Genomic DNA, 113,210 nt, shown 5'->3' on the forward strand with positions numbered 1-113,210 from the left:
AGTGGCTGAAAGGCTGGTGGTGTTAGAGAGAAGACACCCAGCTGGCACAGGCAGGATTCTTTCATGCTGGAGGCAGGGGGTTGCACTGTGACTCACAGCCCTGGGTACTCTGAGACCCATCACAGTGTTCAATGCATACTGCCAGCTACCCAGATTGATGGGCTTGAGATCATCCCAGATGTCCTGTCCTTTTCTGCCTCAGAGGTGTCAATCTCAGAACCGGACACTCCCTTCCACCCACCAACACTGCCCTAGCTGTCCTGTCTCAGCAAGAATTATGAGGGAAGAGAAAAGAACAACATGACCTCGCTGGGCCAGGACAAAGTCAGGGATCTCCCCTGATCAACAAGCACAACTTGCTCACCCCCCTTCTTGTTTGGTTTGGAGGAGTGAGGAGCAGAGCTGGAAAGTTTCCCCTGACAGTCAGGCTTTAAAGTACTGAGGAAGCTGGGGGATGGATAGGGGTGAAGCACAGCTTCCCTTCTTCTGCTGAAAGCAGAGGGAGAACTCCTCTTCCTCATCCCTGGGTGGCATAGCAACCCTCTCCTGTCCCAGTTTACTTTAACCACACCTGATAGCTTCATGCCAGAGGACTAGGTTTAGTAAGTCAGGTGGAGAATACCTGCACTGCCACCTTCTCCCCCTAAAAGACACCCATGCTTCCACCCTTGAAGCCATGAATATACAACTCCCATTGGCCACCTCTACACTTCCCACAATAAATCAAATCAATTCCACCCCCCAGTAAGTCATTTCCATTTCCAATCAGTTCTACCCATTCAAGCCAATCCATGTTGTCTCCCCAGAAGAGATTCCAGCCTCCATCAGTTCTGGCCCCAAATCCAATCCATCATCCCCACCCCTACTACATCACACTCTTTTTGTAGGACAGAGTTGCTTTGTGGCTGCTGCTACCCTCTTCTGCATTCCATGGGCCCTCTATCTCCAAAACCCTCATTCTGAGCCAGGTCCCCCTCCTTATCATTCCCCCAACCTGTCTCAATGGTGGTTGCTACAGCTACTCAGTTCCTTCACTCTTCCTTCTCCTGCTGAGAAACAGCTGGTGATGCTTGAGCTGCCCAGCTCAGTCCCTCCCTCTATGCCTGTTAAAGGAGCAGCAGGGTGTGCCTACTTCCCTTTCCCCACAGCCTATGTCTGCCTTCTTGTGGGCCACTTCTCAACTGACTCACTTCACCACTGGCCTCACAGTCTGCTTGACTTGGGCCTGGGAGCTTGCCTTGCGCCCAGCAGTGCTGTTGTTGCTCTGTGAAGAAAGGGCTCCAGGCCTGGAAGGCCAGCACTAACTCCATTTCCTGAATTGTTAAAACATAGAAACATAAAATAAAAAATCAAAGCAGCAGCAGCTGCTGCCAACTAGCATTCAAATGTGGAGAGCTAATTGACTCACAGATGGCTAGAGCAGCAGCAAATGTTTGTGCTTGTGTATCAGCTGTGTCTGCCTCCCCCACTGGGCAGGAATCTGCCACCTCCTGTTCACACTGTCAGAAAGCCTCCATACTGAACTGCACAATGCTGACAGGATCTGGGCCCTATTTTGGTGCTGTTTGCATTCCTGCCAGGAGGTATTTGAACCAGGTTCATTGTGCTAGTGCTTATCCAGTGACAATATCTATTCCCATGCAGTTGATGGCATTCTGCACCCATGGTCTTGAATGCACATATTAGTATGCAGTATCTGTGAATGACCCAGAGGTGACAGGATAGCATAGTATTCACATGTTGAAACACCACAGGATAGGACAAGAGGATGTAAGTGAAACTAAAATAACAAAAGGTTTCAGAGTAGCAGCCGTGTTAGTCTGTATCCGCAAAAAGAAGAACAGGAGGACTTGTGGCACCTTAGAGACTAACAAATTTATTAGAGCATAAGCTTTCTAGGTGGGAACAAAGAAGAGGCAACACTCCCAGTCTCTAGGGAAAAGAGAAACACGGCAATGTTCCAACCACTTCAGTGGTGACCCTGACCTGCTCCAAATGGAGCTCTGCATAGGGCCTGTCTTGAAATATGGTAGATGAGATGTAAGGCTACAAAAAGTAGGGAGATGAAACATAAGAACGGCCATACTGGGTCAGAACAAACATCCATCTAGCCCAGTGTTCGGTCTTCTGACAGTGGCCAATGCCAGGTACCCCAGAGGGAATGAACAGAACAGGTAATTGGCAAGTGCTCCATCCCTTGTCACCCATTCCCAGCTTCTGGCAAATAGAGGCTAGGGACACCATCCATGTCCATCCTGGCTAATAGTCATTGATGGACCTGTCTTTCATAAATTTATCTAGTTCTTTTTTGAACCCTGTTATAGTCTTGGCCTTCACAACATCCTCTGGCAAGGAGTTCCACAGGTTGACTGTGCACTGTGTGAAGAAATACTTCCTTCGTTTTAAACCTGCTGCCTATTAGTTTCATTTAGTGACCCCTAGTTCTTGTGTTATGAGGAGTAAATACCACTTCCTTATTTACTTTCTCCACACCAGTCATGATTTTATACACCTTTATCATATCCCCCCTTAGTCATCTCTTTTCCAAGCTGAAAAGTCCCAGTCTTATTAATCTCTCCTCATATGGAAGCTGTTTTATACCCTTCATCATTTTTGTTACACTTCTGTGCCTTTTCCAATTCCAATATATCTTTTTGAGATGGGACTACCACATCTGCACACAGTATTCAAGATGTGGGTGTACCATGGATTTATATAGAGGCAATATGATATTTTCTGTCTTATTATCTATCCCTTTCCTAATGATTCCCAACATTCTGTTTGCTTTTTTTTCCCTGATGCTGCACATTGAGTGGATGTTTTCAGAGAACTATCTGCAATGATTCCAAGATCCCTTTCTTGAGTGGTAACAGCTAATTTAAACCCCCTCATTTTACATGTATCGTTGGGATTATGTTTTCCAATGTGCATTACTTTGCATTTATCAACATTGAATTTCATCTGCCATTTTGTTGCCCAGAAACCCAGTTTGGTGAGATCCCTTTGTAACTTTTCGTAATTTGCTTTGGACTTAACTATCTTGAGTAGTTTTGTATCTACTCATTACACAAATTTTGCCACCTCAAAAGGTGGAGATGCAGGGGGAATGGAGGTTTGGGGGAAAGAGGAACAGTGCGTGCATGCTGATGTAGGAGAATGAGAGCTAGCTACACAATTCTGTCAAGGATGGGGACGAGCTCAGACAGTAACAAAACTAAAGGATCTATTTCCCCCACCCCAACACATGTTTGAAATACCATTGATGTGAGTGGTAGGAATGCAGTTTTATCAAGGATATTTATGCAGAGCTTTGCGGTCACTGAATTCACTTGAAACTATTTTGTGTTACTATTACTAAATAGATAGCATGTCTGAGGGCAATATTTTAGTTACTTAGCTTACATTTTATATCAAAGGATATATATTGTTCCATGATCTCTGTTCCCAGCCAAATGATAGGGGAATATATTAGCAAATGCTTATTCAATGGTAATCACCTGAGATCCACATAATAATTCTTCAGTTTCTTGCAGCTTGCTGTTAAGTGATGTGCTCCTGGGTCTGTTCCCTTTTAAGGGTACATCTACACTGCAATGAAAAACACATGACACCGAGTCGCAGAGCCCAGGTCAATTGACTCAGGCTGGTAGGGCTTGGATTGTGGGACTAAAAATTGCAGTGAAGATGGTCAGATTTGGGCTGGAGCTCAGGGTCTGAGAGCTCCTCTTCTCCTCCCCCACCCCCATTGTGGTGTTTCAGATTCAGAGGCCAGGCTTCAGCCAGAGCCCCAATGTCCACACTGCAAATTTTTAGCCCTGCAGCCCAAGCCTTGCAAGCCCACGTCAGCTGACCTGGGCCAGCCACAGCAACAGGTCTTTTATTGCAGTGTAGATGTACCTTTGAGGGAAATGCTAGGGTGGAAGAATGCCCAGGAGAGGAAAGATGGTTCAGTGGTTAGGGCAGTAGGCTAAGACTGGGGAGACCTGGTTTCAACTCTCTGCGCTCAGGGCCAGCTCTAGCGTTTTTGCCGCCCCAAGCACAAAAAAAAAAAAAAAAAAGTCGTGATTGCAATTGCGATCGCCGGCAAGTCCTTCGCTCCAAGAGGGAGTGACGGCCCTGCTACCGAATTGCCGCCGAACGTGCCACCCCCTCTTCATTGGCCGCCCCAGGCACCTGCTTGCTAGGCTAGGGCATCCTGTGGTAGAATCTTTGTGGAATTCATGTAGCATCTCAGTTCCCCAGTTGTAAAACTGAGATAACAGCACTGCTGGGGTGTTGAGGGTACATCCATCAAGAACTGTGATGTGCTCTGATAACGTACTGGGGGCCATAGACAGTACAGACAGCAGCGTAATGCAAAGAAGAAGAAAAAAGGCAGAGCCATGTGCAGAGATGACAATAAAATGGCCAGGGTGACTGACATGAGAGTAAGCCAATGAGGTTGCTTCAATCGCAGCAGCTCTCTGTTGAAGCACTGGATAAAGCCTATTCCATTCAAGAGCATTTGGAACCAAAAGGGCCCGATCCTCAGCTGGTATCAATCAATCTAGCTGAACTGACTTCACTGGAGCTATCTCACTTACACAAGCGAGGCACAAGCCCAACACATTTGCTCTTAACCAGGGCTGAATGTCAGTCCACCTTTAAATCAACTGATCAGCAACACCCTTGGAAAGCAAGGTGATTTCAGTTCAGTCCTAGGCCCTCTGCCCACCAATTATTTTCCACCAGGTGCCTTCTCTGAGGTAGGCTCTTCTACAGCCTAAACTGCAGGTACTGGTGCTGCAAGCCCAATAGGTACCGAAAGTGCTATACATGCTATAGGGTCGAAGTTTCCCCTCACCCTGGTTTCACACAAGTGTGACTCCATTGCCTGTAACATGGGCGCCAGGTTTGTATAATTTTTGGTGGTGCCTAGAATGGGTCCAAGTCCCGCCCCCCGACACACACACCTCCCTTGTAAGCCGATACATATTTTTAAAAATAAAGTAAAAGACTCAGGGCTGGGGCAGAGGGTTGGGGTGCAGGGAGGTGAGCACTCTGGCTGGGGGTCAGGATCTGGGGTGGGGCTGGGGATGAGGAGTTTGGGGTGCAGGCAGGCTGCCTCAGGGCTGGGGCTGGAGGAGGACTCCCCCAAGCCCTCTCCCCGCTGGCATCAGCGAACTCTGGGGGAGGGGCCCCTCTATCCCCGCCAATCAGGCCTGGCAACGAGGGGTGGGGGGTAAAGGGAACAATTGCCTAGGGGCCCGGACGATTTAAAAGGTCCTGGGGCCCCAGCTGCTGCCACAGTAGCTCTGCCTGCTCTAGGGAAAAGCGTCTCTTGATTCAGATGCTTTTGATATGCCCCATGCAGGTTCTGGGGTGGCTGAGGCAGCGGAGTAACAAACACCACTGCCTCAGCTGCCCAGGAACCTGCATGAGGCATATCAAAACTGTCTTTGAATGAAGAGATGCTGCAGCTTTTCCCCAGAGAAGGTTCGGTCGGCGCAGCTGCGGCTGCCCTGGGGCTCCTCTGGACAGGTGTGGGACAGGGCTGCGGCTGGCACAGGGCTCCTCTGGTGGGGGGAGGAGCCTCGGGGCTTCTCTGGGCAGGGGGCCTTGTGGCCCCGGACAAGGGTAGGGACAAGGGCCCCATTGATTGATCTGCCCTGAGGTCCAGAATTGCTGTCGGTGGGCCTGCCGCTGGCAGCACACTCATCCTGCACCACACTGCATGTGCTCCTAGGGCCCCTCTCTGCCGGCCCCCCCACGGTGCTGTGCGCACTGCCCAGCGCCGGGGAGGGGAATAGTGGGAGGATGTGCCCCATCACCTAGTGGCCTGACTGGTGAAGGGTCAGGGCCTAGGGGGAGGGCTGCCATCATGTCACGTGTGCTTCCTCCCTCTGCAGACCACAGCAGCAGCAGCCAGCTCAACCCACTCCGGTCTCTTTTAGCCGGAGCAGTGGAGCAGCGCTGGTGGGCACAGCATGAAAGGAGCCAGCCAGCAGCTGGCAAGGGAGCACAGCGCAGGAAGCAGCAGCCAGCCACTGCCCAGAGACACTCTGGGGAGGTGCACGGGGGCAGCAGGCGGAGCCGGAGGAGAAGCCTGGCCCCAAACATTGGTGGAGCACGGGCACCACGGACCCATGTAATTCACCGCTTATGGCCTGTAATGAAGCTACACCAGATGTACACAGGTGCAAACAATTGAAGAATCAGGCCATAGCACTGATCTCAGCTGCAGAAGTGTTGTCACTTTGCCATTTTTTTATACATCGAGTGTTACCTGGCTGCTTCCCAGCCTTCCAGGGTAGTTAAAAAACTAGACACGTTTTTTGCTGCCTTGCCTGCGAAAGAAGAAAGGTGGGGTCTCTACACATTGAAATATATCACCCAATAGTGCTTGACAATGAAGGGCTCGTTGTCAGATCTATCCAACTCCAAACAAAACTGGCTGACCAGTCCACCATTTTTACCTCTCCCCACACCTAAGGCTTCACCGCCGGGTCTCCTCCATAAGACTAGAAGGCAGGTTATAAAGCCTTGCTGTGATGAATAAAAGAGAGTACGTGGCAGCAGTCACAGATTGTGTCTCATGATGAAAGAGCAACCATCTTTATATCCTCTGTATTGTTGCATCTCACTAATCAAAGGGAAACAAGACTTGCTTTACTCAAGTGGATTCTCTTTGATGAGAATGGAACTGTCCTCAAAATGCACTCAAAGTGAGGACTCACAGGCACTTGGCTGAATTGTGTTGGGACACTCTTGGGAGCCAAAAATTGAAGTATAGGGACCTTCTATTGCCATGAGAGTTTCAATTGCTTTGTGGAGGACTTCCACACAGACAGCAACCATATATCTTCAGTGAAGACATGGCAAGTTGTGGTGCGAGTCTACAGCACACCAGTTTGCTGCATGTTAACTGGCCCTGGGGACCCTGTTACCACACACACTAGAACTTCCACAGTGCACTTTGAAACAGTAGTATGTCAAAGCATATTATGGAACATTTAGTGGATGGTAGCAGGGCCTCAAGGCTGCTTCATGTACGACAAGCTGGTGTGCTCTAGATTCAGAGCCCAGATTGCTCTAGAGTAAGCCTCCATGTAGACAAGCCCTTATCTTGGATTAAAGGAAAATAACAAACCCAAGACAGAACTAAGCTGAAGTCTCTATGAAAGAGCACAGTGAGAGTCTAACACATTAGTTAACTTACCCTTTTCTGGCATGATTGTACAATTTTGTGTAGACACTGCGCAAAGGGTGGATCAAGAGTTTGTGCAGCAGTTACTCTAGAATTTACAACAGGGTCATCTGACTCAAAAACAAAAAGGTGCAGGACATGGGGAAAAAATCATAATAGCTTCATACATGATAAGGGATTTGGCTAAGAAAAGGGAGTGTCACTTTTCTCATTTTGGGTCAAAGACTAGAATATGCCATGCAGCAGATCCATCAGAAAGCTGTTAGGCACAAAACGGTGTGGCACAAATAGGCGGGTTCTTTTCACACATCTGTTCTTCTACTTTGTGCTCATAAAGGAAAGTTCTGTTCACTCATTCAATATCTGAGTTATTAAACATGGCACATGGACATCCAGGACCCCTCATCACCCTGGTTGGAAATCATCTCCTCCCAGGAGCATGTCTGTAAGGTTAATGTTTGAGAAGTCCGATGGCTTCATAGTTTCAGGAGCTCAAAACTCCATCTTAGTGGGTGTGGAGGATGAAAAGCTGTTGCTATTCCAGCCCATACCTGTGTAAAATTTGGGAGGGGGGCAGTATTCACATTTATTTGTACTGTGTTAGTGCCTAGACTCAGGAAACCAGGATTTAATTTCCTATTCTGCCACATACTTCTTGTGGGACCTTGGGCAAGCCATTTACTCTGTGCCTCAGTTCCCCATCTGTGAATGGGGATTATAGCACTGCCCTACCTCAAAGATATTCCAGTAATGAAGGCCATGAAACTAAGTACCAAAGATATGCCGAACTCTTCCCCCCACCCCCCGCCCCCCCACTGAGGTGAGAAATTCATTATGGTGGGCACTATATGCAGGCATAGTAAGAAGCAGTCCCTGCTACCAAGAGCAGGTAACGTTGGTCTAAAACCGACAATCCAGAGAAAAAGGAGGGAGGAAGGATGGTCCAGTGGTTAACGATTTAGCCTGGGACTTGCGAGACCTGGGTTTTACACCCTCTTCTGCCACAGAACTTCTGTGTGATCCTGGGCAAATAACTTAGCCTCTTTGTATCTCAACTTCCTCTCTGTGAAATGGAAACAATGGAATTTCCCTACCACCTCACATGGGTGCTATGAGGATAGATGTATTAAGGGACTCTGGCTTTGTGTGGGGACGGATGATTTTCACTCTACTGTTTAGGTTGCTGCCAGTAGTGAGTGATGTATACTTCTCCACTCTTTGGTGTCTTACTGGCATAGATGTTCTCTGCCTGCGATACTGAGGTGCCCAGTGTTCTAGCAATAGCTAAGCAGTTGTACCCCAAAATTCAGACTGATCTATAAACCTATTTTGTGAACAAATTTTATATCCCATTCAACATACAGAATGTATGAATATGGTGCATTTGGCTACAGGGTAGGAGACTAAAAGCTAGTTAACATTTCTGCCAGGGGGTATATTTAGATCATTCGTCCAAATTATGCAGGGTTCTAAATAAGCAGCTGAAACACCAGGTTGAGGCCACCACTACTGTGGCAAGGCATTTAGAATTGGATATACACAGGCCATAGCTCCATAGCCTGTATGTCTGCTCTTGTGCCACCCTGGGGGCACATACCAGCTGTACTGCCAATAGAGGGGGACTCCCTGAATGGCAGGCAGGACTGTGGATCCTATGCTGCAACTGCATGGGCCCCAGTGTAGGGGACGTGCCTGGAAGAAACAAGAAGGGTCTGGGGCATGGCTATGCCCATGTAATCCCTCACTGGTGGAGTATCCGCTTGGGAAACTGGGAGTAAATTATAGCAGACTTGAGGCTGCTCTAACTTTTGCTAGGGGATGGCCCACTCCCTGATGGGCCTCTGAATCTGGGGTGACATGGGACTCAAAGGATGCCAGTTAGACAAGCAATAGCTATAACTAGACACATCTAATGATGGATTCAGTATTTCCATGATTTTAAACAAAGCACAGTCTCGGTGTTGCCAGTTCTTCAAGGCTCATGCTATTTGTTTTTTCTTAAAGCCTGGACTGCTGGAATCCGGAGGTTGCATGAGAACCAGTTTTCATTCAGACAAAGATTTTTCTATCTCTTGTGGTTGTGAAGAGAAACTTGAGAATGTGAGGTGAGCGCAGACTGAAGGCTCAGAAATCAGAAGGGAGTAAAAGAAAACCCAACTGATATTTAAAATAAAAACACACGATGTTTAAATTCATCTCATGATTTGGGGGCCCTGATTTGTGAGTTTTGAATGTTTGGGATGGAAAATACTGAAGTCTGGACGCATTTTGTTTGATATAAGGAAGTTGTACAGAAGCATATAAGGTCTTTCAGAATGGTGCAACTATTTGATCAAGAAACAGTAACTGATCGCCCTCTACTGGAAAACTTGAATTACTGCTCTTTAATAGTATCAGAGGGGTAGCCGTGTTAGTCTGGATCTGTAAAAAGCAACAGAGAGTCCTGTGGCACCTTTAAGACTAACAGATGTATTGGAACATAAGCTCTCGTGGGTGAATGCCCTCTTCGTCGGATGCATGCTCTTTAATAGTACATCTTAATGCATAAGCCACCATAATATCCTTCTAAGATCACTTTAGTAGGTTTTCCTCTCTTATACTTATGCTGTCAATACAAACATTGCTGAGTTTACACCAGGCATTGTGCAATTACTCATCTATTAAATCAATTGATAGATATGGTGTAACATTCTCTTTACATGAAAAAAAGCTGAGAAGATTAATCTCATTGCTTAAAGCAGCCCATGTCCTAGAATGCCTTATTAGGTTGAAACATCAACACTGCAGTGAATTCCATGCATTAGCTGCCGTTGGTTAAGGCCTCGGTTAGGCAATCCTTCCCTATTCAGAAAAGCAGTTCAGTGTATTCATCATCATCGGAAATCCTTGAAGTCAAGGATGGTTTTCTTTCATGGATTGTCCATTTCAAAGTATTTGTGGGGCTGCTGATGGATGATAAGGCCTATTCTGGAGCCACAGACTCTACCACATTGCAGAGGTGTGTTTCTGAGCAGAGCAGGTGAACCTGGGGTAGTGGTTAAGGCCATAGCATGCTCTTTCTGTCGCTTTCGTTTTTCCTTTACATGTAGTTGCATCTGATTCTCAAAGTGCTGAGTTCTCTGCCTCAGCCTCCATTGTCGTCGGTCCTGGGTTATACAGTCCCATGAGTTGATTTCAATGTTGCATTTCCTCATATTAGCCTTGAGGACATCCCAGTAGCGTTTTCTGCTCTCCTCTGGCGCATTTACCTTGGCTGAGTTGAGAGTAGAAGACTTGTCTGGAATCATCTGGACAGCATGGCCTGCACAGCAAAGTTGATGATGAATAATCATTGCCTCAATGCTCGTAACATTGGCTTGTGAGAGGATGCTGATGTTAGTTCATCCATCATCCCACTTGATTCAAAGAATCTTACGCATACTACATTGATGATACTTCTCCTGCGCCTTAAACTTTCTCCTATATGTTGTCCACATTTCAGCCCCATACAGTAGGGTGGGGATCACAACAGTTTTATAGACCATGAGTTTGGTTTTGATTCTGATGTTGCAATCTTCAAACACCCTCTTTCTCAGAAGACCAAAAGCTCTGCTTGCACATTTGAGCTGGTTCTGGATTTTTTCCATCAATATCAGCTGTTTGTGAGAGGTGGCGTCCAACATATGGGAAATGAGAAACATTTTCTAGTGGGTTATCATGGATCTGTATTGCTGGCGCTGAGAATTGTGCACCAGGACCTTTGCCTTCTGGATGTTAAGTGTCAGTCCTGTTTTCTGGTATGCTTCAGCAAAGATGTTGATGATTGCCTGAAGATAGCTGTTTCTGAGCGAGCACACACAACAGCGTCATCAGCATACTGGAGCTCAGCGACTGAAGTTGGCGATGCTTTGATTCTGGATTAGAAGCAGCCAAGGTTGAACAGCTTGACAGTTATGCAGTAGATTAGCTGAACTCCTATCAGGATCTTAGGGCTTGTCTACACTACCAGCCGGATCAACGGACAGTGATCGATCCGGCAGGGGTCGATTTATCGTGTCTAGTATAGACACGATAAATCGACCGCCAATTGCTCTAGTGTCAACTCTGGTACTCTACCTCAATGAGAAGCGCAAGGGGAGTCGACGGGAGAGCGTCTCCCATCAACACGCCACAGTGAAGACACCGCGGTAAATAGATCTAAGTACGTCGACTTCAACTACGTTATTCACATAGCTGAAGTTGCATAACTTAGATCGACCCCCCCCATAGTGTAGACTGTCCCTTAGTGATCAAATAGAACATCACAGCAAGGGAGATAGAGAAGAGCGTGCAGCAATGACAGAGCCCTTCTTGACACCTGTCTTAACCTTAAAAGGGGCGTAGTAGATCCATTACAGAGGATTACCATTTGCATGTCATCATGAAGAAGACAAAGAATGGTAACAAATTTCAGTGGACATTCATACTTCAGAAGGATTCTCCACAACACTTCCCTGTTAATGGAGTCAAAGTCTTTTGTCAGATCAATGAATGCCACATATAGTGGTCTGTGTTGTTGTCTACATTTTTCCTGCAGATGGCAAGCAGTGAAGATCATGTCAATAGTGCCTCTAGATGGTCTAAACCCACACTAAGATTCAGGAAGAATGTCTTCAGCAAAAGGGAAGATGACAGTTCAGGAGAAGTCTTGTGAGGACCTGCAGTTGCTAACAGAGAGATTCCTCTATGATTTCCACAATCAGATTTATCTCCTTTCTTGAAAATCGTCACAATCATAGCATCTCTAAATTCATCTGAGATTTTCTCATTGTTCCAGATTTTCAGAACAAGAGTGTGTAACTGTGAGGTAAGTTCATCTCCAGATGCTTTGTTCTTGATCTGTTTAATAATTCTGCACACTTCTCCCAGGGTTGGAGGTATTCGAGTTCATCTCTGATCAGATGTTGTGGAGTGAAGGTGAAATACATTTCACTGTATAAGCATCCTGGTAAAGCACTCCTGCTGGACACTCACGAAGCTGCTGTGTTTGGAGCCCATCACAGTGCTTTAAGCATTCTGAGTCTGGGTAGACTCCAGCACGGTCTCTTTATTTGGCCTCTTTGGCACACTCCCTGTTACCCCTTCACAGAAATCCAGCTGCCCTAGGCCCCCAGGATCAGTATAAACATATTCTTTCCCAGAGCTCGAACCTTGTGGGCACTCTAGTTTACTGCTTAACTCTTCAGGCACACATAGTTGAAGCCCATAACACAGAGACTGTGCAAAAATAGGATTTTAAGACAATTACTCTTCATTTTAGACAACACAACAAACAGATTCAGACAAAATAATAAATGCCTGCATGCATTTTCTTGCATCAATTTCCTCACCACTCTGACGTTAACCCAGAGAATGCTCCATGGTCCTCTGGATTGTCCAATATCCCCCACCTGCAGCTCATGGCTTCTCCTCCAAATCACAAAGCCTCTCCTCCCGCCAGTTTCCTTTGGCTTTAGCTGGTCCTGCAGTTAAAAAAAGGACCATTTGCTACAAAAGCATGCCTCTTTGTTCCTCTCTCCTGCTTCCTTTGTCACTCATTCTGCAACTCCCTCCTAGCACTAACACCTAGTTTCTTTGTTCCCCCTTTCTGGGGAAATTCAACCACTCCAAACCCCATCTCTGCAGACAAACTTGGTCAGCCTGGCTTCCCCAGGTGCTTCCACTTGAATGGAAGTCATCAATATTTAATGATGCTCCATTGTCCCTGGTCTAGAAGATACAAGACACAGCCCTGGCAGCAAATGATGGATTCCATATCCACTGAGGCATTCAGTGATATAGTTATTTCATGTCATATCAACCAGAATTCATAATTTGTACGTAGACACATTCCCCAAATCATCAGAGTGCTTACATCAACTGCTGTGCTGAAGCAAACCCTCAGGTAGGATTACTCACATTTAGGCCTTCTCTACAAGTAAGAGTTTGGCCACTTTATTTATACCAGTATAATTAAAGTGCCAAAATACCCATCGTGTAGATGCAGTTATAATGGGTAACGGTGCTTATATGGAGTTTATTCCAGTTTGATGAAGCAAAATAAGTTATATCAATCTAAAGTGCCTGATACCAGTATGACTGCATCCACAATAAGGCTTATACCAGTATATCTATATTGGTAAAAGACTCACACCCCTAACCAACATAGTAATACCTGTATAACTTTTTGGGGCTTGTCTTCACTACCCGCCCGGATCTGTGGGTAGAAATCAATCTCTCCAGGATCGATTTATCGCATCTCGTCGGGATGCGATAATCGATCCCCGAATCGACACGTGTACTCCACCAGCCCAGGTAGGCGTAAGTGCCATTGATGGGGGAGCCGCAGCAGTCCATTTGCTGCCGTCCTCACAGCGGGGTAAGTCGGATCAGATACGTCGAATTCAGCTACGCTATTCCCGTAGCTGAACTTGCGTATCTGAAATAGATCCCACCCCCCCCGTAGTGTAGACGTAGCCTAAGATCAGGCCTCAGTCCATCATTGCTCCTGTAAGGTATGAAAAGCTATGAAAAATTCCTGTTCCTTACACTATTGTGCTTCACAACACACCTCCCAGAGTATGTCATGCTCATGGCAAGTTTAAATTCAGATTCTTTCCCCTGAGGTAATTGTATTGATCAAGTAATAAGACAGAGTACTAGCAAATTATCAGTAAGTTTCAGGGATAGAATTATAGAAATATAGGGCTGGAAGAAAGCTCGAGAAGTCATCAAGTCCAGTCCCCTAAGATGTGGAAGGACAAAGTAAACCTAGACCATCCCTGACATGTGTTTGTCCAACCTGTTCTTAAAAACCTCCAATGGGGATTCCACACCATCCCTTGGAAGCCTCTCCAGTGCTTAACTACCCTTTTAATTAGAAAGTTTTTCCTGATATCTAACCTAAATCCCCCTTGCTGCAGAATAAGCCCATTACGTCTTATCCTACCATCAGTGGACATGGAGAACAGTTGATCATAGTCCTCTTTATAACAACCCTCAACGTATTTGAAGGCTGTTATGTCCCACCTCAGTCTCCTTTTCTCAAGACTAAACCCGCCCAGTTACTTTAACTTTTCCTCATAAATCAGGTTTTCTAAACTTTTATCGTTTTGTTGTTGTTGGTCTCCTCTGGACTCTCTCTAATTTGTCCACATCTTTCCTAAAGTGTGGCACCTAGAACTAGACACAGTACTCCAGCTGAGGCCACACCAATGCTGAGTAGAATTGGACAATTACCTCCTGTTTCTTACATACAACACTCCCAATACACCCAGGAAAGATGTTAGCCTTTTTCATAGCCGCATCACATTCTTGACTCATATTCAATCTGTGATCCACTATAACCCCCAGATCCTTTGGGTGGAGAAAACAAAAAGACTGTTCATCTGTATTCATCAGACTTACTGGCCATTTTGGTAACTACCTAAATATGTTTTAACAGCTATTCTTAGGACTTCACACTTAATAGAAGGAAGCATCAATAAAAATTCTGGCAGAGGACAGCGAGAAAAAGGGTTATGATGAAAACAGCATTTGAAAACCTTCTCTCTTTATGTCAGTATGGATCTTCACATTAAATGGTACAAGAGGCTTTAGGGAATGATGTAAAGGCAGTAATGGTTAATGTAGGGGGACGTGCTCCTCTGTAATTGCCTCCTGTCAGTTCTGCAGCGTGCTGAGGGATAGTCCAAAGAGACAGGGCCCAGTTTATATTTCCATGTCCACAGAGCTCCTCAAACTTTGGGGACATTTTTTTGAAAGAAGTGTCAAAGAGCATTGCATGAACACAGAATGTCCTCAGAGGCGCATCACCTCTGGTATTGAGAAAAGGATCTCCCTGGTACTAAATTACAGATCTGAGAAAAGAACAGTAACAAAATAAAGCAACGCTCTGGGACGACGTTAGCCACAGATAGCCAAATTCAGCCCTAGAGTAAAAGGGTGCAGCTCGATTTATTATTGATGGCATTGCCAAGGTGCCTAAGTGGCATGGACCAGGACCCCATTGTGCAAGGTACTGTACAGGCATAGAACAAAAAGACAGGTCCTGCGCCAAAGACCATACAATCTAAGTAATAAAGTCAATGTAGTTGCACCCCTCTTTACACCAGATGCATTTGGCCCATTGACTTCTTGATCCTCAGGAGGCTGTAATATTAGCACTCAGAGATAGCAGTAGCGAATAGCAAATGAGAAAAGGTTCAGCATCACTTGCAAAGTATTAAACAACAGTGAAAAGCCCAGCAGAAATTGAGCTAATAGCACCTGCTGGAGGCCTTGAGCTAAAAAACGATTTGAGGTCATGAGATGACCTGATTATTTTAGTTCTCAAAATTATGCCATTGGCTCTGGGTAGATAGGGACGTGCCATGTTAGTGCTGAAGCATTTTGTATTGTTCAGTAGTTCCAGGAAATCCTGAGCCCATGTATAGAAGAGTTAAACATTACCAAAAAGGTACAAGACACTAGGAGCTACATTTCCTAATAAAGCAGGAAGTATGTATAAAAGCAACAGGGCTTTTGAATTCTCTTTAAATTGTGTTTATTACTCATGGACTGCCGTCCTCAGGCATGGCCCTGTACTATTTTTATTTATGGTGTATTCTGGTAGCACCTAGGAGCCCTAATAATGGACCAGGACCCCACTGTGCTCGGTGCTGTACAAACAGAACACAAAGATGGTCACTGCCCCAAAGAGCTTGAAAAAAATGGGGGGAGGGGTCTATCATAACCTGGAAGCAGCAGCAGCAGGTAAGACCATGCTTAAAGAGTGCTTCTCAGTGACCCGGCTTATTTATTTATTGCTAAATCTGCAACCGCTTGTAGACTCTTCTCTTTGCGCACTGGAGCTGATGATCTAAGTATAAACAACAGGCTGGTACAATTAGTCACCACATTTCTCCTTACAACTTTGCCATGTCTAATATTTTATTGATCTGTCCCCTTTCCACTCAGATTACCTGGTGCTCAGCTTTTCCTGACCTTTTACCAGCTGGGGTCCAGTCCATTACCTAAAGTACTGGACATGCCAGAACACAGATGTAGCAATCCCCTTGTTCTTCCATCCCATCATTTTATAAACACACACTCTTGACACACCATTTCTCTGTGGGTCACTGTTTCCCCTCCAAATGTTCGGTCTCCTCTTTGGCACAGCATGTTCAGAACATACCACGTTTCTGCTGCTCAAGGGCCTTAAAGCACTGGAGTCAGTATGATGCAGTGGATAGAGCACTAGCCTGGAAAGAAACCCGGCTTCTATTCCCAGCACTGCAACTAGCCTGCTGGTTGGACAAGTCACTTCCCCTCATTTTTCCTCATCTGTAAAATGGGGACAATGATATTTATCTCATTTGTGAAGTGCTTTGAGATCTACAGGTGAAAAGCGCTATATGAGAGCTAGGTGTTATTGTTATAATAATGGATCTAGGTACAGAATAAGCTTCACACACACTTTCTTCACCATGTCTGCTGTAGTTTGTCAAGATCAGAGTTAAAATAAAGCATCTCTTCATCACCTTGTCCAATTTTTTTTCACTCTTAATTAAAGTAATTCTTCACAACTTGCTTCTTACCATCAGCATGCACCGTGCTCGCTAACCTCTGGGCTATTGTACACTTCCACATAATACAAACATAATCAACCTTTGGAAAATGGAGTGTAAATTTTTATTTCTTTTCTGCAACAATCTGCTTGCTTGTTCATGACTGCAGGAAGAGACCAATATCAGAAGTCTTTTACGGGCGGGTATATCCAACACACTGACACTCATTGGGATACAGTAGTTTGGCTAATTTTTATTTGCTACACAGTGTGCATCTGTGAGTGTACATACACTTATTGTTGAAATATTCCTGATGAAATCTTCATAGACTGTATGCTTGTCAGGGCAGTCGGGGTGGGTAAATTTTTTCAAAACAGCCCATAAGACTTAGGAGTCTAAGTCTCATTGACATTTAGTGGGGCTCCTAAGTGACTTAAATACTTTTGAAAATCTGGCCCTAAGTGACTAAAGATGTGGATAAGTGTCTGATGAGATTTTCAAAATCCCCCTAAGGCACCCCCCCAGATGCCTACATAGCTTTGAAAATCTTGCCAATACTACTAGGCCCCTTAAGACACTATCATTGTTCGTGACATATTAATAAGCTCAGGAGCAGCTAGAGGTTTTTTGGAAGGCTTCTATACTCACCATTCTCCACCAGATGCAGAAGTATCATATAAAATGATGGGAATCCTTTAAAAAAAAATAGGCTTCGTGATTTGCTCACAACAAAGGCAAAGGCTAAGACAGTGGTTCCCAAACTTCCTGTCGCGCCCCCCTTGCCACTAATGGAATCTGTTCACACCACCCCCTCCCTTACAGCACAGCCAAGATTCTTCAGCAGAGGTGTTTGGGCTGAAGGCGGAGCTGGGGGCAGAACTAGGGATGGGGGGAGAGATGGGGCTAGTAGTGGAGCTGGCCTGAGGGTGGAGATGGAATGAGGGTAAAGCAGGGGGTGAAGTGGAGCTAGAGCTGTGTCTGCGGCCGAACTGGGCTGGGGGCGGAGCAGGGGGTGAAGTGGAACTGGGGCAGATTGTTGCTATTGAAATATGTTGTGAGTTTGGGAGTCACCACTCCTAGCTCTCCAGTGACAACAACAATAGGAGGTGACCAACACCCAGAAGGCGTTAAACAACCATTAATCAGCAGGGGAGTTGTAAACAAGGTGTTTACAATTCTGTAAGAGAGTTGTTGAAGCACAACACAATGGGGCTTATTCAACTGTATGACTCAGTTGTACAAGACCACACCAGGGGGATTGCTCAACTGTGGGACTCAGTAAGGCCCACCAGGACATGTCTGGGCTAGTGTTTTCCAGCCACATGGACTGAGGATATAAAATAAGGGACAGTGGCATCATGCAATTACCTCTTTCCTCATTCACCTATGCTCAAGACAACAAGAACCCTCGGAAGACAAAGACTTCTGGGCTTGTTTTATTTGAAGATTGCTTATTTGGGGTTTTTTTTGTAATAGGTGACCAACACAAAGTTATAGTTTAAAGATGGTTGTAGGAGTGGTTTTGGGGGAACGGCGGTGCCGATGGAGCACCCGTTGGCACTGGGGCTGTCAATGCCAAACTTGGCGTTGGTATGGGCACCGGAGACACCGATGGTGCCACTGGTGGAGCTGGTGCCGAACCAGCTGCCTGAGCCGACGAAGGTGGTGGAGCCATTGTCTGTGCTGCTGTCAGTGCCAAGGTTGTCGTCGGTGCCAAAAATGCTGCCAGGGCCGGAGCAGCAGTCGGTGCTGAGATTGTTGTTGGTGCCAAGGTCAAAAGAGTCGCCGGTGCCGAGGCTGGTGCTGGCAATGGTGCTGCAGCTGATGGCATTGGTGTGCGGGTAGGCCCCAAGGCGAACTGCGCGGTTGACGGCGGGACGAATGTGGATGAGGCCACCGAAGACTCTGCAGAGCGGTGCCCTTGGATGCCTCCTTGGTGCTGGGGAAAGGCCCCGGGGGTCCAGATGGTCATTGTGGTGGATTCTGCCACTGAGGTGGCCACGCCTGGAGCTCTTGCCTGTCTCACCTTGACCTCGATCATCGGCTCCTACTCCTCCGAGAGCAGTAGGAGTCAGACTCTGACTCCGAGGTCTCCAAGACAGAAAACCAGGGAGGAGCCGAGCTTGAGGGCATTGAGCGACTAAGCTCTCTATCCAAGTGGGCTGGTGCCGTAGGATGTGGAGGGGGGGAATACCTGGACATCATTGCTGGCTTCCCTCTTGATTGCACCTGGGGGCAGGGTGGGACTGCCAGTGCCAGAGGTTCCTCCCTCATGGGGGGGTGAAAACGGTGCCGTAAAGCGCAGCAGTTCCGAGCAGCTTCGAAAGCTTCTGGCATCGAAGGAAGCGGCAGCTGCTGGCCCGTAGGGACCAGTGAACATGGGGGGCCTGGACTCAACTGCCTCGCCTGGGCAGGAGTCGACGTGGTCCTAACAGGGGATCTCGAGCTGTGGCCTGGCAGGGATCTCACTTCTCTAGATTTAGACGGAGATGACCAACTGTCCGGCTTCTTTTTCTTCTGAGGCACTGGTGAGTGACTGCTGCCTGCTCTCCACTGGGCCTCAGGAGGTGCCATGCCAGTACTGAGTGTCCCGGGACGAGTCCTTTCTTGGCCCTGAGCTTGATGACGACGCCGGGGTGCTCCGCATTGACAAGGAAGTGCTAGGATCCGAGTCCCCTAAGCCCAGGTCTGAATGGGGGCATAGAGTTGCCTCCATGAGGATCACTTTAAGCCGCTGCTCCCTTTTTTTTTTTTTTTTTTTTTTTAAAGAGTTCCAGGGCAGAACTCACAGCAGATCTTACAGCGAGCCTTTTGATGACCATCCCTGAGGCACCGTAAACACGAGGAGTGTGGATCGCTCTTTGGCATGTGCTTCGCACAGATCACACCGTTTTTAAACCCCAGAAACCAGGGCATACCACAGCTTCAGGAGTCAGAAGGGGGGTAGAAACCCCCAACAACTCAAATTACTAACTACCTAGATTAATTATGTACAAACAACTGGAGTTGAATGCGCTTGCTAAAGCAAGGGCTACAGCAAGTTCCAGCCTACCGTCACTGGCGATAAGAAGGAACAGAGGGAGTGGCGGGTCGGTAGAGCTCTATATGGAGCACCATGAAGGCGTGACTCCTGGGGGTGCCCGGACTGACCTGACAGATGCTGCTATGGGAAAAATCTTCTGGCTACTGTGCACGTGCGCAGGCACACATCTGATTGGAATCAACATGAACAAGCACTCGAAGAACTAGAACTATTAAAAAATGGAATGAGTATAAATACCCCCACTACCCTCTCTCTGAAATAGGTTGGGCTTCTTTTGAAAGAAAGTGCCACTTTTTTTTTTTTTTCCTTGTGAGACTTGGCAACACTCCCAACGTACCGGCCATAGGCTGAACTGCTTAAAACTGCCATATCAGTCCTCGGCTGTGTGCCAACGTTGCACACACACTTAAATTACCAAACATTTAAACTATAAACCATCACCTTATTTCTTCTAATATGCTTAATTGTTATGGTCTACTGCTGCTACCCCATTTCTTACCACTTTAGTTAATTTTATTCTGTTACCCCTCCCCCCCCATTTCCAGTTAATGGTGGCAAAGCAATGTTCTCGGTGCTGTGCTTAAAACAGAGCAGCTCAAAACCCTTTATCAATGGAAGGCTGAGTTATTTTATGATTATTACTATTTAATTATATAGCGCCAATCCTCAAAGCAGACCCAAGCCTGGGCAAAGGCACCTCCACTATGGATCAGCACCTTGGGAGAAACCGCAAGGATGCCAGAGGGGTAGGTCACCATCAGGTAGGTGGAGTGCTCCAGGAATGGCTCAAGAAGGCCCCCAGCGAATGGGATGCCACACTAATCACGAGAGGCAGGGATAAGTGCCACACCATGGACTGCTCACTGAGATGTGTAAAAAGAAAAAGGAAGCAAGGCCCTGCAAGCTTTCCAAACAAAGACGCCAAGATCATCTGCAGCCCATTGAGGGCTGCTTCATGAGAACCAGGATGGGCATCTGCAGCCCCCTGAATGCTCCTCTGCGAGAATCTGAGTGGTCATTTGCAGTCCACCATGGGCTGCTCTGCTAGATCCTGGCTAGACACTACTTTCTCTGAGCCTCAGATTTTGCACCTTGGGCAGCTGGACATTACTGACAGACAGTCATTTTGATGCAACGTGTTTAAAGAGTGATTTTTCTCAATATGTTGGAGTCTGATAGGTGCATCAAATGCATTGAAATCACCCAATCAACAAGTCTATGATATGGTCTGAAATGGGGGTCACTTCCAAGTCATATAAATGTAAATACGCGTTTAAACTCACTTCTCTTTATTTCATTGCACAAAACCTTTCATTAAAAGGCACTGTCAACTCCATGTCACTTTTAGAATAACGTCTACCTAGATTTCCTGATTGGGAGCCATCTTCTTCTCTGTATAGCTTGAACTTGTTACTTGGCTCGACTTGCAATGGAGGTTGTCTGTAGGACCCCACCTCATTTGTTGCACTAGTTGGAAGGTGTGTAGTGAATGAGATAGGAGATTGCAGGAAGAGAAAAGATTGTCTCCTGGATAAGAAAATTGAATGCCAGCTTGCAGAATTGGATTCTTCCAAAGAGTTCCTGTGTGAAGCTGGGCGAGTCACTTGAACCAAGGTTTTCAGAGGTGGCCACTAACTGCATGAGACAGCTGGGGCCAGATTTGCAGAAGTGGTGAGCACTCAGGACTGCAAGTGAGCTGTGCTTTGAACATATGAAGTGCTATAAAAATGCAAAGTACTCGGCACAGATACAGACAGACGACATCTTCCTCTCCAAATGCAAACAGATGGACATCATACCAAATGGACTGAAGGTAAAAAATCCATTGCAATCAACATACTACACTGACTATGGTGAGAGACTGTGTCACACACTTTCAAAGAAACCGAGGAACCACCTGATCAGCATCCTGTACAGCAGACAGGAGAAGATCAAGAATGAGCTTTCAGAACTGGAGACTCTCATACAAAACCAACCTTCCACACAAATAGGGTGACCAGACGTCCCGATTTTATCAGGACTGTCCCGATATTTCCTTGTTTGTCCCGCGTCCCGACCGACATGCGGTCGGGACACTGGACAAACAAGGAAATGCCCCGGAGCCTAGAGCCCGGAAGTGCTTGCACCCCCCTCCCCCGCCCCGACTCCGCCCTCTCCTCCCCCGATTGGCTCCCTCCCCAAATCCCCGCCCCTTCCCCGGGCTCACCATTCCTCCTCCCTCCACAAGCGCTGGAGGGAGGCCCGGGAGACTCAGGGGAAGCGCGGGGCCGGGGTGAGTAACAGTCCGGCCTGGCCCCGAGCAGGCAGGACTCAGTTGGGTGGTTGGGAGAGGAGGGGGGCAGCCCGCGGGGCCAGGCGGCGGCTGTTGTTGTCCCCCCGGGCAGCGGGACTCGGGAGCAGCCGCTGCTGCAGCTCCCACTGCCGCGGGGGAGGAAGCGGCCATGGCGCTCCGCGGCTGCGGCGCCTCCGAACCCCCCGAGCCGGGGCCTGCTGCAGGGACCCAGCAGCGCGCACGCTGGCCCCAGCCCCTGGCCAGTCACGTCTGGGCTGCTGCCCAGCTGGTGCTATCCCGCGGCGGCCCCGGGGCGGAGGCATCGGCAGCCCAGCCCCGTTCGTTCCCCTGCGGGACGGGGGGGCTGGGGCCTGCTGCCCCCACTCCGGGGCCGCCGCGGGATAGCACCAGCTGGGCAGCAGCCCAGACGCGACTGGCCAGGGGCTGGGCTGGGCGCAGCGTGCGCGCTACTGGGTCCCCGCAGCAGGCCCTGGCTCGGGGGGTTCGGGGGCGCCAGAGCTGCAGCCGCGGAGCGCCATGGCCGCTTCCTCCCCCGCGGCAGTGGGAGCTGCAGCAGCGGCTGCTCCCGAGTCCCGCTGCCTGGGGGTGAGAACAGCCCCACCGCCTGGCCCCGCGGGCCGCCCCCCACTCTCCCTACCACCCAACTGAGTCCAGCCTGCTCGGGGCCAGGCCGGACTGTTACTCACCCCGGCCCCGCGCTTCCCCTGCGTCTCCCGGGCCTCCCTCCAGCGCTTGCGGAGGAAGGGTTTTTTTTTTTTTTGGCCCCGCCCCCCGCCACGTCACCCTCCCCCCCGCGTCCCGATATTTGTCTTGGGTGATCTGGTCACCCTACACACAAACTTCCACGTGGCTGGACTTTACAAAAATGAGACAAGCCATTTACAATGCACACTTCACTTCTCTACAGAGGAAAAAGGACAGTAAGCTATCTAAACTCCTACCTGCCACAGGGGGCTACAACAGTGGTACCCTCAACTCATCTAACAACATTGTCAATCTTTCCAACCATACACTCAGCCCAGCAGAAGAGTCTGTCCTATCTCGGGGACTCTCTTTCTGTCCCACCATCCCCACGAACACGATACAGTTCTGCGGTGATCTGGAAGCCTACTTTCGTCGTCTCCGCCTCAAGGAATATTTTCAACGCGCCACTGAACAGTGCACTGACCCACAGGAACCCTCCTACCAACACTACAAGAAGAAGAACTACTCTGCGTGGACTCCTCCTGACGGTTGAAATGACAGACTGGACCTCTACATAGAGTGCTTCCGCAGACGTGCACAGGCTGAAATTGTGGACAAACAACATCACTTGTCCCATAACCTCAGCCGTACAGAACGCAATGCCATCCACAGCCTCAGAAACAACTCTGACATTATCATCAAAGGGGCTGACAAAGGAGGTGCTGTAGTCATAATGAACAGGTAGGATTATGAACAGGAGGCTGCCAGGCAACTCTCCAAGACCACATTCTACAGGCCACTATCCTCTGATCCCACTGAGGAATACCAAAAGAAACTACACCATCTGCTCAAGAAATTCCCAGCTACAGCACGGGAACAAATCTACACGGACACACCCCCAGAACCCCGACCAGGGGTATTCTATCTGCTACCCAAGATCCATAAACCCGGAAACCCTGGACGCCCCATCATCTCAGGCATTGGCGCTCTTACAGCAGGATTATCTGGCTATTTGGACTCTCTCCTCAGACCCTACGCTACCAACACTCCCAGCTATCTTTGAGACACCACCGACTTCCTGAGGAAACTACAATGCATTGGTGTTCTTCCTGAAAACACCATCCTGGCCACCATGGATGTAGAAGCACTTTACACCAGTATTCCACATGAGGATGGCCTACAAGCTGTCAGGAACAGTATCCCTGATGAGGCCACAGCATGCCTGGTGGCTGAGCTTTGTGACTTTGTCCTCACCCACAACCAGTTCAGATTTGGGGACAATTTATACCTTCAAGTCAGTGGCACTGCTATGGGTACCCGCATGGCCCCACAGTATGCCAACATTTTTATGGCTGACTTAGAACAATGCTTCCTCCGCTCTCATCCCCTAGTGCCCCTCCTCTACTTGCGCTACATTGATGACATCTTCATCATATGGACCCACGGAAAGGAGGCCCTTGAAGAATTCCACCTGGACTTCATGCCTCCAGCTTCCATCCAAGACACATCACACGATCCATTGTCTACAGCCAAGCCCTAAGATACAACCGAATTTGCTCCAACCCCTCAGACAGAGACAAACACCCACAAGATCTTTATCAAGCGTTCGTAAAACTACAATACCCACCTGGGGAAGTGAGGAAACAGATTGACAGAGTAAGACAGGTACCCAGAAATCACCTACTACAGGACAGGCTCAACAAGGACAATAACAGAACACCACTGGCCATCACATACAGCCCCCAGCTAAAACCTCTCCAGCGCATTAGCCACGATCTACAACCTATCCTGGAAAACGATCCCTCACTCTCACAGACCTTGGGAGGCAGGCCAGTCCTCGCTTACAGACAACCCCCCAACCTGAAGCAAATACTCACCAGCAACTACACACCACACCACAGAAACACCAACCCCGGAACCAATCCCTGTAGCAAACCTCGTTGCCTACTCTGTCACCATTTCTACTCTGTCGACACCATCAGAGGACCCAACCACATCAGCCACACCATCAAGGGCTCATTCACCTGCACATCCACTAATGTTATATACGCCATCATGTGCCAGCAATGCCCCTCTGCCATGTACATTGGCCAAACCAGACAGTGAGGTTTTTACCCACGAAAGCTTATGCCCAAATAAATCTGTTAGTCTTTAAGGTGCCACCAGGCTCCTTGTTGTTTCTGCGCCTCAGTTCCTTAGCTCGACAGAGAGGATAATACCACCACCTATTCTCACAGTGGTGTGGAGAAGATTAATTAATTAATGTTTGTGAAGCACTTAGATGTTATGGTGAGAGCACTATTAACACAGCCATCAGAAAATTAATAATTTTGTATTCATTCAGTGCAGGGTTTGAATGGTGTGCAATAACAAAGACCTGGGGCCAGACATTGAATGTGGAAGATAAAAGTAGTACTGAGTAACTTCCCATTCACCAAATGAGGCAGGGGTTCTATGGGAAAAACAGTATATGGTAAGGTAAGGCTGGTTTATAATGCATATGTAGAAGAGGGCTGAATTAAGAGGCACAGGCAACCTTAATTCTGGCATTTTCTAATTTTTGAGTGCTTGACTTTGCAACCGTAATACTCATTTAACATAGATATGCAGCATTAGATTTAAAAAACAAACCAACTTAAATCAGATGAAAGGCTAATTGCTTTTACATTTTCTTATAGTTACTTCTGCTTTTTTAAAAGAGAGGTCATTTTCTATATTAAATTTATACATTAGGATTAGAAAACTGACTTGAGGCAGAGTAAGATGTTTATTAAGTATTGATTCCAATCCACAGCTTTTTTCCATTAAGTATATTTAACAGAACAGCCTATTTGTATGAGGCTTTTACCATTTTAATATACTAAAATATACATCAAGATTGGTGCAGATAAGTTATGATCTAAAAATAGTTCTCAAATATATATGGAGGGCGCAAGTACTTTAAGCAAAATAAAGGAAGATTAAATATTTTAATTCTTTTCAAGAGTGGTTTTTAACTTCATAAGATTCGACTCTCTTTGCACTAACAAATTATATACAAACAATGCCACAAAACTACTTTACCAGCAAATATGTAAAAAATATACACATACATATACACACAGATCCTTTTCTGTCTAAGCTACATTAGGGTGTTTTTTTAAAGGAAACCCAGTGTAAATACATGATTAATATTTAAGTACTAACTGCAATTAATTATTTTTTTTAATTTGTAAACAAGATTCATAGCAAGTTAAAGTAGTTGAGAGAAGCATACATTGTGAAGGTTGGAAATGGATGAGACTGGATGAAAAGATGGGTGTAAAATGATTTAATATATACACATGTTGAAAAAGCTTGTATTGCTGTGAGAACTGGGATAGTTTGGAATATACACTTAATCTAAATTAATTGCTGGATTTCACTGTTATTTTACAACAAACAAACCAAAAACAAAAATACCCCAAAAACATTTGAATGTACTTAAAATTTGGGTATCACATTTTCAGGGGTCGGGATCAACTCCAGTAACAAAGGAATTTAGCTTGTTGATGTCATCCTGCCATTTAATAGCATTTTGCTTTATCAAGAAAACCCATCTCACTAGTGACATTAAACACTGATAAACTGTACAATAGCAAATAAGAGATGCAAAAAACAAACAAACAAAAAAAACCACTGTAACTGATCTTTTTAGTGATGAAAAAAATTAAACATGGACAGCCACCAAGTATGTAGTCATTGGCGACATGACTACATGTCCCTAATCTATGTGCAAGTAAGTAGAGGGTATACTGTATTACTAAAATTGTGTTCTGCTCTGCAGTTTAACAACTGCCAACTAATACCTGAAAGGAAATGGAAGCTGCTTCTGAATGGAGCGAGTTATAGGCTCCTCTTAGTCACATGTTTATAAATAAATTTTTAAGAATGATGGAAGTGATCTCTACACCAGGTACTTCCAGGGCACTTGCCACTACAGTGTTAAGAGCCAAGATGCTTAAGAAAATCAAGATGACAGTTTTGAGCCTGTCTCCCTGTATAGCATCAGACAAAGCAGTATTAAAAAGTAGCATCGGTCAGTATTTACACCTTTGTGAATACGTATAGGGAAGAAAGCAAAATAGAATTGTCTGTTATTTACACATCTGCACATTATACAGTGTGTTCAGATCTGTTTAAGCTCATTAGGAGTCATGAAAAGTGTTAATAACTGTAACAGAGTTTGTTACAATGAAGAGCTCAAGTACAATAACCTTATCGCAAACCTCATCATGCTAATGCAGATATACAGCACTGGATTTGGAAGTTTGTGTGCCAATTACATATACACAGATGTATCAGCCACTATAATCAAAGTTTTAGTTAAACCTTATCCTGTGTATTTTGTAAAGTGCCCCCCCCCCCCACACACACATTTATAGTAACGAATAGAATATGTGGTGAATCCCTTTTTCTATACCCTATACAATTTTCTGATTAAGAACATAGGGTATCCACATCTGCAACACATTTTAAGACAGTGTCCTAGTTTAAAGGTTGAATTTATTTATTTATTTTTTATTTAAATGTAAACCTTTCTGTGCTGCTTTTGCAACCTAAACAAAATTCTTCTAGCCTATGAGAACCAAGAAGCTAACCATAAACGGATCAGTTTTACTGAGCAGGTTGAATGAGTTGCAAGCAGTAAACAGACAGCACAAATAGTGAAAAGTGAAGTTTGAAAATTTGAACTATTAAGAGACTTAATGAAAAAGAGAGCTTATAAAAATATAATATACCTTGACAGTGTGGATCTGTGTAGAAATAATATATTCTAAGGGCATCTCCCTGTACACTTTGATTGTGGGGAATCTGCAAATGAAGTAAAACTAAATAGCCCTTTCTTTAAATTCAACTGTCAAAAATAGTTTATGTATATGATAAATAGACAGAGCTACACTGTCTATTACAGTATATGCCAATTAACTTGGACATACCTTTACCAGCATGGCTGATATACTGGTATACTAGCCTAATAGTTGCAAATGGTAATGACTGCAGCTACAATATACTACTTATAACATAATTCCACTTATGAGGATTCATTCAAGCGATTCAAGTGATTATGATGCATTTACCCAGGTGTGAAATGCTCACCTGTGATCTTTTAATATAGAAATTACCAAATAATTGACAAGGAAAAAAATAAACCCAAACCCAAAAACAAACCCTAAAGAAAGATGAAGTGCAGTAAGTATTCTATTTCAGTACAATAGTTCACATCATTAAATCTTCACAGTTTTTGGGAGGTGGGGAGTGGAAGTTAAATGGCATCTCCTCTCAGCTGTGACAAGATGCTTAATTGATACAACCAGCCAGTGACGGGGTACCCCAATTAAGTGGATTCTAGTATATCTAACAAACCCAGCAGTAAAATGTGCCATTTTTAAAACCAATGACATTTTGCTTAAAAAAAAAAAAAAAAAAAAAAAGGCAGAAGCTGAATGAATTGCTACTCATGACATTCAGTTAATATTGTATTATAGGAGTTTTGAAATATACCATGTTGTGAGAATGGCAAAAAACAATAGTTTGTAATAATGTAACCTTTAAATAAAGGGAAGATTATTAAAATATATTCTGCATATTATTTTAAACTAAATTATGAAATTGTATTTTTTGTACTCTGCTTAGGGTACCTCATCTAAACAGAAACCTCTTTCCTACACCAGTTCTATAACTGCTTTATATTTAAAGTATAATTATTTCATGATAGGCATCAGTACATCAGAAGACAAAGAAACTAGTATTTTTCATTTAATAGGTAGTTTAAACAAAGGTAAGACACATTGCATTTTGTTTTTCTTCCCTTAAAATTTTCATCAAATGTTGTCCCTTTCAATAATTTGCATAAGTTTCTAAATCATAAAGGATAATGCACATTACTGTTTATTCACACTATAAAAAAAAAGCACAATATACAGGCCATATCCTTTAAAGTGCAACACAACAGAACATGTCTGCAACATTCAGGTTCTTCAAAAGCCCACAGAAGTAGGAATTTGATATTTAGGAGGACAATTATTGTTCACAAGCACATGAACACTGAGTGTAATTTCTGAACAGTTACCAAGAGACTGTCCTTGTTGTAAGTGCCACACTAAAAACAATGCTCATGACCCATAAAATTATAACATTCTGTCTGACTTCTTATCATATGGCTTCCATGTCTGATGTCCAAAACGAAATTCTTACTCTTTAGTTACTGAAGAGCATCTATGGAGCTCTTTATTGAAGATAGTTCTTCGAGCATGCTCAATAAAACTTTTAATATACACACAAAGGGACTGCTGATTCTAATGGCAAATCAAATGAACCAAGAAAAATATGGTAATTGAAATACAGCAAGCATGTTTCTGACTTGGCAGCAAATGCTCCACTGTGTTTGACACTAGCTACCAAATGTTTTGGTAGCATGCAGCATGTCCACAAGCAAGTACCAATTTGCTTTTCATTTCTGAACTTTTTGGTTGCATGTTTTGATATTAAATTGTTTGAAAACCTCGTTCCTGAGATGAGCACAATAAAATGAAATGAGTTCCATCTAAAGCTGCCACTGGGACATAATGTGATGTATTTCCAGCATCGTTATTCTCTTGCTGAGTCATATTTAAAATATCAATCCTCGCCAAGGCGCCATTTCTGTGACTCTTCTTGACGCACATCTGGCCGGATTTGGTTTCTCATTCCACCTAAAACATTTGAGGTTGCCTCTGTTGCGACAATCAGAGGTTTCACCACAGCTGGTGGAATTTGGCGGAGGACTCCTCCTACTGCTCCCGTTACCCCTCTGTTCTCATGCTCTCGAGCAGCAGTTTCATATATGGTCTGGGCAGTGTCTGTAATTCCCTGGGGAAATTAAAAAAAAATAATAAAAAAAAAATCAGTTACCTAAGAAGAAAATCCATCCTCTTCACGTTAGGGCTTGTCTACGTGGTGGGGTAATGCACTCTATGGGAGTGTGATTTCTAAAGCACACTAATATGCTGCGCATAAATTGGTCTGTGTAGCCCTGCTGTTGTGCACTAATGGTTCCCTAGTGCACTTTAATGTAGAACTGTTTCAAACAGCACTATGTAAAAGTGCGCCAGCAGAGTCTACATGGACCAATTAATGTGCAACACATTAGTGTGCTTTAGAACTCAAATCCGCATGGAGTGCATTACCCATTGTGTAGACAAGCCCTTGCTCAGCAGAAAACTATTTGTGTGTATTACATCAACATTTTACCGTAACTAGACAAGTTTAATGTGGTCATTTTGATATTTTTCTTATTAAAATCTGATAAACATAGGAAGACTGATTTAATAGAATTGCTTGGGGGAAACTTCTTGGGCAGTGAAGGTAGCAGGTTTGGGCTATTCCAAAATGATGGAACTCACTGAAACTTCCTCACCTCTATTAGACTCACCTGTCCTCCAACTATTGTTGTCACACAAATGTCACCCCAAATAATGACCAGAATAAAAAAAAAAAAAATGGACAATTTTTACTAACACACAATAGGTGAAACAAACAACTGAAACACAATATAACTAACTACATCACAGCTAATAATTCAACCTTTTAACATGCTGCTATGGTAAAGAAAGACAAATTTCATTTGTTTCATGCACAGGCTGCTGCTTAAATCATAAAAGCCTGAAATTTAATTTTAGATGCCACAAAATAAGAAAAACCCCTACAACCTTCTAAGGTTGTTGATTTTCACTAGGACAAATCAGCATAACACTATCAAGGGAGATTAGGTTGGATATTAGGAAAAGGTTTCTAACTAAAAGGATAGTTAAGCATGGGAACAAGTTATGTACTGAGGCTGTGGAATCCTCATCATTGGAGATTTCTAAGAACAGGTTAGACAAACACCTGTCAGGGATGGTTTAGGTATACTTAATCCTGCCTCAGCTCAGGGGAAAAGAGCAGATGACCTGTTGAGGTCCCTTTCAGCCCCACATTTCTATGATTCCATGAATGCAAATCTATAGAACACAGATTTTCTATTGACTCAGGTTATAATTCATCTTGTTTGCAAGGTGCCTTGGCCTAATTCTGTTTCTCAGATTTTCCCTATGTGTGAGGCTTTTATAGGGTTTGGTCTAATGAATTAGATTGTATGTTTCAAATGATCTGACATTTCTCGCCAGCTGAAATTTCAAAATAAGAACTTTTTAATACCATCTTACATATTTCATATTTTGCTTTAACAAGGTTTAATTGCAGTTTGGTCAAAAATAACAGCATTTTTGCATACCTCTTTTACCACACTGTATGCTTTGGCCACACCTTCCCGTAAGTCTACTGGCTGATGAGCTAAGCGATGCCGAGAGAAACGTTTGACCTTTTTTGTCTCAATACAACTAGGACCTGGGGAGACCATGTCATAAGCAGTTTCTGCAGCTGCCTAGGGATCAGTTCAAATGAAAAATAAATTAGTATATTCTTAATATAGCATTTGATCACATACCTAACCAAAACAATTTACAAAAATTACAATGATAATCCAGCATGTACGTTCTTGGTTTTTTTTTTTTTAAATATATAAATATGCATTTTACATGCATTCCTCCCTCCTTCAGTTGTTACCACAATACTGGCAAAATAGGTGTTAAAAAAGGGCAGACAAACATGGCGTCAGAAGGTTTATATTACACTCCACATTACATATTAGTAAAACAGTCTCATCACTTTTACACACAGAACCACAACACAAGTCATCAGAAATAACATAATTTATGTTCTGCCTCCTTCCCTCTATCTCAATGTACAGAGATACCATAACATTAAAACCCCTTTTTTATTTTGTTTCACAGTGGAATAATTTTAAATCAAGGTGATTTTAATCACTGACTTAAATGATCATTTAAATAACTTAAAAAGAAAATTGATTTAAATCAGGTTGGGGCAGGGCCAGCTTCAGCATTTCTGCTGCCCCAAGCAAAAAAAAAGCCGCGATCGCAATCAGTGGCAGCAATTGGGAAAAAAAAAAAAAGCCGCGATCGGCAGCGGCGGCAGGTCCTTCGCTCCTAGAGGGAGTGAGGGACCTGGCGCCCCTGAATTGCCGCAGGTGCCGCCCCTCTCCCTTGGCCACCCCAAGCACCTGCTTGTTAAGGTGGTGCCTGGAGCCGACCCTGGGTTGGGGCTTTGTAAAAATATCTTGAAAATTTATGCCACTGCAATTTTAAATTATCTTATAATAAACTAAATTATAAATGCTGCTTTTTAATTGTCGCTACTAGTAAGGTTTATATTTTATTTGAATTTTACAAAATGGCAGTAGTTGAAAATTGAAAATTAAGGCTCTGTTCCTAAAACACACAAGCAGGTATGTACCTTTACTCATATGAATAATGCCATTGACTTCAATGGGAAATCTCATATGCATAAAGTTAAAAATGTGCGCAGTAAGTATTTGCAGCTTCAGGGGCTAAAATTGTAATTTTAATAAACTCTTTTCTCTTAGTGCATAAACAGTTTTCATTTCAAAACAAAATTACTTCAGTGTTAACAGCAGAAAGTTATTCTGAGTTTGAAAACATTAATAAAGTTAACGTGAACTTTTTATATACACAAGCCAAAATTTTCAGAAGTAGGAGCCTAAAGCTAGGCTTCTAAACCCATATTTAGGTGCCTATGCTGGGATATTCAAAAGCACCTGAGTGACTCAAGAGCACAAGTCCCACTGATATCAAAACTACAAATCCTAGTGGAAGAGTACAGCTTTGTCCAAGCATTTTGGCTTTTCTGACTCTTGGGGCTGGTCTACACTGGAGGGGGGGGGATCAATCTAAGATATGCAACTTCAGCTACGAGAATAGAGTAGCTGAAGTCGATGTATCTTAGATCGACTTACCTCCTGTCCTCACGGCGCGGGATAGATGGCCGCGGCTCCCCCGTCGACTCCGCTTCCTCCTCTCGCTCTGGTGGAGTTCCGGAGTCGATGGGGAGCGTGTTCGGGGATCGATTTATCGCGTCTAGACGAGACGCGATAAATCGATCCCTGATAGATCGATTGCTACACGCCGATCCGGCGGGTAGTGAAGACGTACCCTTGGATGTTCAATAGATTAGAAGGGGGTGTTGGCTGCAAATACAGCACAAGCTGTTTGCTTACAATTTTGTGCTGATCTCACAGTAGGGATGAGCCCCTGGGCTTGTCTCTCTCAGCATGGATGAGCATTTTAAGAATAAAACTTCTTAGTGGAAAAAAATTCCTATGTGACATCTAAAATATGTAATTCTTCTAACAAGGACAAAATATCCACTTTCACAATTAAAGACTATAAAATGGGAGGAGGATGGTAAAAAAAGGCAACATATACATTACAAATCATAACAGAAATTGAAAAATTATTTTTAACTTTTTAAAGAATTATTTTTATCTACCCTGATTTATTTGCTGTCAGTATTTCCATATTGCAAGTGTTTCAAGTGAAATCAAATAAGCCCTCTGGGTAGAGACCATCTGTTTTCCATTTTTGTACAGCACCCATCACTGTGAGGCCTTGATCCTCAGTGGGGCCCTTGGGGACTACCATAATAATTATTACTAAAAAACTTGTTCTCTTGTCTAACCTCAGATATAATGTAAAATGTACCTGTATGGTTTGAACCATTCTGTTTGTTAGCTCTAAAGCTGCCATTGCAGTGGAAGTACCAAAGGAAGCTGCTCCTCTTTGAAAGCCTCTTACAATACGACCATCCTTTCGGTACTGTTCTATTGGTAACCACACTAAGTCCTTCAGACCTTGAACTGAAATTACAGCCAGAATGCAAAACACATAACTTGTTACATAAACCTTTATACCTTGGAAGCTGCTAAATGCTATATTCAGATTATTTTACCAGTGTGATATGTATTTGAACAGTAACAGAACTGAACTCACCTAATTGCACTAATGAATGCATAGGTCCTACTCCTCCCAGGATTCCTGGTAGCTGGTTTTTCTTTATGTCATTAAGCCATTCAGTGATGGCATAAGAGAATAGCTTATCCACACCTAACAAACTGTAACAGACAGAGTTATTAGTACTATGAAAAGCAATGATAACTAAAGCTTTTGATACTGTCTCGCATGACCTTCTCATAAACAAACGAGGGAAATGCAACCTAGATGGAGCTACTATAAGGTGGGTGCAAAACTGGTTGGAAAACTGTTCCCAGAGAGTAGTTATCAGTGGTTCACAGGACAACGAGTGGGGTCCCGCAGGGATCAGTTCCGGGTCTGGTTCTGTTCAATATCTTCATCAATGATTTAGATAATGGCATAGAGAGTACACTTATAAAGTTTACGGACGATACCAAGCTGGGAGGGCTTGCAAGTGGAGGATAGGATTAAAATTCAAAATGATCTGGACAAACTGGAGAAATGGTCTGAAGTAAACAGGATGAAATTCAATAAGGACAAATACAAAGTACTCCATTTAGGAAGGAACAATCAGATGCACACACACAAAAGGGGAAATGACTGCCTATGTAGGAGTACTGCGGAAAAGGATCTGGGGAGCATAGTGGACCACAAGCTAAATATTAATCAACAGTGTAATGCTGTTTCAAAAAAAGCGAACAGCATTCTGGGATGTATTAGCAGGAGTGTTGTAAGCAGACATGAGAAGTAATTCTTCCGCTCTACTCTGTGCTGATTAGGCCTCAACTGGAATATTTTGTCTAGTTCTGGGCACCACATTTCACGAAAGATGTGGACAAATTGGAGAGAGTCCAGAGAAGAGCAACAAAAATGATTAAAGGTCTAGAAAACATGACCTATGAGGGAAGATTGAAAAAATTGGGTTTGCTTAGTCTGGAAAAGAGAAGACTGAGAGGGGACATGATAAGTTTTCAAGTACGTAAAAGGTTGTTAGAAGGAGGTGGGAGAAAAATTATTTTTCTTAAGCTCTGAGGATAGGACAAGAAGCAATGTGCTTAAATTGCAGCAAGGGAGGTTTAGGTTGGACAGTAGGAAAAACTTCCTCACTATCGGGGTGGCTAAGCGCTGGAATAAATTGCCTAGGGAGGTTGGGGAATCTCCATCATTGGAGATTTTTAAGAGCAGGTTAGACAAACACCTGTCAGAAATGGTCTAGATAATACTTAGTCCTACCATAAGTGCAGGGGACTGGACTAGATGACCTCTCAAGGTCCCTTCCAGTCCTATGATTCTATGGCTTGAGGGATGTTTTTTTCTAGTGAATGAGAATAAGAAAAGACATTTAAACACTAAAATAAGGGGAAAAGTGAAGACTCAAATGCCATACTCACTTACCCTGCCAGTTTACCCCTGGCAAACTGAGGTATTTATCTTTGTGCTCTCCCCAGTAAAAAAAAAATATACATCTACAATTGCATTCTGGGATATGTTAGTGGAAGAAAACTTGTGGGGAAAATTGATGAAGAAGAAGCACAGCTTCATGTTATTCCCATAGGCTTTGAATCAGGAAAGAACTTAAGTATGTGTTTAATTTTAAGATTTTATGGTCAAGTTCAGTACATGGTTAAGAGTTGTTTTGAACAGAGCCATATTAGACATATTGTTCCTGAATTGGAGCCGTATTAGACAATTCTCAGTCCTAGTTTTCAACTCATTCACACCACAAATGTCTATAAACAAACAGTTTAAGTGCATTAAAAATGAAGTTTCTCCTTATAAAAATCATTGCAGTGTGCTCTGAATTTTAAATATGCTTAATATGAGAATTTGCTTTTTGCTTGGTATACCCAAGTACTTACAACGTCCACATCCAATTTCCAGAAAAAAAAAATCATATTAAAATGTTGTAAACTCACCCATGTCGATAGCAAAGTCTCTTCAACTTTAACTCTGAGCAGTTTAATTGTGCAAGACCAATCAAAATCCCAGCTAACGTACCCTGAAAATTAAATACTTGGTCAATCTGCGATACGCAATCTGAAGTTGGGAAATAAATATTTAAGAACCTTGGATCAAACACAAATTTTATTAAATATATTTTAAATTGCATACATGGAAATAAAACCTACCCCCATAGCCCCTATTTATTTTATTACAGCATTTTGAACTATGCCAGATGAAAACTGACACAAGGTGCTTTGGATAAAGAAGCCGCAATACCAACTTAGCAAACTGGTGTAAGGGAAATCTTTTGATGGCACAGGCCTCTCCAGCAGTACGGAGGTGTATCAAGGAGTGCACCCAACGGCATAGCTGGAGCTCTAATGCACTTCAAGCATCCTCAGCTGGTGGCATAGTCCCTTGAGGGCCATTCCTGCTGGGTGAAAGTGTGCTGAATAACACTTCCTGTGCTGAATAATGGTGAACCAGACCCAAGGATCTACCCTATTGTTCTCACGTAATAGTTCCATGTTATTTAGTTTCACTGAAAGTTTAAATAAGTAATACTTGAGAATTTTCAAGACTACACTGTAGATGGGTAGGTAGCACAAAGGATAGTTCTGCTCATAGAAAGAAAACACACAAAACATCAGTTTTATCAGATAGTCTCTATGTTGTCAACAAACCTGATCCATTGAGACATGTTTGCCATGGTAATCAAGACGTATTGGAACTTCTGATATAAATCGAAATTCTCTGAAATATACAAAGGAAACAATCAATTTATTAAAGTGAGAGAAACTGAAACAGGAAATAAATGAAGCCACTCAAAAGGAAAACCAAAGTATGAACCACAAATAGGTGCATGTCACATTATAAAATGATTCTCTTCAGCTTTTTTGTAAGGCATATATTACTGTAGTCCACCTTAGACTGTTGTTCTACTCCAAAATGTGAGCATAAAAAGCAATGTGGCGTTTCATGTTCACTGTTTCAATGACTTCCACATCAAATTGTAAAAGTTTATATCATCTTTTTCTAACTATCAGCCCAGCAAATTCATCTTGAGATCAGAAAGTCAAGCTGTATTCCTTCTGAATACTGTATCAGCACAATCTTTTCCATGGGCCAATTCTGCCCTTAGTTACACTGGTGCAACTGTATTGTTTTCAGTGCCTTTGCACACATGAAAAAGAGAGCAGAATTTGGCCCAGCAATCGGAATGTAGTTAACCATTCTGTTGATGATGCACGGGCTGGAACAGAATCTAGCTCACTCTCCCACAGCTTGGTTCTGCAGTGCTAACAAAAGTTAAAAGTTAATTGTTATAACGTAAGTAGATATAACTCAATACATAAGGCAGAACTGTTGAATAAGAAGGTGCAATTTCTTCAGTCACTTTTTAGGTCAAAACTACTTTAAAGCTCATCTCATGATATTTTACTATTGTAACCCTCTTCTCTCCCGTAACACCCAGACCCTCCCTTAATTCACGGTCATCCTTGATTGTGTTAATTTTAATTTAGACTCAGCTCTTCAGTGCAGGGACCAGTCATTTTATTTCTTGGTAACACACCTTGCTCATCTATGGTGATGTATCAGAGCTTTTATTGAATTTCATTTTCTTCATATACACGTGACAGTTTGAAAAAGCTAACAGGAAATTCAAGAAATGGTTATTTTTCAATGATACATCATAGTATTATATTTAAGCTCTGGAAGAAAAAGATAATGCCCACTGAGGCTGCACAGAAATTATTGTAATGCCATATTTTATAAAAAGCAACAAAAATGATAGAATACATGCAGACCTCTGGAAATCTTGCAACCAAAATTTACCTGAAAAAGACTGGTTGATCGCTGAACGATGTCTCTTCAGGTGAAAAACGATGGTCCTCTCCATTAACCATATCCACAGAATCAACACTATCATTTTGGCTTGTTTGCTTGTGTACTGAGAAAGAAATGACTGGGCTTGGGTCCTTGAAACTGCTGACATGCTTGGGCAAACTACAGGTTACATCAGCACCAGGAGACTTTTTAACTGAGATAATAAAAATTTACATACAGTAAACAAATAATTCATAGTCTTTCACAGTAATTTCAAGCAGCCTGTTAAATAAGTGTTTTGATTTGTTTTTGTCTCTAATGAAACAAATCCATGCTGTTATAGTTAAATGCACTGTGGTGTATAAAAAACGGTTACTCACCTTCTCGTAACTGTTGTTCTTTGAGATGTGTTGTTCCCGTCCATTCCAATCAGGTGTGCGTGCTGTGTGCACTTAGCAGGTCCCGTCAGGTCGGCTGTGGAGCCCCCTGAAGTGGCTCCTTCATGGCGCTCGATGTATGACCCTGCTGATCTGACCCCTCTTCAGTTCCTTCTTACCGGCTACTCTGACAGTGGGGAAGGAGGGTGGGTATTGGAATGGACGTGAACAACACATCTCGAAGAACAACAGTTATGAGAAGATGATTAACTGTTTTTTCTTCTTCAAGTGCTTGTTCACGTCCATTCCAATCAGGTGACTCCCAAGCGCTACCCTGGAGGTGGGGTTGGAGTTAAGGAATCGCTGACTGGAGCACCACCCTGCCGAATGCTGCATCATCTCTGGCTTGTTGGATGATAGCATAGCAAGAGGTAAACGTATGCACCGATGACCAATCTGCTGCCCTGCAGATCTCTTGTATCAGGATCTGGGCCAGGAATGCAGCTGACGAGGCTTGTGCCCTTGCTCTTGTGTGGCACCGGGGAAGTCAAGCGGTGTCATGGGTATGGAGCCAGGGAGCGCCAGTGCCAAGGGTCTCTTGTGGTAGAGTCCTTCCTCGGCACTGTGTTGCCTATGGATGCCAGAGCACTCCGTATGGATACGCCCGGTGCCGGCGGTCCGCAGCCAGCTGTGGGCGGAGAGCAGATTCCATTAATAGATGCTTTAGTCGGAAATCACACTCCTATTTGGTTCTTGGCTGAAAAGCCCTGCAGATTTTGCACCTTTCCATTTGGTTCGCTTCCCCCAGCCACTTTAGACAAGAGTCATAGGGGTCACTGATGGGCATAGGCTTATTACAAGCACTGCAGGGAGCCTGAGAGGGGTTAGGGATTGGGGAGAGACCCCCATTCCTAACCTACTATTTAGCTATACTAAATTACTATAATACTAACTATAACTGTAATGACTAATAGAAGAACGCTAAGGGAGCACTTGCTGAGCAAGTAAGCACTGTTCCAACGGTAGGAAGGAACTGAAGGGGGGTCGGGTCGAGTTGGCCGGGTCATATATTGAGTGCCATGAAGGCGCCACTCCAGGGGGATCCACAGCCCTCCGACGACTGTGCGTGCGCACACACCTGGTTGGAATCGACGTGAACAAGCACTTCAAGAACAACAACACTGGATTTTCACAAGAATAGTAATATGTGTAAAATGCTCCCAATATGTAAAGTTATAAATAGTTCTATAGGTAGCTAAAGCTAACAAATAAATCATTAGAAAAAGGTCAGGAGTAAAAATTTATGGTAAAAAGCTCTTGATGAGAAACTGAGTAAAATTCTCAGAATTTCAAGTAAACCTTTGTAATTTCTAAGCATTTGTAGGCTTGCAATAGCATTCATGGAATTTTAACGGAAACCCTACTGAGAATTACACAGCCTGTATATTTCTGCAAGTTGCACCACGGAAAGTAGGTGATTTAAGATTGTTTACATACATAGAAGAGAATACAATATAGTCAAAGGGGGAATAATTCTTAATTACAAAAAATCTTATTCTCTCATTTTTGGCCAGATTTACAATGACAGTTGGATGGAAATACTACTTTAACTTAATACTAACATTTTACTACTTGTACATAAATGTAGGATACGATTCCTTCTGCAAGAACTGCATTTAACTTTAAATTAGTAACTACACATACCCTTTAAGAGAGAGGGAGAAAAAAGCATTTGTTTTGTTTATCCATAGCTCCAACACTTTACACATATGCTCACAACTTTTCCGAAGCCTTCACTAATATGCTTCAATTTTTGGGTGCCCAACTCGAGAGACATCTTGTGATTGGTTTTCAGAGGTGCTGAGGACTTATGTGGGTATCCAAAAACTGATGAAGAAACAGAACTGTGGTTCTTCGAGATGTGATGCAGATGTGTATTCCACTTAGATGTGTGCATTCCCAGCACACCGGAGCCAGAGACTTTTCCCTAGAAGTACCCATAGAGGGGCGATGCTCGCGCCTCCCCTGGCTATATGAGGCAGCGCCGCCCCAACCCCCCTCAGTTCCTTCCAATCGAAAGCCCACAGAAGGAGACTCCGATGCAAAGGGGATGGAGGGTGGGTCATGGAATACAAGCCTGAATCACATCTCAAAGAAACATAGTTACAGTAAGTAATTACTTCTTCTTCAAGTAGTTCCAGATGTGCTTTCCACTTAGGTGACTCACAAGCAGTACCCCAATCTGAAGGTGGGGCTCTGAGTCTAAGAAATAGGGACTGTAGGACCACCCTTTGGAGGCCTGCATCCACTCTGGAAGATACAGTAATAGCATAATGGTCCTTAAATGTACATATGGATGACCACCTGGCTGCCATGCAAATGTCCAGTATGGAAACGTCACTGAGGAACGCTATTGCTGTCACTTGCGCTCTCATGGATTAAGCCCATAGCCGTGGAGGAGGCATAGCCGAAGCGCTCTCATACTCAGTCTTGATATAGGATGTTATCCATCTAGAGAGGGTCTGTGCAGAGACCACTCACTCCTTCATGCAGTCCGCATATGATACGAACAGGTGAGGTGAAACATAAAATGGCTTAGGACAGTCTAGATAAAAGGCTAGACATCACCTGACATCCAGAGCATGGAGGCACTGTTCTTCTGGGGAAGAGCACAGCTTAGGGAAAAGCACAGGTAAATACACTGCCTGATTCAGAAGAAACTGAGAGACCACCTTGGATAAAACCTTTGGGTGTGGTCGCAGCGTTAACTTGTCCTTAGAGAACTGAGTGTAAGGCGGTTTAGGGCCTGCAACTCTCTCACCCTTCTTGCCAAAGTGATGGCTATTAGGAAAGTGTTTTTTTAAGACAGGAGGGGCAGCAGACAGGACACAAGAGGCTCAAATGGAGGGGCCATCAGAGCCACCAAAACCATGTTTAGGTCCCACAAGGGAGCCGAATCTCAGACCGGAGGATGCAAGCAAATAAACCCTTTCAGAAATCTCCTCACCATGGTACTGGGGGGAAAAAAATGAATTCCCCTGAATAGGGGGATGAAACACAGATATAGTTGCCAAATGGACTCTCAGCAAACTGAGTGCAAGGTCCAATTTCTGAAGACGTAGCAGATACTCTAAGATGTCCTGGATGGAATCCCTTGTCATTTGGGTCCCATGGGCCAAGGATCACAGTGAGAATCTCTTCCACTTTGATAAGTAGGCCATTCTAATGGAGGATTTTGTATTGTTGAGTAAGACTTGTTGGATAGCTGCCGAACATTGCTGGAGCACCCACAGAAAAAAATTAGTGGGTGCTTAGCACGCACGGGCAGCCAGCTCCCCCGCTCCCAGCTCCCCCGCTCCCATCTCCAGCGCCTCCCACCTGCTGGCGGCCTGCTGATCAACCCCTTCTGCCTCCCGCCCACCGCAATCAGCTCTTCTGTGGTGTGCAGAAGGCACTGTGCGGGGAGGAGCGGGGACAGGGTGTGCTCAGTGGTGGGGGGCAGAACTGGGCAAGAAGAGGCAGGGCAGGGGTGGATCTGGGGTGGGAAGAGGCAGGGAGGGAGTGGGGGCTTGGGAGAAGGGGCGGGGTCTGGGATGGAGCAGGGGGTTGAGCATCCCTAGGACCAAAAGGAAGCCAGCGCCTGTGCCTACCCTGCCGGGCTCTGTCATTTCCAGCTGTTATGGCCAAGGAGGCCACTGATATGGGTAGGGCATTGATGGCCAATAGGACCTGGACCCTACTTCCCAGGTTAGGGGCACATGCCAATCCTGGGACCCATATTGGTCCACTGGCGGCCCTCGGAGCTTGTCAGGTGATGTGGAGTGGGAAGATGACAATCCCAACTCAGAATCAGAAGAGCCCTGTGATCTTGGGAACATGGGAGGAGTGATACCCGAGAGAGTCAATAGATGGCCTGATTCATCCATTGCCCAGAACAAGGCAGGAATCGGTGCCCCCAGTGAAGGCAGTCCCGTCGGTACCGAGCATGCCAGTGCCATAGGCAGCATCAGTCCTGGCGCAAACAGCGGTACTGAAGCACCCGAGTGCATTGACGTCGAGGATGGTGAAGGCAGGGGAGCTGAAGAGGGTCCCTGTACTGATTCCAGTACTGGTTTCATCCCCACCATGGGGATGGGAGCAACTGGATGTGGTGCTGACAGACACAAGGGTTCAGCAGCTGGCTCCATCAGAGGGGCTATAGATGGCACACCCCTGGCCAATGGTAAGGGCAGGACTGAAAGGCAGAGGAGATCTGTTGCTGCCTGGTACGCTGATGACGTGGACACTGCTGGGACCGGCATCTCCGTCATCAGTACTGGACTCAATGGAGGCCAGAACCAGAGTTTCCGCCCTTCCCACTCAGTACCAGAGAAGGGTCCAGAGGTACCCGTACAATACTGAACACTGGATTCAGTCCCAATCTGGTTCACGCTTTTTCTGGGGGAGGCAGAGGCGTCATCCTGCAACCTGGAGCAGTCCCGATTGGTTTTATGAGACCTCTTCCTCAGCACCGATGGAGAACAGCTCAAATAGCCAGGGGAAGGGCCATAGCCATGCGGCACAAGCACCACCCTCTATGGGGGCAAACGTCTCTAACTCCAGCACGCTGAGCGCGCATACACCTCATTGGAATACACCTAAGTGGAATACAACTCTGCATCTACTCGAAGAACACCACAAAATTAGAGAACTCTTCTGAAAGCTTTAGGCTTAATAAATTATGTCTAATATAGTTCTTTAGCAAATAGAATAAATTACGTGTATTAGTATACACGCGCGCGCGCACACACACACACACACACACACACACACAAACGAGAGCGAGAAAGAGGAAGAGAGGGGTAGAGTGTGTGTTTCCAGCTTACTACACCAATGATAGTACCTTCTGGATCTGGAGTCATTAAAACTTCCACTTCTGTAGAAAGGCTAGTGAAAAAATCCTTCAGGAAAAACAAGGCATCCTAAAATAAAGAAATAACGCAATCACGTCAAAGGAAAGGAAACAAATCACGTCAATCTAGAGTTCTCTGAAAAAACCATCCGCAATTCTGGATGTTATGTTTCTGTGGGTACTTGCACATCAATCAAAGGAACAAGAGAATACATTTTAGCATCCAGAGCTCAAGTCTTTTTTTCAGTTGCAACCTAAACCAAACAATGCATTGGCCCATATTGTGCAATGGAGAGCCATGGGCAGAAATGTGGGAATCCCCCTTGCATTGCACAGCACGTGGGGCAGTTGCTTTTGCAGTACTGTCCCAATCCCTTTCCTGGAACTCTTCAGAGGGTGGGGGACATGCATGGTCCCTGCACCAACCCTCACAGAATACGGTCTAGAACTATATTATTTTTCCTTTGGCCTCTTCTACGTAGCTAGAGGGGAACCTGTTAGAATGGATCCATTGGAACTGAACTACTAAAAAGCTGAGGAGGTCATTATTGGGGACCCCAGAGCCAATGTGGAGGCCCTTGCTTCCAGGGAACACATAGCAGAATGTGGTTCATTCTCCAGGGACTGAAAAAGTGGACACCATGTACTGGGCAAAGCTAAAATCATGGTATAGGAATGTTTCAAATGGAAATTTTCTTGGCTACTAGATGGCAGCACTTCCATGCGATATTTCTGTTCTTGGTGGATATAGTATGAAACTATTACAGACTATAGCAGGGCAGATTTTAAGAGGCACAAATGGCAGTAAGTTAGGTTTTTATCATCCACTGAAAGCCAATGGAAGGTAGACACGTAAATATCATTTGTACTTTTGAAACTCTCCCCCTCCATAGTCTGCAGAAGTCAGTCAAGGAGAGAATTTCAAAGCCATATTGCTCATTTCTATCAAAACCATGTCATTACACTTCTAAACTTTTAGAACTTCTGGGTTTGGGAGGCCTCACATACAGTGGATACTAAACAAATAAAAAACATCCTGAAAGAACTAATTTCTACCATCTCTTTTCAGTGCTCTCTGCCATTAATGTTCCAAATAGGTGTGAAGGATAACAAATGGCAAAGAGCTTGTGGTACAGCAGTCTTACCATGTCATGTGCTTCTAATTAAAATATTATTGACTTCTCTTCTTCACATTAGAATTCAACATTATTGGACTTACTTTCAAGCCAATGATAATTTACTGGGATGACAAAGCTATACAAGTGTTGCCAAAACATAAAAATGTACTCAAGTCTTTAAAAATTCACTGAATTTTTCAGAAGTCTCACTGAATGAAGTGCAATCTTTGAGAGCATAGCCATTTCTGCAGATATTACTAGTCTTTAAATTAAAAAGTCTAGCCACTATGTTGGCTGGAGCACTAGATAAGCTCAATTGTTAAAAAAAGATTTTTCATATAAAACGGACATAGACAAATGTACAAGGACACATGTACAGCTGGAGGGAATCCAAAGCTACATAACAGAAGGCAATCAAACCCACAAAAGAATTGCATAAAATGTGTATTCGGAGGTTATGAGTGTAAAAGCTATAGTACTCATATTAAATTTCTCCACACAGGCATTTAGAAATTGTACATTGCCACAATCCAAGGGGCACAATGATGCTTCATCTAATGGACAGTGTCTCTAGTATCACCAACCTGGTCGATATTGAGGCGAAGTGGCATTAGTGATACACGTAAACAACATTCCTGTGGGGATCTGCCAGACTCTGGACGGACATGTAATGCTTTAACTGTTAGCTGCAGAACAAGAATGAGACAGAGAAAAACTCAATATATAAAACTCGAAATATAAAAACTCAAACCAAAAACACTGACCAATGAAAAGTGTTCACCTTTCATTCATACTTTGAAATGATTACAACTTCTGTCCTTGTAACATATCTCAATTTGCCAATTATATAGCTAACACAGGATGAGTAACTTATCATGGATTGATGTATGTCTGAAAGATCACTGGAAAAGGAAAGCTACAAATGAAACAGGTCTCCAAAGCCTCTGGACATGAATATACTAGGTGTACATGCCTCCATACGCAGCTGAAATTCAAAGTGTACACACACAAAGTGATGCATACTCAAAACTGAAAATACAGTGCAGCTTAAGTAAGCCTGTGTGTGCTAGATCTATTTTAAAATTGCTATAACCTTGAAAAATAGGATAGAATATTATTTGAGATGACCTTTTATACTAAACTCTACCCACAAGAAATTAAGAAAATAGCCTACATTGACATAAAGCTTATGCTATTACAACATTCCATTATCTCATAAAAAGAAGAACAGGAGGTACTTGTGGCACCTTAGAGACTAACAAATTTATTAGAGCATTTTAAACAATATAATAAACAATAATAAATAATTATTTATTAAAACAAATTTATTATTTGTTAGTCTCTAAGGTGCCACAAGTACTCCTGTTCTTCTTTTTGCGGATACAGACTAACACGGCTGCTACTCTGAAACCTGTCATTATCTCATACTTGCTCTTCTGCAATACCATTCTCACAATTAAAACATTTGGTTACTATAATACCCTATGAATAAGTTTCATAATCTTACCATATTAGAATGTGCTTTTCTGGGCATCTCCTTACTACAGTAGAGATAGAGAAATTTATTCATCTGTGATGTAGCCAAGCGATCTCTGATCTCAAGGTCTTGAACAATAAAAACCTGCCGGGACACTGGCTGCTCCAACAGACTGGATTCACATTCCGGCCCTCCTGGAGGGTATACCTCATGCTGGAATTTCACCTTGGAACAGAAAGGCAAAAGGGGATATTAAGGTCCAATGCATACAAGCCTTTACAATATAACAGTACTGATAAATCTAGGACTTTAAAAATCATGGGTCAGGCTTTAAAATTATGAGATTTTAAAATAAATAAATAAATGGTGGGAGTTTGGGGGTCTGATGTCTGCACTCAGCAGAAAAGACTCCTAACCCTGCTTTGTTTGCACATTCATGTTTTAGGATGAAGATTCAATCTGAAGCAAATGGAAAATACAAACACAAAAAGAGAGGGAGAGAAAAGAGGTGTTTTCCACCTATTCATCCTGCCAGTCTATTATTTTCCTCTCAGTCCTAGGGTGACATTTCCCTCACTGACCAACTGTTCCCCATGCGGTCTTCAGTGACGTTCTGCTTCTGCCCCGTCCCAGGAAACTCATGCTCCTGATCCAGTCAACCTCATCCAGCAACTTTCTCCTCTTACTTCCTTGTCTCTACATACACCCAATCCCTCCATGACTCCAGCCATTATCCTCCCGCAACACTTCACTAATCCTGTTTCCCCCTTGCCCGCTGGCAGCCTCCCCTCCACACAGTGCTTCTCTCCAGCAACCCCCACTTATTCCTCTCCTCCACTCCTATGCTTCGTTAACCCTCAAGTCATCCCCCTCCTTTCCCCCTTCCACACTCAGCAACCTCCCCTCTCCACTATTTAGTGTACAATAGGACTGCAAGCACAGCAAATGGAACAGTGACCTCTGGTGACCAGCAAGGAGCTGAGCAGGCAGCCCAAATTCCTGAGGTTGCCTGAAGATAGAGCAAAAAGAAGAACAGGAGTACTTGTGGCTCTAAGGTGCCACAAGTACTCCTGTTCTTCTTTTTGCGGATACAGACTAACACGGCTGCTACTCTGAAACCTGAAGATAGAGCATGATTGTGAGAATACTTAAAAGTGCCCCCAATCCATGACATTCGTAATAATATTGAGAGTGTTGGCAATGCAGATATCAGCAAATCATCAACTTCTAAGTCAGATCATCTGACATTTGAGCACTGTTCAGAATCCTTATATTTTTCACACTATGACCCCATTATTTTCAGATAAATCAATTGCTATGCTGATGCAAAGATATTCATGTCCTTACACTGCACTAAAGAGAGAAGAAAGCCTTAATATTCTGTTAGGATTAATATGTAAAGCATCCGCAACAATCTAGAGGGAGCCATTACACTTTGACAGGTTTCAGAGTAGCAGCCATGTTAGTCTGAATCCGGAAAAAGAAGAACAGGAGTACTTGTGGCACCTTAGAGACTAACAAATGCTCTAATAAATTTGTTAGTCTCTAAGGTGCCACAAGTACTCCTGTTCTTCTTTTTACACTTTGACAGAATCACTGAAATATTCAAGTGGAATCTTTAACTTTTCTTTTTCCCTCTTTTTACCATGGCAATAGGTCCCTAGAAAAGGATAAAATAGAAAACCATCTCACATTTTGCTGCACATTACCAGTTAATGGGCTGAATTACTTTAAGCAATACAAAATGTACAAGGAATTTGAAGGATAGAAGTAATTTGGCTTTACATAAAATGAAAATGAAAAATGGTTCCGGCTACTTTAAAAAATATCCATCCATTTACTTTAAACTTACTTAACCAGTAGCAGTTTGTTAATGATATTTTTAATAGCCTCACATTCACCTTTCTAAGTTCCATACTAAAGCTGAGTTAAAAATAATTAAATTAAACGTAACTTAGCATAATTTGGTTATAGCAGTAATAGGCTGTTGTGGCAAATGGTGTTAATGATGCTGTGAGGTGATCAAATATTACTGAATATCAAGTTACGGAGTAACCCCAGGCATTTCAGAGCTAATTCCGAGGGAAATGTCTACAACAATGTCTTCATAATAGCAATTTCAATTTGAAGTAAACAGAAAGGAAAGTTATATCATGATAAGGATAGCAAAAGTGGTGGGAAAAAAGGATTCTGTCAAAATAAAAATACTTTAAGGACTAAAAGCAAATATTTTAATAACTGTTCAGCTTCCCTCGTTTCAAATATGGTTGCTAAACAGAGTTGCACTATGCCAACCATGCAGCCCTGCAAACTCATTTGGTAAAGAAATTCTAAGTCCATCACTCAGCATAACTGTGTTAATAGACTTCTGCATCTAAGTAAGATTAATGCTCATTTTTACTGGTAAGCCTTCTAGCTTCATGGAGTCAATAGCTCATCATTAGGGTTTATAAAGTCTTTAGAATATATATTGTATATGCCTTTGTGTCTGCAGATTTTTCTGTTACTATCTCACCTTGCTTAACTGTATTTCCATTAAGAAGTCTGGGTTCCTTCCTCTTCCCCCACATGTCGTACTACGTCCATGTCTTGTTGGTGTGTGAGAAGGAGAAATATGAGGACTACTAGAAGTGGGAGAAAAGGAGTATTTTTTCTGAGTTTAAATTGAAAGTCAGCCCATATCTCTAATCACACAAGCATGCATATTTTACTGGGTTTTACTAAATATTTTTGTGGTGAAAAAAAAAGAAAATTAACTCTGAAAAATTGCTGCATTAATGTAAACTAAAAATATTTCTCATTTTCACTGTAATAGTTATGCAGAGCTTTAGGCACTGCAAAATATTATCAAACATATACACTGTTTCCACTGAATTATCATTAAAAAAAATAACTCCTATTGTTATCCAAAATAATATTCATTCTCCTCCAACCTGCTTAATATCCGCAAAACAGACTCCGTTCTCCAAAACCACCTTCAACACACTCATCCCCAATTAAACCCACTCCCCGCAGGGAAAGCTTGGGAGAATACATTTGACTTTCAATGTACCCTGTAGGTCAACAAATTTGAACTCATTCAGATCAAGGGGTGGGAGAAATACATTCCAGAATTAAATTGAACAGGATATTCATTATAAAAGGAAAGTACATTAAGTTCATCTAACTCTTCGTTTTGAAATCAAATGCAGAATGTGTGGATCTGAAAAAGAAATACTTAGTTACCTAAAGCACTTACATAAAACTTTTAGCTGGAGAAGTAGTAGGTGCAGTCCCAAAATCCTTTCCTCCATAAAGGTGCCAAATAAGAGAGATTTCCTTCACAACATAGCGAACCAAAGGGATAGGAAAATGTAGCGGGGCTTTGCTCATATCGGTCTTTTTTACAGGCAGGCTGAAATGATTGTCTTTTATCAGGATTGCATCATCAACCATTATTTTCACTACTGGCTCCTCCTCTTTCTCCTAAAAAAGTTACACAGGAAAGTGAGTGCAATTCTTAATTTCTTCATTCAGTTGTTTAATTTCTTCAAGATAAATCAGATCAGCGTCCTCTTTGCTTCTATACTATGAAAAATATGGAATACAGCCCCAATAACTGTTCTTGTTTTGGTAATAACAGGTTATATAGGGAAGCTGTAGAATCCATGTATTTGGGGGATTTTAAAAACAGATTAAACAAAACACCAATCACAGACAGTCTAGGTATACTTAATCCTGCCTCAGCACAGAGGGGTGAGGGGTGGACTAGATGATCTCCTGAAATCCCTTCTAGTCCTACATTTCTATAATTCTAAGATTGCATGGTCTCAAGACTCAGAACAGCTCTCTCTTGAAAGTTGTCCCCAATGAGATTACTTTATCTCTCATAGGAGATATCAGGTTAACTGGAAATTGAAAGGAAATAAAATATGACTTCATCCAAACTGAAAAATTAAGTTTTAAAACAAAGAAGTGCTACTCTTATGCTAGTACTGCTGGAGATGGGACTTCTGAGGGTTAGCCAAGTGAATGTGGGGCTCAATATCAGAAGTCTAGAGTTGACTCTGGTCTGTCTAGATAAAGGCAATCTATCAGTGATAGTTTAGTGGTGATACAATGAGGGAAGAGAAGACCTATTTTTAAGTGTCAATGCTCTGTCTCAATTTTTTGTGCAGTGGTGAGACAGACACTGGGAGTTAAGAACTGATGTTTTTGCTGCTGCTGTTGCTGTTTACCCACAGAAACTTTTGTGCAAAGTTTGGTAATAGTGTCTATAACAGCAATGGGAAAAGGCTGGCACTCTTTTTAAATTAAAACTTGGATTTTCTGATGAATGGATACAAGACAAATGCTTGCAAGGATAAAATATCTTGGTAAATACTGTACTTTTCTTATAAGCCTTTTCAACTACACTACATGTTATAAATAAAGATTTGTTGAAATGCCAACACAGGAAAAATGCAAATTTGCTACTAGGTGACAATCATAATAGAAGAGGAGTAAATACTATTTATATATATATTCTAGTATATTTGTTGTCATTCCTGGGAGGAACAATGCATGACGTGAATTCTCAGGTTTATTCCAAAAAATTGCTACATATCTTTTATATGAATGGTGGGACTTCCTCCAAAATGGCAACATTTCAATGACAACAAAATATAAGGAATATTCTCCTCTCTGTACCCCTTACTGACCACCCATCAATGTCAGCAGAAAGTTGGTAGAAAGTTACAAAATCTAAAGGGACAGGTCTCAAATGTACTTCCCTCAATCTATTTTACATCTAGATTTCTTAATATTATGAACTTCTTACAGAAACAACAGCTTTGGGTGCAAAAAGAATGCAGAAGTCATCATTTTCAGTAGGTAGGTCTCCCATCGCCTCTTTAATCAGGTGGTGAGTAAATGAAGTGTATGTGGGACTTGGCTCTTGTGAGATGTTCCCACTTTCATCTGGAAACAGGAAGAGATCTGAGCAAGCTGGTTCCTGGGTTTGAGATTTTTCATCCAAGATTCCTGATATAAAAAAAAGGCATTTCAATGGAAATATCTTTATAAGATTCACACAAGATTAAATGACTGAAATTGTGATATTTAGAATAGTTCAAAAAAATACAATACAATATTCTTAACCAATTTCAAATTGGTATTTAGTTCTTACCATGGCAAAAAAAAAAAAAAAAAAAAAAATCACAGTCCTCTTACATAATCAATTACCTTGTTCTTTCTCCTAATGATTTCTCCCTAGATGACTCTCTTGAATCTAAGTTCTTCCTTTGATACTGTAGACTACTACGCCATCCTCCTGGACTGCCTCGACTGCTATGAATGAGCTCCTGGTTTGATGTAGTATGTCTTATCCCTTTATGTCTGCCCAGACCCCTAATGCACTAAGTCCCAAAGAGTTAAATTTGTTGCCTACTGTTCTAACTATCTGCTCTTACTCCATTACATATGCCTGAATTTAACAGTAAGTTGCCACTTCTGCAATATTGGCATTAAGACTGAAATCTGATATAAAATTTTGAAGTGTTAAACGTGATTCTAGGCTTCTTCTACCGTTAGATTGTGGCCTAATGGGGGAAGCAGCTTGATGGGTCTCAATTTCCTCCATAGCATCACTCATCAAATCCCGTAAAATCTGTTGTTCTGCTTCAGCAAGGACTAGTCCTTGGGAAGATGGTCGGCTAGAGGCATCTGCCTACAAACAGAAGAACTATATAAAGTTACAATTATAAAGAAACTGAAGCACTGTGTTTAACAAGTATTTATGAATATGATTTTTGCTTTCCTGGTTTGGTATTCCAGTGTAAAACCACAGTGTGGAAGATAACTGCATTTTAAAATAAACATTAAACTGGGACTATACTCTAGATTACCCAGGCAAAAAGTTTTTAGCAAAAGTTTTGAAGGTCAGTAACATCACTGTTGAGTGTGAATACACACTGTATTAGAGAAATGCCTAGGTGTCGCAGGGTTTGAAATAGCCATAGGTAGACAGGCATATATATGTCCTAAAATCTTGTCTTCAAAATGAGAATTAAGTGTATCAGGATGGTATTTAAAGGATTTTGTATTGTTGAGCTTAAATGTTATGAGTGCCAAGAGGAAAGGAAAAATTATTGCCAAAAGCAATTACTGTGAGAACTGCTTCAGAGACATTAAGCTCACATGATAAGTTAAGTATTTATGGGAAAAACTCTATAAAAAGTATATATTAATTATTATTACTATGATTATTATTGTGGAAAGCACAGCTAATGTGTCTGATTAGGAAATGTGATGGTGGTAGTGTTATGTGAGTAAGTATTACTTTGCCATTTCATACCTTGGTTTTCCGCTTGACGACTCCAGGTTTAATCTCTGACTTGCTAGGTAGATGCAAATCGCCATAACTCGCAATATACTGTATAAGATTCATTAGCGCAGCACAAGAGTCTGAGCATGTTCGGATATGGATTACATCACTGGAACTGTGTAGCTCAAAGCGTGGCTTAATCTAGGAAGCAATAACGAATAATGACAGAAATCTATCCAAGATCAATTTAACGTTCCATATGAATAATATACACAGATTTATTGTTAACTAGATTACTTAGGGTACGTCTATACCCAGCCGCTAGTTCGGCGGCTGGCAATCGAACTTCTGGGTTCGACTTATCGCGTCTTGTCTGGACGCGATAAGTCGAACCCGGAAGTGCTCGCCGTCGACTGCGGTACTCCAGCTAGACGAGAGGAGTACCGCAGAGTCGACGGGGGAGCCTGCCTGCCGCGTGTGGACCGAGGTAAGATCGAACTAAGGTACTTCGAACTTCAGCTACGTTATTCACGTAGCTGAAGTTGCGTACCTTAGTTCGATTTGGGGGGTTAGTGTAGACCAAGCCTTAGTTATCTGATCATTCAATATAAAAGCTTTAGAAACAGAGCAATAATTTATAAATTACTTTGGAACCTGAAATCTCACAATCTGATGATGAGAGAAGGGATGTTTTTAAACTGTTAAGTAGGATTTGATCCTAAATGCAATTTAAGCTTTTCAAAATGCTTTAAAATCAAAATGCAAAATATGTATTTTTATCATTTAGGTTTAACATTATTATTTTATTCTTTTATTTTAAGTACTTACTCTCTCCCCATCAGAACCAGGTTTTACTGCTGTTATGGTCAGTTCCAAGAGTCCCATATCCATAACACGAATATAATCTGAAAGTTATAATGAATATTTTAAACAGTGCCCAACATCAAATGTCATCTTAAATTCTGTTTTATTTTATTTTTTAAATCACCAATTATTAATCTCTGTTAAGAAGCATAATGAACTAAATTTTGTTGATTTTAGTCTTGTCAACACACTTTATACTTCTATGTTACCTTACATCAGAGGAGCTCTCTGGGCTCAATCCTCAGCTGTTTCTAGTTTAAACATGGTGCAGCTGAGAGAGGAGGAGAATGGTGGCTTTAAGCCACCTTTCCATTTCCCCAGTTCTTGGCCAGATGGGGCCAAAACAAGGATTACTCTGCCAGCTAAGAATCAAGTAGAATACTGCACACCCTGCCCGATCCTGGCCCCCGCCCGTGCGTTATGGAGTAGGGTGCCAACAGGTGGCACAAAACAGTGAACGGATAGATCCTTCTTGAAGCTGAATCGGCCTATCAGTTCTAGTTGATGTTTATTACAAAAATTAAAAAAAAAAAAAAAAAAAAGGGGTGAAAATCAGCCGAAAATTTTAACTTCAGTTTTCTGGGTAAATATCAGCATTAATATTGGGGGATGGGAGGACAGAAGAAAAGCAACAAATAGAGAAAAGTAAGAATATTTCTGACCTGGATCCCTGCTCCAGAAGGAGAGATGGTGGCTCAGTAACTTGGGTAGCTCAGGTTACTGAGCTGCCACATCTCCTTCCAGAATGGGCCCAAAGTGGAAGAGGTGAAGGAGAGAAGGACACCATCTGCTCACACCTCTTCTGCTTCTGGGCCTGCTCTGAAAGGAGAGACGGTATCACAGTTAACAGGGACGCCCATGTTACCAAGTCACCATCTCTCCCTCTGGAGCAGGAAGCCAGGTCTGGAGGGACAAGAGGGCGTCTCCTTTGTTCTGCCCAGGTTACTCAGCTGCCATCTCTCTTTCTGGAGTGGGAAGCTGGGTCTGGGGAATTCTGGCACTTCTTTTTTTAGGGCTCTAACACTGATGTATACATACGCATGTTCATGCACACGTGTATCTTCCACTACATTGCCTTACTTTAACAGAGAGTTTCACATTTATGCTTAGATGTACATAGTGTTGTAGCTATGTTGGTCTTAGGATATTTGAGAGACAAGGTGGAGGGGTAATATTTTTTATTGAACCAACTTCTGTTGGTGAGAGAGACAAGCTTTCAAGTTACACAGAGCTCTTCTTTCAGCCGGGGAAAGTACTAAGAGTGTCACAGCTAAATGCAAGATTGAACAGATAATTTAGCAGAAGTAGTTAGCATATATTGTAAGAGACCATTCAAGGTGCAGTGGCCAGTTAACACCCGTGTAGTCATTAGACAAAAAAGGGGTTACTGGGTTATAGTTTGCTGTAATAAGCCATAAATCCAGAGTCTTGATTAAGACCATGACTTTTAGTGTCTAGCAAAGTTATGAATTTAAGCTGCCAGGCTTGACTTTTGAATATGTTGTGCAGGATGAGGACTGATCGATCAGATAGAAAGTGATCACTTTGAGAAAAAAATTTCACCCACAGGTGATAGGGTATTTCTGTCTTTTATCATTTTCCTGTGTAAGTTCATTTGAGATTGTAGTGATTGTCTAGTTTCACCCATATAATTGTTACTGGGGCATTTAGTGCACTGGATGAGGTATACCACGCATAGAAGTCATGGATCTTGAATGGTATGTTGTGGGGGGATGCTGATCATTGTAGCAATGGAGATATGTCTGTAGGTTTTGCATGTGTACTTGTAGGGTCTGGTGCCTCTGAGTTGGTGTCCCCTTGTCTGTGGAGAGCTTACTTCTGATAATGAGCTTGGAGAGACTGGGGGGCTGTTTGAAGGCCAGAAGAGGGGGTTCCGGAAAGATTTCTTTCAGGATGGGGTCCCCTTTGAGTATGGATTTTACTTGTTTGATGATACCCCATATGGGTTCCAGTGTGGAGTGGTAGGTGACAACTAGGAGTGTGTGGATGGAGGGGGTTTTATTTCTGTATTGAACCAGGTTCCATGGAATGGGCCACCCAAATGCTCCAAGAGAACCTGCTAGAGCCATATAGAAAAGAACTTTTCTATCCTTGTTCTGTGACATGACCCTGCACATACAGTTTAACACTAAACTGGTCACATTTTTCTGCTATACTACATTACACACTCAAGTCTAACTTGTTGCTCACTATAAACCCAGCTCTCTTCTCCAGTAGCCTATTGGACTGTTTTTAATATTTCTGTAGATTTCTTTAAATTCTGAAGGCTATATTTATAAGGTTAGCATATGGTTACCATTGCTTCTAAAACACCCTTACCTCTCTGCAGATTCACTGTAACAGCGTTGCACTTGTCAGACAAATGCAAAGCAGCCTCATCCAAGATTATTCTACAGGAGAAAAATGGGAAACAAAAATGCCTGGTTAAAAACTGTGCATTTCACACTCAAAGTAAATTATATGACATTATGTAAAAAGCCAGAACATATTTAAATCCTAAAGTTTTTACTCTCCACTGTAACAGTTTTTAATAATTATCCTTTCATCTGGCTGTAAGGGCATGGAGAGGATTATTGGTGAATAAAATAATTTAAATTTTTTACTATCAGTTTAACCTTTTGTGGGGTTGTAAATTATCCAGGGCTACATGTAGTCTCCCTAGATCAGAGGTCCCCAAACTGCGGGGCTGGCCCTGTCCCCAGCCTCAGCGGAGCTCTGCTCCTGGCCCTGCGCCAGCCCCCAGCCTTGGCCACTGGCTGTGGCTCCGTTCCCGGCCTGGCGCTGAGGCCAGGGGCAGAGCCGCACCTGGCCACAGGCCCGGCTGCTGGCCCCCACCACAGCCCCACTCCCGCCCCCAGGCTCACCCCCCGCTGCGGCCCCAGCCTCAGCCCCTCTGCCTCTGTCCACGTCAGTCCCGCAACCCAACTCCCTCCCCCACCCCACCCCCGAGCAGGGGTCCTGCTTCCGTCCAGGCACAGACAGGGTAAGGCGGGGGGGGAGGGGGAAGGAGGGACGGGAACAACCCTCAAAAGTTTGGGGACCGCTGCCCTAGATCCTTCTGGGAATAATGAGTAGATTCCTTGGAAGGCAGTACAGCTAGGCTAATCTTTCCTTTATCATATTATGGCAGAGGTTTAAACAACATTTATTTCCAGAATACAGCACTATTACAAGACCATTTAAAAAAGGATACCACAATAGGAACAGGCTTTAAATCCAATAAAAATACTAAAGAACCAATACTTGTTCTAGAGATCTGAAGATGCCATCGTGCTCAGCAGCCCACACACAAACACCTGATTTTACAATATTTTTCCAAGCGTATTTACAGGTATCAAAACAACAATTAGCAGTGGGACAAACAATCCACTCAAGAACAATGGATTTAAGCAAACCCAGGGATTATATCCAGGTAAAGTATACTACATAGTCTGGAATAGATGTAATTCTCCACTCAAGGAGAATATTTTCTCCATAAAAGACAGAAAAAATGGTTACTAACCTTTCTGTAACTGTTGTTCTTTGAGATGTGTTGCTCATGTCTGTTCCATGTTGGGTGGAGTGCACACGCTGAGTGCACAGTTGATGGAAATTTTTTCCTCAGTGGTATCTGTTGGGCAGGCTCTAGTACCCTCTGGTGCTGCACATGCATGTGCCAGTATAAAGGGCCTGGCCAGCTCTGCACCTTCTCAGTTCCTTCTTACTGGCTAACTCCGAAAGAGGGGGAGGAGGGTGGGTTGTGGAACAGATATGAGCAACACATCTCGAAGAAAAACACTCACAGAAAGATTAGTAACCGCTTTTTCTTCAAGTGCTTGCTCGTGTCCATTCCACGTTAGGTGACTCCCAAGCAGTACCGTAAGAGGTCGGCTCAGAGCTTGTGGATATGAAGATTGCAACACTGCTCTACCAAACCCAGAATCATCTCTAGCCTGCTGGGTGATGGCGTAGTGGGAAGAAAAAATATGCACCAACGACCAGGTCGCCGCTCTGCAAATACCTGGATTGGTACCTGGGCCAGAAACGCCGCTGACGAAGTTTGAGCTCTTGTCGAGTGGACAGTGCAGATGGCAGGAGATGGCGCACCCACCTGCTCATAGCACAAGCGAATGCAGGAAGTGATCCAGGATGAAATTCTTTGGGCCAAAACTGGCAGACCTTTCATTCTGTCTGCTATTGCCACAAAGAACCGCATGGATGTACGGAACGGTTTGGTCTTTTCTATATAGAAGGCCAGGGCATGCCTAACGTCCAATGTTTGGAGACACTGCTTCTCCCTATTCTTGTACGGTTTCGGAAAGAATACTGGCAGAAAGATAGCCTGATTACTGTGAAACTGCAATACCTTCAGAAGGAAAGCATGGTAAAGTTGAACCTTGTCCTTAAAAAACACTATATACAGGGGTTCTGACTAAGGGCCCTGATCTCTGAGACCCTCCTGACCACGGTAATCGCTACCAGGAAGGCGACCTTCCAGGAGAGGTACGACAAGGAGAATGATGCCAATAGCTCAAAGGGAGGGCCTGTGAATCTTGACAGGACCAGGTTTAGGTCCCATGGGGGAAATGGGTTCACGAATCTGCAGGTATAGTCTCTCTAAGCCCCTGAGGAAGAGAATGGACATTTGGTGAGGAAAAAAACAACCTACCATCCACCGGAGGTTGGAAGACTAAGATGGCCGCTAGATGTACCTTAACTGATGAGATGAGTAGGCCCTGATGTTTCAGATGAAGCAGATACTCCAGCACAAACTGGAGAGGTGACCTAGAAGGTGAGATGCCTCACTGGGACGACCACACGGAGAAATACTTCCACTTGGCGAGGTAAGTCACTCTAGTAGATGGTTTTCTACTACCTAGTAGATTTGCTCCAAACAGGCCAGCTCTGCTGGGTTTAACCATAGAGCTTCCAAGTGGAGGGCCTTGAGGTTCAGGTAGAGCAATCAGACATTATCATGCAAGATCAGGTCTGAAGGGGAGGAAGCGGCATTGGGGTCACTACTGACAGGTCCAATAACATTTTGAACCAGTGCTGGCATGGCCGTGCTAGGGCCACAAGAATAACCTTTTCTGTCGTGCTTGACTTTGAGTAAGACTGTGCATGAGAGGAATAGGGGGAAAACGTATACAACAGGTGCTTTGTCCAGGGGAGCAGGTATCTGTGAGCAAGCCCGGGCTGCGCCTGCATAGAGATCAAAACTACTGACATTTCCTGTTTTGCCTGGTTACAAACAGGTCTCTGAGGGGAGTCACCTGCTGCCGTAAAATGGTCCTGACTATATGGGGACGAAGGGACCACTCATGGTGAGAGGAGAAAGATCTGCTGAGGTGATCTGCCAGATTTTTCTGAGCTCCTGGAAGGTGAGATTGAGTGCTTTACGCAGAATTCCCATAAGCAAATGGCCTCTTGACACAGGGGGAAGAACATGCCCCTCCCTGCTTGTTGATGTAAAACATGGCTGCCATGTTGTCCGTAAGGACTTGCATAACCTTGCCTGCAATCTGGGATAAAAATATGCTAGGTGGACTCCACTGAGCTCTCTGACATTTATATATATATGGCGAGTTCCTCCTGGGACCACAGACCTTGATTCCTGAGGTGCTCAAGGTGAACCCCCCAACCTAGCTTGGATGTATCCAAGATTAGGGATTCTGAGGCATAGGGTTTGACAAAGGGAATCCCAAGCCTACCAACCAGAGGTCCCCTCCACTGATCGAGGAAAGCGAGGACCTGGGCGGGAACTGTAAGCACCAAGTCCAAAGGGCACTAGAGCCAGCCCAATGGATACCATTGAAGGAAAAATCTCCAGCAACTGTGCATGTGGTGTGCCATACCACCTAACATGGAATGGACATGAGCAAGCACTCGAAGAAGAAATAAAGGCTACAATGGTTATGTGAGCTTCCATATTTTATGAACACTCTGATTTATACCTGAGAGTAGAAGAGGACTTATCCAGTGCAACGTTACTGGAAATGCTGAAAGTTTCAACAGTAAGTAGAGATCTGGTTGGCAAAAACAAAGGCCTAACAACAAAAAAGGAGAAAAATTTTTAATACATCCTACATATTTAGAAATGCAACAAAGCAATCTTAAAGGTTGATCAAGAGAACTATTTTTAGTTATAAAATTTTCTTCAAAACAAGCCTGGACAAATATGCATTCTGATATGTAAACTGGAGTATTCCTAAAGAGTATCTAACTAAACAGTTATAGTACCATAAGGAGACAAACACACATTCATTTTATTTACCTGTAATCAAGAGCACAACTCCAGAGGTGTATATGAAAAGTTGTAATGGAAGCTGGAGGATTATATCCCAAAACAGGCTCATCAGAAATATTCAAAAAATATAAAATCTACAATCACAAAAATACAATTATGATCTTTCAATATATGCTATTTTAGTAAACAACATGGATTTTTAAAAGAGATATTCCTTAATACATACTATAACAAAATGTTTGAGAGAGAGAAAGTGAAGGGGAGAAACTCAAAATATTAAGGGGGCATTTACTCAGTAGTTGAAAGGAAAGGAGAGTGTTCTATGTAAAAAGGGCAGAACATGTGAGAAGGAAACCCCCAAACTGTTGAGAATTAGACAGTAGAAATGGAAATCTTTTAATCCAACCCAACAACTACAGAAGTTCATGTTAGTTCCTACATAAGGATGTAAGAAATTAAGAACGGCCACACTGGATCAGACTAATGGTCCATCTAGTCTAGTAACCCGTCTTCCAACAGTGGCCAATGCCAGATGCTTCAAAGGTATTCAGCAGAACAAGGCAATAATCAAGTGATCCATCCCCTGTCATTCAGTCCCAGCATCTGGCAGACAGAGGCTTAGGGATACCCAGAGGATGGGGTTGCGTCCCTGACCATCTTAGCTAATAGCCATTCCTCCATGATTTTATGTAATTCTTTTTTGAATCCAGTTATAGTTTTGGCTGTCAACAGCCCCTGGCAATGACTTCCACAAGTTGACTGTGCATACTGTGTAGAAGTACTTCTTTTTGTTTGTTTTAAACCTGCTACCTATTAATTTCATTGGGTGACCACTGGTTCTTGTGTTATGTGAAGGGGTAAATAACACTTCCTTATTCACTTTCTCCACATCATTCATGATTTTATAGATCTCTACCATATCCCCATTTAGTAATCTACGTTATTCCCTAAAGTCTATTCCCCGCCCTCCCCCCCCCCCCCGGTAATTTGGTCTGAACCACCACTCCCAAGTTTTTACTATGGGAAATTTTCTCTCTTATCTAATCTTGTCCATCTTTAGTTGAAAGGTCAACATTTCCTGTAATACTATTTGAGTTTACTCCTCTACATTTATTCCTTTCAAGTATTTGTTCTCTCCCTTAATTTAAGCTACAAAAGTTACGTTTCTTCAAACCTCCCTCATTCCATCATTTTCTTTGCAGCTCTTGCCCCCTAGTTTATTGCTATCCTTTTTATAAAAAGGTTCTACCCAAAGGTGTTCCAGATAAGGCTCCCACCTCAGTTCTGTATACTCAGGAATTTTCTCTCTAGTCATGTGTGCTATATCCTGAATCTCTATATTCACACATCTCAATATAGCCTTTTATTCTACAGCAGTCTGGAATTACAGGCTTATATTTAATCAGTCATTCACTCTTCTTCCAAAGTTTTTTATTCCAACTACTACTATTCAAGCTAGTTGTGGGAAAGAGATAGGAGAGAAGTGATTTAAGAAATTAAATGAGCAGATGGAAATGAAGACAGTTATAGGGTTGCAGATCGGAAGTGGAGAGAGTCCCTTAATAGCCTTTTTTTTCAGTTGAGAATTATTTATATTATAGGATTCAGAGATGGACATGAAAGTGGTGAACATAATCAAGCATTGGTGTGTTGAGATCTTTCGGCTAATAGCAGTTTGAGGTTAACATTCTGGATTTCCTGAAGTTGAAAGGGTAGGATTCAGAATGATCATAGTAGGGGGAATTCATAGATTCATAGAGTCTAGGACTGGAAGGGACCTTGAGAGGTCATTGAGTCCAGTCCCCTGCCCTCATGGCAGGACCAAATAATTGTTGCAAATGAGATGGGAAATAATGACACAGATAAGGATTTCACAACAAGATCAAACTCTAGCAATGCTCTGGAGGCAAGAGGGGAAAGAATGTCAAAAGGACAGCAATAACGCTTCTGAGAACACAGTAAGATAGTGATATTGAGTCAAACACAAAGCCAAAGGACAAAAATTTTTCATGAAGGATCAGTTCAATCTTTAAAACAATCAGTAGTAAAACTGAAATTAAGCATGAAATCAAGAAAATTACATTAACCTGACCTGTTCATGCCAACTTAGACCTGAAGGCAATACTCTGTGCTGGAGAGTGGCTCCTCTCAGCCCAACAGCAACTAGAAATTCCTGCATAGAAAAGTTATGCAAATTAGTGTACATTAAATCAGTGTATATGTTTTGAGATTTGGAACTCTGAACTGTGGGTTTTATCTTGTTCCTACTTAAGTCAACAGCAGGACTCCCACCATCTTCAAGGGGGATGTGATTGGGTCCTAAGTCTGAATTCAGAAAGATACTATTTCAAGAAGATAAACACTATGCATCAATAGTTATGTCATTGAAATCATGGTTAACACAGTCTAACTCTTTTTGTAAAATAATATTTTATGAATATCAAACCACTATCTTTCAGGGGTGCTGTTCTAAACAGTAATGTGAAGACTAAAATAGGCCAAGAAGCTACAGTGTAATGAAAAACAAAACACACAATATTATTTAAAAGGAATAGATTTTTCTAATATAACCGCCTATCTGTAAGTACACACAGCATCTTTTGCCCTGAAGTATCCCAAGGCACTTTACAGATTATATTCACGGGGATCACTCAAAAACAATTGACATGCAACCACATCTAGGGTGGAATCTGCAGCCATTCTAAGAGGAGAAGCCACAAAGTGACTGACTTTTTTTTTTTTTTTTAAATAATGTTCTGCAGTCCTTCCTCTTCTGCTTTGATTGTAGAGTCTTTCTGTCTTTTGCTTCAAAAAAGAACTCCCTTGTGCACTGCTTCATCAAAGAGCTTGTTCTCAAAATACTTAGAGACAATTAAGTGTTCAGTTTGGCTTTCTATTCTACAATCCACAAACATCATCTAGCTATAGTACTGCATCCTATGGTCTATGCCACAAATCTTTAAAAGTCCAAAGATGCATATGACACAAAAGTTACAGACAGTGAGACCTTATGAAGGATTAATTTTACATCTCTTAGCTGGGTCTGAAAAAATAAAATAACCTATCCAGGCCCAGATACAATATGGCTGCTATTACCATTAGAGAGGGATATGCTGCCTCATTTTAAACCATACAGCAATTTCTACCCCACACTCCATGGGCTCCTTGGACAACAGGTCTACTTTTGAAGAAATCATCATTTCAATAACTAAACAGGCAACAGCCAAATCACAGGCTGATTTTAACTTAGGCATCAGGTAGAACATTTTTGATTATCTCTACAATTCTCTTATTTGCTCCCACCCTGACTTAACCACATTTCCTATAACTGGATGGAAAGAATTCAGACTTTTTTCTTAGAGGCTGATGGAAAGTACTCGCTGTTGTCTCACTTTCCATTTCATCGGCCACTTACTTCAGAAGTCTCTGAATTGCCCTAGGGCAACAGAGCATGAGCTCACACTGGTACAGAGGAAAGAGCTTTTCCTGGTTTCTTCCTCTCCAGGGCTGGAGGCTCAGACTCCTCTACAGATAAGATGATCTGAGGGTACTAGATTTTCCCTTTTTTATGAGTGACACAACTTTTCCTCCTTCAGAGAGAGATTAGTCTTATACAAGCTTTTTGCTAATTGCCATTTATTCTTAGATTTTGCTGATTCACTGTGGCCTGAGAACTGAAGTCAAGTCTGATCTGAATTTTCCCTTTTCCTCCTTTCTTGTGCTTAATGTTGAACTGGGGGGGGGGGGGGGGGGCATAGTGCTCATCGAGCCTGACAACAAGGGGTCACTCCCTACTCTGTGTTAAGATAACCGATTCTTTTTAAATAAGGGAAAGATCCAAATACTTCAACTTCAGTAAAGTATTTGACATGGTATTACAGGGGAAATTATCCGTCAAATTACAGAAGATGGAGATTAGTACAAGAATTCTAAGGTGGGGTGAGGAACCGGCAATGGGTTGTGCTGAAAGGTGAATTCTTCAACTAGAGGGAGTTTACTAATGGAGTTCCTCAATGAACACTTGGGACCAATCTTATTCAATATTTTTATTAATGGTGATACATAAAATAATAGTATGCTAGTGAAATTTTTTAATACAAAAGTTGGGAGGCATCATCATTACAGAGAAGGATTAGAATATTATACAGGAAAATCTGGACGACCTTGAAGACTGAAAGGAACAGATATGAGTTGAAATTCAATAGTACAACGTTCAAGGCCATGTACCTAGAGCCTAATAATAAGAATTTCAGCTATAAATTGGGGGTTTAACAGTTGGAAGTGGTAGAGGAAGAGAGTTGGTTGATCACAGGATGACTTAATGTGGTGTGGCTATGAAAAAAACAAATACTATCCTAAGACTTATCAGGAGAGGCATTTCCAGTAGAAATAAAGTATTAATGCCATTTTATAAGGCACTGGTAAGATCTCATTTGGAATACGGTGTACAATTTTGGCTACCCATGTTCAAGAAAGATTAATTCAATTTACAACAGGTGCAGAGAAGAGCTACTATGATGATCAGAGGAATGGAACACCTATCTTACGAGAGGGGACAAAAGGGGCTTGGCTTGTTTAGCCTAGCAAAATGAAGGCTGAAAAGGGATATGATTGTTTTCTATAAATACATTGGAGAAGGGGTGGGGCAGTAAACACCAGGGAGTGTGAAGAGCTATTTAAACTAAAGGACAATCTTGGCACAAGAAGAAATGGGTATAAACTGGTTATGAACAAATTCAGGCTGGAAATTAGAAGAGGGTTTCTAACAATCAGAATGAGGTTCTGGAACAGCCTCCAAATAGGAGTTGTGGGGGCAAACAGTTAATGTAGTTTTCAGAGACAGCTGTACAAATTTATGAATGGGACTATATGACAAGGTTGCTTGTGATGGGCGGGCGGGGGAGCTTTATGTCTTATGTTCCTAAAATCTCATGCCTCAGGGTTTCAGGTGGTTGCCTGAAGTGGGTCTGGATGGGATTCTCTTTTTCCACCAACATATTCTGTGTTTGTGCTCTGAGGGGGCACTAAGCATTCTTGTTCTCTGTCTCAGAAGCCTAGCTGGCTGGCTCTTGCTCAGAGTCTAACTGACTGCCATATGTGGGGTTGGGAAGGAATTTTCACTCCATGTCAGATTGGCAGTGACCTTGGAGGGTTTTCTCTTTCCACTGCAGTGTAGAGTGTGGGTCACTTAATGGGATCATCTGGGTAATCAACTCACTGCTATCATAGAGTCCTTGGACATTGGTGCATCTTGGTCCTACTTATTGTCTTCCTGTGGCACATAATAGTTTAGTCTCCTGAGAGCTGTAATACTTTGGTCTAATTTTGGTTTTTAGTTTTAGCGTGCGGGTACTGGGTGGTGTTGGTGGCTTGTGATATACGGAAGGTCAGTGCGACTGGCTGTACCTCATGTTTACTATTTTTACAAGACTATAATAAATTTTGTACAGAGTATGCCTTGTGAGGTATAATTTGAAAACTCATAATATACTGAACATTACTGTCCTGGTAAAATATGTGTATTAACATTGTATGTAAAGTTAGAAGATTCTACTGAATAACATAACTGTAACATGTTCCAAGTTTAAGAGAAGAAAGCCAAAACCAGTTTTTCAAAGACAAAAGATACCTGGCTAGGGCTCCAGTGTATCAGCATAACCAGATGAACTATATTATAGATCATCACCTAGTTAAATGGCCATTCTTCAGCAGGAGGAAGAGTGTAAGCAAGAATTTTGCATATTGATAATAGAACTGGGGGTTCCAGTGTAAACAGAGTGGCTGTTGCCTGAACCTGAGCTGGAGATAATCCTCAAAGAGGGGAGAATAGTATAAGAATGGAGGACACACACAACACAAATTACCTCTCGCCCTTCATCTATACTCACGACAGCTACAACATTTGAAAGACAAAGGAAGCATCATTGAACTGGGGGAGGGGAAGGTCCTGGCTGAAGCAATCCAGCCAGACTGCTGTAAGCCTTTGGTGAAAAAGAACCTTTTTGCTTTTAAGTTCACTTAGCGTGTTAAGTTAGGTATTAGTCTGCGTCTTATCTTTTTATTTTCTTTGTAACCAATTCTGACTACTATGCCTTATTACTTGTAATCGCTTAAAATCTTCCTGCAGTTAATAAACTTGCTTTATTGTTTTATCTAAACCAGTGTGTGTTTGGATTGAAGAGTTAACAGAGACTGTGCATATCATTTTCCATTGATGAAATGACAGATTTTATAGAAACTTGCATTGTCCAGTGGATGCTGGGCAGTACAAGACATACATTTCTGGAGAAAGGTTTGGGACTGGGAATTTGCTGCTGTCACCCTGTATGTAATTCATGAGTGGCTGGCCAGATCATTTATGTAATATAGCTGTGAGTGATTTTGCATGCTAGAAGCTGTGTGTGAACTGGCTAGGAGTGGTGGTTCTCACAGCAAAGAGTGAGAAAGGCACTCCAGGCTGGAATATTGAGAAGTCACAGCTGTCCAGCAGTCCAGATTGTACCCTGTGGAATGTCACAATCAGATTAGTTGAGCTTGTGGTCCCTTTTGGCCTTAAACTCTATCTTATGGCTTGCCTTTTCCAAGCAGTGCCCAGTTGCAGCTGGAAGAGGGAGACCCCCATCCCTGTCAGAAGCCACTGTAGCACTTCCAGAAATATGGCTTGGTTGTGGTGGATATCACTAAGGAAAGGCACCTACCCCAGCTGATAAAGATCAATGGTGGCTAGTGGAGATGCCCTGTAGTTAGAGGCAGTGGCTAAAGGGCATTAGGAAGGTGCACAATGATCTGTTGCATCATTCTGGGGTCCATGAAGAATGGGAACTACAGGTCTATTGGTGTCCCTCTGTTGGAGGTTGCCACGGTCCTGGCAAAGCTTGAAGTCATTGAGCTGTTGAGCCCTTGTGATGGTCTGAAGTTGGCTGCCACTGGAGACTCCCTCTTTTTTCCATCCCACCTGTGTGCCACTATAAGGCCTGGTCTACACTGGAGGGTGGGGGGGGGGGGGGGGGAAATCGATCTACGCAACTTCAGCTACGAGAACTGCGTAGCTGAAGTCGACGTATCTTAGATCGACTTGGAATCACTTACTTCGCATCCTCGCGGCACGGGATCGACTCTGCTTCCGCTTCCGCCTCTCACCGTGGTGGAGTTCAGGAGTCGACGGCAGAGCGATTGGGGATCGATTTATCGCGTCTACACTAGACGCGATAAATCGATCCCCGATAGATCGATCACTACCCACCGATCCGATGGGTAGTGTAGACGTAACCTAAGAACTGTTGGATTCCGGGTGGGGGGGGGGGGGGAGCAAAGCAGAGCCAGAGCTCTCATCTTCTACCCATACCAATGAATGCAGGAGCCAAAGCCAAATGAACTCCTACCAATGCAGACAGTGAGACTGGAAGTAGGCAGGCAAAGGGTAAAAGATGCAATATTTCCCTACCAGGCAAAGCTGTCAATGAACTGAACACTAAGCTTATAGCTGAGGTGGGAGAATCGCCTCCACAAATGCATAGCAGAGGTAAAACAGAGCAAAGAATGGGCAAGAGGTTAACTGGCCAAAAAATACAGATTCTTTAGATAAAAGCAATAGTGATCAGCACAAGGAAGCACATGAAGAGTTACGCTGTTATGTTGGTAAATAACAGACATAACCACAAGTAATATTGAAGTAGTTTTAAAGTCTAGTAAAGCATTCAGATTTCAATAGTTATGAAACTAGTAGTTTAAAAATGGACATGGTTCAAAGTTTGTAGTTATTTGTGTTTATCTATGACCTTTAGAAGAAAGTTTGAATTCTTGTAAATGCTTTCATGTAAATTAGGTGTCTGAAATAATCTAGACAATGCACAAAAGCTTAAAGTTGGAAACACAAACCTTTGTGTTGCTCTCCAATTTATTTGACTGGATTTTCACTGCAACAGACAGCATACTTAAACAGTCCACTCCCACACCATCTGAAGAAGTCCTACTGAGACCATCTTCTTCGGAAAAATAAATGGTAGGTTCTAACCAATGTGGACGCGTTGTGGTAGGCAGTCGTATTTCAGATGGAGGGACAACTCCATCCACCACACCTGTATGGAGATTGTAGCTATGGTTATCCGGTGCAGCAGAGATGTTTGTGATTTAGGTAAAACCATTGGAAATCTGTCTACCCTTACCTGGCGATAAGATCATTTTAAATCTCCAGCTAATTACCAGCAATTAAGTTTGCCATACTATTAGCAAAAACAGAAACGAGAGCTCAGACATGAGTGATAGGAAAGCTTCTGCTGTTGTACATCCTCTGTCCCTAGAATTTAGTGATTGGGAGGCTGGTGAAGATCATGAGAGATGGTGCCAGATGTATGTCATCCCCCCAACTTAATAGAAGCCCTCACACTGAAATTCCCTAACCCCATTGCCGCTCATTTGAAGTTATATGAGCAGGAAACCTTAAAACTGACAGGTCCCACTCTCTCCTCCTTGGCTACAATGGAGCTGTCATCCATGAAGACTATTTGGTCCCTTTAAAATATTTTACTGGCTGACTGCAATTTAGCCAGTCAGGAAAGGACCTAAAACCTACATTAGGATTTCAAGGAGTGCACACAGAATTGTACCATTTTGGAATTACATGGAAATTAACAAATGAGAATGACACTTTTTGAAAAAGAGAGAGTTTCTCCAGATTTGAGAGTTTTGCAGGCCAGCAGTTGCAGAGGTCATTTTAAGCTAGACAGATCCTGAAGCAAACCTATTAATTACTGTTATTTATTATTTGTATTACTATAGTGCCTAGGGACCCTAGTCATGGACCAGAACCCCATTATGCTAAATGCTGTACATAGAATAAAATGTCTGTCCCTGCCCCAAAGAGCCTATATTTAATGGTTAATTAATCTTTACTCAAATTTACATCCATTGACATTTTAAGTTCCTACCTTGATGATATAAACTGAGACTGCTAGAATGAAGACAGATGTAATGTTTGTCTTCAAAACCTTCATATTTAGTCACACAGAATAACGAACCACTGTTGAACTCAAACCAGAATTCACCACGCTTGCCTTCCAGAATATTCCCACCATCCTGCTGATGAAAGAATCAAGAAACATATCGCTGCTTGTGGAATTATTGTTGCTTAGGACAGTGTAATATAACGTGCCACTTGCTACCATACAGCTCTCCTCTCCTTGTATTAAAATTTTCCTAACATTAAATATGAAGTAATCAAAAATGTTTAAACATAGAATCACAGTCAGATGAACCCTTAACCATATCATTAAAAAAGTGATGCTCTAATATCTGAAAGACACTCCTATGACTACTTGTGGAGTCATATTTGCTGTTTGTACAACAAAACTGCTAATAAAGCAATAATACAACAGATAGCACCAAGAGCGCCTGTCAGCATAACAAGATACATTATGTCTGTAAGTAAACCTAAGACTCAGCACAATATTTTCCATTCCTGATACCTCACCTTTACATCTGTGAATATTGACACTAATCCATGATTAACGTTTAGAAGAACAGAGAGAGAGCTCTGTGTATTCTTGTTTTGCAATTCAAGCTTTTTCTTCCGGCGTGAACGATAGTTTGGATCAACTGTGGAATAATATTGTAGAGTTTCCTCCTCAGATCCACTCTCATCATCTACAAGAAAACAACAACAAAATAACTTGATGGGACAAATGCAAAAAAGTTATCAAAGAAAATTACAAGTTTTTCACCTTTAACATTCAATTTCACAGCAGTATTTTGTCTAACATTTCTATCCATATCAAAACATTCATTTACACATTTCTTTGTGGGATATATAATCACTTTATTTTATATCTTCAAGTCTTCCCTTTATAAACTTAATAGTCTCAGGCAACTGTATCCATCTTGTACCACTGTTGTTCAAGAGGATTTATAAAATATATTACCATAATGTATTGTAGATTTGAATGGACTAAAGCTGTCTTTACTGAAAGTATTGATCATTTGGCTGGCCACTGAGAGTCCAACACCATATGAAATATTCTCAAATGTTTCTACAGGAGATGGAGCTGTGGGTTCCCACAATAATAAATCATTGCTGATCCTAGAAAGAAAAAAAGAAAAAAACATTGTTGCATTATTAAAAATCTGACTATATTCCCACTTGAATTAAAGCTAATTAATGTGCAACAGTCCTGTAACAGATTTCATACAAAATAGTCTGCAAAAGGATGAGATGAGCTCAAGAGCACAAATCGCAGTAACATATATTAGTGACAAAGAGATGCTAATAATCTGATCTTTAGATTTTTTTACAAAAATCTGATTATTATTAATTACATGTCAGGCATTTGACTGTGCAGCACAAATCCTTTACATACGTTAATTCAATGGATATGCCAAAGATAGTTACTCTGGTTGCCTCATGGATGTTAAAGAAATTCACAGGATGCACATTCTAGATTTCTTTGCTTAAGACAGTCTTTTGGGCAATCTGAGTTAAAATTTTGCTTGAAGTGGAAGTGACTTCCCAAGACTTGTCCTATAAGAGGACTGAAGGGGCATGGAGTGCTTAATTAATGGCTGAGGAGAGAGCAAAGTCAGGCTTCTGAGGGATAGCGGAGGCTAAAAAAAGGACAGGATTTCATATTTTTCAAGGGTAAGGTTAGAGTAATTTAGTGTAAGTACCTGCATATTGATTAGAAATTTAATAAAATTTCGGTTTGTTATTTCACTATGTACTTAAGTGTCAATTTCTATATCAACTTCTCTATTCTTTCAAGACTGGTTCAATTTTCCTTGACGATTTTTGTATGTTTTTATATTGTACATTACTGATGCTAAGATTGTAAATAGTGATATTTTTTTCTCTGCCTTATTGAATCTGCTTTAATTAAAACTAGGGCTGTCAAGCCATTAAAAAAATTAATTGTGATTAATCGCACTGTTCAATAATAATAGTATACCATTTATTTAAATATTTTTGGATGTTTTCTACATTTTCAAATATATTGATTTCAATTACAACACGGAATAACAAAGTGTACATTGCTCACTTTATATTTATTTTTTATTACAATTATTTGCACTGGGAAAAAAATAAATAGTATTTTTCAATTCACCTAATACAATTGTACTGCAATCTCTTTATTATGAAAATTGAACTTACAAATGTAGAATTATATTAAAAAAAAAACCCTGCATTCAAAAATAAACCCATGTAAAACTTTAGAGCCTGCAAGTCCACTCAGTCCTACTTCTTGTTCAGCCAATTGCTCAGACAAACAAGTTTGTTTACATTTGCAGGAGATAATGCTGCCTGCTTCTTGTTTACTATGTCACCTGAAAGTGAGAACAAGCATTCTCCTGGCACTGTTGTAGCCGGCATCGCAAGATATTTACGTGCCAGATGCACTGAAGAATCATATGTCCCTTCATGCTTTAATCACCATTCCAGGGGACATGTGTCCATGCTGATGACGGGTTCTGCTCGATAACAATCCAAAGCAGTGCAGACCAACGCACGTTCATTTTCATTATCTGAGTCAGATGCCACCAACAGAAGGTTGATTTTCTTTTTTTGTTCTGTAGTTTCCACATAGGAGTGTTGCTCTTTTAAGACTTCTGAAAGCATGCGCCACAACTTGTTCCTCTCGGATTTTGGAAGGCACTTCACATTCTTAAACGTTGGATTGAGTGCAATGGCTATCTTTAGAAATCTCACATTGGTATCTTTGCGTTTTGTCAAAAAGTGTTCTTAAAATGAACAACATGTGCTGGGTCATCATCCAAGACTGCTATAACATGAAATATATGGCAGAATGCAGGTAAAACAGAGCAGGGGACACACAATTCTCCCCCCAAGGACTTCAGTCACAAATTTAATTAACACTTTTTTTTAAATGAGCATCATCAGTATGAAAGCATGTCCTCTGGAATGGTGGCCGAAGCATGAAGGGTCATACGAATGTTTAGCATATCTGACACGTAAATACCTTGCAATGCCAGCTACAAAAGTGCCATGCAAACCCCTATTCTCACTTTCTGGTGACGTTGTAAATAAGAAGCGGGCAGCATTATCTCCTGTAAAGGTAAACACACTTGTTTGTCTTAGCAATTAGCTGAATAAGAAGTAGGATTGAGTGGACTTGTAGGCTCTGAAGGTTTGTATTTTACTGTAGTTATGTAACAACAACAAAAATCTACATTTGTAAGTTGCACTTTCATGATAAAGAGATTGCACTACAGTACTTGTATAAAGCGAATTGAAAAATATTATTTCTTTTGTTTATCATTTTTACAGTGCAAATATGTGTAATAAAAAATAATATACACTTTGATTTCAATTACAACACAGAATACAATGTATATAAAAATATAGAAAAACATCCAAAATATTTAATACAGTTCAATGGGTATTCTATTGTTTAACAGTTTGATTAAAACTGCGATTAATCGTGATTTTTTTTATTTAATCGTATAAGTTAACTGCGATTAATCAACAGCCCTATTTAAAACTATATTATACACACACACACATATATACACACATGGAAGGGAAAATCTAATTTAACAATTTTTGAAGCGGAATTTGAAAAGGAATTCAAGTAGATTGTGGCAACTGTAAGATCTTAAAACAAATGTTCATTTGGTGGAAGCAAAAACTTATTTATTTTATTCTCAATAGAAAAGATCTGCCAAACTGTTTTGAGTGGCTGGCTGTTCAAATAGGTTCCTGAGAGGAGACTTCATTGCACTTCTGATAATAACTTAGAATAGCATTTATATAGCACTTCACATTGTTATAGAACTGTACAAATATTACAGGACAAATTAATTACTGCTGTAGCTACTGACTTAGTTGTTCTTATGACCAATGAATACACTGACCAGAAATACAGATCATACTAACCAAGTAAACTAAGGCTTATACTTGCCTATTGTAAAGTTTCTCATAAAAGCTCTTGTTTGGCAGTGTTAAGTGAACTTTTGGTAACATGAGTTCCAATACATAATGAGAATTGCTGATTGCTTTATCCTGAAACTCGGTCATCTCAACTGCATCACCAGGCATCACCATCTGAAAATAAACAAAACATACAATCTCAAATTGTTGAGGGTTATCTGGAACAGAAGCTGCATATAAACCAGAAAGGCAATATTCATTTGTATCTACAATGATTCTGTAAACAGTAAGACTTTGTTTTACCTCTTCGTTTTCAAACATTACCCTACGAGAGGAAAAAGGAGAAGGCTCTGGTCTTCTAAGATCACAGACATCCTTAAGAGAATGAGATCCTCCTTCCTCTTCCTCTTGAAAGTTTCCATCACCCTCTTCTTCTTCAGCTGCAATCCTTTCCAGAATGGAGTGTACAGCCAGTGGGTTTATTTTCAGTACAATCCTGATATTGAAAAAAGCAAGCAAAATAAATTATTAGTGATATATGCTGAGAAATTTTACAGTAGATATCCACTGGAGATGTATATGTGCCTTTTTTATGAGTTAGCCTGTGAAAATGCATTAATACATATAATATGTATAAACTAATACATTAGATGTCCAAATTAATTGTTACATTGCCTACATGTACTATTGTACCTAGAAAGTCATCACATTGTAAACTTTCATCCAAAAAAGTGTGAGAATTCATTACATTGTCTGGCATAAATCAATGAAAAACAGGACATTCAGAGTTTGGATTGAAATTGCTTCTTTAATTTATGTAGCTACATAGCTTGGGCCTTTATATTATAGATTGTATGAACATCTAACCAGGGGTCTCCCAAACATTAAACATCCTTTTATGTGACATGAACTACAATATCCAGGCTCAAGAAGAGGTTCAGTATTAGCTCAAATTTTCTGTTTTTGCACCAGCATCTTAACAGTTAAAATTAATTTTGTGTTAGATTTTCACTTTAAGGGTATAATAAATCCAGAGGTAGGAGAAAAAGTAAAATTAACATAAACAGTGTACAGATGGAAGAATTGTTTAAACTTTTACTCAAATCAAAAATTAAAAGCAATCATACTGCCAAACATCACACACCTGGCAGTGCCATCATGCATTCCCACAGCTCATCGGGATCCTCACATGTTCAGCTGAGCCAGGGAAAGACAGCAATTATTTGTTCTCCAGTTACACAGTTGTGCCTTCTTGCCACATGGGGCTGCTGTGGTACTTGCTGACAAGCAAGCCGCTCTGCCTCCCACTCCCACTGCCCTCTGTACTGAATCCCAGCTAGAAAGAGACAGTCGCACTGTACCAGCAGCAAAAGGCGAGAGGCTCAATACTGACTCCAGGTTCCCTCACCATCTAGCTTGCTAAATCAGGGTGTCTCTTCCCTCCCTCATCACTCACACCTCATGCACCTCAGCAGCCCCAGGCACCACAGTACCTACCCATCTCATACGAGTTCTGGTGAAAATGCTCCATGCATCCAAGTAGTGAGCCATCCATCCGCTAGCACCTCCAGTCACCCCATTCCAGGTAACTCCACCAGCCATCAGCCCCACATAACATCTTTGGACTCTCTCACCACCCAGCTTCCTTTTCCCAGACAGCCCCCAATTGTCTTCCCTTATAATTCTCCATTCACCTAGCTTTTCCCCACCAGAAGTGTAGGATTTTAATTGGCTCATTCCATCCAGAAGTCATATTATCCACTAATAAAGATCTGTGTTATTTCTGCATGATAAGATTTCTTCATCTCTAGGTTCTATTCAATTACAGGGCTCAATAATGACAAATTCTTACTTTGTGCCTGATGTTTAATGTAGTGGTCTCACGGACTGTTTGTTTATATTAGTTATTAGAGAAAGTGTTGATTTTAAAATGAATTATGATGAAAACTTAAAGATATTTTACCGTGGCCAATCAAAGTTGTCAGATGATATCATATCTCCATCTATGCCACTGGACACTTGAAAGAACTTTATTGAAGATTCTGTTTTATCTTCTTCAAATAAGCCTTAAATAAGAGAAAAGTTTGTAGAAAGATCAAAAATACAGGGGCCGAGTCTGCCTGCAGGTATAGCTGAGCAGAACCCTGCTCCATGATTTTAACAATTTTGAAGCTAGTGCTTTTACAATCTTGAGCTCTAGCAACACCAGTAAAACAAGTCACATTTTAAGTATCTCTTTTTATCCTAACAACAACTACAAACTGTATTACCCAGAAAGACTTTACTTTAACTTTAGTAAGCTTTTGCCTGTATTTAATGGTACATTTCAGCTAGAATCAGAAACCTTAATTATATAATGCAACTAAAAACATTAAACACCAAGCTTAATTAGTTGGGATTATGATTCAGTTTTGTATCATGTTAAGACATATACTTCAACTTGGGTTGAGGTTCTATCATAGAAATACCGGAAACTGAAGTAACATCTAAAATGCTCCTAAGTGCAAAATGAAAATTGTATTCTCAAGAGGGCAAAAGTTCTATTTAAAGTTACAAGACCTCTTTGTCAACCAAATGACTGTTTGACAATTGAAAAGTATAGCATTAATATAACATTCGTACTTCTTACCAGCTAGCTCTTTGAAGGTAAGCTCTAATTTAACTTGTTCTGGAGTTGAACCTCCTATAAACTCAGTCTTGAATTCCATATCTGTAAATTCAAGATGAAGGATTTCCTTCTGAAGTGATTTTTTAAACCATGGTCCTCTTTCCTGATCTGATCGTAGGTCAGGTATAGGGAAGCGAACAGAAAGATCTAATGATGGTGAAGTGACTTGCACAGAAATTCTATAGTTTGCTGGTGTACGTGAATCATCCAGAAAAACTTCAGTAAACGCTTTGTGCTAGAAAATACAAGGTGAAAAACAAACTAGAGAAGCAGCATTAAAAAAACCAAACAAACTTTACTGACTTGATACAATGGTTATAATAGGTAAAGCTGCATTTTTTTATACAATTTCATACAGTACTGTACATGAACTATAAGAGAATCTGGACCACCCATACTTTTTTTTTTTTTTGCTAAGCTATTAGAACAGGTACTGTCAAGCTTCTATATTTAAATCAGGATTGAAAAAAATAAGACATTCAGGACAGAGCTATATAGGTATAAAATTTGAACCAGCAGTGCAGGGCTGCTTCTAGATTCCCATTATTGGAAGATCAAATGGGTATTTTGGGGCCCCTGCCTTAAAAAAACAACAACAACCTTCCAAGAGGCTAGGGGGTAGTTAGATCCCTGGAAAATCTTGGATTTTAAGAGTTTCAAAAAGTAAAATTTGGCTAATGTGTCGTTATTTATAATTTATATAAAAGGATGACGACTCTTCAATCTGCCACTGCCCCACTACTTTACATTGGATGGCTTTGTACATATTCTGGCCAGACAATTTTGAGCCCCTTCAAAATATTCCCTTTGCCTCCTGGTAGCTCCAGGCCTGCCAGCACGCACACAAATTAATTTCACTCACCAGACTAATGTGTTTGTTGTAAGATGTGTACATGTGAGATGCCATCATCTCCACTGTGGTTAGTTTCTGTGGCTGAAGTAAAGAATTTAGTCTGTCCACAATACTGATATCCAGTTCACAAAATACTGGACTTAGCTTGATTTGTAATTCTGCTTTCTGTGGAACAGAGCTCAGTCTTCCTTGACTACCCTACAAAAATAAGTATATCAATATTCTCAACGAAATACTGAAAAATAAGTTACAAAAACAAAGGATGCTTGCAATATACATCTTTCTATGCAACTATCAAGATTAATAAAGTTACCTTTAAAGATTAGAGAAAAAATATTATGCTACAGCATAATGCAACAATGCAGTCAGGTTGGGTTTTTTTTCAACCTTACCTGAGGTCCTCTGTTATCTGAGTGCTTATAATGGAGCTGAAGGCATGAAAGAGGATGTGCATCATTTCCTTTTTCAGAATGAAATGTTAGCAGCTTGAAAATAAAAAATAAAATAATTAATAGATGTAAAACAAACAAAAGAACTAGAGAGCAGGAAAAAGTATAGGCTACCTGGCCCAAGCTGCCAGCCAATCCAGTATTCAGCTGCTTGTTTGATAGCCACAGATCCAATAAAGAACCACAACTTCTGATTCAGACTGGGGAGACTGCCCAGAAAGCCCTGAGCCTCACATACCACATTTGAGGAGACAGATAGGAAGTGATCAACAAGCACAGGCACAGCTGGGAGCAGATGGACTATAGTACCTGAATGACAGCAACTAGGGCCACCATCATGAATCCAATATCATATACTCATCTCAATCTGAGTATGAGCAGGTGGGCCAAGAGCAATCACCAAAGAAAACCTGCCCACTGCCCAATTGGATGGGGTGGTAAGCAGCACTTTCTTTAAAATGTTTCAACCTCATTTTCAAAGCAGAGTTCCTTTTGCTTCACACACACAAAACATTAGAGAACTCTACAGGCTTGATCCTTTGGTGGCAGGGAAGAGGACACTGTTGATCATTATCTGAGTTTTCAATTAAAATTTAAGACATGTCTTAACGTTACCCAATCACTAAAAAAATACAATAAATTAGTAATCTTAACTTTTCAAATTCTAAGAGTAGTGTAGGATTTCCCTTCTGAAAACCTCTCCAGTTAACATTTCAGTTGCCCTGGTGCTTGGCTAACAAAGGTATTTTTAATTACCTCTGTATAGTGAGGTTGAATGGAGCAGGAGTCGGTAGAGAAAAGACATTCCAGTAGTTCCATATGCCCAATGGACAAATCTGTGCTGAAGCATCGAGAAGCAGACCTTTGTCTTTGTTCATAAGAGACTTTGATGCCAGTACCTATAAATCTGTTATGAGAAATAAAGATATAAATATGTATAAAATGGATTGCTGTAATCACTTTGAAAATTCAGAAACATCTGGTGTGTGTGTGTGTGTGTGTGTGTGTGTGTGTGTGTGTGTGTGTGTGTGTATATATATATACACACACACACATAAATACACACACACACACGTGTGTGTGTGCGCGCGCACATATATATTAGGGCTGTCAAGAGATTTAAAAAATTAATTACGATTAATCGCTCTGTTAAACAATAATAGAATACCATTTATTTAAATATTTTTGGATGTTTTCTACATTTTCAAATATACTGATTTCAATTACAACACATGATGCAAAGTGTACAGTGCTCACTTTATATTTATTTTTATTATAAATATTTGCACTGTAAAAAACGAAAGAAATCATATTTTTCAATTCACCTAATACAACTACTGTAGTGCAATCTCTTTAATGTGAAAGTTGAATTTACAAATGTAGAATTATGTACAAAAAAACCTGCATTCAAAAATAAAGCAATGTAAAACTTTACAAGTCCACTCAGTCCTACTTCTTGTTCAGCCAATCGCTCAGACAAACAAGTTTGTTTACATTTGCAGGAGATAATGCTGCCTGCTTCTAGTTTACTATTTATTTGAACTACCATACAGAAAAAAAAAAATCACAATAACTGCTCAGCATTTCCTAAACACATGAAAGTTAAGCTGCACATACTTGGTAGCCAATACACTGCATTCCAGTTATAATCCTGGATTTTCATTTACATTACGTTACTTTTATTGTGGTGTTCTGTAAAGTAAAATGTCGCTTTAAATTACTCAGACTTTCACACAGTTTTGCTAATCATTGTCCTGCTTTTTTTTTTTTAAATGGTTAAGTAAAATAGATCCTGAGCTGTAATCTAACCACACTGTGCCTCTCTGGCACAGGAAAAAAAAGCGAGAAAGCCCATAGACTCTCCTAGCTGAGGATTCCGTTACTGTCATTTACAATAAGGCACCTTTACACCACTCTGGCAAGGTAAAGGAGCCTTAATTGACTAAGAATGGGAACATTAGCAGCCTGCCTTCTTAGGCTACATCTACACTACAGGGGGGAGTCGATTTAAGATACGCAAATTCAGCTACGTGAATAGCATAGCTGAATTCGACGTATCGCAGCCGACTTACCCCGCTGTTAGGACGGCGGCAAAATCGACCTCTGCGGCTTCCTGTCGACGGCGCTTACTCCCACCTCCGCTGGTGGAGTAAGAACGTCGATTCGGCGTCCCAAATCGATCCCCGAGAGGTCGATTTCTACCCGCCGATTCAGGCGGGTAGTGTAGACCTAGCCTTAGTTGTTACATCTCTGCCTCAGGGACAGAGCCTGCTTCATACAGCCCTATGCCTCCAAGCCTGGGATGCAGCAACAGTAAGCAAGAGGGACCAAGTGAGTCTCTCTCACTCTTTCACACACAGGCACGTGCCCAGCCCCAGCCAACTTAACCTAGGGTTGCCAACTTTCTAATTACAGGAAACTGAACGCCCCTGCCCTGCCCCTTCTCCGAGGCCCTGCCCCCCCCATTGCTCACTTTTCCCCACCCTCACTCACTTTCACTGGGCTGGGGCCAGGGGTTGGGGTGCGGGATCTGGGCTGGGGGAGTGGGCTCTGATGTGGGGCCAGGGATGAAAGGTTTTGGAGGGGGCTCCAGGTTGGGCCAAGGGCTTGGGGTGCGGGGTCCCGGTGGTTCTTACCGTGGCTCCGAGGAAGCGGTCACCAGAGCCCTGCAGCCTCTAGGCGTATGGACGACCAGGTATCTCTGTGCGTGCTTGCTGCCTTCATGCCGGAAGGCACCGCCCCCCACAGCTCCCACTGGTTGCGGTTCCTGGTCAATGGGAGCTGTGGAGCTCGCATTCGGGGCGGGGGCAGTGCGCAGAGCCTCCCAGTCCCTGGCTGCCCAGTGCCTAGGGGCTGTAGGGACCTGGTGGCTGCTTCCAGTAGCAGTGCAATGCCAGGGCAGATAGGTAGCCTACCTCAGCCCCTGCCACACCGCCAACCGGAGCCACCAGCCTCCCTTTCGACCGGCCGTTCAGGTCAAAAACCGGATGCCTGGCAAGCCCACCTTAACCTCTCTCCACAGACACATGCACACACACCCAGCCTCCCTCCTCCCCCCCGCAGCGATCTGCTCTCTGCTGCCGGTTGCTCCCAGCAGATGCGTGCGGGCTGCAGGGGAAGGAGCGTGTGTTCCCCACAGACGCTCCCCCATTTTTCTGCAGGGGAGCCAAGAAATCTGCATAAAGTATGAATTCTGCGCCCCTGCAGGGGCACAGAATTCCCCCAGGAGTAGCTTAATCAACAGCCCTAATATGTACATGTATGCTAGAAAGAAATAAATTAGTACAGTGATACTCAGACTGAGGCTCAGGAGCTGCAAGTGGCTCTTTAATGTGTCTACTGAGGCTCTTTGCAGCACATGATATTAAAGCTCTGTGTGATTTAATTATTAGCCAATCTAAGTTATTAACTAATCAGGATGCTTTTACTATGTTATTAACCAACTGTAGAATACTTGGTCAGGACAGTCATTTTGCTGTGATAATAATATATATAATAGTAAATGAAACCATGAATTCACACTACTGTGGCTCTTTTGGGTAACATTAATTGCTAATTTGGCTCTTGAACCACTGATGTGTGAGTATCACTCCATTAGTACTTACAATAGAATCTGACATTAGGAACCTAGGATAATGGAATCCACCTATTCTTCCTTCAACAGTGACCAATGCCTAATGCTTCAGAGGAACACATAAAACCTCTACAATGCACATACTGTAATTTAGCAATATTATGCCATGGAAAAATTGGTTCCTGACTCCTGGATGATTTTGTTCACTTTTTTATTGTGCCCCAACTGACATCCCATTTTGCACTACAAAAGAAAAACAAACTCACTCAAAACCACAGACCGCTTGTGTAATAAAAGACTGCTCTATAAACTATACCTATTTCTTAAAGACGCTGTATAAAACAGAGAAATGTCCTGATTTATGCTCCAGACACTGTGTGTTTGATTGCAGAACCTGCATCTGTCTTGATCAATCTCAGCATGAAGAGATTTAGGATGAGTTGTGCACACACGGTTCTCTTTTTTTCCTGAGATTTTTTCATTTTGGAACTCAAACCGTCCAAAACTATTTTAACATTTAATGAAAAAACAAACTTCTAGTACTTCAAATAAAGTATGATTTGATTCCAAATATTTATGGACATAAACCTAAGTTGTCAAAGCTTATTTAAAAGAATATTTGGTTCTTTGTTTGTTGTATTAGTTAATAGGCAAAGTTGTACCTAAGGTGGTCATGAGAACAAGCCTCTGCAAATACTTCTCGGAAGGACAGAAAATCTTCTGTTGAAAACTTAACTGGATCAATCTTTTCTATTTGGGTAAAGAAATCCAGTGCCATTGGTGTCAGCGGGTTAAGGTTCAGTGACGTTTCAGGTGGTGGTAGAGGGTCAATGTGAAGTACAGATACTGAGAAAGTGCCCAGTGCCAGTCTAAAAATAAGTTCAGGCCTGGATTCATCCACTGAAACAGATCTGGATGGAAGGGCTGAAATACAAAATTAAATTTAATTTCTTACTAAAAGTTAGTCTTCAATAGCAACTTGCACAGCTATTACATTTACCAACATAGCCTTAAGAAAAGCATAAAATGTCAAACTATGAAAACTAAGCAAATCACAATAAGGCGAATTGTATACACTGTAATATATTGAGTCTTTGTTTAATTATAGAAGATTTACACTTTGTGTAGAACTACTTTTGTTGACATTACCTTCCCTTACCTCATTTCTAAATTTGGCCAAATCCCCCACATAAATGAAGCACATCCATGTAAACCTCTCACTCACTTTTGAGAAGGCAGCTAAGCAGGAATCTGTGCAATAGACATGTCATGAAATGCACCACTCAGCATAACCTTTATAAACTGTACTGTCTAAAGGAAAAGACTACACACTAATTGAAGAAGCAATTAGGGAAAGGTCACATTTTGGTCTTCTGGATTTTGATGCCCTTTTGCCAAGTTTCAGAACAACAATGAAAAATGTCTAACAACAGTATAAAATGACTAGGAAGTAAACACACATTTTTACTTACAAGTCCTTCTTAAAGGAGTTTGGTGAACAATACTGGGTGTAAATGATGAACTTCTTGGTGGTGGTGGTGGTTCTTGTTTATTAGGGTCATGAAAATCACCCCAAGTTGGCTGAAGCTAAAACACAAATGTAGCTGAACTCTCATCTGCATAACACAACAGTTCTCAAGGATTAATCTAATGCAAGCAGTAACGTATGACCAAAAAACAGTATGCAAGACCCTTGTACATATATGCTATCAAAAGTAGTTTTCCAGCTTGTCATTTTCATGGTATATTAATCAATAGTTTGTCTATTGTTTATCTGGGTGTCAAGCTACATTCTTTAGCTCTGATGATGATCTTCCCCTTGTATTTCTGAAAGGGAGATAACATTGCCCTCACAACTAACACATGTTCCTCTGTTACCCAAAGGAAACTAGAACTGCTCTGCTCCGTATGACCTCCATTCAGCAAAGTAATTAAAAGCATGTGCATAAGAACTGAGTAGGGATGAACATAAACCACAGTAATACTTTGCTGAATTACAGGCTATTACCTTAACTTAGGCAATACCACAACTTTGGGTGCTTTTATTCTGTTCCTGGCCTTGTATATTAAAACACAGAAATGTAGCACAAGGGTGTGTCACAAATACTCCACATAAACTTATAGCAGCTTGGAAACCTACATAGCCTATTTCCTGGTCTTTTAGCCAAACAAATTCATAACTTATGGAAATCCCAGGTTTCAAAGCTGCAGCTTGCTGTGGGAATTACTACTGAAAATCTACCTAACTCCTTAATAAAGGAAAGCCAGAAAGTGATTTTATGCATTAAGGAACCATACAATTTGCTAGTTGATAATGCCACTGGAACAGAAATCTTAATATGTGTGTACTTTCTATTATCTGAGAATTTTTCAATAGGCATTATCAATCAGGAATCAGTATGAAAAAAAAAACTTTTACTCTATGAAGATATTAACTGTAATCAATACTATACCACTGTAGCACTCAATGGAGAACCTGCTGGTGTAGTAGTGTATGTACTAGTTAAAGACAGGTCTAGATCCATAGTTGGTGGGTCTCCAAGAGGTGGAAGAGAGGAGAGACTGTGAGACATGTCCATGTCAGCCATTGAGAAGAAAACTTCTTCTTCTAAGGAAAAATTATGTACAATCAATAGGGTTTTTTTCTAATGACAAACATTAACTTTAGTTATAATACACCAAATTAATCATAGCTGCAGAAACAAAATAGTCTGGATATGACATTAACTAGCTAAAAGTTTATTGACAGCATTTCCTAGTTCACTTATACTGAAGCCCAATAATAACCAAGGAGAAAAAAAGATTTTTCCAAAAAAGAGTGCATGACCAAGGCAACACAAAACACCAAATTCCAGCAATGTTATGAGTATACACATAATATAAAATGTTTCCATTTATTTTCATTTTCAGGTTAAGACTGCTACAGGTTGCAGTGATTAATTCACACTTCCCATGCTGAATCAGATATGAATTGGCACCTAAAAAAACCAGTAACAAATTATCCATGGGCTCAAAATTAAAAGTAAAGCAGTTCACATTTAATATAAACAATCATAAAATAAATTATATAAGAACAGATAAAATAATAGACTACTGTAAACCTTTGTTAATGGAGCTGTACTAATCTAATTATTGACATCTTTCAGATTCCAGGTTTCTTCTCCATGAAATTCCTGTCTTAAATCCAAATACATTCCTCCAGTACATGCATGTTTAAACTAGGTTTTATAATAGAAAACCAAAAGAAAGTTTTATAGTATTCTATATTTTACTTAGTTCCTTCAAACATTAGTTCTGAAAGGGATCTTACAGACCTAGTGTCTGTTTCGTTGTGTATTAGCGTCCAAACTATTAAATGCCCCAAATGAACTATGACTTCAGTCTGGGCTAGTAACATGAATAGGCCTTATATCCTGATTTAAGGGTATAATTAGTGATAGACAATAAGTCTATAAAGGTCACTGTTATTTTGCCCTTCTGAGAGATCAAGAGTGCTTTAGCACTGTACATTAAAAATTATTTTGCATGACATTGATGCTAGGCTGTCTGACATACTGGCATCATGTTTCATACTCACCACGGCTAGAAGGTGTTCTGGTGGTCTCTGTCTCATAAAAGCTCTGCTCAGATGATGCTCCTGCTGACAAAGATTCTTTTCTTAAGTAACGCTTCAGCTCCATCTGAATCCGATACTCATCCTCCTGTTGCATTGGTCGGTTCTTTCTATCTTTATTTGACAATTCTATCCTGCTGGGGCTCTCTGTATTCAAACAGAAGAAATGGAAACACAATTTGTATTTCCTTTCCATTCCACCATGGAAAACTTCAACAACTAGTCAGAAAACTGACTGACATTTTATGAACTTAACTTCCATTTTCACTTCTCCAAATACAAACCAGCATGGAAAACTAACTCCTTTTCCTTCTGTATTATTACGCCCAAACCTAAGAAGAAGATTTTGAGGTTATGTAGTAAGAATAGTTACAGATTCTGTTTTTAAAAGTTCTAGTCTATGTTGGCTTTAGAGAATTATGGAACATCATCTATAATTTACATTATAACACGAATTGGCCCCATTTAATCAATGGAATAGGAAAATATTTCCAACATTCTTCCAAGGATCTTAAAATCATTACCTAAATTGACATAGTAATCGAATTTGCAGCGTTGGGAATATATCTAGTTATACACTTGATCCAGTTAAATAAGTTTTATTATCTTATACACTAGGATTCCAAAAAGGATTGTACATTTAGATGAACAATGGGAGCATCCATAGTTATATTAGGTCTGGTCTACACTACAGACCTATATCAACATGAAAAATCCACAGCGCTAAACCCCCTCCTCCTGCGTAGACAGCGTTATGTTGGCGGAAGAGCTTCTGCGGCACAGTTGCATCAGTGCAGCTGGACTTGATGGACACCACTCTGGTCCAAATTATACCAAACAAAACTGTTTCACGGTTATGTTGTCCTTTTCTCCCTCCACCACTCCTCTTCCCTGGACATTTGATTGTATTCTCCACCTGTTAGCGCAGCAGAAACTAAGATTTCAAGCTCTTTTTAAAGAGGCTATTACATATGTGTACACCATATAGAACAATGAAGCCTGGAGACCTGATTGCGGCCTGTAGGTCTTATCTTTATGCAAATAGATAATAAATATTAATAATCTGGTATAGTAATCACTATGTACATAATCCAGGGACTTGCTTATTGTGCAAGCTTTCTTTACTGCTTTCTATCTCATCAAATACACATTTAATATTAATATAATGTTTACTTGCCTGGTCCAGCAATGGCTGCTAACATGTCCAATAGAAGATGTACCTGCCTTGGTGACAGGAATAGGTGTATAGAGTCTATCTCCCCATCTACATCCAACTTAAAAAAAAAAAAAAATTATAAATTCTTAGAACAAAGACATGTCCCTTAAGCTTCCCCAATCAACTATAAGTCACTAGATAGTATACAGCATCACTCTATAGCAGTAGCTCTCAACCTTTCCAGACTACTATACCCCTTTCAGAAGTCTGATTTGTCTGGCATACCATCAAGTTTCACCTCACTTAAAAACTATTTGCTTACAAAATCAGAGTACACTATTACTGAAAAACGGCTTACTTTCTTATTTTTACCATATAATTATAAAATAAATCAATTGGAATATAAATATTGTACTTACATTTCAGTGTATAATATATAGAGCAGTACTGACTTCACTAGTGCTTTTTATGTAGCCTGTTATAAAACTAGGCAAATATCTAGATGAGTTGATGTACACCCAGAAGACCTCGGTGTACCCCCAGGGGTACACGTACTCCTGGTTGAGAACCACTGCTTTGTAGGGCAAGTGAACTAAAGTCCTTATTCTCCTTCTTTCACTCTCTCCTCTGCCACCACCTCCTTGTTGCTTTTAAGTGAACTGCAGATTATATCTGGAAGCTTTGAAGGATACAGTCTTCCTGCAACATCTGGGATTGAACCTTCATATTCTTCCAATTGGGAACAGCCTGAAATTTAACTGTACAGTTGCTTCCAACTTTGGGTTTCATAGCAGTTCTACGAAAAACATTGCTACTGTGCCAATGACTATTTATTTTGTTATGCTATACACAAAACAAACAAAACCACACAAAAAACATGCACCCTTGGAGGAAAATCCAGGATCTTTATTAAGCAGTTAGCAATTTTGTTTCTTTAATACTCTTGCATGTAATTAATGGCACCAACATAAGGCTTATTTTATGTACTACATACAGAATAGTGAAACTTACACCTTATGTGGTACATTTCCTTAAAAATTCAAATAATATTTACATAAATACTAACCTATCTATATTATACAAAATTACTGATTTTCTTAAATAATGTTGGGTTATACCTAAGATTTATTATAAATTGTAACAGTAACAAAACAAGGAAATTAAACTATTTCTCTCCAGACCACTAGATAGCACCATAAACTGAGCTTGTTCCCAATGTTTGCTGTAGGATTACTCCCTTAGGGTTCATACAGATTTAGGGTCCAATTCTAAAACCCCTTACACTCTCACTTGTTGCTCCACTGTCAAGTGTTATATGTTGGAGAAAAGATTTGCTGGAGCAAGTAGTCTTCATGAAAGATGTCCTGTGATAGGGAGTACCACAACTAACATTTACAAAAGAGATAACATTACTGTAGACACATGACAAGTTTCTTTCTATAGTTGCTACAGTTCATACACATATTTGATATTTTTGTTAAAAATAAAAAATAAATATTGTCAATTACAGTTCATTAATAATTTCTTATCTCTTTCAGCTTTCTAAATACTTATTAGTGACATACACCAATGCTCATGCGAAGTCCTCACATAACTAAAGGACATAAAGCAACTAACCAATTACAATTATTTGTACAATGGTGTGAAAGTCAGGGACCAGACACACCATGTGAGAACAGGAGGTTTAACTCCCACCTCCTAAATAAGCAGTTAAATCACCTGATTGTATGCAAAGCTATTGTACTGTACAAATATAATGGGAACAGTCTTTATGAAAGATTGTAATGTTCTGAACTTTATGGTCATTGGCCTTGTCTACACTGGAGGGGGGTGGGGGGGAAATCTATCTTAGTTACGCAACTTCAGCTATGTGAATAACGTAGCTGAAGTCAACATACTTAGACTGAGTCAACTGCTGCTGTTCCCCCATCGACTCCACCTGTCTCTCTCGTGGCAGTGGAGTACAGGAGTCAACGGGAGGGGGCTTGGGGATCGATCGTTGCCCGCCAATGCGGTGGGTAGTGTAGACATATCCATTATGAGATATGTATGCAGACCATGGTTATGTATGTATGTGTATATAGGAAATTGTAACTATAGGGCAACAGGGCAGTGAAGGAGAGTGGGAGGGCACCTCCCAAGAGTCATTTACACAATACAAGAGTAGACCATTAGAGTTAATGGAAAGACATTGAAACATCCTTGCTTCAACACAAGAGGGAATTTTCCCCACTCTCAGGGCTTGTCTACACTTGAAACACTACAGTAGCGCAGCTGCAACAATGATTCTCCCATAGAATCATAGAATATCAGGGTTGGAAGAGACCTCAGGAGGTCATCTAGTCCAACCCCCTGCTCAAAGCAGGACCAATCCCCAACTAAATCATCACAGCCAGGGCTTTGTCAAGCCTGACCTTAAAAACCTCTAAGGAAGGAGATTCCACCACCTCCCTAGGTAACCCATTCCAGTGCTTCACCACCCTCCCAGTGAAATAGTTTTTCCTAATATCCATCAGCATAGGCAATCCACCTCCCTGAGAGGCTGTAGCTAGGTTGACAGAAGAATTCTTCCGTTGATTTAGCACTTTCTACAGAGGAACTTAGGACGGTTTAAGTACGCTGTTCAGTGATATACATTCAGTGATATACATTTTTCACACCCTTGAGTGATATAAGGGATAGCTCAGTGGTTTGAGCATTGGCCTCTTAAACCCAGGGTTGTGAGTTCAATCCTTGAGGGGGCCACTTAGAGATCTGGGGCAAAATCAGTACTTGGTCCTGCTAGTGAAGGCAGGGGACTGGACTTGATGACCTTTCAGGGTCCCTTCCAGTTCTACGAAATAGGTATATCTCCATATATTATTTATTATTATATTAATTAAGACAACCTAATTTTCTAGTACAGCTCAGTCAACATGCCAGGAGAGAAAAATAAAAAGAGAGAAAAGCCTTTTTAAAAGGATGCTTAAAACTGAAGTTTTCATCCCCAGAAACTGAGTGACAGTCACTTAGCGGGTGCTGTCTATGAAATACTGGATCTCTTTTATGGCATGGAGTACACCAGAACAGTGTTCAAAGGCAACAGCTATTTTACATTAGAACAGGGATTTTATCTAAATGTAGAAGTGTAAAGCCTGAAGTTTGAGTCTTTATGTTTGTTTACTATGTAACTTGTATATGTTTTCTCTTTCTTACTTTATCATCTTTGAATCTGTGATTTCTACTAAATAACATTTTGTTTATTTTACCCCAAGCAGGTCTCTGCAGCACAAACTGTGGTGTGTATTTATACCTGCTACTGTATTTTCCACTCCATGCATCTGATGAAGTGGGTTCTAGCCCACAAAAGCTTAGGCCCAAATAAATTTGTTAGTCTCTAAAGGGTATGTCTTCACTACCGGCCAGATCGGCAGGCAGTGATTGATTCAGCGGGGATCGATTTATCGCGTCTACTCTAGACGCAATAAATCGATCCCTGAGCACTCTCCTGTCGACTCCTGTACTCCAGCTCAGCGAGAGGCACAGGCAGAGACGACGGGGGAGCGGCAGCAGTCGATTCACCGTAGTGAAGACACCACAGTAAGTAGCTGAAGTTGCGTAACTTAGATCGATCCCCCGCCCAGTGTAGGCCAGGCCTAAAGTGCCACAAGGATTCCTCGTTGTTTTTGTGGGGAGTGTGTGCACCAAAGATGTCTGCGGGGGGGAGGAGGGGGAGAGAGGGGCTGGATTTCACACCTTCGGAGCTGAAGAACCAGAGAGGAAAAGTCTGAGGGTCTGGTAGTTACGAACTCATAGTGGATGAATTTAGGGAGACCTGGGATTCAAAGGGCTGTTGGGGTCACCCTGCAAGGAGTAACTAGGCTGGTGAAAGCCAGAACTTTATGCTTGTGGGCAGGCTGCTAGGATTAGGGCTCTGAACCAAAGCAGCACAGCATAAATCAGCTAAGGTAACAAGGCAGGCAGTGACCAAACCCCTTACTGGTCTAGGGGACCCCCAAAATGTTACAACTGGCTCCTACTGCCTTTTCCTTTCCTTGGGAAAACTGGAAAGAAGATTCAAATTATTAAATTGTGCTAGCACTTGAAATTAAATTAAATTCTGTTCATTCCTGAGAGGGTTAAAATCTGGATAGATTTAATGTAAACACCTTATTTATATAAAGAAGCCAGACCACACATCAGGAGGAAATCTTGGACTAGACTGTATGTTTTGAAGAAGAAAACCAATTGCACATTCTATATACTTTTTCTCTATTTCTATGAATATATATAGTCTATTTAATGAATTAACCAAAATCAAAACTGAGCTCACTTTTTAATTTTGCACACTATGTAACATGTATAGTGTTCACTGACTGGTGTTAAAATGTATTTTGTATACAGTTAATGCAAAAAGATGAAGTCAGTATTCAAAATCAGTAACAGAATGTGATTAGACTTAAAAAATCACAATACCATTTACGACACCAACTGATTTGTTCAGTGTTTCTCCCACTACAATGCCCAACACTGCACAAAGCATGCCAGAAATGTTGCACTGTGTTCTATTTACGGCATTGGACAGATCATCAAATAGAAGTGCAACACAGAGTCCTATACGGAGATCTTGAACTAAAGAGGTTTTTTTCCTGCCATCTTTAAATAAACGTAATGATTGACAGTAGGAAATCTTTTGATCTTTAAAAGGGTTGCAGAAAAGCACTTAGCTATTAGTAAATCTAGAACTGATAACCACAGAGCTTTTAATATCTTATAATAATTTGTTTCTCTATTTCACACACTGCATTTTTATGGTATCTTCCTTTTCAGCAAATGTTGCCACAAGGACTTTATGTCAAGAATTTTTCTTGAATGAAAAAATACAAAAAAAGTTCTAAAAAAATCAACCAGCAACTGCAGGATATGTAACAAAGTTCCCCACTGTAGTGGAAACCATATTGAGTAATTTCTGATCTCTGTATTTTATATGTATTCTTTTTTCAATTAATTGTATTTTCAATTTAAATTTTAAAATAATTTCTATCATTTACCATTTGTGTGCAGGTATCAGAGCACATTATAAACCACAAATGTGAGTACACTTCATTGAAGATGATTTCAGAATGAATTTTATTATTGAAGTTAATAGGAATATTCATGTGAATAAAGTTTATACTTGCCTAAGTGCTTGTAGGATCAGGGCCTTATATTTTCAATACTTCTGTTTTGTCTACAGAAGTTTTGGAAAATTCAAATAAAATACCTTACCAGTAGTGACATTTTACTTTAAAAAACAGCATTATAATTTAATTCACTGTAAATTTTAATCTAAAATTTCAATAGCATAAATTTTCAAATTAGTTTTACAAAGCAAGCCTCAACCAGATTTAAATCAATAATTTTTTTTTTAATTTCAAAATGAGGAGGCTACAATACACAGAGCAAAAAAATAATGGGTAGCAACAGGACTTTTCATGAAAACAAAGCAATTCTCTCAGGAATTACTGCAATACATAGAATTCAAACTGTCTCTAAGATACACTGCACCTTGTTTAAGAAACAGACATCACTGTATTGTCTGTACTTTTGAAAGTAATTTAAATGAGATCACAAAATGATTTATCATAGCTTCTTTTACATTTTGCTTTGGTAGACGTTGTGAGTAGGGCATGAAAATGGTCAACATGCCTGTCTACCAAAGAAAATAAGACCCCCCAAAAGCATATTGGGACAAATTCTGCACTCAGTTATGAGTGTGCACTCCCCTGATAAGTGTGCACTTGAGAACAGAGCAAATCTGCCCATGGTGTTTAGACATGCATTTCCATGCATTCCACAATGTATTCTCAGCACTCTAGGACCTTGTTGGTTAAAGAAAAGATGTTCTAACAAGGGTTATTGCCTTACCTTTAAATGCAGATAATTTAAAATAAAATTAGCAAAATTAAACATAGCCCAAACCAATTCTTTTTCCTTAAAGCTCTCAAAACTTTTGCAGTAGGCAAAAACCAAAACCAAATAGCTACTTGACTGTGTCCAGGTAGTTAAAGAATATAAAACTACAGCTAACCTTAGCTCCAGGAAGTACTTCATGTTGCTTTAATGTAAGGCTCAACTTCATTTTACCAATCAGCCTACTAATCTGCACAGGGTCAGAAGGAGCAACTTCTGGCAAGTTTCTGGTTAACTGTGGATGTGGCTCATACACAATTTTTGGGTTCCAGCTAGGGGAAAGCTTTGGTTCCGCTGCCTTTAAAATGCAAGGGGGAAAAGAGGCAATTAGCATGCATCCTAGTATGTGTCAGAAAGTATACATCTACAAGTCCGATAAATCTACAAGTAAACGATAAACAGTTTCACATAAAAGCAAAATTTGACATCTGTATTAACAAACATATTTACTAGCAAATTTTAAATAAACAGGTATCAAACGGCACTCAGAATCTTGAGGCGTCAGGAAGTGATGGAATTTTTCTTTGAATAGCAAATTATGGAGAGAAGTGTCTCTCCACAGATTAAGGTTGCAGTGAGATTCCAGTACTGTATGCCCTATTTTTAGTCTTCTATAATTTTGCTCTTCAGACCTCACCATCTCCACTCTTACATAATATAAGTGTTTGACAAAAAATTCACAAGGGTTGCTGGGCTCAGAAGTTTGAGAACCACTAATGTAAATGAGTTAAGAGTGCAATGGGCTACCTAAACATTGTTTCAAGAAGAGGTTTGATTCCTTTGTACTTCAATATTAGGCTTATATGTACATTACAATACAATATATTTTATCCTTCATCAACTCTACATATTTATATGATTTATTTATTTATTTTTACCAACTGTGTAGCTGAACACACTGGAGAGGACTTTGCTGACGCTGGAAACTCATCCCAGAAGAGAGAGACACCTGAGAGCTGAAGTAACTTGTGAGCAAAAGCTGTGGGCTGATGTACATTAATTCCAGAGCATTCATCGGCAGTTTCATCACAGTACATAGTTCTGGGAGACAAAAGCAGGGAAATAAGCATGGTAGGGATGGCAAGCACACGTTTACCTTCTATTGTGCCATTTAGCCTATAGTTCATGTTTATATATGCTTTCTCTACATAGATTATTTACAAGGACATTGACTGATGTGAAAGGACAAACCACCACTTTCTATGAATGGGTGGAAATCTTGAGGTTATTGCAGGACACTAGTAATAACAGTTGCGCTATACGTTTGAAGTCAATGTGTCCTAATATGAGATCCTACTATTTACTGTTTAATCGTATCTCAAAGTGAAGAAGTTTGCCCTATATTACTGTTTTTATTTGTTTACATTAAGACATCTGTAACTGCGTTCTAGTCTCATGACTAAAGTATGGTTTTGGAATGGATAAATCTACAACATATGTATTTATATATATATAATCTTAAAGAACTACTTGGATGGAACACTTTCCTTTACGTCAATCATTTCTGTTTAATAAATTAACAGTACTTAAGTTATGCCTAGGACATCCCCCAAATTCACCCTTCTAAATTTTCTGAAATGAAATGTTATCTATTAAAATACCGCTAAATTGTGTAAATAGAAGAACAGTAGACATTTTAAGAAATATAATTTATAATTTATATAATTTACAATGGGAACACACATAATTTTATCTTAACTAAAATAACTCAAACAGCACCACTCTGTTATAACACTTGAATTAGATGTTCTCTCTTCAAAACAGTTTGTGTAAGGGTAGCTTTTAATGTACAGGGGATTTTTAAGGGGGAAGGGGGGGGGGGAGTGCAGGGGTTCAGATACACATGTCTACTGACCAGTTCTCTCTTGAACTGAACTCAGCAACTGGAACAACGATTTTTTTGTTATTTGTTTAAGAACGAACTATAATTCATCCACATTTTTGTGTATGTAAAAACATTATTTTGTAGTGATTTTAATATTCTGCAAGATACTTTAGTTTTCATCATGGCACCAACTAAAATGAGTTTATTAGTCAAATAAGCTAAATAAATACCTTAAGAACATCTACAATTCACATGTTTCAATTATTTATACAATTGGCTTTACACTGTATGTGGGTTCTTCTAGCAGGTCACGCAAAAGCTAGATTTCTACTGATCTGGTACATTAGTACTTTTGCAGGATTAAGGCTTTTTTCCTAAATATAGAATTGTGAGGTCAGGTTTTCAAAAGTGCTCAGTATCCACAACTGGGGCCAGATTTTTCTAAAGGATTAAGCTCCAATTCAGTCACCTAAATGGAGTGGCCCAATTTAACAATGAGAGCTGTTGGGTGTTGACCATTTAAGAAAATCTAGTCACTCATTTAGGGCATGTCTACACAGAAAACAAAACAAACAAACAAAAACCCTGCAGCAGCAAGTCTCGGAGCCCAGGTCAACTGATTCAGATTCATGGTGCTCACGCTGCAGTGTTAAAAATTGCAGTATAGACAATCGGGCTTGGGCTGAAGCCTGGGTTCTGAGACACTCCCCCTTCGCTGGGTTTCAGAACACAAGCTCCAACCCAAGCCTGAAATCTACAGTGCTCTTTTTACCCCTGAAGCATAAGCTTTGGACTACAGAACTATACTATGTGAGGAGATGTGTGCCTGTGTGTAAATCTGTGGATATAAAGGTAAGAGCCATCCAGTTTTGTTTTTTTTAAATGTTGATTTTAAGCAACACTTACTTCTCAATTCGGATTTCAAGTGCAGACCCACTTTTAGAATTTTCCAGCACATGTTCAATTCTCAAAACAGTATCTAAAAAGGTAACTTTCACTCTTCTTAGAACTGAAGCGAGGAAACCAGAAGACAATACAGTTACACCATGACCATTTAAAATCAGTCAGACACACTGATGACTTAATATATGAATAAAAAGATCAATTCTTCTTTGTTGATTGAAAGCTAATATTTATTTCATTGTTAGAAGTTATTTATAATCCTAATACAATATCACAATTCCAAATGAGAATCTAGTTTTCTATCAGTAAGTCTTAGCTTCTTCCAGTTGGACATTCAAAAAATGTAAAGCAATCTGAAGAAGATGCATCCAATGCCTTCTTATGTTAAGTCTGATTCTTCAAATAAAAACATGAACTGTACAGAAGACTGTTCTACCAGATTTTTCCTCCTAGGGCTACTAACACCAATGCTGATCCAATTGTCACATGATGTGCTAAATCAGCATTGCCAGAACCAAGACATTCTGCCAGTCAGTTCTGTCAATGAAAGGAATTATCCAAATGTATACTGGTATGATTGAGAGAATTTGGCTCTAATGAACAGCTGAATCAGCACACTACAGGAACAGATTTTTGGGGTGGTTTTTTTTTGTTTTTTACTACTGTGGTTTTACTTCCTGGCTCTCTCCTCCTGTTTTAACTGTTAGAAGGTAAAAAGTTGAGAGAGAAGAGAAGCAGTTGCAAGTGAGCTCTCATTTTGTAATATCATGGCATGGTGTAGACTAACATAATGTAACTTAAGATGTTAATTCACAAGTGCATAGCAGAGTCATACCTGTTTCAATAGTTTCTGCAAACTTCTCAAGCCCTTCGAAAGGTTGAGACCCTTCTCCTTGTTCATCTGTCAGTTTTTGGCTAAGACATTCTTTTGCAAGTTGCATACTACTGGTCATAAAACTTGACCAATACATAGGCTCTGAACCAGATGCTGTAGAATAAGACAAAATTCTTAAATACATTTGGCCATAAATGTAAAACCAACAAACCCAAAGCAAACAAATGATATGTTTGGTATATCTAGACAAAGGTCTGGTCTATACACAAGCAGCACCAGTTTAATTACATGTCTGATTTTAAACAGGTAGTTAAACTGGTGCAAACCCCTGCATGGACACACTCAAATCAATTTAAAAATGGGTTCTTTCTTTTTAGCTTCTGTTGGTAAGTTTATAGGTGCAAGATAAATCAATATAACCAGTTTTAAACCAGTGTAAGTGGGGCCACTGAAGGGTTGGCACTGGTTGAACTAAATCAGTTTTTAAAACAGTTTTTTAATTACACTGGTGTGATTTCTGTAGGCAAGACTAGGCATAGACAAGGCCTAAGAAAAAATGTTGTTCTTTAAATGGAGTTAGCTTCCTTAAGGTAGCTGTAATTGAAGATGACTTCCGGGTATTAGGGAAGAGCACCAATTTTTAGTTACATTGTGGTAGCAACCAAAAATGTACTAGATTCTGTCCACATCTATAGGAAGACCATCTCTACCTTGAGGCAGCTAACCAGATTTGAAAAATATCAGAGGGGTAGCTGTGTTAGTCTGGATCTGTAAAAGCAGCAAAGAGTCCTGTAGCACCTTATAGACTAACAGACGACATCCGACAAAGTGGGTATTCACCCACGAAAGGTCATGCTCCAATACATCTGTTAGTCTATAAAGATGCCACAGGACTCTTTGCTGCTTTTACAGATTTGAAAAATCACTCAACCACTCAGTCCTCAGCTAGCCTAGGATTTAAGGTGTGATTTTAGCACATTAGCTAGTACACGCTAATAGCATGTTTAAAAAGTCTAGCTAGACCAGGCACAGTGCCCTCAACGTGTGCTAAACTGCTTCAAGTTAAACACTAAGGGGGAACCTAGAATTTGACTCGACCAGTTTGCCCTGTGTTAAAAGCAATGTGTCTCATCTACACTAGACTTTTAAAATGTGCTAACATCACATCTTTAAATGCTAGTCTAGACAAGGTCTTAGACGCTGTTTGACACCTTTACAAACACGTTAGTTGATATAGGTCAATCCTAGGCCTACTAGCTGCCAGATAACACAATTGATGGTCATCTCTAACAGCTAACTTGATAATAGTGGGACGTTTGCTCATATTAAAAGTGTAGTTTAGACAAGGCACATCAATTAATTTGAGGTAAAAGCTCCACTCTAGACAAGCCCAACTGAGGCTAACACGACAGTAAAGATACTAAACTGCATCCATGTTAGGACCTCAGTGGTGTTTCAGATGGGATTAGCTACCTCAAGGTAGATAGATCTCTTTTTAAAAAATCCCTACACCAGGTATTAATCTTGTGGCTGTAGCTGCTTGGTGACGATATTTCTTTCCTACATGCTCCATTTTTAAACAATTAGTGACCGCAAAGGACAGCCATACATCCATGCAAAAAAGTAAAATAAAGCTCATTGACAACAGGGGAGAGGAAAAGCATGACCAGTGAAAAATTCCTTCCTGAACCCCACAAAAACAGTGATCAGCCATTTATAAGTAAAGAGCTAGTACAAAGAATAATGTATTACTTTTCACATACTTATTCATAATATTAGACGCCAGCACCAAACTGAAGGCCATTCCTCCTATTTATTACTGCCTATTATTACCATTCTTTTTAAGATAATATCTTCTTAGATGGACATTAGCAAGTAAAATTAGCCTAAGATTTAAGTTCTATTACAATAAATTAGAATGAAACATAGAACAACAAAAATATATGTGATTTTAAAAAAAACCTATTCAAATAGGACTTTCAAAGATAAAAAAATTTTCTTATGCCTTTTGTCACTTCTTTATGATGTCTAAAGGCAGCATAAAAGCATTTATCTTATCTTTTCTTTATCAAAATTCAGATCCTGAGCAGTGTAAAAGACACTGTGGCCTGTTCTATACTATAAAAATTAAAACAGTTTAAACCCTTAGGATGTTTGTATAAAAATATGTATCCACAAACAAAAATGCCCCAAATAGTTCACACGTGGTTAATAATGCATTAGAACAGACTACTTTTCAGCATATTTAATAACAAGTTAAAGCCTAACCAGTCTAGTTTGAACTAGGTTAGTGCCAGTGTGAACACAGACAAGCTGGACGGTTCTACCAGTCCCTCAAACACTGTTCTGAAGAAGACTTCTGCGTACTAGGGCAATGGTTCTCAATCAGGGGCATGTGTACTCTGGGGGTACACATAGGTCATCCAGGGGGTACATCAACTCATCTAGATAGTTGCTTAGTTTTACAATAGGCTACATAAAAAGCACTAGCGAAGTCAGTACAAACTAAAATTTCATACAGATAATTACTTGTTTTTATGGTTCTACATACTATACACGGAAATGTAAATACAATATTTATATTCCAATTGATTTATTTTATAATTACACCTCTACCCCGATATAACACTGTCCTCGGGAGCCAAAAAAATCTTACTGCGTTGTAGGTGAAACCGCATTATATCGAACTTGCTTTGATCTGCTGAGATGTGCAGCCCCCCCCGGAGCGCTGCTTTACCACGTTATATCTGAATTCATGTTATATCGGGTCGCGTTATATCGGGGTAGAGGTGTATATGTTAAAAATGAGAAAGTAAGCAATTTATCAGAAATAGTGTACTGTGACACTTTTGCATTTTTTTTGTAAGCAAGTATTTTTTAAGTGAACTGAAACTTGGGGGTACACAAGACAAATCAGACTTCTGAAATGGGTACAGTAGTCTGGAAAGTTAAGAGCCACTGTACTAGGGCACAGCACCAAAGGGCTTGTCTACATGAACACCTGGTTCACAGCAAGCTGGGATGTAAATCTATCCCATACTAGGCTACCACGAATTAAGTGTCCTCGCAGACCCTGTTGTCAAGCTCTAAAAGCTCCCTAGTGCACACTGATCCACTCCAATTTCAAAGCAGGACAGATCAAACCCACTAGTGCACAGCAGCAGGGTCCACATGGACAGTGAGCATGTAGCAAATGAGAGTGGAGTAGATTTACACCCAGCTAGTTGCAAACTAAGTGTTTGTGGTAGCCACCAAAATGTGCTTTGTATGCTGGCAGGCCAGATGCCAGGCATTAGCTAAGAACTGACAACCCTGGGGAAACCAGAACAAGTCACCTGTACGTTAGTTTTGCTCAAAACAGGTATTAGTCTTATTAGAATGTATTTTGTGTGTTTAGACTATGAAATACTTGTAAGTTGCTACATGCATTAATCTTACTTGCAATGTCTGTATTCCATGCTATAAGAAAATACATAAGTTTTGCTTTATAACTTTGAAAATGCTTGCTCTGAACTTGTGAATTCAGGCATGGGAATAGTCCAGCTGCCTCCTGGGTCCACCCTGAAAGACACTTAGAATTGGTAGATCACTACAACTCTGTCACTCTAAGGGTTTAGATGCTAACTCATTTGTGTGTATATGTTTGCTCACTTTAACCTGTAAATAATTCATTTCTGTTTCCTAGTTAATAAATCTTGAGAGTTTATTACAGGATTGGCTACAGGCTGTGTCTTTGGTGTAAAATCTACAGTACCAATTGATCCGGGTACGTGACTGGTCTCGTGGGACTGGAATCAACCTGAATGTGGTGTGGTTTTTGGTGTAAGTGACCATTTATCCATTTATTAAGTCCAGTTTGCTTGGGGTGCAAGATAGACTGGAGAGTCTAAGGGGCCTGTCTGTGACTCCATGGTAAGACGGTTATAGATATCCAGGAGTTCACATTTGTTACTGACTTGGTGAAATTTAATTATAGATCACGGTTTGGGGTGTCTGCCCTGTTTTTAACAGTCTGCCCTGAGGTAAGCACTCATGGTTGTGAGCCACTCTAGATAGCATGACAGTGCTTTTCCACAAAGAGTCTGAAAGAACCCTGTAGCAGGATGGCTCACCCCTTTAAGGGTTGGAGGCCAGGGGGCAGCCAACCCTAGTTACTAAGGAGGGACATCTGAGCAGGGATCAGCTGATTTCCCTAAAGAGCAGCAAGAAGCTGTAGAGAGGAGATTCTCAGGGAGACCAAAGGTGGAGTACAGAAGCTGCTGGGAGCAAACAGATTCCAGTAGAGAAAGTTGGGGAGTGAGTCTGCAGGCAAGGAAGGCCTGGGAGTGACCTGATAAAGGGTAAACAAATGGATTTGCAAACTTTATTTTGAATGTTTGCTAACTTAAACCAGAACCCAAGAAGTGGTGAAAATGGGTACAAGGGTTTGTGAGTTACTGAAGACCCATGAAGGGGGAAACTGAGGGAGTGGGGACCCACTTGCAGGGCCACCCAGAGGCCACAAGAGGACATATGTGAAGCAGCCACCCAATTACAAACCCACAGGAAACAGTATCACTATCTCTCCTCATAATAAGTCTATGCCATTGCAGCATCCTCCAGCCATGAGCAGTAATCAGTTCCCATCCAGTCAAGTTCAGCTATCTACTCAAACTGGCCAGTAGGAGCTACTGTATAATAGATAACTAATAAAGCACTCTCTTCCATCCACAATTTAACGGGCCACCTATACAATACAACTTGCCCAGATAGCACAAATGAAACAGAATACAAACTTGTGGTCCTCACATGGCAGCATACCACATTATGGATAGACCAGTCCCAATTAAGGTCTTTAGAGAATTTTCCTATGACTCAAAAATAAGCAGAAGCAAAAATATGGGAGCATGGCTGTTTGATTATAAAATGTTAGAGACTAAACGGACACATATGAGGAAACATTTCTTTAGTAATTTTAGAAATTACATCTATGTAAATGTGCAAGCAAAGACACAGAACTTCAAAATATTATAGACTTAAATGAAGTAAACTGCTGACCTATTGAAGAATACTTGATAATTATTGTATTCTCTTTTTCGAAGATAGATATGTTAAACAAATAGTGCCCAGGCACAAATTTTTATCCTGTACACGTAATGTTATCAAAAAAATTAAATAAAAAACACAGAACCGGTTGAAGCAAAACTGCCAGTATAATCTCAAACATTTGAACATTAGAATTCTCCTAATTTATCAGTGTAAAACACTGAGCCAAATAAGATAATGCAATAAACCTACCAAGACGAGGCCTTGGCCTGAAGACCATCTCTAATCCTTTCACTTCTAGTGCACAGTTATCCTGTAGCAATGACCCCCATGGAACAGACAGAGAAATTGATTGGATAAACCCTTCAGTGACTTCCAGAGGTGCATCTGCTGATTCCAGAATCTCATTAAGACACTAAAAGTAGAGAATCCAAAATTACGCTCATATTAACAGAAGCAAAACATTTAAGATATGTTAAAAGGAATTAAATTAATATATTTAAAAAGTTATCCTCTACTTTGGTTCTGTCAATGATGCATGCTAATTAAGCACTAAACTTTTAATCTAATACAGTTCCAGCTGTGTTTTTTCTTATGATCTATACTACTGAACTGTTCACATAAATTTCCATATGTTGCTAACAGAAATATTATAGTATCGGATCTTAAAGTGTTATCACAAAAATAAAAATTAATTACAGTTATAGGAGAGGCCAGAATAGTAAATTAGTAAATTAGTACTTGGTCCTGCTAGTGAAGGCAGGGGACTGGACTCGATGACCTTTCAGGGTCCCTTCAGTTCTATGAGATAAGTATAGCTCCATATATTATTATATTATTATTAAATGGATAAAAACAGTTTGTTCATTGTGAAAAGAATCTTTGATTAGGACACAAGCCAAACAACTAAATATGATGTAATGCTCATTGTATACTTGTCTGACTGTGACAACTGAGCCAAAAAGATTTATTTCTATTGTACTGCATGTAAAGAGTCTCACTGACTTTAACAAGAGTTGAATCAGACCCTGAAACAGTTCTGGAAAGAAACAATTTGATTTATCATATGTATATGACTGATTACAGTTCAATGCAGTTAAACCTTTTTCGCTAATAAAAAATAATGCAGTAACTGTAGACATCAATCAACAAAGCGAAATGTTTCAAGTAGCAGAAGTATCAGCAGAAAAATATTAGTGTAGATTAGTTAAAACTTGTTGCTAACACAAAAATGAGCTATACATTCAAACTGTGGTATTTCACATGTATTTGAGCTATATGTATGGACATTTCTATATATGAACATTAATAAAATCTAGCATATCAAAACAAATTTTGAATAAGTCTGGCCTCAGATCTCTTTTTACAAACTACATACAGGGAAACAGAAAGGAAAATTTATTGTTATCTTTCCAACTATTTTAAGCAAACTATAAGAAAAAATACAAGTGTATGTTTATTACAGTTAAATGGCATTAATAAAAGATAAAGATCTGTTTAGCAAGTGAATGACTAAAAAGTATTTAAAATAAAATTGTAAAACTCCACACATCTACACCAACTGCTGGCTTGATCCTACATCACTGAGGAATTTCCACTGAAGTCAATGAAAATTCAGGACATGGAAAGGCTTTGCGGGGTTAACATCAGAAGCAGCAGAGAAATCAATCATTAAGCCTATTTATCTATTCAATCACAAATATTGTGGGCTAAATTCTGACCTGCATTAGACAGTGCAACCCTCTTGAGGTCAAAGGGGTTGAACAAGTATAGCGGAGGCCAGAACTTGTCCCTCTGTATACTGTAAACACCAAGACAATGGTGTATATATTATGTATGTTAAAATATTTTTAAGAAGTTAAATGAAACTAGTAGATGAAAAACAAACAGTTCAAAACAGAACAAAAATGAGAAAATAATTAAGGTTAAAACTACAGCCTCCTTGAGGACATGTAGACAGCAGGTTTAAAGTGACTTGGAAAAAAAAAAAAAAGCAGCTGTAGCACTTTCGCAACACCTGTTTTTGCAATCTTTCTGTCATGCATGAGTGAGCCATATCTAAAGAGCATTAGCTACTCACTAATTTATAGGCCAGAAAACACTGCCCAGAAAAAAAAAAAGTTTCTCCGAACTGGAAAATGAATATTATATGCAAATTTTACAAACTTTCTTTAGTACAAGCACTTTACGTAAATTGCAAGGGTTCATAATGTTTATCTTTCAAGTCTAGTGAAACTAGCAAAGATTGTTTTAATATCCACTAGAGGGCACTGAAATCTTATCAAAACATTAAGTCTGCCCACCTATTACACAAAAACAGCTGCCCCACAGGACCAAATGAAGAAATTAATATTTTGCATTTACAAAGTGTCTTTTATCTAGGGCATCTCAGAAGTCCTTTACATAAAACACTTACAACACTACTACTATAATATCTATTTTACAGAATAAGACCCCAAGTCTGCATGCTTAACTTTACTACTGGCAAAGTTTAGTGGTAGTTTACTAGTAGTAAAGTTAAGCACACATGTTTACAGGATTGAGGGCTTAAACAAACAAACCAAGGCCTACAACCCAGATTTCACATAAAAGAATTCTGGAATCATGGCATCACATTGCAGCCCATGAGACTGACCCATGGCCTTCCTCGCTGGTGAAGGGCAGTTAAGAGTTCTGGGGCCACATATTTACAGACCTCAACAACTCCCTTGAAGAGAGAAGCTTACGACCTTTGCAACATCAAAAAAAGGCATATTCAGATCTGTAATTTGACACAATATACCACCCAATGTCTAATTTCCCATTCCTGAGCAAAGTGATTGAATAGCTTGCAAAATATCAACTCCAAGAACACCTGACCTCTACTACTATTTTGGAACCTGCTCAGCTGGACTTTATACCAGAATATGGTACAGAAACAATTTATGTTTTCTTGGTAGTTGGACAGTCTGTTCATAGCCATGGACAGCAAACAGTCATATTCATGCTACTAGACCTCCCTAGCATCTCATACAGTCAGCCAGTGAGAACAGTCTAGATCCATCCTCTTTGGAACCCCCTTTCAGGTAGTTGAAAGCAGCTATCAAATCACCCCTCATTCTTCTCTTCTGCAGACTAAACAATCCCAGTTCCCCCCAGCCTCTCCTCATAAGACATGTGCTCCAGCCTCCTAATCATTTTTGTTGCCCTCCACTGGACTCTTTCCAATTTTTCCACATCCTTCTTGTAGTGTGGGGCCCAAAACTAGACACACTACTCCAGATAAGGCCTCACCAATGTCAAATAGAGGGGAATGATCACGTCCCTCGATCTGCTGGCAACGCCCCTACTTATACAGCCCAAAATGCCGTTAGCCTTCTTGGCAACAAGGGCACACTGTTAACTCATATCCAGTTTCCCATGCACTGTAACCCCTAGGTCCTTCTCTGCAGAACTGCTGCCTAGCCATTCGGTCCCTAGTCTGTAGCAGTAAATGGGATTCTTCCGTCCTAAGTGCAGGACTCTGTACTTGTCCTTGTTGAACCTCATCAGATTTTTTTTGGCCCAATCCTCTAATTTGTCTAGGTCCCTCTATATCCTATCCCTACCCTCTAGTGTATCTACCACTCCTCCCAGTTTAGTGTCATCTGCAAACTTGCCGAGGGTGCAGTCCATGCCATCCTCCAGATCATTAATGAATTAATTGAACAAACCGGCCCCAGAACCGACCCTTGGGGCACTCCGCTTGATACCGGCTGCCAACTAGACATGGAGCCATTGATCACTCATGGAATGCCATTGAGCCCGACGATCTAGCCAGCTTTCTATCCACCTTGTTCAGTGAAGGTGGATAGAAAACAGTGAACTTGTTCAGTGAAGAATAAACTGATACCCTATCAGTCAAGCCACATATAGTCAAAATGATGCTCAGCCTTAAAATTCTCCCGGATAATGGAGACCCAAATGTCAACAGTTCCTAGAAATACCTTCTTCTTCTGACTGCTGGCCGAGAGACTGCCAAATATTAATAGATACAGACCCAGCCATAAAGATTCATGTTGTTGTGACTGCCAGGCTAGATTACTGCAAAACTATATCTGGGAATGAATATGCAAGGCCTGAGAAAAATCAGTTTGGTTCAGAATGTGGCAGTCCAGGGCTAAGCAACATCAGCAGAGCAAGATCCTCCCACTCCCACTGCTTCTGTCATTGACTCACAACCAAATGCTGGGTCCATCTCTAGGCCAGGGAGCTATTTTTTAAAGCTCTCAGTGGTCTGGGTTTGAGCTACCAGTTCTCTCTCCACTACCAGGTCCTTCCATGACAACAGAGCTTCCTCTATTCAAGAACAGTGGAGCTGTCCATAAAGCCACAAAAGAGTTGGAGATGGAGCATTTTTAGCAATCTCCTTTCCGAAGAACTGATTGGCCAGCTATCTTGCCATCTTGAGGCCATGCTCAAGAGCCATCTCTTTGCCTTTGCTTTCAAACAACATTTTTAAAAGCACCCAAACCCCACTCAGTGTTACTGCACATGGGGAGGGCAGGAAAACCAACTGCACCAAACTGTCTATTTATTTTATTGCAAGATGTTCAGACACTATGGCGACAAGTACAATAGTTCCCTATTTAAAATATTAGACTTGACTTTTATTTTTAAGGCAAAATTGTGATTTAAAAATAAAACAGCTGGCACACGAAGAAGGGGAGGGGCTTGGGGCTGATCCCTCAGGAGCAGCAGGGACAGCACCTCTCTTACCCATTTATCCAGAGGGACCTGCGCCAAAGAGCCGGTGCCCTGGTACAGATCCAAGCTGAGCTGCTCCAGACTGAGTTTCTCCTGCAGGAAGTGGCCCAAGTACCTCTGCAGCAGGTACCTGCAGGCCCTTTTCTTGATGGACTCTGAGAAAGGCCAAGGCATGGTGGCGGGGGGGTTGTCACTGGGCTGGAAAGAGGGGGCTAATCGGCTGGGGCGATGGGGGGCGGGGAGCTGCCGGGCTCGAGTCAACTCTGCTAGGGAAAGGGCTCCCTACGGTCCCCGGTCCCCCACTCGCACCCCGTGGGGCCGGACCCCGCACCCTCAGGGGGAGAAAGCAGTGACGGGTAGCTCCATCCTCACTGAGCCGTCGCCGCCATCTTCTCAGCGCCCTGGGATGCGGGGGGGGCGGCTAGTGACTTCGGGGCTCTACCGCGGGGCGCGCGCGCACTGCCACCTGGCTTCGATCCGCTCAGCGGACCCGCCGCCTCCTACGAGCCTCTACTCTCCCCCTTTCACCAGAACCGAGCGACAGTGACGCCAGCTGACGTTCAAGCGGAAGTGAAGTCACAGAGAGGGGCGGAAGTGAAGGGGCGGGCATGAGGTGGAAGTCGGAGTGGGTGGCAAAGCTCCTCCTCAGCGGCCGTAGAAGACGGACGAGAGGCGCGTTTGTGGCGGACAGGTGACTGGGCTGGTCCTGGCCTGCGGCACGGGGGAGTAGCTGAAGAGGCGGCGGCTCTAGGGCCCGTCCCGCCGCTGTGTTAGGGTTTTTTCCCCCGTATTAAGCCCAGGGTGGAGCTAACGAGGCTTCGCTGCCCGATTCTCCTGCGCGCTGTGCGGCTGTCACCGCGGTGACTGCTCTGCAGGCCCTTCTTCAGGGAGCGGCGGGGCTGCCTGCTGCGAGCTGCTCTTCCGGCCCCTTCTCGTCTGTGCCTCTAGCCCCAGGGAGTTACCAGGAGCGGGGTCGTTCTCGAGCGTGAGGTGCCGTGCTGCACTGGGCGTGCGCGGGTAGTCTCAAGCCCTCTCGGCTGTGGGGTGTGTTACGGTGCTCTGGGAGCTCCCTGCCCCGAGGACAGAATGGGGCTTGGAAAGGGGGGTTACGTTGCTTTTCATCTTGCATGACTTTCATTTTAGGACTAACGTAGAAAACGTGCCCGTGTGTTCAGCCTTTTTGTGTGTCAACACATGCTACTGGCCTTTGTATTAACAAACCGGTACAGAGAGAGGCTGAACGAATTGACTTTCATTACAGGCAAACAGCCCGTTTTACTAAATAGCTCCTTTAAATATTAGTGACATTCACTTTCACTCCAAGAGTTTGAGCTTTCCTTTGACTCAGTAGTTTCCCCTTTCGTCTCTCTTCCCCTTCTTGCACCTGCTGATGCAGACATCAATTCTTCACTCGTTGGGGACCAGCAGGTGAGTTGTTTAGGACTGACTCATAACAGGTTATTGTAAAGCAATGTCCATTGCTTGTGCGTTAAGAACATTGTATGCTGTGCTTATAAAATATAGATGTGTGCATTATCACTTGCTTTAATACCATAGCTGTTTATTCACAGAACTGTGAGTTTGTTTTGCTGAAACATTGTGGTTAATACCCTGTCTTTTGAGACGCCTCCAATAAAACAAAAATTTTGGTTGGTCTTCTAGTAGCCCTACAGGGCCCATATCTTCCTTTGTTTTTGAATGACATTGAATGCATCTTAAAATAGTTCTTTCTGTTGGGGAAAAAAATCTGCTGTTTTATACCATTGATCTTGCATAATAAGCATTTGTGGCCATATAAAATTGAATATGGTGTTTCCATACACAGAATGGAGACTGATTACAATCCCATGGAGTTGTCCAGTAACACAGGGTTTGAAGAAGATTCTGAATATAAGGACATTGAAGGAACAGATGTGAAGGATATGAGACTAGAGGCGGAAGCTGTTGTGAATGATGTTCTGTTTGCTGTCAGCAACATGTTTGTCTCAAAAAACCTTCCATGTGCAGAGGATGTGGCATATATCAATGTGGAGACAAGGGAAAGAAACAGATATTGCCTGGAGCTCACAGAAGCAGGACTTAGGGTAACTTACTTATCCTTTATAAAGCTTCTTTGTTTACAGTAAATAATAATTGGAAGATATCTAGTAAAAATTTTCAGTTGTCATCAAAGCAGCATAGGCTCTTTTCTTTATTGAATATTTCATACTTCAAAATTCAGCTAGTATGCCATTTCAATTAAACCCAAAAGGGGAGGATTTAACACACTTGTCTTGCCAAAGTGCATCTTACATGCATGGAAAAATGTTAAATTAGAACTGATGCAATGACCACTATTTGAAGTAAAGCTCTGTATGTTGTAACAGTGTTTATGCCCTGCATAACTGGGGTATAGTATACAATTTTTATTTTTCTGTGCATGGCTTTATCTATGTTTCACTAACACAGGCTGATAACAGTAACTGGTGCTAAAGTGAGGCATTAGATAAAGATAGGAAATTTTGGTACTTTTAAAAAAATAATTTTCTGACAAAATGGCACAACCCTGGAAACTAAGAGCTGAGGCTTGTGGTATCCTTGACATGTGCTCTTAGCCAAAGTAGAGGGTACATTTTTGGCATCCTGTTTAATGAAGTGAGGTAATGGCCATCCTCATCTGTTTTCTCCAATGCCTTTAGTCTACCGTAATAACACAACAGAGTTAACCTAGATTATGAAAGCAGGTATTTATCAGAGACATCTACAAAATGATAAAGATGGAAGTAGATAATTGAAATGTTTGGTGTTACAGGTGACCTTTTTTTTTTTTTTTTTTTTTTTTTTTTTTTTTTACTGTAGTTCTTCAATCTTCTAGTCCACAGTTGTCTGAGAAAAGTGCACCACAATTGAAGAAGGCTTTAAAAAAAGTAGATGATGTAGTCTGATGTGGGCACAATACTATATTTTATAGAACAGACTACTGTAATCTTTACCTTGTCTGTGACTTAATAAGAAACTAACTATTGATTTCTATGCATGCATCTCCCTTTCACACTATTTAAATTGCTTGTGCAAATACTTGTGTGGTGAAATGAGAACTTCCAGCCAAATTCAGAAGTAAGCCTCTATATTTAATGTCTTTGGTGCTCTCAGTTTTATGAGAAAAGAATATTGGAAACTCCTTTAGAGGATGAATTGTTACTAACATCTTGAGTAGGGAGGACGAAGTAGGCTTTATTGAACCAACTTCTTTATTGAACTTGAGTAGGGTTTATTGAACCAACTTCTCTTGGTAAAAGAGACAAGCTTTCGAGCTTACACAGAGCTCTTCTCTTCTTCAGGGCTTGTCAACACTTGAAGTGCTACAGTGGCACTGCTGTACCGCTATAGGATTTCAAGTGTAGACACTACCTACATTGATGGGAGGGGTTCGCCATCAACGTAAGTGATCCACCTCTCTGAGAGGATGTAATTAGGTTGACAGAAGGATCCTTCTGTCAACCTAGTACTTCTACATCAGGGGTTAGGTCACCTTAACTACATTGCTTGGGGGTATGGATTTTTCACACCCCTGAGCAACATAGATGTGTCAACCTAACTTTTTAGTGTAGACCAGACCTGAGTGTCAGTTAAATACACTTCACCTTGAATAGTCTCCTACGTTTTTAACTATTTATGCTAGACGGTCTGTTCCATCTTGTCTTTAGCTGCAACACTGAGTACCTTTTGAGACCTGAAGAGGAGCTTTGTGTAAGCTCAAAAGTTTGTCTCTTTCACCAACAAAAGATATTACTTCACCCAACTTGTCTCTGGTATCCCGGGACCAACATGATTACAACAACACTACGAAGTATAGGTTTGTCGTGTCTGGCAATCCTTCTGTGTAGCGTACTAATATGTGACTAATTTTGTGATTTTTGTGGTTCCCATGATGAAATGATTAACCACAAAAAAAAATAACTATTGGTCTCTTCGCAACAGGTGGTGGGTTATGCTTTTGACCAGGCTGATGATGGTTTACAAACTGCGTATCATGAGACTGTCTACTCTTTATTGGACTCTCTTAGCCCAGCATATCGTGAAGCTTTTGGAAATGCACTGCTACAGAGACTGGAAGCTTTGAAAAGGGATGGGCAATCATGATTCAGTCTGCAGTAACAAGCACATGTTGGGGAATGATTAATGATGGTGGGAATTCTTAGTATGAGTTATTGAGATTCTGCTTTCAGATATAGCCAGAAACATATATCAAGCTTCATTTCTTGTCTAAACATGTAGGTTCCTTACAATAGTAGTGACTTGTAAAATATCAGTGTTGCTATGGCTCTGCTTTGTCCATAAGGCCACTTTAAGCTATCTTGGTGGACTATAGAAGTAGTACCTTTTTTTGTTTAACTCTGCTGTAGCTCATCAGTTGAAAGTGACTTGCTTTCTACAGCATTTGAAGAAATTTGATCTCTTTGCAAAGCAATATGATCCAATATTTTATTCTATGAAATATCTTAATTGGTACTGTTCAAAGCTTGAATGACATGTATGGAAGTAGTAATGCTTTCTTAATGTGTCTATCTGTAAACTTTAACTCCTTAAAACCAAATTTTAGCTACTTGTTCTAGCTAAATTAATGGGAGCTACTTTAGTTCACTTAGAGGATATCTATTTCAGCTCAAATTTTTGTATGCAAACCTGAAAACTCTCTGCTTCATTCACAAAATATGCACCTCACAATATCATATCATTTGAACATTACTTACTCTGGGCTTGTCTGTACTTAAAATACTGCAGCCGTGCTGATGTAGCTGTGCCAGTGTAGCACTTCAGAATCTCCTGTTGGAAATCCACCACCCCAAGAGGTGACAGCTAAGCTAACTGAAGAATTCTTCCATTGATCTAGTGCTGTCTACACAGGGACTTAGGTCAGTTTAAATGCACTACTCAGGGGTGTAGATTTTTGGTAGCCCTGACTGACATAGTTAAGTTGACCTGATTTCTAGTTTAGAGCAGACCTTACTGTCCTTGTTGAGTTAAAAGCAATGTTCAGTATTATTCAGTGTACCCTTGTCTTCAGTAAAGAAAAGATAACCGTTAGCATATGAATGTATTATCTAAATTTGCAAATGAGCTAAGCACAGAAGTAAAGTAGGAAGAACAGGTGACATTTTTTCTTAAATATAGACCATACTAATGTTATAACTTTGGGAGGGGAGGAAGACATATTAGCCTGTTTATTATTCTAAATGTTTGTTTACATGATGTACAGAATATACTCAAGTATTTTTGCTTCAGTCTTTACTTTTTACAGTGCAGTGCTTAGGTATTCCTGTAAGGCTTCCCTTTTCCTCAATTGTACAGTATCCTGTCCTAAAGAACAGTAAGTATATAATGTCAATGCAGTATATTGGTTTGAAACCTAAGGCTGTAGGAAATATTCAGAGATTGATATTGAATTGGGAGACAGTTATGTATTTTCTATTTTATAAAAAAATACAAAGCTCTTTATAAACTTATTGTGCTACTGTAAGTTTTCAAATGTTTGGAAGAGACTTGTATGTCTGAATGGAAGAGACTTTTTGAAAAGTATTCAGTTGGTTTAAAGCACCAGTACTATTGAACTAACATTATATGATTAAACACTTTTTTGCATTCTTATAGTATTCAATATTTATGCATCCTTGTTTATGTAATTCTGCCTTTGTTTCTAGCATGAAACATGGGAGAATAAAGTAAATGTGAATCCAAAGAGAGGGCTTGATCATCAGCTGTTGTAAATAAACATGCTCCACTGACTTCAACAGAGCTAGACTAATTGACCCCAGCTGAAGATCAGTCGCATTAATTTGAGGGACCAGTTAACAAGTTGAGTGTTTATTATAGTTTTGTGGCAATGATGCTGTAATTATGACTGAGAAGGCACCTACAGTCAAAGCTTCTGTTTTCAAGTGTAATGTTTTTGTTTTATTATCTTCTTAGGTTGAAACATCTCATGTTAATCTTCTGTCCTACAGTTTAATATATATTTTGGTTAAAAGTATTTTCATGCTCTAAGAAAATTGTTCAACTTTTTTTCCCCCCAGATTTGTGGCATGTGCTTTAATCCTCTATGAGGAAAACGTACTTTGCCAAGTTTATGTCTAAATATCTACCCATGTAACAATGCACCTGACTAGACACTTGAATAAATGCACAAACTTATATATGATCAGCTTTTTATTCTCCTCCTCCAAAATACATTGAAAATGTATACCTCTATCTTTCTAAACCTGCAAGTCTCAGACACACAAGTCAGGTAAACACATGGTAGCTTAAACAATATCTTTGGCTGCAGTGTACAAATATATAAGAGCATTTAAAATTGGCATGTTGAATAGTAATGCAGATCAATGTAAAAAAGGGATGGAGATTAAGTACTTAAGAAACATTAGTGAACAACTTAAAGGGTAGTTATTACATTATAGTAACTCTTCACTTAACTTGAATATGCCTATGGCTGACAAGGAATATTTTGAAGCACTTAAAGCTTTACAACAGAAATTATGCCTTCTGTTAAAGGCTTCTTAAACTTGGTGGAAGGCTGCATAAGCCACAGATCTCACCTGCTTCCCTAGAAATAATTGACTACATTATAACTTGAAAATGAAAAGGGATTCCAGTCATGCACTTAATGGGGTTGGGTATGCTTGTAACATGTGGGAATGCTCTTAAATAGAAAATGCTCAGTTGAAATGCCAATTAACAGTAGACCTTTTCAGTGCAATTCCTTACGTGGTTGCTTTATATCACATACCTATCTGAATCTTTGATCCTGTGCTGCTGGGCATCTGAGAAATCCATTTACAGATCTATGGCTATACCTTTCATAAGGATGAGAATGGATAGGCTTTCAATTAAATAAAAATGGGAATGGACAGCAAAACACAACCTTGGACAGTATGAAAAGTCTTAAAGATTAGCACTGTTTAATCACTTTGTATTCTCTTAATAAGAGTCTCAAACAGCTGCCTGCTCTAAGGATGTCTGGTAACATTTTGAAGAATGGAGTTGACCTCAAGTCTGCCAAAGCTTTTGTTCCATGATGAAGAAAGTGCTATGTACTTAGAGCTCCGAATTGTGGATATATCAGGAAGAGAGCCTGCTCCGATTCAGAGTAGTGTTGGAAGGCAAATGTAAAATAGGATAAGATGAATTCATCTTTGTATAAAGAATGATACTGTTGTTTACCTGCTATTGCTGATTATCACTGTGCTTATATCTACTGCATTATCTAAAAGTTACTATGCATACCTCAAGGTTGTCTTTCAGGTATTAGCTTGCATATTACAATTTAAAAAATACTAAAATGCTTTTTTAAACACTATTTCTCAAGATTCAGCTGTAACCACCTACTAAGATCAATGGAAGCTGTATGCTAAAGCTCATATCATACTTTAACAGTGCAGTCAGTTGTTTGCATTGTTTGTTAAGTTACATATGCACTGTATCATTTTGCTTAGCTCAGCAAACAAACTGCAAAAACGGCAGATGCTGTTCTCAGTGTAAAACTGCATTATATTAAAAAGTACAGCGGCTCGTGCTGAACTTTTTAGGGACATTGATCCTTCTTAAAAAATAGCTGTCTCTATAGCAACTTTTTGCTATAAATTGAGGACTGCTCAGCTAGAAGGGGGAGCACAGATCAGCGTTTGTTACATTCCCCCTTAGTACCTTGCCCGAGCTGGGAAAGCTAATGATCCAACCAGCAGACTAAATGCGGTGATGAATCTCATGCCATCTGAGGCACGCGTATATGCTAAGAAGAAGTTGGAAGTGACAAAGGAAGAGAAAAACCTGGATATATTGGTTGCTCACAGGAGAACTATGAGCTGCAGCTGTGAAAAAGGCTAATGCAGTCTTAGGAAGCTTGAGGTGAGGTATTTCTAGTAGAGATAGGGAAGTGATGGTATCATACAAGACAGGGGTGAGATGGCCTCTAGAATACTATGCAATTCTGGTCTCAAATGTTTCAGAAAGATTAACTCAGACTGGAACAGAATCATAGAATATCAGAGTTGGAAGGGACCTCAAGAGGTCATCTAGTCCAACCCCCTGCTCAAAGCAGGACCAATTCCCAGCTAAATCATCCCAGCCAGGGCTTTGTCAAGCCGGGCCTTAAAAACCTCCAAGGAAGGAGACTCCACCACCTCCCTAGGTAACGCATTCCAGTGTTTCACCACCCTCCTAGTGAAATAGTTTTTCCTGATATCCAACCTGGACTTCCCCCACCGCAACTTGAGACCATTGCTCCTTGTTCTGTCATCTGCCACCACTGAGAACAGCCGAGCTCCATCCTCTTTGGAACCCCCCTTCAGGTAGTTGAAGGCTGCTATCAAATCCCCCCTCATTCTTCTCTTCTGGAGACTAAACAATCCCAGTTCTCTCAGCCTCTCCTCATAAGTCATATGCTCCAGACCCCTAATCATTTTTGTTGCCCTCCGCTGGACTCTTTCCAATTTTTCCACATCCTTCTTGTAGTGTGGGGCCCAAAACTGGACACAGTATTCCAGATGAGGCCTCACCAATGTCGAATAAAGGGGAACGATCACGTTCCTCGATCTGCTGGCAATGCCCCTACTTATACAGCCCAAAATGCCGTTAGCCTTCTTGGCAACAAGAGCACACTGTTGACTCATATCCAGCTTCTCGTCCACTGTGACCCCTAGGTCCTTTTCAGCAGAACTGCTACCTAGCCATTCGGTCCCTAGTCTGTAGCAGTGCATGGGATTCTTCCGTCCTAAGTGCAGGACTCTGCACTTGTCCTTGTTGAACCTCATCAGGTTTTTTTCTGCCCAATCCTCTAATTTGTCTAGGTCCCTCTGTATCCGATCCCTACCCTCTAGTGTATCTACCACGCCTCCTAGTTTAGTGTCATCTGCAAACTTGCTAAGAGTGCAGTCCACACCATCCTCCAGATCATTAATAAAGATATTAAACAAAACCGGCCCCAGGACCGACCCTTGGGGCACTCCACTTGAAACCGGCTGCCAACCAGACATGGAGCCATTGATCACTACCCGTTGAGCCCGACGATCTAGCCAGCTTTCTATCCACCTTACAGTCCATTCATCCAGCCCATACTTCTTTAATTTGGTGGCAAGAACAGGTACAGAGAAGGGCTACTATGATGAGGTGAGGAATGGAAAACCTACCTTATGAAAGGAGACTCAAAGAGCTTGGCTTGTTTAGCCCAACCAAAAGAAGGTTGAGGGGAGAGATGATTGGCAAACACAGTAAGCTTGAAAGATAGGGGTTAATTAACATAAATGCTCAATATGGTCTTGTTTCTTCTTAAAGTGTTAGTACATACATACAGTAATAACAATTGCTCAGTGGTGCATGGAGATGCAGATCGTGCACTATAGAGAACGTGAACCATGAACAAATCCACAACTGTAAAATGTCTCTCTTGGACATACATATTTATGATTTTAAGGTTGAAGGGACCTCAACCTTAAAATCATAAATATGTATGACCATCACATAGACCATCCCCTGTTCTAAGGAAGGACCATATTCATCTGACCATTACTTCTGAAACATGTAATAGTAGTAACCAATTGTCTGATAAGCACAGAGCAGCTTTACCTATCACTGTTCCTCTTCTCCCCTTTTTTCTTAGGATGGAGGTGTGTAAAAAGTGCAGGGTTGAGGGACTTCTGCCCAGCTTTTATTTTACACTTAATTCATCTGCAAATCTGCACATGCTAGAACCTTATTTTTTCAAACATTAGTCTTATGAATAACTAGTTTTATGAACTATTTTTCCCAACAGGAAAAAAAAATCATAAAAGAGAGATCTTAATGCTTTCAGTGTAATGGAAACTGGTTCAGAGGATAAGAAGAAAGCAATATAGTGCCCTCTACTCCAACTTTGGTACTGTAATCTACTGTAACTGTGAGATACTCACTTTTATGAACTTCACTCCCCAGCTAGTTCATAAAATAGGGGTTCTACCATATTAGTGAAAATGCCTATGAAATACTGACTCTTATTTAAAAAGCACATAAATCCATGTGAATATAAATGCCTCTCACCTAACTCAGATCAGAATTGTGCAAGTACCTTACCTACCTGGAACCATACAGTACAACCAACTCT

General features: G+C 41.2%; 2 protein-coding genes across 17 annotated transcripts; one reads left to right on the forward strand and one right to left on the reverse strand.

Annotated features, from left to right (window-relative positions):
• Positions 1-25,706: 25,706 nt before the first annotated feature.
• Positions 25,707-103,661, reverse strand: ATG2B (autophagy related 2B). Of its 11 annotated transcripts, none has more exons than XM_065593559.1 (43): positions 103,112-103,576; positions 98,627-98,789; positions 93,350-93,502; positions 92,518-92,620; positions 90,665-90,827; positions 89,905-90,084; positions 83,877-83,973; positions 82,984-83,031; positions 82,664-82,846; positions 81,540-81,694; positions 80,559-80,673; positions 79,749-80,010; positions 76,269-76,419; positions 75,456-75,548; positions 75,073-75,261; positions 74,172-74,445; positions 73,506-73,608; positions 71,846-72,038; positions 71,574-71,716; positions 68,583-68,740; positions 68,135-68,307; positions 67,593-67,740; positions 66,544-66,743; positions 60,758-60,838; positions 58,693-58,799; positions 58,373-58,465; positions 54,759-54,829; positions 52,383-52,459; positions 51,585-51,755; positions 50,816-50,957; positions 50,070-50,272; positions 48,510-48,736; positions 47,787-47,895; positions 45,302-45,496; positions 44,379-44,480; positions 42,668-42,746; positions 37,418-37,532; positions 36,265-36,334; positions 35,554-35,636; positions 33,656-33,777; positions 33,368-33,522; positions 31,024-31,173; positions 25,707-29,621 (listed from the first exon to the last, which is right to left on the reverse strand). In XM_065593559.1, exons 1-43 carry the CDS (start codon positions 103,271-103,273, stop codon positions 29,391-29,393), a joined length of 6,192 nt encoding a protein of 2,063 aa, XP_065449631.1. In that variant the 5' UTR covers positions 103,274-103,576; the 3' UTR covers positions 25,707-29,390. The 11 variants fall into 11 exon arrangements, with proteins under 11 accessions (XP_065449631.1, XP_042714617.2, XP_042714618.2 ...); XM_042858683.2 differs by having other exon boundaries at positions 37,418-37,622; XM_042858684.2 differs by having other exon boundaries at positions 67,593-67,743.
• Positions 103,650-109,270, forward strand: GSKIP (GSK3B interacting protein). Of its 6 annotated transcripts, none has more exons than XM_042858689.2 (4): positions 103,669-103,771; positions 104,496-104,527; positions 104,925-105,183; positions 107,060-109,270. In XM_042858689.2, exons 3-4 carry the CDS (start codon positions 104,926-104,928, stop codon positions 107,219-107,221), a joined length of 420 nt encoding a protein of 139 aa, XP_042714623.1. In that variant the 5' UTR covers positions 103,669-103,771; positions 104,496-104,527; position 104,925; the 3' UTR covers positions 107,222-109,270. The 6 variants fall into 6 exon arrangements, with proteins under 6 accessions (XP_042714625.1, XP_005307076.1, XP_042714623.1 ...); XM_005307021.5 differs by having other exon boundaries at positions 103,687-103,790; XM_008165947.4 differs by having other exon boundaries at positions 103,763-104,089.
• Positions 109,271-113,210: the final 3,940 nt, after the last annotated feature.

The sequence above is a fragment of the Chrysemys picta genome, chromosome 4, assembly GCF_011386835.1.
Source record: "Chrysemys picta bellii isolate R12L10 chromosome 4, ASM1138683v2, whole genome shotgun sequence".
In the NCBI taxonomy this organism is placed as follows: Eukaryota; Metazoa; Chordata; order Testudines; family Emydidae; genus Chrysemys; species Chrysemys picta.

Coding starts and splice junctions, on each gene's coding strand:
- ATG2B (XM_042858682.2), bottom strand. CDS start 103,273: ATGCCTTGGCCTTTCTCAGAGTCCATCAAGAAAAGGGCCTGCAGGTAC. Junction 92,621..93,349: donor TGCAGAAACTATTGAAACAG/GTATGACTCTGC, acceptor TCCTCGCTTCAG/TTCTAAGAAGAGTGAAAGTT. Junction 45,497..47,786: donor TGGAAATACAGTTAAGCAAG/GTGAGATAGTAA, acceptor TTCTGTTCCAAG/GTGAAATTCCAGCATGAGGT.
- GSKIP (XM_005307019.4), top strand. CDS start 103,708: ATGAGGTGGAAGTCGGAGTGGGTGGCAAAGCTCCTCCTCAGCGGCCGT. Junction 103,791..104,924: donor GGCGCGTTTGTGGCGGACAG/GTGACTGGGCTG, acceptor TTCCATACACAG/AATGGAGACTGATTACAATC. Junction 105,184..107,059: donor TCACAGAAGCAGGACTTAGG/GTAACTTACTTA, acceptor TCTTCGCAACAG/GTGGTGGGTTATGCTTTTGA.